Genomic DNA, 143,746 nt, shown 5'->3' on the forward strand with positions numbered 1-143,746 from the left:
TGTTTTAATGACATTACATCAAAGTTGGATCAGCCTGTAGTGTGGTTTTCCACTTTAATTTTGCGCGTGACTCCAAATCCAGACCTCCATGGGTTGATAAATTGGATTTCCATTGATTATTTTTGTGTGATTTTGTTGTCAGCACATTCAACTATGTAAAGAAAAAAGTATTTAATAAGATTATTTCTTTCATTCAGATTTACATTTTTACATTTTAGTCATTTAGCAGACGCTCTTATCCAGAGCGACTTACAGTAGTGAATACATTTCATACATTTTTTTTTCCCCGTACAGATCTAGGATGTGTTGTTTAAGTGTTCCCTTTATTTTTTTGAGCAGTGTATTTTTCTGCCAATTTGCTAGGAGTTTATCAATGGATTCCAAAATAAGAGATACTGGATTGGTCTGACTGACAAAGTTAAGGAATTGGCCACGAAATGGTTGGACGGCACACCTTTCACCATAGGGTAACACAATTATTTTAGTGTTACATTTGCCTACTGAAGAACACGTGCAAAAATCTATGAATGGACATTGACAATCTGAGTGTATTGTGTGTTTATAGGTTCTTGTGAGACTAGTAATGAGGACTACAGAGATGGAAACTGCTTTCTCTGGTGGTCCGTTAAAGAGATGGAATGATGCATCTGAGTAATCTCCTGGATCTGTGAGAAAGTAGATTGCCTGTAAGCCTAACTCAAACACCAAACCCACAAGAAGTCATTAATAAAAAATATAAAAAATCGTTATAAATTAATGATATACAGTGCCTTCGGAAAATATTCAGATCCCTTGACGTTTTCCACGTTTTGCTAGGTTAAAGCCTTATTCTAAAATGTATTAAATCCTTTTTTTCCCTCATCAATCTACACACAATAGAAATATTAGCTAATTTATTAAAAATAAAACACAGAAATATTACATTTACGTAAGTATTCAGACCCTTTACTCAGTTAAGTGCTTAGGGTCGTTGTCTTGTTGGAAAGTGAACCTTGGCCCCAGTCTGTGGTCCTGGGCGCTCTGGAGTAGGATTTTGATCCTGACTAGTCTTCCAGTCCCTGCCTCTGAAAAACATCCCCATGATACTGCCACCACCATGCTTCACCGTAGGGATGGTGCCAGGTTTCCTCCAGATGTGACGATTGGCATTCAGGCCAAATAGTTCAATCTTGGTTTCATCAGACCAGAGAATCTTGTTTCTCATGGTCTGAGAGTCTTTAAGTGCCTTTTGTCAAACTCCAAGCTGGCTGTCATGTGCCTTTTAATGAGGAGTAGCTTCCATCTGGCCACTCTACCATAAAGGCCTGATTGGTGGAGTGCTGCAGAGATGGTTGTCCTTCTGGAAGGTTATCCCATCTCCACAGAGGAACTCTGGAGCTCTGTCAGAGTGACAATCGGTTTCTTGGTCCCCTCCCTGACCAAGGCCCTGATTGCTCAGTTTGGCTGGGCGGCCAGATCTAGGAAGCGTCTTGGTGGTTCCAAACTTCTTACATTTAAGAATGATGGAGGCCACTGTGTTCTTGTAGACCTTCAATGCTGCAGAATGTTTTTGGTACCCTTCCCCAGATCTGTGCCTCGACACAATCCTGTCTACGGACAATTCCTTCGACCTCATGGCTAGGTTTTTGCTCTGACTAGCACTGTCAGCTGTGGGACCTTACATAGACAGGTGTGTGCCTTTCCAAATCATGTCCAATCAATTGAATTTACCACAGGTGGACTCCAATCAAGTTGTAGAAACATCTCAAGGATGATCAGTGGAAACAGGATGCACCTGAGCTCAATGAGCCAAGTAAAACCCCCGCGGCCAAACCTTTCCTTAACCCGGACGACGCTGGACCAATTGTGCGCCGCCCTATGGGACTCCCGGTCACGGCCGGTTGTGACACAGCCTGGGATCGAACCCGCAACACTGCGATGCAATAACTTCGACCACTGCGCCACTCGGCAGGCCTGCAGATTAACCTTGAATTGCTTAATTGCTTTCTTCAGCTCAAAGCAGACTAACCAGTAGCCTGAATGCTACACTCTTAGAAAAAAGGTGCTATCTAGAACCTAAAAGGGTTCTTCGGCTGTCCCCATAGGAGAACCCTTTGAAAAACCCTTTTTGGTTCCAAGTATAACCATTTTGAGTTCCATGTAGAACCCTTTCCATGGAGATGGAACCCCAACAAGTTCTACCTGGAACCAAAAAGGGTTCTCCTATGGAGACAGCCGAAGAACCCTTTTGGAACCCTTTTCCTACGAGTATACTGAATGCTAACACAGCATATTATGGCCTGACACATTTACTAACAGTTTATATGCTAATAATGATATTTCCCACTAACTATCATGTATGCATTTCTTACAAATGCCATTTAATGTTGAATGAGCTATTACTATTATCTCTTACTGACAAATATAACAGCAGATTCACTTTTCTTTCAGTATACTTTCCTGTTGTGCTTTTATCATGAACCATATTTACAGTATATATCGAATTCACTGTCACACCTCATTATCAAGTAGAACGTCTTAACCATTTGTTGTTTCATGGCTTGCAGAAGACTTGAAATAGATAAAGATATCCTTTTCATTTGAGTTCACTAATTGGTAGTCTCCTTCACTACCTGTGTGTCTGAAGCCTGGCATGTGGCGATAACAAACTGGTGGTGCATGGGCATACATTTGGACTCAACCGACTTCTTGAAAGGACAGTTCCATGTCTACCAGTGTCCATGTCTAAAACAGAGATGTAGTGATAGAGATCTGCAGGTTGGTGCAGCACAAAGACCAACATACACCTAAAGTATTATTGCAGAGAACACGTCTCAGTAAATAATTTTACACAGTATCATATCATATAGAAGCTATACAGAATTTATCTGCTTATATTATTGGAAATGGGCCAATGATCAGAGCCAATAATTAGATTTGAGGTTCTTGTGCATTGTGAAATAAATGTACATGAAAATCACATTTACATGTGATTTTCATGTAAATGGGTGCCAGTCAAGTTATATACAGTATTAAAAACGACAGTGCCCAGATTAAGGGATGAACAGAGTTTATGAGACAATACCATATTTCAACAGACAGATATTGGCAGATGTTGCTCCAGTCTATTAATAAACAAATCAGAATTAAAATGTACATTCTTAAAAGACATACATTGAGTTGTGCAGACTTTGTGCAATACCGTATACATGTATATTTCTTATAGACCCTGCGTCGCCACTAGCGTTTTACACTGTGCACATCATCAATTAATGTTTCCACTTGCGTCTCTCTTGAAACCTGCGAGTAGCTCTGATGTGTTTCAGCCTTTCACTGATCTGCTATAAGAGGGCTACAGAATACAGCATAAAAATGTTTTATTGTGTACCAACATACTGTACATAAGCAAAGATTTCAAGCTTACTGATCTGAAGCGTTATTACCTCAAAACAGAAAACACAGTTGTTTTTTAAAAGACCAGCCCTTCATTTGACATCTATGACTGATTTATTCACTTAGGTTGTCAGAGCTATGTGGTTCAGTTACTATCCCCAGGTGGCTTTATGACACTGACAGTTTTTCTTCTTCTTACAAAACAATTAACAAATGACTTGGTTAAATACAGGGAATACTTTAGTTGAAGGCGTATACATAACTGTGTCATTATGCCTACATAAGTGTGTCATCATGACACTTGACATTACCAGTCATGACACTCCATGTGTTAAATGCACAAAGGCATTAAGAAGTGGAGATTGGAGCATTAAGTACATAGCTGGTCATATGGATTAAGTCCATGAATTCTAATAAATGTTTGCCAATGCTAATTGGTGATTACGTCATGAGGTGTTATAATGACAGTATGTTTACCCCCTCAAAATGAAGAGAATTGACCTTTGTGTACACCTGTCTCAAGAACAGTACACTCTGGCAAGGTTTACTAATTTGCCAAATTCATTTTTTAAAATGTTTTATTCTACTTCAGAGTGAAATCTCTAACACAGGAATCTGTTAAATTTCTCTACTCAATCAAGCAAATTTACTTTGATTTTTAAACATTGAGTGGCTGCAACATCAGGAATTTCTTATTCTCTCCCACTACTATATAGAATGCATTATGTATCTACTGATCTGTGGAGGATGGTTGATGATTACTTTTTCAAAAACTCTTGGCTTAACATCTCTGTGTCAAGCATACACCAATGTTCACGTAAATTTTGCATCAGCAAGTAAGGAGGTTTACATAGAGAAAAGGTCATAGCAGCAAGGTATAGGTATCATTAAGGTACACTAACACAGTATCTGAGACAAGAAAAACACAAAATCACAAAAACACCAGCCATGAGGTCAAGAGCTTTACGTTACATTGTTTCTGTGTGTTTAGTAGGCATTATAGTATTTCTGTGTTTAGTAGATATTGTAGTATTTATGTGTGTTTAGTAAGTATTATAGTATTAACCTGTTTGTTTCATCAAGTGATGCTGGGATTTCTCTGATAAGAATGTAGATGGCAGAACCATAGAATTAGAATGAATAGAATTAGGAGAGCCTCTCTCTTTCCACAGTGGAAAATAAGAGAAACAGCTACTAGTGTTTAACTAATAAATATGTATTGCAATGAAAGGCTCAATTCCGGAGGAAATAGTTACAATGAAAACAATTTCGTAATAAGCCTACTAATAAATTATCATTTTAGGTACCATTTGTTTTTAAAGCCTGTAATTCAGAATGGCATGGTGGTACCTACAATAACCACCTACAATAGACAGTTTGTTGTTATACTGTAATTGACAGTTTCTCAACAGTTTCTAGTCGACATTGTAACAGATGACATAACACATATATCATGATATATTCAAGTCTTACCAATAAGTTAACTGCGTCCAATCAACAAGCTGCAGTTAGACTGTTGCTTGTGTCATAACACTTTAATACCAATGAGTGCCAGTATTTGCATCCTGAGTCAAATGGAACAGTCTGTATTGAGTATATTGTGAAATCAATTCATTTTCTAAATACTGGTTTTGGGGATAAGGCTTGACAAGGTTTATTATTTAAAATGTTTACAGATTTGGTTATGACTAATAACACACACAGACCACTTTAAGCAATGATGTTTGATTTGGAAGGTCCATGGTATGGGGCATTTAGGAATCAGATAAAACATATCTGTAAACATAATTAAAAAGTAGCCCATTTGAAACAGAGTTGACCAAATTTCAATCATACTATGCTGGCTATTGAGGTTTCATATTGTAGGTGTACAATATTAACTAAACCAACATTTTATTTGTGTTCATTAACTTTCTTATCAATATATGTTTATAATTAATCATCCAATATGACTGAAGCAAGCAAAACATTTTGTGGATGTATGGTTGTATTTAGCTTTGAAGTCATAGCTCAAGAGTCACAGCTAAAACGTGTGTAGCCTGGATACCAGTCTGATCAGCTCCAGAGTTGCTAAATAAACTAGCATTCAGGTTAGCAAGTTCTTTGTTATCATCCAAGCCAGTTAACCAGTTCAAGTAAATGTAGCGAAGGCCTATCATTCGCAATAGGACTGTTCTTATAATAATTCACTTGCCTGACAGGATCTAACTACTAATAGAAAAAACTGTCTGTAGCAAACCCGTATGATCAATTAAATTAAATACACATTTATAAATACACAACAAATGTACCTAGGTCCAGCACTCTTTTCCCTTGTAAAATGTTAAGTGTAACTAGATATTGGTGTATATACACTATCCTTTGCTAGTGACTCCTAATTTGCATATTTTTCATTTAAATGAAATAAACAGTAATATCGTAATTGACTGATGTTGTTTCCCCATTTCATTTGTGTAGATTAACGTAAATGTTTTAATCTTAACCCACTTCATTCCATAGAACTCTGTTTATTAGAGCATAGGATTTATTGGTGTACTGTACGTAAAGATATCTAAAATTGAATGACTAGATCATGACAATTGTACATAAATCCTCCTCTGACTGACAATCATTTTCTATTGGTTTAATCTCAGAAAGACAGAAAACAGGGAGGGAGAAATAGTTTATGATTCAGTTGAAGTCGGAAGTTTACATACACCTTTGCCAAATACATTTAAACTCAGTTTTTCACAATTCCTGACATTTAATCCTAGTACAAATTCACTGTCTTAGGTCAGTTAGATCACCACTTTATTTTAAGAATGTGAAATGTCAGAATAATAGTAGAGAGAATGATTTATTTCAGCTTTTATTTCTTTCATCACATTCCCAGTGGGTCAGAAGTTTACATACACTCAATTAGTATTCGGTAGCATTGCCTTTAAATTGTTTAACTTGGGTCAAACGTTTCGGGTAGCCTTCCAAAAGCTTCCAACAATAAGTTGGGTGAATTCTGGCCCATTCCTCCTGACAGAGCTGGTGTAACTGAGTCAGGTTTGTAGGCCTCCTTGCTCGCACACGCTTTTTCAGTTCTGCCCACAAATTTTCTATGGGATTGAGGTCAGGGCTTTCTGATGGCCAGTCCAATACCTTGACTTTGTTGTCCTTAAGCCATTTTGCCACAACTTTGGAAGTCATTGTCCATTTGGAAGACCCATTTGTGACCAAGCTTTAACTTCCTGACTGATGTCTTGAGATGTTGCTTCAATATATCCACATAATTTTTCTTCCTCATGATGCCATCTATTTTGTGAAGTACACCAGTCCCTCCTGCAGCAAAGCACCCCCACAACATGATTCTGCCACCCCCGTGCTTCATGGTTGGGATGGTGTTCTTCGGCTTGCAATCCTCCCCCTTTTTCCTCCAAACATAACAATGGTCATTATGGCCAAACAGTTCTATTTTTGTTTCATCAGACCAGAGGACATTTCTCCAAAAAGTACGATCTTTGTCCCCATGTGCAGTTGCAAACCGTAGTCTGGCTTTTTTATGGCAGTTTGGAGCAGTGGCTTCTTCCTTGCTGAGCGGCCTTTTAGGTTATGTCGATATAGGACCCATTTTACAGTGGATATAGATACTTTTGTACCTGTTTCCTCCAGCATCTTCACAAGGTCTTTTGCTGTTGTTCTGGGATTGATTTGCACTTTTCACACCAAAGTACGTTCATCTCTAGGAGACAGAACGCGTCTCCTTCCTGAGCGGTATGACGGCTGCGTGGTCCCATGGTGTTTATACCTGCGTTCTATTGTTTGTACAGATGAACATGGTACATTCAGGCGTTTGGAAATTGCTCCCAAGGATAAACCAGACTTGTGGAGGTCTACAATTTATTTTCTGAGGTCTTGGCTGATTTCTTTTGATTTTCCCATGATGTCAAGCAAAGAGGCACTGAGTTTGAAGGTAGGCCTTGAAATACATCTACAGGTACAGCTCCAATTGACTCAAATTATGCCAATTAGCCTATCAGAAGCTTCTAAAGCTATAATATCATTTTCTGTTATTTTCCAAGCTGTTTATAGGCACAGTCAACTTAGTGTATGTAAACATCTGACTCACTGGAATTGTGAAATAACCTGTCTGTAAACAATTCTTGTAAAAATTACTTGTGTCATGCACAAAGTAGATGTCCTAACCGACTTGCCAAAACTATAGTTTGTTAACAAGAAATTTGTGGAATGTTTGAAAAACAAGTTTTAAGGACTCCAAACTAAGTCTATGTAAACATCTGACTTCAACTGTATATTCTGGGGTTCACCTAATGTTGATGTCACTACTGTATTTTCACAAGTGAAACCATTACAGTCCCTGTCAAATATATTCTAATAATATAATAAAAATAGCAATGAGGTTCTAATGCTTCTTAATTTGTCTCAGATCAAATAGCAGTCGTAAGAAGCATGAATTATTTCTGGCTTGGGCTTTTCTCTGCTATGTCATTAAAACATATCTTCTTATCACCATACTTTATGTGGGGATAGTTTAAGATGTTGCGCAATGATATTAGCATTTTACACAGACCTTCCCTTCAGGTGGAATTATTGCACTGCCAAATTCATTTAAAAATGGGTGAACTTCTCAAGACCACGAAGAACATGAAGGCATTCAAATAGAAGGTGCACTATACTGTCATGCCATGACACAGGTCTGGCACCACAAGGAGGTCAAGTTGGGCACTGCCTCCTTGAATAGACTCTTGAATGTGATTGAGTTTTAATCAGTTGGCAACACTATTTCACCTTTATTCCTGGCATGGCATGGGCCTGTACATGATTAATCCAAGAGTTCAGAAGAGAATCATGTGTTGATCAATTCAATTATTAACACAAGTAGGTAATACTAGCATTCCATCATGACAACATGACTCAGAGATAGCGATGAGGTGGGTTTGGAATGTCAATATGCTGAGTATACACAGACGTGTTGGAAGTGTTTAAGGTGCTGCTGACCTGCCGGAAACAAGCTGATGATGAATGTGAACAATCATAGAATTAATAAGCAACTGTTTCTTGTCTCCTTTCACTCTCTCTCAAACAAAGAGAAGAAATAAAAAAGTATATTGCTTCAGAAAAAAGCTTTTTCAAAATATTGTGAGACATTTCATTCACCACTGCTTGGGTTGTTTTAGACAGAGCATTACATAGTCAGTCATAGGTATATTATATATATACTGAGAGATGCTGTGAATCCAAGAGATAAATGATCAATGAGTCGTGACTGTGACAAATGCCTGTGACCACACAGTGGCGCTGGTTAATCTCCCCTATCCTCCAACCTACCAGCAAGGGCCACAATGCAATGCAAGTATTGATGTATTTTGCCAGGGGGATAGGGAGGGGCTGAAAGATCAGTCAGTCACAGTTAACATTAGGACCCAAGCCTCAGGATGTCACAGAGAGAGACAGAGAGATATAGAGAGAGAAAAAGAGAGAAGATATGCACAAAAATGTACACATCTCCCTCCGTCTCTCTTGTTCAGCACTGTCTGGTGTCGTAGGGTAAAGTTAGGAGGGGGGGGGCTTTAGATGGTTGGATGCCAGTCCACTCCTCCACTCAGCGGGGATCATTTGCTCTTCCCTGACGTGCTGGAGCCCCCTCCCCCTCCCTCTGCCCTCTCACCCCTCTCCGACGTGTCTGCTTTCTCTGAGCCTTCTCCCGTCTTCTTGGACCCCTCTCCCTTCTCAGACCTCTCTTTCTCTGACCTCTCCTCCTCCTCCACCTCTCCTCCCATCTCAGACCTCTCTGACCTGGCGTCTGCGTCGCCCTCAGACTTCTCCTTCCTCTCCGAGCGGTCGGGATCTGTGGACGAGGTGGTGGGCTTGTCCCACTTGGCGATCTCCTCGTGTTCAGTTATACTGGTGGTGATGTTAGTGACCCAAGCCTTCAGGTCCTCCTGCAAAAGTGCACCCAGAGACATGATATTGTCAGGGTTTCCACAAAACCAAGAAGCAGGACCAGTAATTTATAAATCAAATGTATTTTTTAAAGCCCTTTTTTACATCAGCAGTTGTCACAAAGTGCTTTACGGTTACCTGGCCTAGACCCCAAAGAACAAGCAAAACCAAGCGAAAGCACAGTGGTCAGGAAAAACTCCCTAGAAGGAAGGAACCTACTGTAGGAAGAAACCTAGAGAGGAACTCTGCTCAGAGGGGTGGCCTATCTAGCTCTCTAATGGGAATAAAACATTGATGTTAAGACATTAAATGAAACATGTTCAATTTCATCACAGGCATTCTTACCTCATCCTTTGCATGGAAAATATAGTCATTGCCATCATTTTTCCTGTTGGAGAAGAAAGGAGAGAGACATTGTTACTGGAAGTACCAAGAGTCTATCCTCTGGTCACTCAAACGTTTTAAGGTGAAGAAAATTATTATATGCTAAAATAAGGAATAAGGTGGAGTAAAAAAATATCCTCTTCATCAAGCCATACTTGATAACGAAGACATTTTTCTTCTTCTTGTATCCTATGGTGCTATCACATATACAGACGCTCAGGTCGAGTGGGGTTTCTTCATTGTAAGGTGTGGTGGTGCTCTTGGCGTCCTTGTAGAAAGTGATCCCTCCCTTTGACAACACGCAATACAAATTCACCCAGGACTTACTGCAAAACAAGAACAAGAACAGCTTGTTGGGCAACAGCTTATGCACGTTTCTACTTTCTTCCAAAGTGAACTCATAGTGTGTCAATATGTGTGTCATAGTGTGTCAATAGAGTACTGTATATACACATATTCTTTAGTGATCTAGCTACATTAACTTTTTAACTCTTGTCTGCGTGGTGTGTGGTGTGTGTAACTGTAAGTCGGTGGACGCCCACCTGCTGGGACTCTTCTGGTGGCCCTCAAAGTCGTGTTTGCGGTACAGGAAGCCTTCGTTATGGGCAGTGTGTGAGGGCGGAAGAAGTTGTGCCGGACTCTGGGCCGGAGCCGAGCGAGAGCGTCGCTTCTCCTCAGGCTCTTTGGGGCGGGGTCTCCTGCGGGGTTTGGGGCGGTCTCGGGCGCGCGGGCGCTCGTAGGTCACGGGTGCTGAGAGGCTGCTGGTGGGGCGGTACGTCTCCCCTCGAGCCTGGAACAGACAGGAGAGAGGTGTGTCATTCAGAAATCCAAAAAGCAGGCCTGTGTGGCCTAACAAACGATCTTCATTATACAAAAACAAAATACGAAATACTGTTAAATACTGTACATGTGAAATAACTTACTTGTGCTGCCTCTCTCTCCTGGGCCTGCTCCACAATCTCAGCCATGGTGGTGGCTCTCTTCTCTCTGCAATGACACAGTTTCTGCCATGAGTCACCCAAACAGGGAATATAATCAATACTCTACCTTCCAAATCAATGGTTTTGGATCACGGTGGACAGTGCTGACCAGACAAATTGTAATAACGTTTTTTGTAATGAGCTTGTTAAATGAGTTTCCACAAACAAACAGGACAGTGAAGCACTGCTAAGGTTATGACCAGGCAGTCCTGGACTCACGTTGAGCGTTTGTCGGAGCCTTCCTTGGCTGACTCCATGTCACTGGAGTCATCCTGCCTCGGTGTCCTCGCCTTCCCACTGCCCTCCTGCTCGCTGGACGACTGCCTCTCCAGGCGTCGCCTATAGCGCTCCTGGCGCACAATCATTGGCAGCTCATTGAGCCGCGCCTGAATCTCCTGTTCACTGGAGGTCTGCCGACCCAGCTTGTACTCCCTCTCCCGCCGCAGGTGGTCCATCTGGGGGTCGGAGCGGCTGCCGCGGGGGTCCCTCTGGAGCCTGCCGTGGAGGAGATCCAGGCCAGACTCTGGCCCGATCATGTCCACCATGGGGATGTCCCCAAACTGTTCCCTCTGCGCCCTGCTGGCCTCCAGGAGGGGGTTGACAGCTTTGTGCATGTGGTTCATACTGGGCTGCATGCAGTCAGCTTTCAGATGCTGCCAAGCATATGCCATTTTGGGGTCCATGACCCCACCACTTTGAGGCAGATAGCTAGAACTACCCATACCCCCACCACTTTGCGCAAGGTAGCCTGAACTACCCATACTCCCACTACCTTGGTGTTGTGCAAGGTAGCCAGTACTTCCCATACCCCCACTACTTTGATTTTGCCCGAGGTAGCCTGAGCTACCCATACCAACACTGTTTTGATTTTGTGCAAGGTAGCCTGAGCTACCCATACCACCACTACTTTGATTTTGTGGCAGGTAGCCTGAACTACCCATACCCCCACTACTTTGATTTTGCGGCAGGTAGCCTGAACTACACATACCCCCACTACTTTGATTTTGCGGAAGGTAGCCTGGACTACCCATACCCCCACTACTTTGATTTTGAGGCAGGTAGCCTGGACTACCCATACCCCCACTACTTTGATTTTGCGGCAGGTAGCCTGGACTACCCATACCCCCACTACTTAGATTTTTTGGCAGGTAGCCTGGACTACCCATACCCCCACTACTTTGATTTTGCGGCAGGTAGCCTGGACTACCCATACCCCCACTACTTTGATTTTGCGGCAGGTAGCCTGGACTACCCATACTCCCACTACTTAGATTTTGCGGCAAGTAGCCTGGACTACCCATACTCCCACTGCTTTGATTTTGAGGTAGGTAGCCTGGACCACACACACCCCCACTACTTTGGTTTTGAGGTAGGTAGCCTGGACTAACCATACCCCCACTGCTTTGATGGTTCAGTCCAAGGTAGCCAGAACTATCCACTGGCGGGGGGCCAGTCTGATGGTTCCCTCCAAGGTAACTAGAGCTGCTGTCCACTCCTCCACCGCCCGGATGGTTCAGTCCAGAGTAGTTGGAACTCTCCAATCCCCCGCTGCTGCTCTGATGGTCCAGTCCATGGTAACCAGAGCCATTTATGACAGGAGCGTAGCTGGCTATGGTAGAACCCAACCTTTGGGCTGCAGAGGAGGCAGAGGCAGACATCTCCAGACTGGTCTGCTTGGGCCTGGGCTCAATATGCACCTGGACCGTCTGTCTCAGCAGAGTTGAGGTAGCAAGAGGAACGGTCGGAGTGAGACAGGATGATGGGAACATCCTCCGACTGGAGAGTGGCATTGGGGAAGGCTTGCTGCTCTGTTCTTCTCTCAGCTTCTCTGCCTGAGAGGAGAGATTGAAGTGAACTGTAACCTCAAATGTAACAGTAAAACAACTAGCAAGTTTACTACACATGTACTGCAAAGACTCGTCTTATAAATTATTGAATCAAATATCTAGTTAAACCCTTGTTTAACAAAATCCTAATAGATATGTTAGACAACAGACATAAGTAAATACTTAAGTAGACTGTCTGTATCTATCTAAAGAAAGGCTTACATTGGAGAGCTGTCTCAGTGAGCTGAAGCGCTCCTTCCAGGTGGCTGCAGCATTGCGGAAGGCCTCGTGGCGGAGGATGAGTTGCTCCACCTCATCAGTCTGGGCCTGGCCATCTCCTCCAGCCCCCCCAGCCTCCCTAGAGGTGGAGCTGGAGCTAATCAGGGGCTCCTTGGCCTTCAGCCAGGCCTCCGCCTTCACCGTCTCCTGGGCATACTGGAACTGATCCTTCTCTGAAGGAAAGAAGAAGAGAATAGGCATGCTTAACTCGATATTCCTTATTATAACAAAGTCTTTGAACATTCACGAACCTCATATACTGTACACATTTATGCTGCATGGGCATGAATGGGTCTTCCATTGACATAAATTAATGATTTACATGAAAGTCTGAGTTTGACGTGGTTATCTCAACTCTGAAGGTTTTGTGTTGATGTTGTATCAGATGTATTTGATGGCTGTACTGTTTTGTAAAGTGTAATCTACACACTTAGAAAATATGTTTCTTCAGGTGCCTTGTGGGACAGTTGAGCTAACGTAGGCTAATGCGATTAGCATGAGAATGTAAGTAACAAGAACATTTCCCAGGACATAGACATTTCTGATATAACTCCACTGTCAAATTTACAGTAGCTATTATAGTGAAATAATACCATGCTATTGTTTGAGGAGAGTTATTAATAAACAAATTAGGCACATTTGGGCAGTCTTGATACAACATTTTGAACAGAAATGCAATGGTTCATTGAATCAGTCTAAAACTTTGCACATACACTGCTAAATTGCACCTGGGCTGGAATAATACATTATGGCCTTTCGCTTGCATTTCAAAGATGATGGTACAAAAAAAATACAAAAAAAATGTTTTTTTTCTTCTTTGTGTTATCTTTTACAAGATCTAATGTGTTATATTCTCCTACATTCCTTTCACATTTCCACAAACTTCAAAGTGTTTCCTTTCAAATGGTACTAAGAAACTGCATATCCTTGCTTCAGGGCCTGAGCTACAGGCAGTTAGATTTGGGTTTGTGATTTTAGGCAAAAAAAAAGAGGTGATGGTTATATTTTGAACCATAATGACGCGTCTTTTAGGGATAATTAAAATGTAGGGGCGGTGGCTCATTTGAATATTTTGGGGCGTTGTTTGCGCTAAGCTCTTTCTGTGCAACCGTGAGTGAGAATGTCATTCCAGTTTATCTAATATGTTGTGTTATGTCATGTCTTACGTCAATACTTGTTAAATATGACTATTGCCAGTTACGGTGTCTTGTGACTAAATCAGTGGTTCCCAATTCTTTCCTTAGGGTCCCCCAGCTGTTCTATATAACACTTATGGAATGGCACTGCTCCAGTTAGCTCCAGGTAAATGCACTGGTTATTAGTAGAACCTTAGGAAATGACCTTATGAGCATGGTTCTTTATAGAAACTTCAAAAAATGGTTCTATATAGCACCAAAAAGGGTCCACTATGGTAACAAGCCAAATAACCCTTATTTGGTACTATATATAACTATTTATTTTAGTGTGTAGTCTAGTCACGTTGAAACTATTGTTGAAGCCCACACACAAACATAAATATTCATAGTGAAAGCCATGTTGTTCACAAAAACTGTGCAGTGTGAAGCCTGCTCTGAGGCACAATCTAAAACCAGTACTCTCGAGCACAAGCCCTTCCATCCTTCCATATAAAGAATTCTGCAGTGCTGCTTGAAAGCTGTTTGTGCTCCCTCCACGGTGCCTGCCAGTGTAGTGAGTCACTCACTGCGCTGTAGCTTCTCCTGCTGTTTGTCCCATCTCTCAGAGAGATCCTTCTGCTTAGCCAGGAGCGCATCCAACTTCTCCTTTATCTGTGTCAAGAGGGGGAGAGAGACGGTTGGGGAGCGTTCAAGATCACAACAAATGGAATGCAACGACAATATATTAAAACATTTGAAGTCAGTCTTGACAGGGAATTATATTCATCATCATGTGAGGTTTAAGTGATACACCTCCATTGAAGACAAACCTACACAATATTCATTGCTCTTTTTAGTTATTCATTTTTTTCAGTTTTGCAGCAGGTTTTAACTAACACAGCATGAGTGAATTGTGGTTTTGCTGCATACAGTGTGATGTGAAGTGTGGTTTTGCTGCCTAACCAGCTAGCACATTTGGTTCCTTGGAAGTTGTGGGAACGTATGTTTTTAGTTTCACATTAGTTGTGGGAACGAAGCCATAAGTTTCCAGACCGGTAAAACAGAATGCTTTTTAAACATTCTGAGAACAGAAGTGAACGTTTTGCCTGTTCTGGAAACATTTATGTTTCGGTTGCAGGGAGGTTCTGAAAATGTTTTTCTTTGGTTCCTTGAAAGTTTTCCTGGGAGATTTTATTAACGCTTTGAGAACGTTATTCGGAGGGTTTTTAATAACTTCCTTAAAACTTTCACTGAATGTTTTAATAAGACTTTTAATAACACTGCTAGCTTATTTTGGGTTAACATTTTTGAACTCCAAGCACAGATAAGACACATGGAAATTCATTTACTTATCCTTTAATCATGCGAACACATTTATTTTTTATTGTTCCACGGCATCAGTGAGATTCAAACCAATAATCTTCTGTTCTCTATCCATGGAATTAGTCCATTCCGCCACCAGGATGGAGCTAGCATAACATGTTTTTTTTGTTGTTGTTGTGTTTTACACCCTTTTTCTCCCAACTTTCATGATATCCATTTGCGATCCAATTACTCCCCTAACCCGGACAACGCTGGGCCAAGTGTGCGCCGCCCTATGGGACTCCCGGTCATGGCCGGTTGTGACACAGCCTGGGATCGAACCCGGGTCTGTAGTGACGCCTAAAGCACAGCGATGTAGTGCCTTAGGCTGCTGCGCCACTTGGAAGGCTGTGCAATGTTTTTTTACATCTACTCAAACAGGGTGCAGCCAACACACCTGAACACACTTAATAAAGATGCACTATGGAGAAATCGTTCCAACATTTCCTGGTTCCAAAAATTCTAATAGTTCACCTAATTTCAGTTTATGTCACAAAACAAGCAAGTGTAGTGTAGAGAATAATTGTACCATCTAAACCGCTGTGAAATATTTTTTACATAACCAAAAATATTGTCTTTTCAGCTGTTTGAAGCTGGAGTACAAAACCGAAAGTAAAAGACGCAACAACGAAACTTAAGAACAGGAAGCATAGAAAGAGAGCACATAGAACAGATCTACCACTTCTTAGACTTGCTTTCAATGAGATTGACAGATCTATAACTCACTTTTCTATGTGAATTTGGTCAGATCACCCAAAAAGTTACATATTACAGCTTTAACATGATAGAGTTTTGTTGATGCTTAGAACAGAATGTATATGTTTTTAAATAACATTCTTAGAACTTCATCTGAGCATTACTAACATTTTCTTGTGGTTTTTATGTAAAGTTTTCTTAACGTTCTTGGAACAATTTGAGAATATGACTTTAATTAGAATCATGAGGAAACCGGTAGGAAACGTTATGCTGAAGTACTGAAATTCCCACAAAAGAAAGTTGTTCTCTAAACTATTTGAGAACATTCCCAATGTCAAACCAGTTGGAGAACGTTCCATTACCAAACTGTAAATTAAATGTAACCATGTTTGAACTTTTAGAAAATATTCTGTTAAAATAATGAAATACCAAGAAAATATTTTTTTTTTGTCAAGTTCCTTAAATGTGCTGAGAATGTTCCAAAGCCAAGCAACTATCCTGCACCATTCCCTGAAAGTCGTGGGATGGTTGTATGCAACAACAACAAAAACATAGAGCTTGGTGACAGTGTGGTTGTCCTAAGAAACATATGGTTCTCAGAACATTTTGTGCTAGGTGAGTACAGTGTGTAATGAGGTTTTGATGCATAAAGTGTGATGTGAAGTGTGGTTTTGCTGCATAAAGTGTGATGTGAAGTGTGGTTTTGCTGCATACAGTGTGATGTGAAGTGTGGTTTGGATCCATACAGTGTTATGTGTGGTTTTGCTGCATACAGATTCAGTGTAATCTGGTTTTGCTGTAGACTTATGTAGGTGAGGTTATATGTGATGCTGACCTCCTCGGAGGCTGGGTTGCCTGCGGCCAGCAGGATCTTTCCCAGTTCCACACATTGCTGTATTGTCTTCCTACGGCCATCCATCTTGGCTTTCAGCTCACCATGCTGTTTCATCATCACCTCTGCAGAAGACGAGTCCCTGGCGGAAGCCACCCCATAGGACAGCGTCAGACAGGAGGGAAGCACAAAATGCAAATGTCAGAAAAGAAGAGTGAAGACAGGGACCTATTACCATTTTCCCTATATTGTACTTTCCAGTATGGTTCTAGCAACTGTATTGTAGATACATACTGTAACCAGGCCTGCGAAGTACAGGTCGGCTCAGCTCAGCTAGTGTGAAAAGAGTATGTGTGAAATGTTAGCCAGGTGCTTGATTAGTGGGTTCTGAGAAACCAGCTAAAGAAAGTAGAGTTAAGTATGTGATGTATCCTTAAATATAAATGAGGACTACTTAAATACTGTAAACAAAAACAACATATATTCCCCTCATTTTTCACAACCAAATTAAACTGAATAGCAGATATTAAAAGAAATGAGGTCAAGGTGTCAAAGCATTTTATTCTTAAACTAAGTACAGCTTTATTGCATAACATGAATGGGTCTATCTACAGTATGTGCCAATCAAGAAGGTATTAGCTCTACTAGGGGTGCCTGAAATGGTTACTAAAATAGAAGATAACATATATATACTGAACAAAAATATAAACGCAACATGTAAAGTGTTGGTCCCATGTTTCATGAGCTGAAATAAAAGATCCCAGAAATGTTCCATATGCACAAAAAGCTTATTTTTGTGCACAAATGTGTTTACATCCCTGTTAGTGAGCATTTCTCCTCTGCCAAGATAATCCATCCACCTGACAGTTGTGGCATATGAAGAAGCTGATTAAACAGCATGATCATTACAGAAGTGCACCTTGTGCTGGGGACAATAAAAGGCCACTCTAAAATGTGCAGTTTTATCACACAACACAATGCCAGAGATGTCCCAAGTTTTGAGGGAGCGTGCAATTGGCATGCTGACTGCAGGAATGTCCACCAGAGCTGTTGCCAGATCATTTCACATTCATTTCTCTACTATAAGCCGCCTCCAATGTAATTTTTTTGAATTTGGCAGTACGTCCAACTGGCCTCCCAAAGACAGTCCATGTGTAACCACACCAGCCCAGGACCTCCACATCCGGCTTCCTCACCTGCGGGATGGTCTGAGACCAGCCACCTGGACAGCTGAGGAGTATATCTGTCTGTAATAAAGCCCTTTGTGGGGAAAAACTAATTCTGATTGGCTGTGCCTGGCTCCCCAGTAGTTGGGCCTGGCTCCCAAGTGGGTGGGCCTATGCCCTCCTAGGCCCACCCATGGCTGTGCCCAAGCCTAGTTATGTGAAATCCATAGATTAGTGCCTAATTTATTTAAATTGACTGATTTCCTTATATGAACTGTAACTCGCTGAAATTGTTGCATGTTGCTTTTATATTTTTGTTCAGTATATACATTACAGATGCATTTCCTTTTTATCCTTAAACTAAGAAGAGCCTATTTATCAAGTCAAGTATCAGAGTTATGAGATTATCAAAATGGCTGACAATTAGCATTTAGTTCAGGTAAGGAGACCTTCCATTACTTACCTGGGGTCGTCCCCTCCAATCTGTCCCATGATGCCCTCCATCCACATGAGCTGCTCGCGCACCACCGAGAAGAACTGCACCTTGTCTGTCACTGAGGTGACCTGCACACGACTGGCCTCACAGGAAACCAGTAGCTCCTTCCATGCTGACATCACTTCCTGCTCTTTGCTCATGATGGCCTCAGCCTTCTCTCCGGCATAGATGGTCCTCAGCTGGGCCGCATTTTCCTGCAGCTGCCTTACCTGGAATACAACATAGGACATGCCTCTGTCATTTCAAATCATCAACTAACCATGGTTGGTCTTCAGTTTAGAATACAACCAGGTTAATCAGGTGTGCTAGCTAGGGTTGAGGCAAAAGTATGACTCCAGTCATATGGTACATATGGTACACAATATCTTTCATCTTTGCTACTGTGTCCATATTGGTATTCTATTTACTGCACTGTGTATCTTGGGGTTAACATCTGTAACGTCCTCATGCCCTCCAGGAGCATTACTTATTTGAGTGAATGGTGTTAGAGGAGAGCCAAAGTGCATTGACGGTCCTCTAAGGTCAGAGGGGGACATTTCACCAAATCACCTCGTCTACACTCACCTGTGGACCCCAGGAAGAGTAGCTGCTGCTATCACAACAGCTAATGGGGATCCTAATCAAATACCAATACCTGTGAGACGAGCAGCTGGAGGGCGTGCTCGAAGGAGAGCATGAGCCTCTGCAGGGTGGCAGGGTTGGCGATGCTGGCTTGGCACGCCCTCACCTCTGGCAACTGCCTCATCTTCCCCGCAGTCTGAGCCAAGACCTACAGCACAGCACAACACAGGACAGACAGCATCATCATCACAAGACCCTCACAAATACAACCTCACACCAGGGATATTCACAAAGTGTCTACACTGTCTACCAGCACCTCCAAGCACTATGATGTTTGATGTAATTTAATATAAATCCAGCCGAAAGGTACTAGTGTTTCTCCCACCATTGTACAGGCAGGTCAGGTCTCCCTGCCTAGCTATGTTTCCCTCTGCTTATTGAAAATAATCTTGGGGAACCTAGAAAATAATCTTAGAGAAACACTGAGCTGTACCTCTTTGCAGTCGGTGAAGAACTTGTGCAGCTGGTGTGATGCTGCCAGCATCTGTCTTCGGGTCTCCATGAGCTCCAGTAGGTCGGCCCATGACTCGTTCAGTCCGTCCTTCCACTCAGCTATGGTGGCCGCGTCCGTATGGCCACAGTCTATCATCTCATTCACCATCTTATTCACCTGCTCCATCCTCTGCTGGCCTATGCTGTTGGTCTCTGAGCAGAACTTGGTGAATTTTTCCTGTAGCATCTGTGAGAGAGAGAGAGACCAGAATAAGCTTGGGACCAGAGTTATAGAGGTCAGGTATCGTATTTCATTTGTCATTTATATTGCACTTTATTTTGTGTCATTCAGTTGTGTTTTTAACACTCAAATACTCACAAAAATTATGTTTATTGAATAAACACATGACAATGTAATTCGCCAGGGACTGATTGTGACCATCCATTGTCAATTGATTGATTGATTCATTGCCTGATTGATTGATTGATAGACTGACCGTGACATGCTCCAGGTCTTGACCCAGCTCAGTGGAGCTGGCAACGGCCTCCCTCTCAGTGATCCACTTCTCTAACTCCTCCACCTCTCTGTTGAGCTGGTACATCCAGTACTGCTGCTCCAGCTTGGTCTTCCTGTGCTCCACCATGTCCTTCAGAGATACATACAGACGGTCTATGTGGGACTGCTGCTTGGTGATCCCCTCACTGTCAAAGAAAGAGAGGGGGGATATTGAGAGGGAAACTGACACAGTAGACAGTAAAATAACGGATCGTTCACTGAAATTTAGTAGCCTATACAAACTGAGCCCGTTTTATTTTCTGTATGGTCTATGGTAAAATTTCACCAGTGAATTAGCTGTTGTTTGTGGGTATGAGTTGGAGTATCATTGAAGCATGTGTTTAGATGTAGTTTGAGCCTGGGTGTGACTGTCAGTGTGTCTGCCCGTGCCTGTCTGGGTGCCCCAGCTCCAGCTGTCGCTGACACTGCTGGGAGAGCATGCCCACTGTCTCAGCGTAGTTCTCCACCGTCGCCTCCAAGGCCAGGTGCTCCTTCAGCAGCTGCAGGGTGCTCTCCTCGTCCTACACAACAGTGACCTCATATTAGGGACAAAATCCAAACCATCAACCAGACATACATTTTTTGTAAAAAAAAACTAACAGGCACATTAGGCAAATCATGGTAAAGGTCCTCCAGGAGCACTGTGGACTACTAACCAATGGGCCAGTCTCATACCCACCCTGCCAATTCAATCTCATGATACCATGCTACCCATGCGTACCGTGCCCTTCTCCTCATTGATGAGGTGCAGTTTCTGGCCTGCCAGCCAGGACTCCACCTTGGCTGCCTCGCTGTAGTACTGCTGGGCTTGCAGCACCACATCCAGCATCACAGACCTCCTCTCCGCCTCCAGCCTCAGCACCTCCCACACCTGACGCACATGCCCCGCCCCCTCACGCACAAAGTCAACCTCGGGGGTCCGCAGAGAGGCGATGATCCCCGCCCGATCCAACACCTCCTCCACCCGCGCTTGGCGCCCCTGCAGATCCCTCTGCAGTGTCTGACGGGCCAATAAGAACCAGGGGTCATGTTTAGCTGGGTAAAAACGCCTCGAAACAGAGTGAAATTGGGAGGCATTATCTGAATTTGTCCAATAAGAGCTCACATTTTCGCTTTCCTTTATAAAAATGTGTGGCGATGTGTCCTGTTGTGTGGGGACTATAGTTAGGTCTGAGGTGAGCAGCGATAGTCATTGAGTTTATGCTGTGCTGTGAAGAGATAGTGTTGTGTGCTCATATAGAGGTCATCCGTCTCTCACCTGGTTGATCTTGACATGCTGCTGAACACTCTGCAGGTTGTTGCCGTAATCCTTAGAGGAGGCCAGAGGAAGCCGCTCCTGGATCCACAGCTATAACAAATCAGCAAATTGTGGTCAGTGACAGTCTGTACAAACCTATCTCATTGAGAGGAGACCCTGATGATTTAATTGATAAAGGATGGGAGACATCGTCAACCTTTGACCACAGAACATAAGAACTATTTAGAAAATCATATTAGACACCTTAAGAGGCTATAGGATAGAAAATAACAGAATAGATGGAGAGATAAAGGTGGAGAGAGGGAGAGAAGGAAAGATGCCACGGAGAGAGGGAAGTATGTTTTGCATGTGGAGGCGTCACCAGCTGGAGCGCACTTATGTACAGTACCAGTCAAACGTTTAGACACACCTACTCATTCAAGGGTTTTTCTTAATTTTTTTCTATTTTTTACATTGTAGAATAATAGTGAAGACATCAAAACTATGAAATAACACATATGGAATCATGTAGTAACCAAAAAAATGTTAAACAAATTCTTGAGATTCTTCAAAATAACCACCCTTTGCCTTGATGACAGATTTGCACACTCTTGGCATTCTCTCAACCAGCTTCACCTGGAATGCTTTTCCAACAGTCTTGAAACCCCACCTCTTTAAGGAATACCTGGGATAGGATAAAGTAATCCTTCTAACCCCCCCTTAAAAGATTTAGATGCACTATTGTAAAGTGGTTGTTCCACTGGATATTATAAGGTGAATGCACCAATTTGTAAGTCGCTCTGGATAAGAGCGTCTGCTAAATGACTTAAATGTAAATGTAAGGAGTTCCCATATATGCTGAGCACTTGTTGTCTGCTTTTCCTTCACTCTGCGGTCAAACTCATCCCAAACCATCTCAATTGGGTTGAGATGAGCTGTTCTTGCCATAATATGGACTTGGTATTTTACCACATAGGGCTATCTTCTGTATACCACCCCTACCTTGTCGCAACACAACTGATTGGCTCAAACACATTAAGAAGGAAAGAAATTCCACAAATGAACTTTTAACAAGACACACCTGTTATTTGAAATCTATTCCAGGTGACTACCTCATGAAGCTGGTTGAGAGAATGCCAAGACTATGCAAAGCTGTCATCAAGGCAAAGGGTGGCAACTTTGAAGAATCTCAAATATAAAATATATTTTGATTTGTTTAACACTTTTTTTGCTTACTACATGATTCCATATGTGTTATTTCATCATTTTGATGTCTTCACTATTATTCTACAAAGTAGAAAATAGTAAAAAATAAAGAAAAACCCTTGAATGAGTAGGTGTGTCCAAACTTTTGACTTTTGCATTTAAAAAATAGTCAAATAAATTAAATCAATCAACATAGGGAAAGAAAGGCTAGAGGCACCAGGGAGTAATGAAGTGTGTCAGTCACTCACTATCTCTTCCTCTAGGTCCTGAGCGACCTGGTGCATCTCTTTGGAAGCCAGCAGGATGCGACGTCTCTCCTTCAGGGGCTCAATGAGGCGCACGATGCGGGTCTCCACTACGGCTGGCTGCTCGCCCCCTTCTCCCTCCCCACCCTTCACCAGGCTGCCTCGCTGGGGGAGGCACACCCCCTGGAGGGACCCTAGTTCCCCTACGTCCTTGTACAAGTTCCCCATCTGAGACTGAGGGAGGCCAGCCAGGGGGAAGGAGGAGGTCAAGTTAGGAATAGATGATGAGAGACTGATGCCCAAACACACAGCACATGGGCTTGAACAGCACTTTGAGCTATTTTCTTGTGTGTGTTGTGTTTCAATGTTATGCAATGTAATGGGTTAGCTGGCTTTAAGAACAAACTATACGGTCGACAACCAGCCTAGTGTCTGATGGCAGGGAACTTGGTATGTAAAAGTCAACAACAATGGCTTCTATAGCATTAACAGACATTTGGATTGGAAATATTACATAAATTAACATAAAATGAGTTGAAATGTGTTGTCACAAAATAACTGCCATAGCAATAAAAATCATGAAAAGCAACCTATAACAGTAATAGACACCTGAAATTTATGCAGCTGCTCGTTGAAGGTGGGTAGGTGATGAGCCTGCTCCAGCTGAGGGGGCTGTTTCTCCAGGCCAGAGAGCTGGTGGTCCAGGTCTGAATAGCTCTTCACCACCGGCTCTGGCTTGTTGTTCTCAAACAGAGCCCGGGCCTTGGCCTTGGTGGTGCTCTCCAGGTCAGTCCAGCACTCCCTGATCTCCTCCAGCTTCTGCTGCACCACTGAACGCAGCTCCGGCTTCTCATCGATCAGCTCCTGGCCCTCCTGAAGGCACATAGAGGGGAAGAGGAGAGAGTACAGTGGTTACATACACTGCATGCACAATTATTAGGCAAATTGTATTCCTCGGGATTCATTTTATTGTTGAACAAACACAATGCTCTCAGTCAATCCAAAATGTTATTGAACCTCAAACCTGAATGTTTAACAAAGGAAAAGTGAGTTTTGTCTTTCTCAGGGAAATATATAAGTGTGCACAATTATTAGGCAACTATTAGTGTGCAGAATTATTAGGCAACTAAATTACAAAAATAATTTATCTCAACTCACTTGTTTATTCTCAATTTTTAGAGTAAGTGTAACAGATAAGTAACACAAAATGACAATTATACTATATAACATTTTTGGCCTTTCAAAAATATTCAGTGACCAATATAGCCACCCTTATTTTCAATAACTGCCATGAGCCTTCCATCCATGGAGTCTGTCAGTTTCTTGATCTGTTCACAATCAATTTTCACTGAAGCAGCAACCACAGCCTCCCAAATGCTGTTCAAAAAGGTGTATTGTCTTCCATCACTGTAAATCTCACGTTTGAGAAGGGCCCACAAGTTCTCAATAGGATTTAAGTCAGGTGAGGAAGGGGGCCAGGTCATTATTCAGGCATCTTTGAGGCCCTTGCTGGCTAGCCAAGCAGTGGAGTACTTGGATGCATGTGATGGAGCATTGTCCTGCATAAAGATCATGCCCTTCTAGAATGCTGAGGACTTCTTCCTGTACCACTGTTTGATGAAAGAATCTTCCAGAAACTGGCAGTAGGTTTGGGAGTTGAGTTTCAGTCCATCTTCAACCCGAAAAGGTCCAACTACCTCATCCTCAATGATAGCAGCCCATACCAGTACCCCTCCTTCACCTTGCTGGCACCTGACTCAAAGTGGTGCCCTGTGTCCATTACTGATCCAGCCACGGGCCCATCCATTTGGTCCATCAAGAGTCACTTTCATTTCATCTGTCCATAAAACCTTTGAAAAATCTGTCTTCGGTATTTCTTTGCCCAATCTTGACACTTCAACTTGTGAATCTTATTCAGTTGTGGTCTTGTTTCAGTCTTCTTGACCTTGGCCATGTCTCTGAGCACTTGACACCTTGTACTTCTGAACACTCCAGGTAGGTTGCAGTTCTGGAATACGGTGGCACTGGAGGATAATGGGTTCCTGGTAGTTTGACGTTTAATTCTTCTCAAGTCTTTTGCAGTTAATTTGCGCCTTTTCTTCCCCATGCGTTTTATGCGCCCCAGTTGACTATTCGCAACAAAACGTTTGAATGTCTGGTGGTCACACTTCAATAGTTTAGCTATTTAAAGAGTGTCGCATCCGTCTGAAAGGCATTTTACATTTTTGGCTTTTCAGTGTCAGTTAAATTTCTTTTTTGGCCCATTTTACCTGAGGTAATGAGGCTGCCTAATAATTATGCACACCTTGATATAAGGTGTTATTCACTTTCGCCACACCCTCCCTCATTACACAAATACATATCACCTGAAAATGAGTAAATCCAATAAGCATTCAAGTTTATATGGTTTGGAGTTCGAAAATGTGAATAAAAACAATAAGATCAGAATACTCACTTGCCTAATAATTGTGCACGCAGTGTATATACCCTACCAAAGTTATTTTCTTAGTTTAGCTTATCCTAAGTATAGCCACTTACATGGCCAACAATTAATTTAATGTTTGTATAGTTAAATATAAGCTGAGGAAGTTCAGGTGACATGCTGTATTATCATATACCATTGTCGTAACTGTAAAGCTGCTCTGCTGCTGATACAGTGATAAACTCAAACTCATATGTTAAATCAAGCAATGAACAGTTATATTTCTCAACTGAGAGATGTAATGTTTCCCTCCAACATGTACACTAGTATAATGTCAGCTTTCCCTTGGAGGGAGTGTACTCACTAGCTGTGCTGATTGTTTCCTCATTTAGTACAGTATGCTGAAAATCTCTCAAATACAGGCTACACAATCTCCATACAATATTACTATTTTCTGTATAATGCTAGAAAATATCAAATGATTAAACCCAAGCCAAATAAGATCAGTTCTTACTAACAAAGCATAGTGTGAAATGTGCAAGATGACTGCAGCAGATTGAAGCATAGACAATGTTTCATGTCTCTCTGCCTATGCATAAGTGACTTGACCGCCCATCATATCAAACTAATGTTTATCATGGCCATACATTTTTTTTTTTTACTTAACCTTAACTTAACTAGGCTTGTCAGTTAAGAACAAATTCTTATTTTACAATGACGGCCTACCTCGGCCAAACCCTCCCCTAACCCGGACGACACTGGGCCAATTGTGCACTGCCCTATGGGACTCCCGATCATGGCCGGTTGTGATACAGCCTGGGATTGAACCAGGGTTTGTAGTGACACCTTTAGCACTGAGATGCAGTGCCTTAGACCGCTGCGCCACTCGGGAACAGTGGTCGTACAAAGCTAGGGCAATTTTTGCAATCAGGCTGATATCAGGTTGCTTTCAAATGAATTCCATGGAAATCATCTGTGTCTACACACAAGTCTACAGTGCCTCAAAAAAGGCTAGGGGTCCCAGAGATCCAAAGCATCATCTTTTGAAGTCACCACAGAAAACCATAGCACTGTCTCTGTTTAAAGGTCATGACTCCTAACTAAAAGGTTGTTTCGGGAAAGGGAAGACAAACACCCTTTGATTGACCACCAATGTTGTGTCTGGTCAAAAACACCTGTTAAGACAACCCCAAATGTCCCATAATCTTTTGTTCAAACTCTGGGCTATAACAAGTGTGTGGTTCATTTCTGATCTTTGTCCCAGAATCCATGTTAACTCATGAGCAAAGCCACAATAGCCCTCGCAATGCCAAAAGGCTGGTGCCTTGAATGGCTTTAACTCGCACAGAGGCAGGTGTATAACAAAACCTAGCCCCGGGCTGACCTAAAAAAAAGAATGCATGGAAAGCCCTAATACACCCCTGGTCTGTCTGTCTAAGCACAACAGTTCCCTGTATTCACTCAAGGGTTTCTTCTTCTAAATCTTGGGCTTTGTGCATGATGTGAGCTGTACGAGGAGATAGATGTGGAGAGAGAGATCAAAGCTTTTCCTTCTCTGTCTGTCTCTATGTGTGTGTGTGTGTGTGTGTGTGTTATATATATATATATATATATGAGGCTCTCTCTGTGGCTCCACTCCAGGTCTCCTGAAATAGATTCTGCAATGCCCGTCTCCTCCCATGCTCTGACTGAGAGGAACAGGAGGTGTTTCCTATGACAAGCGTTCATATCAGACGTTTCCTCATCATCTCTAGTATCAAGGACCACTGAATGTCAGTCAGCCGTATGGAGCCAGAGGAAATTGTGCAGTTAAAATGACATACTGTCCTGTACTGTATACACACGTAGTAGACCTTCATAGCCATAAGTGTAGTAGAGACCTGCTTAGCGCAATGTTAGTTTTCAAGAAGAGAAGCCTGAATAGAATTGTTCCTTTACTCTAAATACTCTGCTAAATGAAAATAACTGGTGTTGCTATAAACTATTCCTTGCAGGGACATACATAATAACCCAGAATATAACATATTTCATCCTGTAAATATTGCTGTATGTTTCTCTCCTATATCTTTCTCAGAGATAGCTGGACCTATCCTTTGGCTTTCATAATGCAGTGCTGCATTCCTCCTCTTGGCACAGTCTCTATGCTTAACTGCTGCCAGCGCTCTATCCCTCTCTCTCTCTCCCTCCCTCCCTCTCTCTCCCTCTCTCTCTTTTTTTCTCTGCCTCTCTCTCCTCCTCGCATAATGCAGAGCCAGCAGAAAGCAGGATAGATCTCTCTCCTCTCCCTTGGCTTCACTGACACACAGGGAGAGAGAAGGAAGAAGAGAAATCAGTGTGGGGGGAGGAGAGGAAATGGAGAGGAGAAAGGAGGACAGAGAGAAAGAAGAAAAGAGGAGAGGGAGGTATGAGTGAGAGGAGAAAGAGGAAGAGAAAAGGAAAGGGGGATGTGCAGGGCACACACACCTATGTAAATACATTGTATACTGAGAAGCACACTAACAAACACATATGCACACATATTCATAAAATACACAGACATAGAAATACTGTATAAACACTCATGTGCTATACAGTGCATTCGGAAAGTATTCAGACCACTGGACTTTTTCCACATTTTGTTACGTAACAGCCGTATTCTAAAATTGATTAAATAGTTTCTTTCCCCTCATCAATCTACACACAATACCCAACAAAGACAAAGCAAAAACAGGTTTTTAGAAATTTTTGCAAATGTACACAAACCCCCCCTGAAAAATGTCATTTACATAAGTATTCAGACCCTTTACTCAATACTTTGTTGAAGCACCTTTGGCAGCGATTACAGCCTTGAGTCTTCTTGGTTATGATGCTACAAGCTTGGCACACCTGTATTTGGGGAATTTCTCCCATTCTTCTCTGCAGATCCTCTCAAGCTCTGTCAGGTTGGATGGGGAGCGTCGCTGCACAGCTATTTTCAGGTCTCTTCAGAGATGTTCGATCGGGTTCAAGTCCGGGCACTGGCTTGGCCACTCAAGGACATTCAGAGACTTGTCCCGAAGCCATTTCTGTGTTGTCTTGGCTGTGTGCTTAGGGTCGTTGTCCTGTTGGAAGGTGAACCTTTGCCCCAGTCTGAGGTTCTGAGCACTCTGGAGCAGGCTTTCATCAAGGATCTTTCTGTACTTAACTCTGTTCATCTTTCCCTCGATCCCGACTAGTATTCCAGTCTCTGCCGCTGAAAAACATCCCCACAGCATAATGCTGCCACCACCATGCTTCACCGTAGGAATGGTGTCAGGTTTCATCCAGAAGTGACGCTTGGCATTCAAGCCAGAGTTCAATTTTGGTTTCATCAGACCAGTGAATCTTGCTTCTCGTAGTCTGAGAGTCCTTTAGGTGCCTTTTAGCAAAGTCCAAGTGGGCTGTCATGTGCCATTTACTGAGGAGTAGCTTCCGTCTGGCCACTCTACCATAAAGGCCTGATTGGTGGAGTGCTGCAGAGATGGTTGTCCTTCTGGAAGGTTCTCCGATCTCCACAGAGGAACTCTGGAGCTCTGTCAGAGTGGCCATCGGGTTTTTGGTCACGCTCCTGACCAAGGCCCTTCTACCCCGATTGCTCTGTTTAGCCGGGCGGCCACCTCAAGAAAAAGTCTTGGCAGTTCCAAACTACTTCCATTTAAGAATGATGGAGGCCACTATGTTCTTGGGGACCTTAAATGCTGCAGAAATGTTTTGGTACCCTTCCCCTGATCTGTGCATCGGCACAATCCTGTCTCGGAGGTCTACGGACAATTCCTTCAACCTCATGGCTTGCTTTTTGCTCTGACATGCACTGTCAACTGTGGGACCTTATATAGACAGGTGTGTGCCTTTCCAAATAATGTCCAATCAATTGAATCTACCACAGGTGGACTCCAACCAAGTTGTAGAAACAGCTCAAGGATGATCAATGGAAACAGGATTCACCTGAGCTCAATTTCGAGTCTCATAGCAAAAGGTCTGAATACTTGTGTAAATAAGGTATTTCTGTTTGTGGTTTTATGAATTTGAAACGATTTCTAAAAACATATTTTCACTATGTCATTTTGGGGTATTGTGTGTAGACTGCTGAGGACATTTTGTTATTTCATCAATTTTAGAGTAAGGCTGTAACGTAACAAAATGTGGAAAAAGTCAAGGGGTCTGAATACTTTCCGAATGCACCGTATGTGTAGCCTATGAAAATCAATAGGCACTCACACTCTCACAAACATGGCATTCACATGGATATGCACACACACGCGTGTGTGCGCACACATACAGACGCACACCCAAAATGACATTAGAGGCCTGGTTTGAATAATTTGCTGTTAATTACCCTATTGGCAGGTATATTGTGATGCTAAACTAATCCATGACATCACCATAACGATACTTTACATACAGCTAGCTAGATGCAGCTACATGGTTTCTCGAGTGGGTGTGCAGATAGATTGTAGCTACTACTCTGGGCAACCAAAACAACGTGTGACTGACGCAGTTGTAGATTCTGACTAAAAGGCTAGTGCATGGTTAATTTTTCGCAGCAAAACCAACACCTTAAAAACAGCAACAACAGACCTCAACTATTATATGTTCACCAGACCGAATCCAAGGACATCAACTGGGTGTGATGTGATCCTGTCGTATGCTTTTGTTTGACAGTATCAAGTGTTCCAGAGGGATAGGTGTTTTTGTGTTTACACAGTGTTTTTCTATGTTTACACAGCATTTGACATTGGCAAAGCATTGCCACAAGGTCAGCCTTAAGTAAACCCCAGAGTCCTCTCTTTGTTACAGACAAGCATCCCCACGGGACTGAAGAGGCCTCTACTGAGACAGCCCCAATTCAGAGCTCCGAGCTCAGGCCCAGTCCCAGCTCAGAGCTCCAAGCTGGGACTCAGGCCCATCTGCTGAGTAAGTACTGAGGGAGAGCAGAGGAATTGGCCCGGGGCAGGAACCCTTCCAAAAGGACAGAGAGTTCTCAAATCGCAGCAGAACGCAGCATAATATTTTCTCCCCGGTCTCTCAGGTAACGAGAGAGGGAGAGGAGGAAGGATAGGTGGGGGCTGATTAAGTGATGTTCTCGAGAGTAGCAAGACACGAGGGTCTCTGAAACACATCTTGCGTTGGGCTAGCAGAGACATAGAGCCCTTGAGAAACCCCGCTAGTCAGCCTTGTGGATACAGTCACCACAGACAGAGCAGACATCTTCTGTGTCCATTCTTTCAATGTACTTTTGTACTGTATCTATCTGGTATCTGGCATGAAAGGTTATACAAATACGCTGATGACTCTGAAGCAGAGCAGGTATCCTTTTTCATTCCGTTTTCACTTTGAGCTAGCTGTCATTCTAGCTCGAGCGAGGGCCTCTCTGTGACACCAGTAGACATTTCAAAGCCATTTGTAGATGTACTGTATGTACATAATGAACAATGCATACTTAATTGTAAGATGCTTTCATCCAAGATACTATATCTATCACAGGTATTAAATGTATGTCACTAACATCCAATACTGATTATGACTGAGCTATTTTATGCATGTACATATTATACTGTATCTACTCTACCAACAGACACAACAGCACCATGTACATCCTCTCTCCTAAAAATCAACCATTTGAGAACCAGCTCCAATCCTTACTCTACAAGGCAAAGAGGTTTGTCTGTTCTCCAAATATATGTATTTCTAAACGTTCCATGACCTTGTGTCCTACTGAACATGGCCCTGGTCTTTCCAAAGATTTATTAGTGTTGGAGAGATCGCGATTTACCAATGTTTGGTACTGCTGCTCTCTGACTACTTGTATTATTAGTTGGATTGATCAGTTATTCCATGCACTTATTATAATATAATCCGATTTCATTTTACAGCCACATCAAGAATAAACAAAGACATATGCTTATAAAAAGGCATGTTCTTGCAAGAAAGCACAGGACATTGCAAAAGTCTTAGAAATTAAAAAAGGTAAGAGTGCTCGGAAATGCATGAAAATATCATACATTTTGATACAATTTTAATTCAACAGACATTTAAGGCTTTCAAAATGGTGTTATCCACAATACTTAGTTAGCTAGGTCCTACATACAGTACTATATTGTTTTCACATCCAATCTATTTTTATTTAGTTTTTTTTCTTTTACCTTTATTTTAGCAAGGAGTCACCATTGAGACCAGTGTCTCTTTTTGAAGGGAGCCCTGAATATACAATTTCATGGAACAAAAAAATGGAATATAAAACAAGTAAAATACAGCACGACACAAATTGCACTGACAAACATAGGAGTCTCCAGAGTTAACCAACCCTGTGAACGGGTTTGATAACTTGTAATTTTAAATCTTAATGGTGAAGTTAGGTAAGTCGGAAGCTTGTGGAGCAAGGCTTTGTAAACAAAAAGAGCGTAATGATGTGATCTACGTGACTTCAAAGAGGTCCAACCAACCTTTTGGTAAAGAATACAGTGATGAGTAATAAAACTGTCTTCTGTGATAAAATAAAGGGCACTATGAGAAACGGCCTCCAGGGGTTTAAGAGTAGAGGCAGTTGCACTTTGATAAATAGTATTACCCTCATCAAGAACAGGTAGATAGGTTCACTGCACAATCTGCTTCCTGCTGACTAGAGAGAGAGAGAGAAGATCTGTTTTGTAAAAAAAAGCCCACATTAAATCTTAGTTTCTTAACAAGCTCATCCGAATGTTTTTTTAAACAATAAGTCATTGTCAATCCAAATGCCAAGGTATTTGTATGCAGTGACTTGTTCGATTACATTTATCTCTTGATAGGCCTCAATAAACAATAGTGGTCAAGATAGCATTCAAAAGGGCATGTGGGCTAGATAAGCTAATTCTCACAGTATAGCCTGGCCCTAAATTGAATTACTTTGGGTGAAGACTTTTACAAACTAAGAGTTTCTACATACAGTAGACCTTTTCCTGGAATGGGTAGACTTATTCTAAATCGACCCCTAGTCCCTGTAGATCTGAAAGGATTGTGTATGGCAGTAATATGTCAATTGCCTCACCTGGCCTTCTGATTGGCTGAGTGCCTTAGGTGTATGGGCTAGGGGTTGATTTGGGATTCCGAGTTAAATCAACTAATTCAAACGTGGAGCATCCACATGAGCCTCCCACCAGGCTTCTCTGCAGCAGTGTGGTTGAAGAACACTTGGATCAGGGTCAGTAGGGCACACAGTAACACCAAGGCTTGTTCTTATTGGACAAGTTCAAGTAGTACCTCCCAGTTTCGAAAATATTCTCTCTATTGAACCCAACCCAGGTATGGGTTGTCTTCACTGATAAAACAGCACCAGAGAACTGGGATATCAGCATTTACTGTAGGCCTCTCTAGTTACCATACAAACAATTGCATGTTGTACAGTACTATGCTATTAATACAGGCTTGTTGGTATATTCTTAAAATAAGGCCATGAATGGATTGTCTGTAGACAGTAGCACACAGGTTTGATAGATTGTCCACTAACTGTCATGATGTTCACGTTTCATCCAATTATTGATAATAAATGTTTTGAGGAATAAACACACTGGTAAAATATAATCCAATGTTAGTATGCAGCTATAGCATGGGCAAATGAAAAGGCAATGGGAAAAATACATTGCCCAGGGTTTACTGCTTCAGTTATGCAGAAAGCATAACAACAATGCTTTCACATGTATAACCTTGAACTTGAAATTCAGGATGTCCTTAAGAGAAGCATATAACAATATTTGTTTACAGTTTACTCATGACTGAGTAATCAAAACGGAGTAATGACAACCCCCCAAATATGCCTAATGTGTCTTGCCGCCGTGACTATCCCTTTTACACACACACACACACACACACACACACACACACACACACACACACACACACACACACACACACACACACACACACACACACACACACACACACACACACACACACACACACACACACACACTATCCTCCCCAAGCACAAGCCCTCTCTCAATCATGTGCTCACACTACCATCACCCTGCACCTTCCACTCACCTGATCTGTCTGACCTTCCCCTACCACCCTCTCCATTCACCTGCTCTCTCTGACCTCCCCCTACCACCCTCTCCATTCACCTGCTCTCTCTGACCTCCCCCTACCACCCTCTCCATTCACCTGCTCTCTCTGACCTCCCCCTACCACCCTCTCCATTCACCTGCTCTCTCTGACCTCCCCCTACCACCCTCTCCACTCACCTGCTCTCTCTGACCTCCCCCTACCACCCTCTCCACTCACCTGCTCTCTCTGACCTCCCCCTACCACCCTCTCCATTCACCTGCTCTCTCTGACCTCCCCCTACCACCCTCTCCACTCACCTACTCTCTCTGACCTCCCCCTACCACCCTCTCCACTCACCTGCTCTCTCTGACCTCCCCCCTACCACCCTCTCCACTCACCTGCTCTCTCTGACCTCCCCCTACCACCCTCTCCACTCACCTGCTCTCTCTGACCTCCCCCTACCACCCTCTCCACTCACCTGCTCTCTCTGACCTCCCCCTACCACCCTCTCCACTCACCTGCTCTCTCTGACCTCCCCATACCACCCTCTCCACTCACCTACTCTCTCTGACCTCCCCCTACCACCCTCTCCACTCACCTGCTCTCTCTGACCTCCCCCTACCACCCTCTCCATTCACCTGCTCCCTCTGACCTCCACCTACCACCCTCTCCATGCACCTGCTCTCTCTGACCTCCACCTACCACCCTCTCCATTCACCTGCTCTCTCTGACCTCCACCTACCACCCTCTCCATTCACCTGCTCTCTCTGTCCTCCCCCCACCACCCTCTCCCCTCCCCTCTCCACTCACCTGCTCTCTCTGACCTCCACCTACCACCCTCTCCATTCACCTGCTCTCTCTGACCTCCCCCTACCACCCTCTCCACTCACCTGCTCTCTCTGACCTCCCCTACCACACTCTCCATTCACCTGCTCTCTCTGACCTCCCCCTACCACCCTCTCCACTCACCTGCTCTCTCTGACCCCCCCCACCACCCTCTCCTCTCCCCTCTCCATTCACCTGCTCTCTCTGACCTCCCCCTACCACCCTCTCCACTCACCTGCTCTCTCTGACCTCCCCCCACCACCCTCTCCCCTCCCCTCCCCTCTCCACTCACTGCTCTCTCTGACCTCCACCTACCACCCTCTCCATTCAACTGCTCTCTCTGACCTCCCCCTACCACCCTCTCCACTCACCTGCTCTCTCTGACCTCCCGCTACCACCCTCTCCACTCACCTGCTCTCTCTGACCTCCCCCTACCACCCTCTCCATTCACCTGCTCTCTCTGACCTCCCCCTACCACCCTCTCCATTCACCTGCTCTCTCTGACCTCCCCCTACCACCCTCTCCATTCACCTGCTCTCTCTGACCTCCCCCTACCACCCTCTCCACTCACCTGCTCTCTCTGACCTCCCCCTACCACCCTCTCCACTCACCTGCTCTCTCTGACCTCCCCCCACCACCCTCTCCCCTCCCCTCCCCTCTCCACTCACCTGCTCTCTCTGACCTCCACCTACCACCCTCTCCATTCAACTGCTCTCTCTGACCTCCCCCTACCACCCTCTCCACTCACCTGCTCTCTCTGACCTCCCGCTACCACCCTCTCCACTCACCTGCTCTCTCTGACCTCCCCCTACCACCCTCTCCATTCACCTGCTCTCTCTGACCTCCCCCTACCACCCTCTCCATTCACCTGCTCTCTCTGACCTCCCCCTACCACCCTCTCCACTCACCTGCTCTCTCTGACCTCCCCCTACCACCCTCTCCATTCACCTGCTCTCTCTGACCTCCCCCTACCACCCTCTCCATTCACCTGCTCTCTCTGACCTCCCCCTACCACACTCTCCATTCACCTGCTCTCTCTGACCTCCCCCTACCACCCTCTCCACTCACCTATTCTCTGACCTCCCCCATCACCCTCTCCCCTCCCCATTCACCTGCTCTCTCTGACCTCCCCCCACCACCCTCTCCCCTGCCCTCTCCATTCACCTGCTCTCTCTGACCTCCCCCCACCACCCTCTCCCCTCCCCTTTCCACTTACCTGCTCTATCTTGGCCAGCCATTCTTTGTTGCGGGCCAGCTCGGCCATGAAGGCCTGGTGCTTCAGCCACTTCCTGTGAAGCTTCTGGGCCTCATCCCGCGCCGTGTCTCGTCCTGCACCCATAAGCATCTTTTCCTTTACCCGCTGTCCCTAATCACTCAGCTAGGGGAGAAAAAAAATAGCCACCATCAGGGGCCTGAGCCTGAGCCAGCCCCTCTTCCTCTCTTCTCTCCTCCTTTCCCACAGGACGTCCTGCCTATCTGTGTGGCTCCTCTACGCCAGAGACACCCACTCCACTCTGCAGGGTCCCGGGTACCTTCACTGTCACAACCCACCCCAACCCAACCCCCACCAGACGCCCTTTCTGGAGAAAAAAAAATTAAGATAAGCACCTCAGCAGCAGCAGTGGCAGTAATGGTAGCTCAAGCCCTTCCAATTCACTCGCCCCTGGGTCCTCATGCCATACTACTTCACGGCTCCTGCAGTCCTTCCTGGTGCTGCAGTGCCTGCTAGCCGATCTCAGAGAAGGCAAAAACAACCAAGCAAATACAGGAAAAGAGCCAATGACCCAACAGCGCCGACAAAGAGCGTTCACAAACATCCAACACTCCTTTTTCGTTTTTGGGGGATGGTTTTTCTCTCCTTGTCTCCTGAGCTCGATTAGAATCCAGTCATTAATGAAGGTGATGATGATCTAGCATAACCAGCACGACTCCATCAGACAGGACAAACATGAGGGTCCAGCGATCAGCGTTGGCGATCTCGTACGGTCCGTGGTCCTGCCTAATGTTGCCGTAGTCGGGAGGAGGAAGAGGAGGATGAAGAGGTGGAATAGGAGGAGCAGAGTGAATGGAGATGGATGCAGAGGCAGTGCAGTCAGAGGGGGGCAGATAACATAAGCTGTCCGCTCTTGAAATGCACCGTTGCCACTGCTGCAGAGTAGAGATGTAGCTACTGTACACACAGGGGTTGGGTTGTGTAAGACACTGCTACATTATATCCTCTTCCCAGTTCTCCTTCCTCAAGTCTCCACACAGATCAGACGCGGCTGGTGCATACTGCTGCAGTCCCTGCCTCTCAGCTTCGCTCCGCTGTGTGAGAACGTGTGTGTGTGTGGTGTGTGTGTGTGCACGTATGTGTGCAATCACAACCAGCACTGCAGTGCCGGGGAAGAGGTAGGGGGAGGGAGGGAGGGAGGGAGGGAGGGAGGGAGGGAGGGAGGGAGGGAGGGAGGGAGGGAGGGTGAGGAGAGAAAGCAAGGAGAAATGGAGAGGGAGAGAGATATAGCGGGAGAGGGAGAGATAGAACAAAGCGAGATATATAGAGCTATTGGAAAAGAGAAAGAGAGAGAGGAGAAGGAAAGAGAGAAAACGAGAGAGAGCCTGCGTCATCCTTTAGTGTCACCAGGGACATTTTTCTGCACTAGAAATGACTGCACTCAGAGCAGAGCAGAGCGGGAGCAGGAGGTTTAAGAGGGAGGGGGAGGGGGAGGTGTTGTCATTTGGAAACAGCTGAATGAGAGGGGAGCAGGAACACATGGCCCACAGTGCAGCTGGCTGCTTTGGATCACCGTTCATTCTCACCCATTTAAAGGGACCAGCATGCATTTGGTTCACCAGCAGAAAATAGGGCTACCTCATTGGGTAGCTACAGTAACACCATTTCAGGGGTTAGAAGTGGAGGACTTTACAGCACAGACGTAACCTGTAAGCAATTCTAGACCTCTGAAATAAATGTTTTAATCCATGAATATTTGTTCCACATGAATCAGAAACAGTGATATTGACAATGAACGTTCAATGACAGTTTATGTCATGTATATGGATTAGGTATTAGTAAATATACTTGAATAACAATTGAACATGCTGCTGAATGTACAGTAAGATAAAGACTATACACAAGGAATTGTCAAATGTTACTCTTGTAGAGAGTACATAAGAAACAGATAAGCAATTCAGGATAACACTTTCCCCCGGGTATTTTAGGGTAGAATTGTTTCATATTGCCATATAAACATATTTATAGCACCTATGAATTAAGATGCAGTCTATAGAACATTATGGTGCTGTATAGTAAAGTAACAAGGCACAAGATGCTATGATATATTATGAATAAATCACAGATCACCTTACTGCTTTATTATAAAGTTCCCTAATGCTGACAGCATCTACAGTATCAGATGCTATGAATCTATGTTAACGATTTTGTCACGGTTGTCGTTGGTAATGGAGGACCAAAACGCAGCAGGTATGTGTACGCTCATCTTGACATTTATTAACTCAGAATGAACACACCAAAACAACAAAACGAAACGAACTTACGAACAACGAAACATTCTTGAAAGGCTCACTCGGCAAAACAAGAAACAATCTCCCACAAATACACAGACAAACACACCCAACTAATATAGGACTTCCAATCAAAGGCAACACCAAACAGCTGCCTTCAATTGGAAGTCCACCCCAATTAACTCAACATAGAAACAGATTACCTAGACTAAACAGAATTACATAAACAAGGAACAGTGCCCAAAAACCCCGGAATACATAAATCAAATGCCCTTTTTAGAAAAACCACCACCCCGAACCACATAAACCAAATACCCTCTGCCACGTCCTGACCAAACTACAATAACAATTAATCCTTATACTGGCCAGGACGTGACAGATTTACATTGAATGTGTACCATTAAGCATACATTACACATCTATACACACATCATAAACATTGCATTATAGCTACATAGAGCGTTATGAAAATGTAATTCATATTTTTATAGTAGTAGCGTGTATGTCGTGTTCCAAAAACACTTTGAATGTTCTGATTGGAGAGTGAGCAGAGTGGAGGAGTTAGCTGGGCTTGATAAGGTGATGCCATAATATAAACAAAGACATTTTAAATTAACAAGGCCAGTTAGCTCCAATATATACATACGTTAGTCTTTAATAACGGTCTATGTAGCTATGATGCCATGTTTTTTATGTTTATAGATATGCAATGTAACCTAGTGCCTTCAGAAAGTATTCAGACCCCTTGACTTTTTCCACATTTTGTTACATTACAGCCTTATTCAAAAATGTATTAAAAAATATATTTTCCCTCAACAATCTACACACAATACCCCATAATGACAAAGCAAAAACAGAAGGTTTTAATTTTTATTTCACCTTTACTTAACCAGGTAAGCTAGTTGAGAACAAGTTCACATTTATAACTGCGACCTTGCCAAGATAAAGCAAAGCAGCGCGACAGAAACAACAACACAGAGTTGCACATAGAATAAACAAGCGTACAGTCAATAACACAATAGAAAAAAAGGAAGTCTATATACAGTGTGTGCAAATGGCATGAGGTGGTAAGGCAATAAATAGGCCATAGTAGCAAAGTAATTACAATTTAGCAGATTAACACTGGAGTGATAGATGAGCAGATGATGATGATCAGATGATGGTGTGTAAGTAGTGATACTGGTGTGCAAAAAAGCAGCAAAGTGAATAAAAACAATATGGGGGATGAGGTAGGTAGATTGGATGGTTGTCCTTCTGGAAGGTTCTCCCATCTCCACAGATGAACTCTAGAGCTCTGTCAGAGTGGCCATCGGGTTCTTGGTCACCTCCCTGACCAAGGCCCTTCTCACCCGATTGGTCAGTTTGGCTGGGCAGCCAGCTATAGGCAGAGTCTTGGTGGTTCCAAACTTCTTCCATTTAAGAATGATGGAGGCCATTGTGTTCTTAGGAACCTTCAATGCTGCAGAAATGTTTTGGTACGCTTCCCCAGATCTGTGCCTCAACACAATCCTGTCTCGGATGTCTACGGACAATTCCTTCGACCTCATGGCTTGGTTTTTGCTCTGACATGCACCGTCAACTGTGGGACCTTATATAGACAGGTGTGTGCCTTTCCAAATCATGTCCAATCAATTGAATTTACCATAGGTGGACTCCAATCAAGTTGTAGAAACATCTCAAGGATGATCGATGGAAAGAGGATGCACCTGAGCTCAATTTCGAGTCTCATAGCAAAGGGTCTGAATAGTGTAAATAAGGTATTACAGTTATTTATTTTTAATACATTTGAAACAATTTCAAAAAACCTGTTTTCATTTTGTCATTATGGAGTATTGTGTGTAGATTGCTGCGGATTTTTTGTTATTTATTCCATTTTAGAATAAGGCTCTAACGTAACAAAATGTGGAAAAAGTCAAGGGGTCAATACTTTCTGAAGGCACTGTATGATTTGTAATATAGCCTAGAATGAATGTACATATTTTTTATTCAAGGCATACAATACAGTAAGTTTTATATTATTCAATTCTCAGAAACAGGCCTTTAGCACCATAGCATTTTGCAATCCTGGTGCATTCTTTCTACGAGTTTCAGTAATGTTTTCAAATGACTAGTAAACAATACTTATTATGTTATCATTTGTAATAACAATATGTCCATTGTCAATTTCTTTAGGTTAAATAAAAAGTTGAAGGTGAACTCTAAACAAAGACTCAAGCTGAATAGATCATTAGGTTCACTAAATCATATAACCTTGGCTTCTACTTACTGAACTGAAAAGTATTTACCACTGGGCCAAAGCCATGTTTAGTCTTGTTTTTTCCTTATAACTGAAAAACAGAAATAAAGAGTCACTTTCTTATCTCAAAATCGTAATAGTTTTCGCTGGAATGAGAACTTCAACAATTCTAAGTCATGTTTCCCTGACAGTAACAGCCAAAGGCAACAAAAGGTCATGACCTCCACAGGAGTGACCTGGAACGTAAAGCTGCAATTATCAATAACTGTCAATAATGGCCTTGGTTAGTCAGCTAAATACTTGATTTGTTTTGCTAAAGATATACAAACATGTTCCTAATCCTTCTTCTGTTGAGTGTGACAAGTATTGAGCGAATTCAGTGCCAACAGAAATGTTTTGGAATTCCATAATTTTGAATTTGTATTAGGATATTGAATTAGAATTTTATATTTTAGAATTTGTAATGCACAAATTGAATACTTGAATTCAGAAATTGAACTTGTATTTCATGATTTGAAACTGAATTGAATATTGCATTAATTTTTACAATTCTATTTCCAATTGAATATTCAAATTCAATATTTATATATTCAGTTTCAATATGGTAGATATTGCATTCGTTGTCTGTGTATCAAGTTTACAAACTATAATTTCATAAGTTTATCAACGTTTCATATATTCAACTTCTCAGATTCAGTCTCTAAATTAAGATTGAAAACCAGAGACAACATCCTGATAGAATCAAACACTCTCTGTGGTCAACAGCAGCTTCTGGCGGTGTCTGAAGCCAATGTGGCATGTTAAATACATTTTCTATCTATGAATTTGGCTCTAGCGTTTGAACCATTTGGGTTAGAAGCTATTATGACCGTTTATGACCCATTCCTAAAAGCTAAGACTGTAACATGGATGTCCCTTCAATTCCCCTCTATGATGATTACAGGCTGCACAGAACACGTTAAAAGGGAGTGTGATAAAAACCTCAATTTGGCCCCCGTAAGAACATAGTTGAATAGCCCTGTCATTGCACTTCTAAGGATAGCCTTTCCACTCCATATTTAATCTTGCTCTTGTGACCTACTGGGTTCGAACTGGGTCTCCTGCCTGTCACAAGACTGTGTTGGCCCACTTAGCTAAAGCCCATAGGGATTAGTTCAGGAAGCTAACACAAGTCTTAAAGTTTATAGCAAGGTTACTCATCCAAAGAGCGTGGTTCATCGAACCACCTCAATAACATTTCACCCCCTTTGACCTCAAACTCAGATCCCAGAACCAATATAACTGACTGGGTTCAAAATCAGGCATACTGCACAACAATAAAATGTATTGTGGCAAACAGAAGCAGAAGGATCTGTGCACCCTATTTAATGAGAATGCGATAGAGATGGTTTGGTGATCCGTGCATGTGATGAGCAACTTCGCCTAAGATCTCAAGAAATGTGTTAGTTTGACTGATGGGATTCTAACCCAGGTCTCCTGTGCGCCAGAGAATGCCATTTTCAGGTCTCAGACGAGTTACTCATCACGTGAGCGTGGTCATTGAACCACCTGTGTTACACTTCACTCCCCTTTGACCTCTTCCTAAAAGAGACCCATCCAAGTCACAGGACCAATCCCTAGGCTTTAGCTCAAGAGGCTAATGATTTCTTAACACAGTCAGTCACTATACTAACAGTAACACATTTCTAACACAAACGAACTTGTCAAACTAACAAGTCTTCCGGTTTCAGGCAAGGTTCTCAACACATAAGCATGGATCACCAAACCACACTCTTTTATACGCAACCTTAAGTAACCTTGCTGGATCTTGACTTCTATTAGTGTTTCAGATTGGGATTTGTGAAACTCATTCCTCAGCCTAAAGGGTTGCCCCCTGTGCAATTGAATAAGGCCTTTTTCAATAGAGAGGTGGGTTGGAACGCTTAAGGTGGGTGGTCACGTATGTTTGCGAGGCATAGGTCCTGAGTTTGAGTCTCGGTATGAGCTGAATCACGGGGAAGCGGTACGTGTTAAGCAAGCAGTGTATCCTCCTTTACATTAACTTCCTTAAGTTATCCCTATAGGCTTCAGCTAAGTTGACTAACACAGTCTTGTGACATGCAGGAGACCCAGTTCGAACCCAGTAGGTCACAAAAGCAAGATTAAATAGGGAGTGGAAAGTCTATCCTTAGAAAGGCTATGGCAGGGTTATTCTATATTCTTATGGGGGCCAAGTTTTTATCCTTTCTAACATGTTCTGTGTGGCCTGTGATCATAATATTTTATTTATATTATTATTTATTTTTTACCCTTATTTTACCAGGTGACTGAGAACACATTCTCATTTACAGCAATGACCTGGGAATAGTTACAGGGGAAAGAAGGGGCGATGAATGAGCGAATTGGAAGTTGGGGATGATTTGTTGGCCTTACTGAAGAGCTCAGTGACTTTCAATGTGGCATCGTCATAGGATGTCACCTTTCCAACAAGTCCTTTCATTACATTTCTGCTGTGCTAGAGCTGGGCATGGTTGTGACGACAAGCACTTCGCTACACCTGCAATAAAATCTGCTAAATATGTGTGACCAATAAAATTTGATTTGATGAAGTATGTGTGGTTACATTGTTCAGTCTACAGTGGACTGCTCTGTGACAGAGGAACTCTTTTAACCTATTTTAAAAAGCTGGTATATCAGGGACAACATTTAAATGTTATCTTTTTTTTATTCATCTTCTTCCTCCTTATATGCTGCCCTAGCTTTCAGGTCTCAACTTTTCTCTCAAAGTGTTCATGTGGTTTTGGCACAGAGGAAAAGATAGACAGTGAATTTGTTCATATTGTTATTCATTCATATCCTGGAAAAGTGGTTGTCTCTCCATTGATGTCACACTTTGTTGGTCCCATTAGTTCCCAGCATGAGAATTATTATAGTGTCAATAAGCCCATCATTCAAAGTATTTTAGTAATGGGAATGGAAAAATTATGTAGGCCTTCTACGGTGTTAAATTGTATGAAATCCATGAGTGATGATTCCTTGGAACATTTTATTTACAAAACAAAACCCTACATTAGGCCTACATCAATAGTTGTCACAAGTGCTTCACCCAAGGGTCCATTCTAGAACAGGGGTGGGCAAACTTCTTGGCTCGAGAGCCACATCGGGATTTTGAAATTCAACAGAGGGATGCATTTTTGGGGGGACCAATTGTATGTTAAATTTGCAGGGGCCTCCCGAGTGGTGCAGCGGTCTAAGGCACTGCTTGAGGCATCACTACAGACCCGGGTTCGATCCCAGGCTGTGTCACAGCTGGCAGTGACTAGCAGCACACAATTGGCCCAGCGTCATCCGGGGTAGGAGAGTGTTTGGCAGGCCAAGATTTCCTTGTCCCATCGCGCTTCTAGCGACTTCTGTGGTGGGCCAGGCGCACGCACGCTGACACGGTTACCAGGTGTACGGTGTTTCTTCCGACACATTGGTGCAGCTGGCTTCCGGGCTAAACGGCATTGTCAACAAGCAGTGCGGCTTGGCTGGGTCGTGTTTCGGAGGACATTTTTACATTTTAGTCATTTAACAGACGCTCTTATCCAGAGCGACTTACAGTAGTGAATGCATACATTTCAAACATTTTTTTCCGTTCTGGTCCCCCGTGGGAATCGAACCCACAACCCTGCTGTTGCAAACACCATGCTCTACCAACTGAGCCACACGGGGCCTCATGGCACTCAACTTTCGCATCTCCAGAGTCCGTACTGGAGTTGCAGCGATGGGACAAGACTATAACTACCAATTGGATACCATGAAATTGGGGAGACATTTTTTGTAAATGTCTCGCGGACCGGATTGAAGTGCCCCACGGTCTAGAAGCATGGTTTAGACTGCTCCTACAGTTTTGCTTCGGTACTACAGTTTAACTGACTCCTGGCCCAGAAAGAAAATTCCATAATGGCCACAAGTCAGATTTGAAAATTCCTAATAAGACACTTTAGTCATCACCTTTATGCACAGAATATCAATTGAATTATTCCAATAATTGTCGCTGGGGACAATTTTTTCCATCCCTCACAGCCGAAGATAGTCGCTGCCCGCACTGCTCCCTGTTGGTCCGTATAAACTGATGCAACTCGGATATAGACAGTCCATGAATCGGCGAACATGAGTAGATTACCTTGAAAACAACGGACGGACAAATTAACAGTCTCCAGTTAATATTATACCTCAGTGGCTTCACCTGGCCTAAATCCCAAAAGTGCAAGCATAACAATGATTTATATACACTAGATTACTGATAGGGGTGCTGTGTTGAAGCCACCATGACTCCACCGTCGTAAAAAATATTTTGGAAGCTATAAAAATTCAAATGTATTTAATGTCTACGTTCATTTTTGCCACATTTATTATATTACAGACACCTTAATGCATACTTTTACATTATATTATGTGAGCTAAACATAAAAATACATTATTTTTTAAAAATTCCTTAAAGTATAATTTGTTTAGATTACTAATGTTACTGTCCCCACTACAACAATGCCCATGAAACATTTAATTGAAATCCTGAGAATTCCATTCTGCTCCTAATGGGGAGTGTCAATATGGCCAGCAGGAGGCAAAGCCTCTCAATGACCAATACATCAGCAATCCAGGGTTTATATACCTTATTGAAGCAGAAGCACTGTGGCAGGGCAAGGAAGAGACCTAAGGGGGACTAATAATCAACAATAGAACCATGATAATTGCCTTCATATCGTGTGAGTGAAGGGAAGTCACTCTGATGAAGTTCAACTTCAGTGGACACAACTTTTAGCCATCATTCCACACCACACTACATCTCCCACAATCCCCTTGGTTGGAGGTTGCCCAATACACAAATTACGGGCCAGGGGTTGGTTTGTTGTTGCAGAAGAAAGAGCTAAAGAAACAGTAATAAAAAAAGTGAAGATAATATTTAAGTGAAAGTGTCGCATGAGGTAGGTCATGGTGACTAAATGCTTGATTATCAGACCTGTCTTTAATGTCCGCTTGATTCAAGTAAATCATTTTCGTTGTTAGCTTAGCTAACAAGCCAGTGAGGCAAGTTAGCTTGCGTGCTAACTAGCTTGCAATGTTTGAATTTGATAGATTTAACGTTTGCTAAGTCAGCTTGCACCGTTTGATTTTGGACGATGTAATGTTAGCTAGCTAAAAAAATAAGTTAGCTACTAAAGTTTGTTTGACACCTAAAATATGAACTATTATTAAAACTGAACGTATGTACTGTATACTAGCTAAATAACGATCTACCGTTAGTTAGCTAACGTTAGCTATTCTAAGTAACGTTAACGATGTGGTTACTATACCATGTTTGGTTTTGTATGTGTTAGCTAGCGTTACCGTTTCAGTATTGTCTGCACAAGAAGGTCACAAGTCTTTTGAGGCAAAGCGACGTTTCAACCATGACTGGCTAACAACAGATGGCTGGCTAGCTAGCGAGAAATTGAATTCAGAAATGTTTATTTGATAACATTACCTGATAAGGTAGCTAACTGGCTATTCAATATAATAATGTCACCAATAAAGCCAGTGAACAATCAGTTTACAGACCCGCTGAGCAAAGTGATCCCGTTACTCTAAATATTTTCCTGTGTGAATCGTGATGTGACTGATGTTGACACAGCCAGGTCGCTTGGTTGGGTGGGTATAATTTGTGGAACGTTCCAATAGGAATCTGTTCCAAAAACTTCGTAAATAACAAGGTTGCCAACAAACAACACATACAAAGTTGTATAGCGGCAGAATAAGATACCGGGTAGGAGTGGGGTATTTATTTAAGTTTTTCACTCACCGTCCACGTTTGTTCCGAAAAATGTCTGTCCTCACTCTGGTAGCCTATGGACAAACATTAAGAATAAGCTACGTGGTGAGTTGATGCTTATTCGGTAGCAAGTTAGCTAGGTGAATTGATCATGCTACTGTGTATGAGTTGTTTGTTGGCATCCTTGTACTTCACAACGTTTTTGGAAGAGATTCCTGTTGGAACGTTCCACAAATTATACCCATTACGCTTGGTTTGCCTCCCTGATGTGAATAAATATAGGCTGTATAACATGACATGTGCCTTTTAATATAATGAGACTTGGAGCAAAGTGACCCTGCTGCTCTCTCTAACAGCTTTCCAATGTGGTGTTGCTGGGTGTGACCCTCCCTGCCATGAGAGCTGACCAGGTCCCCAGCCACCCCTCCTTCTGCAGTTGATGGATCTGCAGCTGGTCTGGAGATGACAGACAGCATCAGGGCCTTCCTCCGCAATGTTGCGACGGTCAGACAGCAACACAACACACCCTGTCTGTCCACACACAAGTGATAGGCCAACACATAGGGTTAAAGGACTGTACAGCTATGACACTGAATCATGAGGATGTGTACCAACTACCAAGCTCTGTTTAGATCCATTGGGAACTATGTTTTTTAGTTAAATTGAAGCCATCCACGTGGCCCATTTAGCATTTTTCCTGGTTAATTAGTTTGTTTTTACACAAGACAAGTGAAATGTTTTGAGAAATTGTAAGCTTTTTGTTTTTGTCTTGTTTTCTCTAGTCTAAAGTGGCTTTTTTACAAAATGAATTTACGTTTTATTTTAACTGTGCTACTACGTAACCAAGTGCATTAAAGCACATGCGACATGACTTAAATTATTTAAGAATGCATTTTGTATTTAAAACACTACTATTGAACTTTTCAACCCACTAAGTCTAACATAGTGTTGCGTATAACATTAGAAGAATGTGCTGTGTTAATTTCCTTTATAAGTAATTTACCCAGTCTGTGCATATTTTCTGTGTGTCCTACAGGGGACTAAGGACTCCATTTTGGGGATCGGAACTATCTCCAAGCTGGATGCCCGCATCCAGCAGAAAAGGGAGGAGCAGCGGAGGAGGAGAGCCAGCGGGGCCCTGGCTCAGAGACGGGCCCAGAGTGAGGAACGCAAACAGGAGAGGTAGGCACTGGCACGTAGGGCTGCAATACCCTATTCACACTGCCAAGCTGGGCTGTCCTGGTCATGTATCCACCACTGTTTCTGTAACTGTGAAAGGGTGATGGGAAAAGAGAATGTCAGAGCCAGCACACTTCTGTTCAGGTTGGCACAATATTGTGGGTATAAGAAAGGGTATACATGTTACATATCATAAAAGTCTACTGCTTAATAGACACTGATATTTTGCAAATGTATTTACATTTCTCCCTCTAACCTGATATGCTATTTCTAGTTGTGAAAGGTTCATATTAGGGGCTCAATTAAATCCTTAACGCAGAAGTTCAGTGCTATTGCGTGATTGATATCCAATTGAGCCGACATATGCACTGTTTTCTGTGAATGCAGTCTCCGCTAATGTGTGAACATGGCCTTTAAATTTACATTGCTCTATAGCACTGAACTTTCGCGATACAGATTGAGTTGCGCCCTAAGAGTTATGAGTAAAGCCCTTTAATATGGATCCTTGTATGCTGTCCGGTGTCCACGATAGGCCAAGGCCTATACCTTTTTGTGCCTATTAATGACAATGGTGGGTGACAATATCTTGTCATATTCTTTCTTTCAGTGAACCCAAATTAGCCAGTAGGATTTTTCAGTGCTGTGCCTGGAATGGGGGAGTGTTCTGGGTAAAAAAAATAACACTTTTCTATATTTTAAAACCATTTGATAAATTATATCATGCAAATACTGTATTTTTATGATGGGCAAATACTGTATGTAATACTACGTAGACATTGTTTGTGTTAGTAATCCCCCCTCCGATTCCCTTTGCAGCTCAGTCTGTTCCTCTTTTACCGGGTGTTTATTCCACTGCTGCAGACTCTGACAGCAATAATCATCGGTATGTGTGCCTGCCAGGAACAGTGGGGCGGGTTTACTCCATTATCACATGCTTCATAGTGATTTGTTAAGAACAGTGGTAAAACCTGTCACTCAAAGAGTCATTTCCTGCCAGGTGACCCCTCTCTCCATGGCAACGTGTGGTCCTGGCTGGAGTTCATATTGACCTCTGTGTTCAGTGCTCTCTGGGTGCTCCCTCTGTTTGTGCTCAGCAAGATAGTCAACGCCATCTGGTTCCAGGTGAGGCCTCTGTTAGTTAGGACACAGACGATGATAGAGATGTTTTGTGGTTGTTGAAACAAGGGTGGGATATAGCTGGTCAAGGAGAACTGATGCACAGTTGGCACTGGAGAGCACTAGTTGTGTATACTTTTAGTCTAAATGGAATCCTTGGGATGTCCCAACTCTGATGTCACCCGATTTGAAATTGAATACTGTTAGGTAAGGGTTAGGTAAGAGTTAGGGTTAGGTAAGAGTTAGGGTTAGGTAAGAGTTAGGGTTAGGTAAGAGTTAGGGTTAGGTAAGAGTTAGGATAAGGGTTAGGTTTAGTTTTAGAGTAGGGACATCCCAAGGATCCCGGATAGTAGGGCTGCACGATATGGGCAAATCGTTTTTTTAACCAGTTATTGCGATTTTACAAAACACTTTGGTGAACTGTTGGAATCATAGAAATCAAACTATTATTTGGATTCTATGTTTGGTGTTGTTTGGAATGACAACTAATGAAAAGGCCTGGTACAGTCGAAGTTGTTGTGACGGGGTAGAAACCTAAGTGTTGGTCAGAGTTTCCCAGGGTACCTTTATTACATTTGAATTGATGGTGTTTTAAAGAAAGATTGGAGCCTCTTGCGATATGGGTAGTGTACATGTCGATATTGCAATTTGATTAATTGTGCATCCCTACAGGATAGCACTAACCATACCTTTTATCATAAGCCGATTTAATGAATAATGGGAAAGGGGGATACCTAGTCAGTTGCAGAACTGAATGCATTCAACCGAATTACGGTCTTTGTTGACGATATAGTTTCCAGCAATGCTTGGGATAGACTAGTGGCTTTGATACAGTTGAATGTCTCACAGTAGTTAAGAATTTCCCTTGTGTTATTGCTATGCTATCTATATTCTCTTCCAGTCTTGAATATTATTGCCTGAGGATCTTGTGAGACGTTAACCTCCCGTTTTACTGTGTAACACATGTTAACGCGCCCTCTGGTTGTCTGCTGTAGGACATAGCTGACCTGGCGTTCGAGGTCTCTGGTCGGAAAGCCCAGCCCTTCCCCAGCGTCAGTAAGATCATCGCTGACATGATCTTCAACCTCCTCCTCCAGGCTCTCTTCCTCATTCAGGTAGTACAGCAGTTGACATTCCCATGTGTCTTGAAGTTCATGAAGACTCACTATCAATCATGATCTCACTATCTGTCAAGAGGGTTCTCTAAGGTTATGTTGTAATTAAAACCTACAGGGGTCTTCGGGTTCAACACTGAGAGCTGTGATCCATTACCTTCAATGGTTCGAGTTAGTAATCAACATGTTACCTCATCTTGTCTTTGTTGTGGTCCTCTAGGGTATGGTTGTGAGTCTCTTCCCCATCGACGCTATTGGACAGATGGTCAGCCTTCTCCACATGTCTCTGCTCTACTCCCTCTACTGCTTTGAGTATCGCTGGTTCAACCATGGTGAGCCTCCTTTCTACTCAAAGATGTATTTCTTGTCAAAGTATTATACTCATTTTAGGTAATAGGAACTGATTCGATTCTCAACCCATTTGTAACCGTTTCATCCAAGGCATTGAGATGCACCAACGGCTGTCCAACATTGAGAGGAACTGGCCCTACTACTTTGGCTTTGGTCTCCCCATGGCTCTGTTGACTGCCCTCCCCTCTTCATATATAATCAGGTAATGCCACTAATGTCTTCTCTCTTTCAAGCCATGCATGAGACACTTCCAATATGCATACTTTCAGTCCTACTGATATCCCAAATCATTCTAATGATCAATTAAAATCATACTATTTTTTTTCTGCTATAGTGGCTGTCTGTTCTCCATCCTCTTCCCTCTGTTCATTATCAGCGCTAACGAGGCCAAAACCCCAACAAAGCTATAGTGAGTATAGTGCACTGCACGCCCTAATAATGACCTGTGATCAAACTTATTCACTTGTGTGAAATCTTCCCTGCTCACTCACTCTTTTCTTCCCCCCCCCCCCCGTGTCTTCCACACACAGCCACTTCCAGCTGCGCCTCTTCTCTCTGGTTGTGCTGATTAGCAACAAGTTGTTCCACAAGACGGTCCACCTGCAGTCCTCCCTGAACTCGTCCATCTCCGCCGAGAAGCTGCCTACCTCTCCCCACGCCTCTCCTGCCCGCCAGAGACCCCTGCCCTCCCAGTGATGGCCACCGGGGGGAACGACAAGGGAGCAGCTCTGCTCAGTAAACCAATGGAGCAGTTGATTCTGTCTGTGGAAGGATGTCTCTTATCAGGACAGGAGGAGGATGTTTGGGTTAAAGCTAGGTTTTATTGTGTTTTTAACGATTTTACTACGGCCATTTTCATATTATTTTGGAGCACAGGTCAGGTGTGTTTTTAATGTGAATGACGTGTAAGGAGATTTAACTGCTGTGTGCCTCACACTCAAACACACAGGATTCTTATATCTTATTCTCATTAAAATGTTTTGTTTTAATAGTTTTTTATGTATGATGTGCCATTTTAGTGCTTTAAATTCAGCACAAGCAGTCATATACATTGTTTTTCTTCATTTTTTTTTTTTTTGTTCTGCTCTTTTTGATTGCTACTCCAATGTTTTGCTTGTTTAATCTGTTTATCACCCTGTGGCTGATCCCAGACTGCTTTGTATAAAACTCTTGATGTGGAAGAGAAAAAGGGTTACATTTTTGCCAGGACTCATGTTATGTTACTCTATGTTTTGAATGACAGACAGAGCTTTAGACACTGGTCACACGATCCTTGGTATTCCTTTGTTTGAGGAATCAGCACAGGGATGCAGCCAGTGACTAGATGTTCATCAAAGTGTGTGTGACTAAAATAAGCCCCTTCTCCATTGAAGGGGGTGACATGTTTGCGATGTTCAAAAGTAGAGCACAAGAGTTGTGACATGTACATTTTTCTGTGTTGCAAGTGACATTCCTTTCATACTGATGGGATGTTGTCTTGTAAATAAATAGCTGTTTCTCTGTAAAGCCAGGGCGTCACTGATACTCCTCTGGCCGGAAACCCAGGAATAATCTTGTGCGGTGAAAACAAAGGGATATTTTTTTTTTTCCCTATAAGTGCTTTCTTTAGACTAATCGTAATTTGTACACTTTCAGCATGGGAGCTGGTCTAAACATCCCACAAAAAATAGTATCCTTAATTAATCCAAATATATCACTGGTTGTTGTGTGTAAAGTAAGGCTAGCTGTTTTCTATAGTTGTGTATTAGACAGACAGGTGAAGCTGTATGACTGCTGCTTGGTCAGATCAGATGACACTGCCAAACTGCTTTATCTACTACTTTGTTCGACTCACTTCTGCTTCGATCAATTGTACACAACACTGTAGTGTAGGTACTAGGAAGATGTCACTGAGCTCCGTTCTGACTGATTTTCTCTTGAAGGAAGAAAGGAAGGTGTATAGTGCATACCTTAACAGACGGGAGAAGCCCTCTGTGTTTATATTCCCCTTTGAGCAGTGGCAAATCCAAACGGGCTATGAGGGATTTTTGTTTGACATATCACTTGGCTCTGAATGTTCAACCAAAACCTCACCATGGGGGTTACCATCAAGCTTTTACCTAATCTTATCTAATAGGTTGGGGGGGGACAGTATGTAATAATTGTAAGTGCATAGTATTTATGTATCCAGATTGATATATGTGAGTGAGATTTTGTAAAAGTATTATGCCTAATTTCAATAAAATTGGTCAGTATACACTACATCTAATTGGAAGTCATCTTGATTAACACAATTATTTTAGTCTAAAATATTCTATAATAAACTGCTAAATGTTTCCAACGTGGATATTTTATTTAAAACATCTTAACATTTGTAAGAGAATTCAGAAAATGTTGGTGTTATATTAATGTCCCTATTGTAGGTGATACTTTACTGCATAACTGGTTGGAAACTATTAGACATATATAACAATGTTAAAAAAACAAATATGGACGTTGTTTTTTATACTGCCAGACCAATTCTATCAAGAAGGGGATTCCCAGATTACTGTTCGATTTTGAGAAGCGCTCCTCCCTCACCGCTTTTTCCCGTTCACGTCACTGGCCATAGACCGGTACATCGCAGTTCAGCTTAATCGAACTCCCTCAAGCTATTTTCTCAGCATTAAGGACACGTCACTGGAAGGAACAGGGATTTATCCGGCCTGTTTGAATGATAGCTCATTAACGAATCAGGAATGAGATAGTTTCCTGAGGGCCGACGCAAGACCAGTAAACACGTTGCATAGCTTGGTTGGGCGGGATTCACCGGCACACAAGGTTGTGTGTGAGAAAAGTGTATGTAACAGGAACGGAGTGGGTAAGTGCCGCTCAAAATAGCTGGCAAATCAACGAGATAGATAATTGAAATGCCATATGGTTATGTTTGTATGCATATTCTGAAATTGTGTAACTTTGAGAGTAAGTGGAAGAAGAGCTTATGTTCATTCATACAGCTAAAGTTAGCTAGCATGTAAAAATAAGGCTCAGCCCAGATTCCATTCAATTCGAGCCGTCTTTTTTACAGGAACGGAAAACCCACCAGATGGCTATTTCTTGCGTTTAGGACAATACATGCATGCATGCAGATTATTTGCTAGAAAATTAGCTACATTAACGACATTCGCTAGCTACTTGCATTGAACTTGGCAATTCCTTAATGTCAGTTATTTAGCAAAATTTCTCAATTACCGGTGTTGCCATGTCTACAACATTAATAGCCTGGGTTAATTAATTTGGTTGGTCAAGGTAGAAAAATAACTATGAATGTCAATATAAGGAAAGTTTGCAACCTAGACGGAGTTGTATCCATTTCCTGGTTTGATTCCTCTCGCCACATCCAACCTGGCGGTGCGCGTGTCCTTATCTGGTTGGAACAGAGTTGGGCACGTCTTTAAACCCAGTCAGTGATTTAATTTGGCAAATAGTGTTAGTATTATAGAAATTGGTTAATAGATCGTGTGATGTTAAATACATTCGTCAAGTGAGTTTTTCAACAAACACATTTGGGGTTAGTAGTAGAACTTACTCGCCCAGAGTTTGTAGACTGAAGCCCCATGCTTTTAAACCCAGAAATGCAACAAATAAATAATTTTATTGAATAGATTTCATGACCGAACTACTGATCAAGCTACTAAAAAACTGAATGACTGCTGCTCTGACTCATGCACAAGCAATGCAAATGTGGAATGGTGCATGCTGCCTCACACCTACACGGTTAATTTAGATTTTCTTCCCAACAGGTACTAAGGGATAAGCTAAGTTATCCCTCCCTGCTTGAAGATGACGAAGTTGGGCTTCCTGCGGCTTTCCTATGAAAAACAGGACACGCTGCTGAAGCTGCTCATCCTGTCTATGGCTGCAATCCTCTGTAAGAACACACACTTGACATCCTTTTCTGTTACTCTACACTTATAGTATTCCTTATTATTATTATTATTAGAGGGCCATTGTCACCTGACTCTGTGACATGAGTAGAGATGATTTAGACTTGTTCTTTATTTCCCCCTTATCCTCAGCCTTTTCCACCAGGCTTTTCTCTGTGTTGAGGTTTGAGAGTGTCATCCATGAGTTTGATCCGTAAGTCCACTACCTTATTTTATGATAGTCCCCCCCAATCGTTCAGATTGATGCCAGTTTACTATTTATAATTGAAGTGGTGTTTAAATCCCTTGTATGCTTCGTTTCTTCATCGTCAGGTACTTCAACTACCGGACAACCCGTTTCTTGGTAGAGGAGGGATTCTACAACTTTCATAACTGGTTTGATGACCGGGCATGGTACCCTCTGGGGAGAATCATCGGTGGCACCATTTACCCAGGTAGGTGGGATGACCTGTTCAACACAAGACTACTTGAAGTTATTGGGTGACTATCTAAACATTAGAATGTTCCACTAAAAGAGACTGTCCTGTGTTAAGGTGGCTTTGGGTCATCAACTCTGTCACCTTTTCCCCCCTGTCATAAAGATCCTGTCTGTGGTTGTGTTGGCCTTGTCCACACATTCTTCGGCAACAGCAAGCTAACACTGATAGAAGCTACTTGCCCTTTGTTAACTCTTTCTTTTCTGTCCAGGTTCCCCCAGGCCAATTTGCGCACTTCGTTGAGGTAGGCAGCTTCGTAGGTGTCGACTTGTCCTGTGTTAACTCTGTCCTGCCCTGTCCCCCAGGCCTGATGATCACATCTGCTGCCCTGTACCACGTCCTGAACTTCTTCCACATCACCATCGACATCCGTAACGTCTGTGTTTTCCTGGCTCCCCTTTTCTCCTCCTTCACTGCCATTGTCACCTACCACTTTACCAAGGAGCTCAAGGTAGGTTGCAGCACATCAGGTAGAAAGCATAAAGAAACAAAGGTAACCTACAAACTGAAAATGCTCAAGCGCTCTGAGATGTACTTGTTTCCATGGTTTTCATATCTACTGTCTACTTGTTGTAGGATGCAGGTGCTGGGCTCTTGGCTGCTGCCATGATAGCAGTGGTACCTGGCTACATTTCCCGTTCTGTCGCCGGCTCCTATGACAATGAAGGTATGGAACATGCCTCTTCCCCACAGACATGCCCCTCTAAAAGACTTGGCCCTTGTTGTGATCTTTAATATATTTTCTTGTTTTTCTGCCCAGGTATTGCTATATTTTGTATGCTGCTGACATACTACATGTGGATCAAGGCAGTCAATACAGGCTCCATCTACTGGTCCTCCATGTGTGCCCTGGCCTACTTTTATATGGTGAGACTAATGCCTCTAAAATAAAGGAAAATATAAGGATCATTGACAATAAGGAACTTTGAAACTGAAAATTACAGTAACTCAGTCCCTGCTAAAGGTTGACACTACTCTTATGAGGCTTATCTGAAGGAGGCTTACCATGGATCCGTTTTAAGATAAAGGGAAAATAGCAAACGGCATTGTTACACTATATAGCAAAAACGTTAAACCAAATGAATACAACCCTTATGTCTGTCTGCAGGTGTCCTCCTGGGGTGGCTATGTGTTCCTGATCAACCTCATCCCCCTCCACGTGCTGGTCCTCATGCTCACCGGCCGCTTCTCCCACCGTATTTACGTGGCCTACTGCACTGTCTACTGCCTGGGAACCATCCTTTCCATGCAGATCTCTTTCGTCGGCTTTCAGGTAAACACTTACCTGTATTCTCTCCCTTCCAACGCATACACAGCAGCTGTCCAGATGTTGCTCTGGACATGCAGTTAGGCTGCATGTTCTTGTGACTACAACATGGGTCCATAAATATAATGGCCCAGTATGATTTAAAAAAAAAAAAATATGATTATATATCCTATTATCACAAATGTTTGCCATTGGAGGGATTTTGGGATATTACACTCACTCCGTTCACCTCCTTGTCTCCCATTGAAGCCTGTGCAGTCGTCTGAGCACATGGCAGCATTCGGGGTGTTTGGCCTGTGTCAGATCCATGCCTTTGTGGACTACCTGCGCAGCAAGCTGAACACTCAACAGTTTGAGGTCCTCTTCAAGAGCGTAATCTCCCTGGTGGGCTTCGTCCTGCTTTCTGTTGGCACCGTGCTCATGCTGACCGGTAAGAAACTTTCCAATCCACTCAGGAAAATACTCTCAATTACAGCTTAAGTATTTGAACTCCGGGCCAGAGCAATGTCTCTACTCGGTAATGTAGGCTTCTATTTAGACCTGTATAGTTGTTCAAAGCCTGTTTGTTCTTGATGATTAACATATACACTGAACAAAAATATAAATGCAACAATTGAAAAGATTTTACAGAGTTACAGTTCATATAAGGAAATCAGTCAATTGAAATAAATAAATTAGGCCTTAACATGGATTTAACGTGACTGGGAATACAGAATATGCATCTGTTGGTCACAGATACCGTAATAAAAAATGTAAGGGCGTAGATCAGAAAACCAGTCAGTATCTGGTGTGACCTCCATTTATCTCATGCAGCGAGACACGTCTCCTTTGCATAGAGTTGATCAGGCTGTTGATTGTGGCCTGTGAAATGTTGTCCACTTCTCTTCAATGCCTGTGCGAAGTTGCTGGATATTGCCTGGAAATGTCAATCCAGAGCATCCCAAACATGCTCAATGGGTGGAATATCTGAGTATGCAGGGACATTTTCAGCTTCCTGGAATTGTGTACAGATCCTTGCGACATGGGGCCATGCATCATCATGCTGAAACATGAGCTGATGGCGGTAGATGAATGGCACAATGGGCCTCAGGATCTTGTCACGTTATCTCTGTGCATTCAAATTGACATAGATAAAATGCAATTGTGTTCATTGTCTGTCGATTATGCCTGCCCATACCATAACCCCACCGCCACCAAGGAGCACTCTGTTTACAACGTTGACATCAGCAAACTGCTTACCCACACAATGCCATACAAGCTGTCTGCGATCTTCCCAGTACAGTTGAAATCAGGATTCATCCATGAAGAGCACACTTCTCCTGCATGCCATTGAAGGTGAGCATTTGCCCACTGAAGTCGATTACGACACCAAACCGCAGTCAGGTCAAGAACCTGGTGAGGACGACGAGCAAACAGATGAGCTTCCCTGAGACTTTCTGATAGTTTGTGCAGAAATTCTTTGGTTGTGCAAACCCACAATTTCTTCAGCTGTTTGGGCAGCTGGTCGCAAACTATCCCGCAGTTGAAGCAGCTGGCTGTGGAGGTCCTGGTGTAGTTACACATGGTCTGTGGTTGTGAGGGGCCTACTGCCAATTTTCTCTAAAATACAGCGGTGGCTTATGGTAGAGAAATTAACATTCAATTCTCTGGCAACAGCTCTGGTGAACATTCCTGCAGTCAGCATGCCAGTTGCATGCTCCCTCAACTTGAGACATCTGTGGCATTGAATTGTGACACAACTGCACCTTTTTAGTGGCCTTTTATAGTCCCCAACACAAGGTGCACCTGTGTAATGATCATGCTTTTTAGTCAGCTTCTTGATATGCCACACCTGTCAGGTGGATGGATTATCTTGGCAAAGGAGAAATGCTCACTAACAGGAATGTAAATAAATTTGAAGTACATTTTATGCTTATGGAAAATGTCTGCGATCATTTATTTCAGCTCATAAACATGGGACCAAGACATTACATTTGTTATTCCTAGATCAACATATTCTCTAAATTTGAGATTCTGCAGATAAAAGTATTTTAGGAACATACAGATATGGTTAAAGATAAAACGCATAACCCTATACCCATTAAATATCAGAACCAAGTGATTTGGTAGTGCCTTGTTCATTTGTCTCGACTTGACTGTGTTGTGATTGTTGCATTTCTCAGGGAAGATCTCCCCCTGGACGGGTCGTTTCTACTCGCTGCTGGACCCGTCCTATGCCAAGAACAACATCCCCATCATCGCCTCTGTGTCTGAGCACCAGCCCACCACCTGGTCCTCCTACTACTTTGACCTGCAGCTGCTTGTCTTCATGTTCCCAGGTAAACACACTCAGTCAGTCTGAAATGGTAGTCTTGCTGGTGAAATGACACAGCAGAGTGATGTTTAGGTAAATGGATTGATCAGAATACTGTTGGGACAAAGGTAAAGAAACATTGCGACGATTTAATGAACATGCTTTTCTTCATACTGACAGTGGGTCTGTATTACTGCTTCAACAACTTGTCTGATGCCAGGATCTTCATCATCATGTACGGAGTCACCAGCATGTACTTCTCAGCTGTCATGGTAAGTCGGCCTGCAGATTAGCTCTTAAATGAGAGGAATATTTGAAATGTATAGTGTCTAATATTCCAATATTTACTTTTGTAGTAGGAATTGCACATGGTACCTGTCAGTGCTCCCCTAGGCTCGATCCATCCATAATATTCACGCAGTCTGGCAACGCTTGATTCGTTTTCCCCTATTGTATGTTGTGCAAGCAGATGAGCTCCCAGAAAGAGACTACGTAGCAAGTTATGTTCAACTGATTTGGCTGCTTCTTTCCTCAGGTGCGTCTGATGCTGGTCCTGGCCCCAGTCATGTGCATCCTGTCAGGCATTGGTGTGTCCCAGGTCCTCACCACCTACATGAAGAACCTGGATATCAGTCGGCCAGACAAGAAGAGCAAGAAGCAGCAGGACTCCACCTACCCCATCAAGAACGAGGTAAGAGAGGAAGGATACATCAAGGCATCATGATGCAATATTGGCCCCCAGATGGCACTGTTCAATAAATGGTGGTTAATGTCACCTAAATGCAGCTTTGGCATGTAGCCATTTGATACTGGATGTCATTCAACTGATGAAGTCAGGGCATACATTTGATAAGGGTGATCTTGGCCGGGTCCAGTTACAACCCCTAGGCACTGTAGATCTGAAGGTAGTATTAGGTCCCTGATATCATGTGCCATTGTGTCCACCAGGTGGCCAGCGGGATGATTCTGGTCATGACCTTCTTCCTCATCACCTACACCTTCCACTCCACCTGGGTGACCAGCGAGGCCTACTCCTCCCCCTCCATCGTCCTGTCAGCCCGCGGTGGAGACGGCAGCCGCATCATCTTTGATGACTTCAGAGAGGCCTACTACTGGCTCCGCCACAACACCCCAGAGGATGCTAAAGTGATGTCATGGTGGGATTACGGCTATCAGATAACAGCCATGGCTAATCGAACAATTCTAGTGGACAACAACACATGGAACAACACGCACATCTCCAGAGTTGGCCAGGTGAAGTGTTTATTTTTTTTTTCTTCTCTGTATTGATTCCTTTACATGGGACTGACATGTGGCAATCCTATCATCTCTTAATGTGTGGTTGATACCTGTGACTTCTGAACTATATATGAACTGTTTCTGTGTAGGCCATGGCGTCCACCGAGGAGAAGGCCTATGAGATCATGCGGGAGCTGGATGTCAGCTACGTCCTGGTCATTTTTGGTGGACTGACGGGATACTCCTCGGACGGTAAGTCTACAAAGCCAGTGGAAACTATCAATGCCAATGACTCTATGCAATCACTCTTGGATTATTACAGCTTCTTATTATTATAGCTTCTTAACATATCTGTTTCAGATTAAGTTGTCAATGCCACATTCATGAATCAGATCAGTGGTAAATGCATTTATTGGTTTCATTTTTTGATAAGATAAATGCATTGAATTGAAGGATTTGTTGATATCAACATTTAAATGCATCTTATCTTTAAGGTTGTCATTCGATTTTTGGGGTGGGGGTCGCAATAAATTGAGGAAAACATGGGGTCCCCAGAAATTCTGGTAGTGAAAGTTTGAATACAACTGCATTAGATAATCTAAGTCATGCTTTGTGTCTGCCAACACGTCTCTCTCTGTGCAGACATTAACAAGTTCCTGTGGATGGTGCGCATTGGGGGCAGCACAGACACAGGGAAGCACATCAAGGAGCACGACTACTACACCCCCACTGGAGAGTTCCGTGTGGACCGTGAGGGCTCCCCTGTCCTGCTCAACTGCCTTATGTACAAGATGTGCTACTACCGCTTCGGCCAGGTCTACACAGAGGCCAGTGAGTAAACCTGCCTTATTATGACACTGTTTGTGTCAAGCTTCTATTCATCTTGGCCCAAGTCCTGATGTTCTAATCTTTGTTCCAGAGCGCCCCCCTGGCTATGATCGAGTGAGAAATGCTGAGATCGGCAACAAGGACTTTGAGCTGGATGTGCTAGAGGAGGCCTACACTACAGAGCACTGGCTGGTCAGGATATACAAGGTATATCTCCTCCTTGCTCTGTGGCTATGGTCTTCTACTCTCCTCTGTATTTATTCAGTCACCCGTACAGTACCAGGCCAATCCAGACTGTATCGCTACCGGCCGTGATTGGGAGTCCTATAGGGCGGCGCACAATTAGCCCAGCGTCATCCGGGTTTGGCCGGTGTAGGCCGTCATTGTAAATAAGAACCTTCTTAACTGACTTGACTAGTTAAATAAAATAAAAAATAATTCCAGAGGTTTATTAAAAAAAAAAACATTACATGTAGACTCTACATGAAAAAGTTGCGATGTGGGAGTATAAATTCTATTTCCTTATTTGATGCCAAGGAGTCAAAATATTTCTTTATTTTTTACGATTTATTAACGGTCTTTTTTACCTCCTTTAGGTGAAAGACCTGGATAACCGAGGGCTATCACGGACGTAAAGCCCTCTGACCCATCAGCGTTCATAAACCCCTTTTAGCACTGAGAAAGCCTTCCCCTGTGGTCTGCAGATGAGTGTGAAATTCAACTTTTTTTTTAAATTGTTTTTTTTATATATACTTTTGTTGGGAATTGCAGAGATTATTTTTTTTTTTTTACCAATGTGGCGTTTCTCTCGTCTGGGAATGGCAGGAGGTGGTGTTTCATAATGTCAAATTATTTCTGCAATCAATGGCCAAAATAATATTGTCAGTTGGTGAGCTTTGATTTTTACAATGTGGTCAATAAAAGCGGGATAAATGTGACAATGGCATGTTGTCATTCTGGTTTTGAATTTGCGTTGTATTTACATTACCATGTCATCTTTGGCAGATTAGTTTTTCCCAAGAGCTTTGAGTCAAGATTTAGCAACCATGCAACTCAGAATGCTTTGTTTTGCTGAATACCAAATGCATACAATAAGCAATAATGGGAGATGGTATGATTTGAACTGGGGGGAAAAGAGGGTGGGTACTACTGTAGTTGAAGTCAAGTTTACATACACCTTAGCCAAATACATTTAAACAGTTTTTTGCAATTCCTGACACTTAATCCTAGTAAAAATTCACTGTTTTAGGTCAGTTAGGATCACACCTTTTTATTTTAAGAATGTGAAATGTCAGAATAATAGTAGAATGATTTTATTTCTTATCACATTCCCAGTGGGTCAGAAGTTTACATACTCTCAGTTAGTGTTTGGTAGCATTGCCTTTTAAATTGTTTAACTTGGGTCAAACGTACTGGGTAGCCTTCCACAAGCGTCCAACAAAAAGTTGGGTGAATTCTGGCCCATTCCTCCTGACTTGGCAGGTGTAACTGAGTCAGGTTTGTAGGCCTCCTTGCTCGCACACGTTTTTTCAGTTCTGCCCACACATTTTCTATGGGATTGAGGTCAGGGCTTTGTGATGGCAACTCCAATACCTTGACTTTGTTGTCCTTAAGCCGATTTTGCCACAACTTTGGAAGTATGCTTGGGGGCATTGTCCAGTTGGAAGACACATTTGCAACCAAGCTTTAACTTCCTGACTGATGTCTTGATGTTGCTTCAATATATCCATATAATTTTCGTACCTCATGATGCCATCTATTTTGTGAAGTGCACCAGTCCCTCCTGCAGCAAAGCACCCCCACAACATGATGCTGCCACCCCCGTGCTTCACGGTTGGGATGGTGTTCTTCGGCTTGCAAGCCTCCCCCTTTTTCCTCCAAACATAACGATGGTCAGTATGGCTAAACAGTTCTATTTTTGTTTCATCAGACCAGAGGACATTTCTCCAAAAAGTACAATCTTTGTCCCCATGTGCAGTTGCAAACCGTAGTCTGGCTTTTTTATGGCGGTTTTGGCGCAGTGGCTTCCTTGCTGAGCGGCCTTTCAGGTTATGTTGATATAGGACTCGTTTTACTGTGGAAATAGATAGTTTCCTCCAGCATCTTCACAGGGTCCTTTGCTGCTGTTCTGGGATTGATTTGCAGTTTTCGCACCATAGTACGTTCATCTCTAGGAGACAGAACGTGTCTCCTTCCTGAGCGGTATGACGGCTGCATGGTCCCATGGTGTTTATACTTGCATACTATTGTTTGTATAGATGAATGTGGTACCTTCAGGCATTTGGAAATTGCTCCCAAGGATGAACCAGACTTGTAGAGGTCTACAAAACATTTTTTCTGAGGTCTTGGCTGATTTCTTTTGATTTTCCCATGATGTCAAGTAAGGAGGCACTGAGTTTGAAGGAAGGCCTTGAAATACATCCACAGGTAAACCTCCAATTGACTCAATTGATGTCAATTAACCTATCAGAAGCTTCTAAAGCATGACATTAATTTTCTGGAATTTTCCAAGCTGTTTAAAGGCACAGTCAACTTACTGTATGTAAATTTCTGACCCACTGGAATTGTGATACAGTGAAATAATCTCTGTAAACAATTGTTGGAAAAAGTACTTGTGTTATGCACAAAGTAGATGTCCTAACCGACTTGCCAAAACTATAGTTTAACAAGAAATTTGTGGAGTGGTTGAAAAACAAGTTTTAATGACTCCAACGTAAGTGTATGTAAACTTCTGACTTCAACTGTAGGTAGGTAGTGGTACTTGTGTTCCTTTTCTGTGAAATGTGACCAAGTTTTTCTAAATGGGTCACCAGGTTCCTCAAGATCCAAGACTTGTCAGAACTTTTCGCTAAACACAATTTCTGAATATTAGACATTTCTTGTTAGAATTGCATCATGAGGATGTCGAAGAAACGTCTGTGGTTAAAAAAAATATATATATTAAATAAATTAGCAAGTATAACTAGAAGTTTGACATGATCTTCCAATAATGACCCTTGATGTGGAATATAAAACGCAGTGTACGGTTCTTTTGTTCGTGATCATTTCTCTGAAACAATGTTAAGCCTGGCCTAGTTATGGCTTGTGCTCTGTCAATCAAATGTGGTGGGTAGGATGCCTTGGTTTAAAGGTTGGCTGTATTAAGCATTCATCTTTTTAGAGCGTGAGTTGCGTCAAACACCCATGTAACTGACATGCCATCCCAAAATAATGTTGCGTCCCAAAGACAAAAAGGAGCTTCCAATATGTCAACTGAAGAGCCATAGGTGCTGGACTTTTACTGCTGGTTCATCCTGAAAGATCTTTTGCTACTTGCTGTTTTGGAATAGGAGTGTTCAATCAGTTCTGCAAGGTTTGTCTCATCAAATCCTTAATGGTTTTTCTTTTTAAATAGCCTTTAGAATGTATGAGCTTTCATTATGTATGATACACCTTAATTGCGTTGTAATTTCAGGTGAAGAAATTGGCTGAAGGAGATGTAGAAGGGGCAAGGGGGGCATCTTACAGTAATTTGGTTTTCAATGTTTTGGCTGGGAATTTGGATATACTGTCAGATCCAAAATGATTGTCACCAACCTTTTGATAAAAATTAGCAAAATACATATATATATATATATATATATATATATATTTTTTTTAAAGGGGGAAATATTTAACAAGTAATACAAAAACAATTATTGCCACCCCTGTTTTCAATACTTGGGCACAAAGTTGTTCCTGTGGAAACAAGATATTGGTGTGCTCTGCTCGCCTTGGGCTGCAACATGCCCAGGTAGCCTTAGCATTTCCCCGGCTCCTGTCCACACTGTGCCCTCTTCACTGTGAAGAGCCTCTGTCGCAGGCTAGCACACGCCAAACTAGCCTTAGTCGACAGGACCCTAACATGGGGGCCGGCGTCCCCGATGGCTCACCAAAGGCGATGGATATCCCCACCGGGAATCGTGGAGCGACGGCTAGTGTGGGTGTCATCCCCACCAGTTCTCAGTGTGGACCTGCAGGACGTGTGTAAACGCGCTGTGAATAAACTGGTGATTCCCTGGCCCATTGCAGTAGCAGAGACCACTACGTCCCGCTACGAGGGTAAGATGCTACCCAAAGCCAAACGGGCAGCCAGGCAATTTCTACCAGTCTTCCCAGAATTGCCTGGAGGAGGTTACTCGTACCTGGAGAACATTTTTCTCCTCCAAGAACCCTGTCCAAGGTGGGTTGGAGTTGGACTGTGTTGACATGGTGGGGATTGGGTTTGCCCACATGCCCCCCATCGAACCCCTTGTGGCTTCCTATCTACACCCCAGCCAGAAGTCCTCCATGACCTTGACTGGCCCCAACTTACCAACCAAGTATGAGCGCTTCCAGCCCTCTGTGACAGAGGTGGTCTACAGGTCGGTCGCCACAGCGGTGAGGGCTCTCAGCACTGCCTCCATGCTCTCGGCATACCAAGCTGAGCTACAGGAAGAGCTAGTGGTCACACTGGAGCCAGGTCTATGGGATGAGATCTTTATTGCCACAGACCTCAACCTGCGTCTGCTTAAAGCCGCTGTCCAGGCGTCAGGAAGAGCAATGGGGCTCATGATATCCCAGGAGAGGGCTCAATGACTCAACCTATCCACGGTGTATGATAGTGAGAAGCTGTAGATCCTGGAAGCTCCAGTAGACCCTAAAGGCCTTTCCGGTCCCACTGTCAAGATGATACAGAAACGGTGTGAGGAGAAAAAAGAGGCAGGGTGAAGCCCACGAAGATACAGCCCTGTGCCTCGCCACACCTTCGCCCAGGCTGCAGCAGGTCGACCCCCCCCCCTCGACCAGGCTGCGAGCCCAGGGCAGCAGAGAACCTTAGACCCTAAGAGACCCTGGTCTAAGAAGCCTCCCTTCCCACCCAGAGAACTGGCAAGCATGCACAGTGTCAAGCTGGGTACAGGGCACGATAGACAGGGGATACAGACTGCAATTCGCTTTCACCCCGCCTCGATTCAAGGGAATCATATACACTAAGGCTCAGGGGGAATCACCGCGTGTACTCTGGGAGGAAATCACATCGCTAATAGGGAAAAGGGCAATAAGAAATGTTCCTCCTGAGCAAAGCCTCTGCGGCTTTTACTCAATATTTCCTGGTTCCAAAAAAGGGGGGTGGCCATACACCTGATCCTAGATCTACGTGCTTTGAACAGGCACATGAGAAAGTACACATTCAGAATGTTGACACACTGCTCTGCTACGTTCTGTGTGCCCAGGTGATTGGTTCGTATCCGTCAACCTGAAGGACGCTTACTTTCGCATCTCAATATACCCTTCTCACAGGAAATTTCTCAGTTTTGCTTTTCAAGGTGAAATCTACGAATTTCTGGTGCTCCCTTCCGGCCTCTCACTGTCACCTCATGTTTTTATGAAGTGTACCGAGGCAGCCATAGCCCCACTCAGAGGGGCATTCGGCCGATGACGTATATAGATGTTTGTTTGCTGTGCGCGCAATCGAGATAAGAGGTCTTACAACAGTCAGCTTCTCTTGGAACACCTGACATTTCTAGGTTTCAGAATAAACACAGTAAAAAGTGTTCTGATTCCCACGCCGACAATCTCTTTCCTAGGTTTAATCCTAGATTCTGTATCATTCAAAGCTTTCCTTTCAGTGGAATATAGAATAACTTTACAAGATTGCCTAGCAGAAGGAACCTGGTCTCTTTGGAAACATGCCTGAGGCTACTAGGTTTGATGGCATCGGCTTTAGTAGTTATTTGGATTTTTGAATATGAGCGGGTTTCAACGATGGGTCTCTTCTCCAGGTCTGAGTGTTTGAGGAATGGTGCACTAAATCACAGACAGTGCAATTCCAGTGCTCTGTCCCAGTAATCCTGTCGTTTCTACAGGAAATATTAGAAAAAGGAAATGCCTTTTCTACTATTAAGGTATATCTAGCAGCTATTTTGGCTTGTCATGTGAGTTTTGGGAGCACGACAGTGGGTCAACACCCCCTTCTTGCCTGTTTTATGAAGGGTGCATGTCGTTTGAGTCCGGTGTCCAAACAGCTTGCCCCGTCATGGGATTTATCAATTGTTTTGGATGCTCTATGCCAACAGCCTTTTGAGCCCCTGAATCAGGTGGAGCTAAAGATGCTTCATTTAAGACTGCTCTATTACTAGCATTGGCCTCCGCCAAGTGTGTAAGTGACATTCACGCACAATTTGCACCCAGTAACAAATCAAATCACATTTTATTGCTCACATATACACGTGATTTGGTATCATTGCGGCCTAACTCCTCTTTATCCCAAAGATTATTAACCCATCTTTGATATGTCTTCCCCTTGAGCTGGTAGCTTTTTATTCCCCACTGTTTTTCTCTCTGGAATATCAACGGTTTTATATGTTGTGCTCTGCGCATCTACATGGACAGGACTAAGGGATTTAGAAAATGTGATCAGTTGTTTTGTTTCCTGGGCGAAACCTCACACAGGTAAAGCGCTCACTTAACAATGCCTCCCTCACTGGATAGTGGAGGCTATCGCTTTGGCCTACACAAGTAAGGGTCTTCAGTCTCCTGCTGGCCTACGGGCTCATTCCACTAGAGGAATGGCTACGTCCTGGGCTTTATTTAAGGGCATATCTATCCAAGATATTTCTCTCACCTCATACATTTGCGAAGTTTTATAGGCTCGATGTCACTGCACTGACCCTGGCGCGTACTGTTATGTGTAGGATCTTCTGAGGGGCAAAGCCCATTTGTGTGATACATCGCACAGGGCAGTCGGTCGTCAGGATAAGCTTGTCTGGCAATACAGGGGTCAGTATATCCCATAAGTGAAATAACGAAATTAATACTTGTAAGAGAACTTTAGGTTATGACTGTAACCCAGGTTCTCTGATAGTATGAGTGAGGTATTTCACTTATGGGGTATACTGACTCCTGTATTATTTTTGAAAGACTCAGATACACTGCGTTGGACCTTTTTTATAGGGTAGGAGGGACACCCTTCCCCGACACGCACGTCTCGACGTCCAAACAATCATGGCTGACGTAGTGTAATAAAGGCTTCTGACGAATACGCTGGGGACATATCCCATAAGTGAAATACCTCACTCATACTATCAGAGAACTGGGGTTAAGGTCGTAACCTAAAGTTTTTCAAAGCCAAACCCACCACTGGTGTTGCATGGCCAAAGAGCTCTATTTTAATGTTATCTGACCAAAGCACCGGTTCCAATCCAAGTGCCAATGCCATTTAGCAAACTCCAGGTGGTGCTGTGATCAGATGACATACAAATAGAGCTCACTCTCTCTCATTCAAAGGGCTTTATTGGCATGGGAAACATATGTTAGCATTGCCAAAGCACGTGAGGTAGATAATATACAAAAGTGAAATAAACAAATGAACAGTAAAAATTACACAAGTTCAAAACTAATAAAGTCATTACAAATGTCATTACGTGTATATATACAGTGTTGTAATGATGTACAAATGGTTAAAGTACAAAAGAGAAAATAAATATGGGTTATTTACAATGGTGGTTGTTCTTCAGTGGTTGACCTTTTCCTGTGGCAACAGGTCACAAATCTTGCTGCTGTGATGGCACACTGGTATTTCACCCAGTAGATATTGGAGTTTGTCAAAATCGGGTTTGTTTTCGAATTCTCTCTCTCTCTCTCTCTCAAATGGAGGAACTTATTTAGAATAGTGAATTTGGTGATTTGCTTACATGCTACTGTATTGACCTAGGTCATTTGTGTAAGTGATTTTTATAAGTTACACTGCTCAAAAAAATAAAGGGAACACTTAAACAACACAATGTAACTCCAAGTCAATCACACTTCTGTGAAATCAAACTGTCCAGTTAGGAAGCAACACTGATTGACAAATTTCACATGCTGTTGTGCAAATGGAATAGACAACAGGTGGAAATTATAGGCAATTAGCAAGACACCCCCAATAAAGGAGTGGTTCTGCAGGTGGTGACCACTTCTCAGTTCCTATGCTTCCTGGCTGATGTTTTGGTCACTTTTGAATGCTGGCGGTGCTTTCACTCTAGTGGTAGCATGAGACGGAGTCTACAACCCACACAAGTGGCTCAGGTAGTGCAGCTCATCCAGGATGGCACATCAATGCGAGCTGTGGCAAGAAGCTTTGCTGTGTCTGTCAGCGTAGTGTCCAGAGCATGGAGGCGCTACCAGGAGACAGGCCAGTACATCAGGAGACGTGGAGGAGGCCGTAGGAGGGCAACAACCCAGCAGCAGGACCGCTACCTCCGCCTTTGTGCAAGGAGGAGCAGGAGGAACACTGCCAGAGCCCTGCAAAATGACCTCCAGCAGGCCACAAATGTGCATGTGTCTGCTCAAACGGTCAGAAACAGACTCCATGAGGGTGGTATGAGGGCCCGACGTCCACAGGTGGGGGTTGTGCTTACAGCCCAACACCGTGCAGGACGTTTGGCATTTGCCAGAGAACACCAAGATTGGCAAATTCGCCACTGGTGCCCTGTGCTCTTCACAGATGAAAGCAGGTTCACACTGAGCACATGTGACAGACGTGACAGAGTCTGGAGACGCCGTGGAGAACGTTCTGCTGCCTGCAACATCCTCCAGCATGACCGGTTTGGCGGTGGGTCAGTCATGGTGTGTTATTTCTTTGGGGGGCCGCACAGCCCTCCATGTGCTCGCCAGAGATAGCCTGACTGCCATTAGGTACCGAGATGAGATCCTCAGACCCCTTGTGAGACCATATGCTGGTGCGGTTGGCCCTGGGTTTCTCCTAATGCAAGACAATGCTAGACCTCATGTGGCTGGAGTGTGTCAGCAGTTCCTGCAAGAGGAAGGCATTGATGCTATGGACTGGCCCGCCCGTTCCCCAGACCTGAATCCAATTGAGCACATCTGGGACATCATGTCTCGCTCCATCCACCAACGCCACGTTGCACCACAGACTGTCCAGGAGTTGGCGAATGCTTTAGTCCAGGTCTGGGAGGAGATCCCTCAGGAGACCATCCACCACCTCATCAGGAGCATGCCCAGGCGTTGTAGGGAGGTCATACAGGCACGTGGAGGCCACACACACTACTGAGCCTCATTTTGACTTGTTTTAAGGACATTACATCAAAGTTGGATCAGCCTGTAGTGTGGTTTTCCACTTTAATTTTGAGTGTGACTCCAAATCTAGACCTCCATGGGTTGATAAATTGGATTTCCATTTATTATTTTTGTGTGATTTTGTTGTCAGCACATTCAACTATGTAAAGAAAAAAGTATTTAATAAGATTATTTCATTCATTCAGATCTAGGATGTGTTATTTTAGCGTTCCCTTTATTTTTTTGAGCAGTGTATATAAAATGCCTCCCTATCCCATCTGGGGTGTTGCAGGCAGCCAGTAGTTTAGGAATTCTATTATGGTTCAAACATTCAAAAGTGCAGATGGATGCCTTCTCAGATTAACCCGCCCAGACCCTCCTCCAAAATGTCCCATGACCTCATCTCGAGACATTCGATTGGCTAAAATGAGTTTCCCCTGACAACATCCGGACCAATCTTATTTGCCATTATACAGCGCGAAAGTTGAATGGGTTTGTTTTGTGAGAGACGTTTTAGCTTTTGTCTGTGCCCGTCGGTTTTCCTCTTTGTTTGTCTACAATACATTCAATAACAAGGTACGTTCGCTAGTTAAACCTTCTGGATTGAAATTTACACCCGACTTGATAGTTTTCCAGCAACTTCTTACGCTCTGTTTCCAGTTAACTACCTAACGTTACGGGTTGCAAGCCAACGCGGTCGAAAAACGTTAATAATATAACATAGTATCACTAGTTACTAAACTGCTAGTTATGTAGTCAGCTAGCCGTAAAAACGTACGTTTTAGAATCAGAATTCCTTGTAAAAACTTTCCCCACAAATATTCTAGCTCTGTTACTGATCACCTATATTTATATTTTTTTAGGGCAATAAGGGCCTTTTGTGCCGGAAGAAAATGGCCACAGTTACAAGAAAGAACACCAACTTAAAAAAGGTAAGGTAAATATGGGTGCGTTCGTAAATTCTCTCTGGCTATGTAATCCGATTTCAGAGCAGAATTACTGATGAATTTACGAACGCTCAACACCCGTTGAATATGGCGGGTGTCAGTAAACGTCGGGGAAAAAACGTAATTAAATTTTCAGCAGCACAGTCACCAACGGTCTGGATAACATGAAAACAGCCTAACCAGCTCTGCTAGGGCGAGGAAAATGGTCAGTGTGGTGTGTTCTCATTTTGTGTCTAGAAGTAGTTACCAAGCTAGCCAACGTTAGACAGTTAGCTTGGGTGCTTGACTGCAGTTGTGAGGTCAGAAGGCTTGGATCAATATTTTACATTTACATTTTAGTCATTTAGCAGACGCTCTTATCCAGAGTGACTTACAGTAGTGAATGCATACTTTTTTTCTCCGTACTGGTCCCCCGTGGAAATCGAACCCACAACCCTGGCGTTGCAAAGACCATGCTCTACCAACTGAGCCACACGGGACCAAATCGAGGCTGGTCTCAGATTGCGTCCAAAATGTCAGCCTAATCCCTGTATAGTCCACTACCTTCAACCAGGGCCCCGGATACAGGGAGCAGGTGTGGACTTGGTCAAAAGTAGTGCACCAAATATGGAATAGGGTGCAATTTCAGACAGCTTCAGTAGTTCAAACAGTTTAGGTAATCGATTGCCCTCACCTCATCATGGCCGGTGTACTCTACAATTTCGGTACAAAGGTTACTGGACTTAATGGTGCCCAGGTTCTGCTGATTGCTCTTCCTGTTGCATGCGTCCTTGTAAATCATATAGGGGGTACCCGTCTCAGTCTGGGACTCAATAATGGCATGCCACACCTGCTGGGCCTTCACCACCCGCTTGACCCGACCCTCCTGCTCATACCTGGTATCGATCAACTTGCCATTGCGTTCAGTGTGCGCTCTGATCGTTCGAGGGCTAAACGCTCTGAATTTACTAACGCACACTGGCACTCCAGATTGAATTTACAACCCCCACCCACCCACCCAAGTGTTTAGGGGTTGGACTATCTATGTATTATGTCTAATTTATCTGTGTTGTTTCTTTGTCCTGTCTGCTATTATTAGGGCAACAAAGAGAATGCCAAACCAACAAGTGGATCCACTAAGTGTTTAATTACCAGAGCTGCTCCTACTAAAACAGTGGCTGCTCAATCTGCTCCTCTGCATTCCAAGAGCAATAAAAAGGAGGACTTGGGAAAGGGAGAGAATGCTCTAAAGAAGGTCAAGACGGAGCAGAAAGATGTGATGGCAACAACCACTGGCGATACGAAGAGACGCAACACCTTGAGCCAAGCCTTTCTCACCAAACAGGCTGTCAGACAGAGAAAGCTGGTTGCAGAGGCCCCAAAGCCTCCAGCTACCGTCCCAGTTAAACCTGTTCCTGGCGCATACAAAGGCAAGGTTGTCCAATCCAAAATAAGCTCCTTCAGGAAGCCTAGTGGCCTGGAGGGAGGGCTAGAAAGCAAAGCAGCTACGACGACCGCTGTGCCCAAAGCTAAGAGCCAAAAGCCTGGAAATTTGACAAAGTCCAAATCCGTTGCTGATTTGCCTGGGCGTTGCACGTTTAAGCCCCCCCAATCATGTCAACCCTCAAGATCCAAGTCTGTGTCCAATGGGCCTCCTCCAGTCTCCAAGTGTCCAGTCTCAGCTATACGCCGTCCCATGGGCGTTCACTCTGCAGTCCCTCCTTTCAGAACTGCTCCATTTACCACAGCTCGCCCAAGCTCCACTAGGTCTGCCATGATATTTAAGGGGAAAGAGCTACCGCAGGGCACCAAGCCTAAGATAACAGTGGCAACTGACAAGAAGGTTCACAAGATTCCAGTTGCCAGCACCCGAAGCCAGTACAGGGCTAACACAGAGACTGCTGAAGAGAGAAGGTTTGCGATTATTATTTTTTAAATTACATTTATGAAAATTGTCATAACTTTTGGTACTTAGGTCAAGTGCTCAAAATTGTTTTAAGTTATGTTTTTGATTCCCAGGACAAAGCTGGCAGAGTGGCTGGCATCCAAGGGAAAGACTCTGAAAAGGCCTCCCATATCAGCAGTGGCACCCCCAAAGTCTAAACCATTTCTGCAGCCAGAGCCTGAAGTGCACCCAGAATCCACAGCTGTCTCTCAACTAAAGACCAATGTTGCACCTCAGCCCGTTGACCAGGAGCCACAACAACCTGTTGATGAGCCTGAACCGACTGTTTGGCTTAAAAACGACCAGGTGGTCATTGAACAGGAGGCAGCCTGTGCCTCAACTCCACTGACAATGAACACGACATTGGACCTGCTTGACAACTCTGATACAGATTTTCTTCCTGTTGATCCAGAGGTCAGAATGAATGATGTAAGAAACCTATATACGGTTGTTTTATTCATCAAAACTCTTAAATATAACCTCATTGCCTCTGTCCTATGTCTTATCACAGATTGTGGTCAACCTTAGTGATGCATTGGAGAAGCCCTCAGCATGTGTGGATGGTACATTTTGTGGTTAATGCATTTACATTCACAGCGAACACAAATACAGACAAATTTACTGCTCATTTGACGTCTGCCTAATTCAAATTATGCAACACAGACTCAAATCGTGTAAGTGATGAACTTGTTAACTGTACTAACGTGTTATGTTCATTGGTGTTTCTGTTTTAGAAGACCCGAATGAGAAAAGGGATGACTCTATAAAGAAAATGGTGGAGAGACTGACAAATAAGGAATTTGAAGAAAGGAATGAGTCTCCTGTGAATAAGGATGTGAAGTGTGAAGTAGGAGAGGGAGCTTCAGAGCAGAAAGTAAGGAAGGGTTATATTGATGAAGTTCATGACGACGACTGTTTGATGGAGACGACACCAGAGGCAGACGGCACATCGGTGGTGAAATACAGTGTGAAGACAACTCCATACCTGCAAAGGTGAGATTTCTTGTCTTTAAAAATACCTGCTGTAATCCTGTTATAACATCACTTCCATTTATAGCAACTTCTGGAGGTCATGGAGAACAGCACTACTTTATGTCTCTATATTGAAATGTATAAACTGACATGGCTTTCAACTAATCACAGAATGCTGGCCATCTCTTTCCCCCTTCTAGTGTTAAGAGAAAAATTGACGGTGAGGCATGTGCAAGTGGTTCCAGGCAAAAGAGCACCATCAAGGATCTGAAGTTCCTGACACCAGTCCGTCGTTCCTGTCGCATCCAGCGAACGGCATCCCGCCTGCCTGGGATGCTGACAGACCATGACACCTGTGTGTCCTCGCTGGCTGAGCTGGTGAAGCTGGACGACGATGCCAACGCCTACATCTACAGGAGGAACCCTGCCCTTCTGGAGGACCTGCCTGGCCATCCCAAAGACCTGGAGAGGTTCTGAGTCTTTGGATGAGTGTGAAGAAGAGGCCTGAAAAGGAAGATAAAAAAATAATAATAATAATTTTGGAGTTGATTGGCACTTTGCAGAAGGGATATTAAAATAATGAAAATATATTATTTGCTATTTTACATAATATTTGTTAATCCAAATTGTGATAATATGGACTGTGTGGCAGACTAATATTACTGATCCACTAAGACTGGGTGCCTCAACTAGGCATGCCTTTTTGTTCTTCTGTTTCTTATTTCTCTTTGTGTTGTCACTTCTCATAATGAAGACTGGTTTGCTATACCTTGATCTTCTACACCTATTTTATTTGTTATTGTATATATTCTCTGTTTTTATGAATGTATTGTTTGTTCTTTTAATGGTAGAGTTGATATGTTAATATCTACCACAGTTTTACCATAGATTAATGAATGTACAACACCTTTTATCGGCAAATCTGTGTTGCCCATCAAGGAAAAGTGACATTTCTTTTTAGCAAAATAGGTGTCTGGTAGAATTATTGCTGTTGCAATTTTAAATGGGAAATTCCAATAAATTGACAACTCACTGGATGCAACTTGCCTCTTGATAGACAGTAATGCTACCAAACAAGTTTTAGAGGGCCGAACATGAGCGATGTCAGAACTCTTTAAAAATGGCATGTGTTGATTGAGCAGGAATATCTTTAACCAAACAACAGGTGTAAGCAGAGTTTCTACACCAAGTCAATGAGAAGTGAAAAATTATTCCTTAGATAATTGTCATGATTAATGCTGTCTTAAATAAAATGGTTAGCTTTTCAGGAGTCTTATGGCTTGGGGATAGAAGCTGTTAATAAACCTTTTGGGCCTAGACTTGGCCCTCCGGTACCGCTTGCTGTGCGGAAGCAGAGAGAACAGTCTATGACTAGGGTGCCTGGAGTTTTTGGCTATTTTTAGGGCCTTCCTCTGACACTGGTATAGAGGTCCTGGATGGCAGGAATCTTGGCTCCAGTGATGTATTGGGCCGTACTTACTACTCTCTGTAGTGCCTTGCGGTTGGAGGCCGAGCTGTTGCCATACCAGTCAGGATGCTCTCGATGGTGCAGCTGTAGACCTTTTTGAGGATCTGGGGACCCATGCCAAATCTTTTCAGTCTCCTGACGGGGAATAGGCGTTGTTGTGCCCTCTTTACAACTGTCTTGATGTGTTTGGACCATGACAGTTTGTTGGTGATGTGGACACTAAGGAACTTGAAGCTCTCAACCTGCTCCACTACAGCCCCGTCGATGAGAATATGGGTGTTTGCTCGGCCCTTCTTTTCCTGAAGTCCACAATCATCTTTTCCCTGATCACGTTGAGGGAGAGGTTGTTATCCTGGCACCACACTGCCAGGTCTTTGATCTCCCTATAGGCTGTGTCATTGTTGTCAGTGATCAGGCCTACCACTGTTGTATCATCAGCAAACTTCATGGTGTTGGAGTCGTGCTTTGCCATACAGTCATGGGTGAACAGGGATTACAAGAGGGGGCTGAGCACGCACCCCTGAGGGGCCACTGTGTTGAGGATCACCGCGGCAGATGTCACCAACCCTTACCACCTGGGGGTGGCCCGTCAGGAAGTCCAGTTGCGGTATGCAAATTGGTGTGGGTCTAGGGTTTCTGGGGGTAATGGTGTTGATGTGAGCTATAATCAGCCTTTCAAAGCACTTCATGACTACAGACGTGAGTGCTTCGGGTCAGTAGTTATTTAGGCAGGTTACCTTGGTGTTCTTGGGCACAGGGACTATGGTGGTCTGCTTGAAACATGTTGGTATTACAGACTCAGCCAGGAACATGTTGAAAAATTTCAGTGAAGGCACTTGCCAGTTGGTCAGCGCATGCTCGGAGTACGCGTCCTGGTAATCCGTCTGGCCCCGGAGAGCGTGATCAGACTGTCGTCTGGAACAGCTGGTGCTCTCATGCATGCTTCAGTGTCGCTTGCCTCGAAGCGTGCATAGAAATAATTTAGCTCGTCTGGTAGCCTTGTGTCACTGGGCAGCTCATGGCTGTGTTTTTCCCTTTGTAGTCCATAATAGTGTACAAGCCCTGCCACATCCGATGAGCGTCAGAGCCGGTGTAGTAAAATTCAATCTTAGTCCTGTAATGCCTGTTTGATGGTTCGTCGGAGGGCATAGCTGGATTAGAGTCCTGCTCCTTGAATGTGGCAGCTCTACCCTTTAGCTCAGTGTGGATGTTGCCTGTAATCCATGGCTTCTGGTTGGGGTATGTACATACGGTCACTGTTGGGACGATGTCATCGATGCACGTATTGATGAAGGCAGTGACTGAGGTGGTGTACTCAATCCCATCGGAAGAATCCAGGAACATATTCCAGTCTGTGCTTGCAAAACAGTCCTGTAGTTTAGGATCTGCGTCATCTGACCACTTCCGTATTTAGCGAGTCACTGGTACTTCCAGTTTTAGTTTTTGCTTGTAAGCAGGAATCAGGGAGGGAGAGCTTTGTACGCGTCTCTGTGTGTGGAGTAAAGGTGGTCTAGAGTTTTTTTTTTTATCTGGTTGCACACGTAACAGGCTGGTAGAAAACGTATTTAAGTTTCCCTGCATTTAAGTCCCCGGCCACTAGGAGCGCCGTCTCTGGATGAGCATTTTCTTGTTTGGAGGCAGCTGTTCTATCTTGTCGATGCAAGGAAAACCCAGCCAGCTGTATGCTATCCATGTCGTCGTTCAGCCACGACTCGATGAAACATAAGATATTGCCCTTTTTAATGTCCCGTTGGTAGGATAGTCTTGATCGGAGCTCATCCAGTTTATTATCCAATGATTGCATGTTGGCTAATAGGACTGATGGTAGAGGCGGGTTAACAGCTCGCCATTGGATTCTTACAATTCACCCTGACCGACCCCTATATCTCTGTCTCTTCTTCATGCGAATGACGGGGATTAGGCCTTGTCCGGTGTCTGAAGTAAATCCTTTGCGTCCACTCGGTACAGAAAAAAACTTTGTCCAGTACGAGGTGAGTAATTGCTGTTCTGATATCCAGAAGCTCTTTACAGTCATGAGACAGTGGCAGAAACATTATGTACAAAATAAGTTATAATGTGAAGCACTCACAATAGCACAATTGGTTAGGAGCCCGTAAAACGTTTGCCATCTCCTCCGGCGCCGTTGTAGTTGAACTTTGTTTTACTCCAACCTCGTGAAAGGGATAACTGATACGTTTTCAATTTCGTCAAAAAACTGGGAGAGGTGCCGAGAGAGGCATTATTTTAACTCATTCAAAGAGGAGACAACTTTATTGATATAAGTAAGGAAATGGTCATCACATGCATGGAACTTCCTTCCATCTCATATTGCTAAAATAAACAGCAAACCTGGTTTAAAAAACGGATAAAGCAACACCTTGCGGCACAACGCCTCCCCTATTTGACCTAGATAGTTTGTGTGTATGTATTGATATGTAGGCTATGTGGCCTTTTTAAAAAATATATGTAGTTCTGTCCTTTAGCTGTTCTTGTCTATTGATGTTCTGTGTTATGTCATTCTGTATGATGTTTCGTGTTTGGTGTGGACCCCAGGAAGAGTACCTGCTGCTTTTGCAACAGCTAATGGGGATCCTAATAAAATACCAAATACATATTTGCACACAGGACACCTCCACGTCCCCCTCTCTCAGTGCCACTGGGCTTGTTCGACATTGCAGCCAACAGTGAAAGCTTGTGTCATAAATAACTAGTCATTATTTGTAGGTCAGTCAGTCACAATTGAACCATAATCCATTTAAGCAATAAGGCCCGAGGGGGTGTGGTATATGGCCAATATACCATGGCTAAGGGCTGTTCTTAAGCGCGATGCAACGCAGAGTGCCTAGATACAGCCCTTAGCCGTGGTATATTGGCAATATACCACAAACCCCAGAGGTGCCTTACTGCTATAATAATCTGGTTACCAACGTAATTGCAGCAGTAAAAATAAATGTTGTCATATCCTTGGTATACAGTCTGATATATAATGGCTTTCAGCTAATCAGCATTCAGGGCTTGAACCACCAAGTTTATAATACGATTTTGAACCTCCAGAAAGGAAGAGAGGCCCATCTGTCTCCCTCCCGCAGGTGGCATGTTTTCGTTGTTTAGCCCACCAAGCAAGGAGTTTTTGTATGGAGGTCAATGAGTGTCGAATTTGGTCAAGAAAAAAACGAAGGGCTTACTTACTAAGTGAGGTTTATTTGATCGAATACACGTTTCGTAATGCTTAAATTAAGAGTGTACCGATATACAGTACCAAGCAAAAGTTTGGACACACCTACTCATTCAAGGGTTTTTCTTTATTATTCTACAATGTAGAAAATAGTAAAAATGAAGACATCAGAACTATGAAATTATACATATGGAATTATGTAGTAACCAAAAACGTGTTAAACAAATCAAAATATATTTTATATTTGAGATTCATCAAAGTAGCCACCCTTTGTCTTGACAGCTTTTCACAATCTTGGCATTCTCTCAACCAGTTTCATGAGGTAGTCACCTGGAATGCATTTCAATTAACAGCTGTGCCTTGTTAAAAGTTAATTTGTGCAATTTCTTTCCTTAATTCCTTAATGGGGTAGACAATCTGGACCCTCTCTTTCCAAAATTATCCTCCGAAATTGTTGCAACCCCTATTACTAGCCTATTCAACCTCTCTTTCGTATTGTTTGAGATCCCCAAAGATTGGAAAGCTGCCGCAGTCATCCCCCTCTTCAAAGGGGGAGACACTCTAGCCCCAAACTGTTATATACCTATATCCATCCTGCCCTGCCATTCTAAAATCTTCGAAAGCCAAGTTAATAAACAGATCACAGACCATTTCGAATCCCACCGTACCTTCACAATGCAATCTGGTTTCCGAGCTGGTCATGGGTGCACCTCAGCCATGCTCAAGGTCCTAAACGATATCCTAACCGCCATCGATAAAAGACAGTACTGTGCAGCCATCTTCATCGACCTGGCCAAGGCTTTCGACTCTGTCAATCACAGCATTCTTATCGGCAGACTCAACTACCTTAGCTTCTCAAATGACTGTCTCACCTGGTTCACCAACTACTTCTCAGACAGAGCTCAGTGTGTCAAATCGGAGGGCCTGTTGTCCGGACCTCTGGCAGTCTCTATGGGGGTGCCACAGGGTTCAATTCTCCGGCCGACTCTTTTCTCTGTATATATCAATGATGTCGCTCTTCCTGCTGGTGATTCTCTGATCCACCTCTACGCAGACGACACCATTCTGTATACATCTGGCCCTTCTTTGGACACTCTACAAACAAACCTCTAAACAAGCTTCAACGCCATACAACACTCCTTCCGTGGCCTCCAACTGCTTTTAAGTGCTAGTAAAACTAAGTGCATGCTCTTCAACCGATTGCTGCCCGCACCCTCCCGCCCGACTAGCGTCACTACTCTGGACGGTACTGACCTACAATATGTGGACTACTACAAATACCTACGTGTCTGGTTAGACTGTGTAGTCTCCTTCCAGACTCACATTAAGCATCTCCAATCCAAAATTAAATCTAGAATTGGCTTCCTATTTCGCAACAAAGCCTTCACTCATGCCGTCAAACATACCCTCGTAAAACTGACTATCCTACCGATCCTTGACTTCGGCGATGTCATTTACAAAATAGCCCCCAACACTCTACTCAGCAAACTGGATGTAGTCTATCACAGTGTCATCTGTTTTGTCACCAAAGCCCCATATACTACCCACCACTGCGACCTGTATGCTCTGGCTGGCCCTCACTACTTATCCGTCGCCAAACCCACTGGCTCCAGGTCATCAATGACATTGACCTCATCCCGTCAGTAGATGATGCCTTGCTATTCCTTAAAAGTGCCTTCCTCACCATCTTAAATAAGCATGCCCCACTCAAAAAATGTAGAACTAGGAATAGATATAGTCCTTGGTTCACTCCAGACCTGTCTGCCCTTGACCAGCACAAAAACATCCTGTGGCGTTCTGCATTAGCATCGAATAGCCCCCGTGATATGCAACTTTTCAGGGAAGTTAGGAACAAATATACACAGGCAGTTAGAAAAGCTAAGGCTAGCTTTTTCAAACAGAAATTTGCATCCTGTAGTACTAACTCAAAAAAGTTCTGGGACACTGTAAATTCCATGGAGAATAAGAGCACCTCCTCCCAGCTGCCCACTGCTCTGAGGCTAGGAAACACTGTTACCACTGATTAATCCACTATAATTGAGAATTTCAATAAGCATTTTTCTATGGCTGGCCATGCTTTCCACCTGGCTACCCCTACCCCGGTCAACTGCCTGGGCACCCTCCACAGCAACCCGCCAAAGCCCCCACCATTTCTCCTTCACCCAAATCCAGATAGCTGATGTTCTGAAAGAGCAGCAAAATCTGGACCTATACAAATCAGCTGGGCTAGACAATCTGGACCCTCTCTTTCTAAAATTATCTGCTGAAATTGTTGCAACCCCTATTACTAGCCTGTTCAACCTCTCTTTCGTATCATCTGAGATTCCCAAAGATTGGAAAGCTGCCGCAGTCATCTCCCCCTTCAAAGGGAGTGACACTCTAGACCCAAAATGCTACAGACCTATATCTATCCTACCCTGTCTTTCTAAGGTCTTCAAAAGCCTAGTTAACAAACAGATTACCCACCATTTCGAATCCCACCGTACCTTCTCCGCTATGCAATCTGGTTTCAGAGCTGGTCATGGGTGCACCTCAGCCACGCTCAAGGTCCTAAACGACATCATAACTGCCATCGATAAGAGACATTACTGTGCAGCCGTATTCATCGACCTGGCCAAGGCTTTCGACTCTGTCAATCACCACATTCTTATTGGCAGACTCGACAGCCTTAGCTTCTCAAATGATTGCCTCGCCTGGTTTACCAACTACTTCTCTGATAGAGTTCAATGTGTCAAATCGGAGGGCCTGTTGTCCGGACCTCTGGCAGTCTCTACGGGTGTGCCACAGGGTTCAATTCTCAGGCCGACTCTCTTCTCTGTATACATCAATGATATTGCTCTTGCTGCTTGTGATTCTCTGATCCACCTCTACGCAGACGACACCATTCTGTATACTTCTGGCACCTCTTTGGACACTATGTTAACTAACCTCCAGACGAGCTTCAATGCCATACAACTCTCCTTCCGTGGCCTCCAACTGCTCTTAAACGCAGGTAAAACTAAATGCATGCTATTCAATCGATCACTGCCCACACCTGCTCGCCCGTCCAGCATCACTACTTTGGACGGCTCTGACTTAGAATACGTGGACAACTACAAATACCTGGGTGTCTGGTTAGACCGTAAACTCTCCTTCCAGACTCACATTAAGCATCTCCAATCCAACATTAAATCTAGAATCGGATTCCTATATCACAACAAACCATCCTTCACTCATGCTGCCAAACACACCCTGGTAAAACTGACCATCCTACCGATCCTCGACTTCGGTGATGTCATCTATATAATAGCCTCCAACACTCTACTCAACAAACTGGATGCAGTCTATCACAGTGCCATCTGTTTTGTCACCAAAGCCCCATACACTACCCACCATTGCGACCTGTACACTCTCGTTGGTTGGCCCTCGTGTCATACTCGTCGCCAAACCCACTGGCTCCAGGTTATCTACAAGTCTCTGCTAGGTAAAGCTCCGCCTTATCTCAGCTCACTGGTCACCATAGCAGCACCCACTCGTAGCATGCGCTCCAGCAGGTATATCTCACTGGTCACCCCCAAAGCCAATTCCTACTTTGGCCGCCTTTCCTTCCAGTTCTCTGCTGCCAATGACTGGAACGAACTGAAAAAATCTCTGAAGCTGGAGACTCATATCTCCCTCACAAGCCTTAAGCCTCAGCTGTCAGAGCAGCTCACAGATCACTGCACCTGTACATAGCCCATCTGTAAACAGCCCATCTATCTACCTACCTCATCCCCATACTGTATTGATTTATTTATCTTGCTCCTTTGCACCCCAGTATCTCTACTTGCACATTCATCTTCTGCACATCTACCATTCCAGTGTTTAATTGCTATATTGTAATTACTTCGCCACCATGGCCTATATATTGCCTTAACCTCATTTACACTCACTGTATATAGACTTTTTGTTTTCTTTTGTTCTACTGTATTATTGACTGTATGTTTTGTTTATTCCATGTGTAACTCTGTGTTGTTGTATGTGTCGAATTGCTACGCTTTATCTTGGCCAGGTCGCAGTTGCAAATGAGAACTTGTTCTCAACTAGCCTACCTGGTTAAATAAAGGTAAAATAAAAAAATTGCCAGCACGCACACTAGAAATGTTATGTATTCTAACATGCAGTAGATGGCGCTAACACGTTTAATTCTGAAAGGTTTTACATTTTTGTTTTTTAGCTGTCACTGGCTGTCTTTTTTTATTTTATTCATAACAAATCAATACAAAAACTACATAGGGGAACACATTTATAATTCTAACAGCTTTTTTTCCCCCAGAGTTTTTAACTGTCTTAAAATATAGTTCCATTTTTTTTGCAAGGTAATAAAATGTGGTGTTTTGCTTGTCAATTTACATTTGTGAATATAACATTTTGCCAAAATACTAATGAAAGGAATTACATAAAATTGTTTCAACTTATTTCTACCATAAGTAAAGAATCCAAGCAACACATTTCTTTGTAATAGTGGAAGATCTTCATAAATGTGTTCAATTATAAATCACCTGATGTCTTGCCACAGATTCCTTACATGAATACAATGCAAAAAAAGATGCAACACTGTTTCTGGGTGGTCATACAAAAGGTACAATATTTTTTTTTTACTTCTACATTTTTTAATTTTTTAATTTATTTTTTAAATATATTTTTTATTATGAACACAACAAATACCAACAAAAAAACCCCCAGAAATATACAAACAAGAGTATAAAACCTAACAGACAGGGAGGGGTATTACATATCAAGATGAATTTTCAATTTGTTAAATACTTTTATGGTGCGTATTGCTTTTTTGTTTTTACATTTACTGATCATTTCAAAATAATATTTCAATTCTATCTTAAATAATGTGAAAAGGGTTTTGTTCTCTGCCCACTTCATTTTAGGGACAAAGAATCTTCCATGAACGATAAACAAATTAACAATGAAAGTTAAATCAGGGTCCATATCATTTGGTTCAAAATAAAACATAATATCAGAGTCTTTCAAATTAACATTAATAGTTGTTTCTTTTAAAATAAAATCTTCTAACTCACACCAAAATCTTCTGACATAAGAGCAGTTCCAAAATAAATGATCAAGAGTCTCTGGGTCTCAATCACAAAATACACATTTGTTATCAATAGCTATTTTAAATCTGTGTATAATAAAGGTCTTTACAGGGTAGATTGTATGAATGAGTTTGTATGATACTTCTTTCACCTTATTAGATATACAATATTTACCAGATAACAACGAAACTTTGTTTCAGTTCACTTGTCCTAGGGCTGCATTCCAGTACATTTTAGCAGAGGGGATAGTAACATATTGACATAGTTTCCTTATATACATGTTATTACATTTATAGTTTAAAATGTCAATTCCATCTAATTGTATTGAGGCTACGAAATCCTCAACAGTTGCACTTGGAGTATTGTTATATTCTCCTAAAAGAAGAATAGCACCTTTAGGGACAGCTCTAACAACAATGTGATACTCCTCAGGAGTGAATGTAACATTGTGTGTTCTAATAAATTCTGGATAATTATATAGTTGTCCATCATTGTTCAGTAATTGTTTAACCCAAATAATGTTGTTGTCAAACCAGTTCTGAAAAAACAAATACTTGTTTTTGTATTTTATGTCTTTATTATTCCAGATTGTATACCTATGAGGGGAAAAATTGTGTTTGTACATGAGGTTCCAAGTTAGAAGTACTTGTTTATGAAAGTTTGCAAGCTTAATAGGGATTTTACCCATATCAAAGTTGCATTTGAGTAAGAATTCTAGACCACCAATTTGTTGGAATATTAAATTAGGGATGATTCCAGATGCAATCCTTATTTCTTAAATAGTTTTGCATCCATTTAATTTTAAATATTATATTAGAGGTTTTAAAATCCAGAGCATTCAACCCTCCCTCACTTTGGGTGCTATATATTACCGCTTTTCTTAAATAATGTGGTTTATTCCTCCATATGAAGATAAATAATTTCGTATCAACCATTTTAGTTACTGACAGAGGAACATCCAAGGCAAGGGAGGTATAAACTAATCTGGACAGACCTTCAGATTTTGATAAAAGTACACGTCCAGATAAAGAAAGATCTCTTAATAACCAGGAGTTAAATCTCTTTCCAATTTTCTCTACAATAGGAGAGAAATTTAAGTTGGCCCTTTCTTTCTGATCTTTGCTAACTGTAATACCAAGATATGTGATCACGTCTTTTATAGGGATATTACATACTGAGTTTAAGTCACGTCTTTTCAACGCAAATAATTCACATTTCCTATTATTCAGAGATAAACCTGACTTCATTATGATCTTTCAAAAAAAAAAAGTTTTTTGTTTTTGTTACTTCTTCATATAGTGGTTGGCAGGATAATATTTATGAATAATTTTAAAAGAAAGTTCCTTAATTTTGTTAGTAAGTATGTATGTGTGTGGCAACATCCAAACTTTTTTCCAAGTTTGGACATTGGAAGACATTATCAATAAAACCATTCCAATAAGGCATGACATAAGGTATAGTTGAAACAAGGCTCGTATATCTCTGTTGTTGAGTGGACTCCCTTCCCAATTGAAGTTGACATTTAAAACGGTTAAGGCATCCCAACGATCCCAAATAGCATTGATTATTGTGACAGACATGCGCACTGGGATGTGACGTTAGCAAAGCATTGTGGGAAGACGGTTTATTCGCGCGTCCCGTTTCCTCCAGGAGTCAAGGCCACATCTAGCACAGCAGCGCGCTCGTCTATTCTTTTGTAATTTCAGGGTAAAGTGAATATTCAAAATTACTTTTGAAAAGCAGCATATTAGCAAAACGAACAATGTCGAACTTTTGTGCTGCTCCGAATTGCACCATAAGAAGCAATGAGTCAGCATCGCCATTCTTCAGGTTTCCAAGGGACACTGAAAGGTATAGTACCAATCGGACTAAGTTGTGGTTCTTTGCTTGACATTACGTACTGTACTGTCTTTTAATTGCACGGTAATGTAGCCTAACGTTAGCTGTCAGCCAGAGATGTGCTTCGAGTAGTATCTAGCCTACTAGTTAGTTTTGCTGCATGCTCGCAGAGATAATTGCATAGCTAGCCTTTTGAGTTTTGTAAATCAGTAGGTCTTATTTTTAATACCAGAAAGCTAGCTTACTGGAGATGGCTTTCGGAATGACACAATGTTTTAGTTCGCATGTTCTTGTTAACGTGGCACAGGTGATTATACCATTGTCGTCTATGGTACTCATCACAGGAGGTTGGTGGCACCTTAATTGGAGAGCACGGGCTCGTGGTAATGACTGGAGCGGAATGGGTGTAATGGTATCAAATACAACAATTTGATGCCATTCCATTTTCTTCGTTCCAGCCATTATTATGAGCCGTCCTACCCTCACTAGTCTCCACTGAATCATATCTATGTTCAGTGATAGTTAATTGTATACATTTGACATTTGTTTTGTCTGTCATACACAGATGCAAGCAGTGGGTGGACAACTGCCATTGCAAGGATCTTGAAGATAAAACACCTGACCAGCTACACAGACACTACAGACTTTGTGTTAACCACTTTGAACCATCCATGATATGTAAAGCAGTAAGTGATGTTGGTGGACATTGGCTTAATGTTTTTTTTCCCCCTAAACGAAGCATATAAAGGTGCAACATGGAGAAATTGCTCTGTCATTTTCTGGTGGCTAAAATTGTAATGGTATAATTTCAGTTTGTCACAAAACAAGCAATGAAAGTGTAGAGGATCATTGTACCATCTAAACTGCTGTGAAATATATTTTCAATAACCAAAATATTGTATTTTCAGTTTGAAGCTGGTGTATAAAACCGAAAGTAAAAGATGCAAAAACGAAACTTAACAACAGGAAGCATATAAATGTATCACATAGAACTGACCTACTTCTTAGACTTGCGTTTAATGAGAATGATGACTAACATTTCTATGTGAATTTGGTCGTCACCCAAAAAGTTAAATATGTAGCTTTAACATTTGAAATGGATGTAGTTGAACAGAGATGTGCACCTCACTGCTATATACCCATCAAATAGGTTAGGTTAACCTCTCTAGGGTATGTGGGACGAAATCGTCCCACCTAGTCAACAGCCAGTGGAATCGAGTGGCGCGATATTCAAATACCCTAGAAATGCTATTACTTCAATTTCTCAAACATATGACTATTTTACACCATTTTAAAGACAAGACTCGTTAATCTAACCACATTGTCCGATTTCAAAAAGGCTTTACAACGAAAGCAAAACATTAGATTATGTCAGGAGAGTACCCAGCCAGAAATAATCACACACATTTTTCAAGCTAGCATATAATGTCACAAAAACCAAAACCACAGCTAAATGCAGCACTAACCTTTGATGATCTTCATCAGATGACACTCCTAGGACATTGTTATACAATACATGCATGTTTTGTTCAATCAAGTTCATATTTATATCAAAAACCAGCATTTTACATTAGCATGTGACGTTCAGAACTAGCAAACATACCGAAAACTTCCGGTGAATTTACTAAATTACTCACGATAAACGTTCACAAAAAACAACAATTATTTAAAGAATTATATATACAGAACTCCTTTATGCAATCGCGGTGTCAGATTTTAAAATAGCTTTTCGGCAAAAGCACATTTTGCAATATTCTGAGTAGATAGCTCGCCATCACGGGCTAGCTAATTTGACACCCACCAAGTTTGGCGTTCACTAAACTCAGAATTACTATAAGAAAAATTGGATTACCTTTGCTGTTCTTCGTCAGAATGCACTCCCAGGACTTCTACTTCATCCACAAATGTTGTTTTGGTTCAAAATAATCCATAGTTATGTTCAAATATCCTCTGTTTTGTTCTTGCGTTCAAGACACTATCCGAACGGTGACGCGCGGACGCATGTCGTGACAAAAAAATTCAAAATATTCCATTACCGTACTTCGAAGCATGTCAAAACGCTGTTTAAAATCAATTTTTATGCGTTTTTTTTTTTTTTTTCCCTTCGTAAAATAGCGATAATATTCTGACCGGGAGACCGTCTTTTTCGTTCAAAGACTGAAAATGTAAAATGGACTCTTCTCGCGCACGCACGAACCCGTCTCATTGTTCTCAGATCGACCACTATCCAAATGCGCTACTGTTTTTCAGCCAGAGACTGCAAAGTCATCATTCAACGTTCTGGCGCCTTCTGAGAGCCTATGGGAGCCTTAGAAAGTGTCACGTTACAGCAGAGATCCTCTGTTTTTGACAAAGAGGGTATAGAAGGCCAAGAAATGGTCAGAGAGGGCACTTCCTGTACAGAATCTTCTCAGGTTTTGGCCTGCCATATGAGTTCTGTTATACTCACAGACACCATTCAAACAGTTTTAGAAACTTTAGGGTGTTTTCTATCCAAATCAAACATCAAAGTATATGCATATTCTAGTTTCTGGGCAGTAGTAATAACCAGATTAAATCGGGTACGTTTTTTAATCCGGATGTGAAAATACTGCCCCCTACCCTAGAGAGGTTAATCTCTTATCATCTTTCATATTTTCAGAGTCCTTACAGGACAAAGCTGAAGGATAATGCCACACCAACCATCTTTGACTTAACAAGCCACCTCAATAATCCACAATGTAGGCAACGCAAGAGGATTGAAGAGCTGGTATGGGTTTCTTCTGCATTTACCAAATCACAAGTCAAATACTCAGTGTATTTCTTACAATTTTTAATCGCTTCTTCTAACAGCTTGGTATTGACGGTTTCTCTCTTTCTATTGTAGAGTAAAGCTGAAGCAAGACCAATGAAAGAGAGGAAAAGTAAGTTGTGCATCCGATTTACGTTGAACAACAGTTTATTTGTTGAGGCTGTTTTACAATGTAATATGATAATAATCAAGGTTTAAATTTAATGACCAGTATATGAAGGATGTCTTTCTCTCTTCATCATAAGACAATGCACGATCACAGGACCCACAAGCAAAAAGTTACGTTAATCCTCTTTTCCCAATATTGATTTGTTTGTCTATAGAGGACTCGGTGGACCAGTCAAAGACGAACAAAAATTATGCGGAAGGTCAAGATGACCCTGAGACAAACGACACCACCCAGCTGACCTCTAAGGAGAAGGAGCACAGAGAATACCTCAAATCACTATTTGAAGTTATTGTAGTGTTGGGCAAACAAAACATACCTCTGAATAGACATACCAAGGAGGTGCAGGAGAGTAAGTGCCTTACTCCGAGCAACTTCAAGGCATTGTTGGAGTACCGAATGAATGCTGGTGGTGACGAAGCTCTTAGGGAAAGGTTTGAGATGAGTGCTATGAACACAGAGTGCTGCACCTTCACCCAGCAGATGCAGATGATGGAGGTCTGTGAGAGTTGCGTCCGTGAGGAGCTCTTACAGGAAGTCAGAGAGGTTCGCTTTTTCTCATTGGTCACTGACGATGTGGTTGAGATCTCTGGCGAGAGCCACCTCCCCATGTTCTTGCGTTTTTTGGACCAGGCCAACTGCTTGCGGGAGGAGTTTGTGGGGTTCCTTCCATTTGAGGGAGAAGATGAGACCCTGATGGAGAGGCTGCTGACTGAGGTGACAAAGAAGTGGGGTTTAAATATGGACTACTGTAGAGGGCAGGCCCACTTCAGCTCCGGTGTGCATTCTAGCAAAATTAAAGCCATTGCAACCAAACTCACAGAGATTTACCCCACAGCAGTGTACACACCAAGATCCACCTGTGCCTTAAATGCCTCACTGGCAAGTGGAGTGGCTTTGACAGGTGTTCAGATTGTCATGTCTACTTTCAAGAAGATTGAGTCTTTTTTCAATGAGGCTTCTTCATTGCAATTGGAGTTGGAGAATGCCATCTCCATTTTCTACCAGGGTAATGAAGAGAAGGCCAATGATCTGAAAGAGGCCTGCCGTACCAACTGGACAGTGAGACATGATGCATTCGAGGTGGCAGTCGATGTCCTGGAATCTCTTCTGCTCTGCATGGATAGTGTTCATGACAATGAAGATCTGAGGTGGAGTGACCAAGTCACAAATGATGCCTTGGAGATATCAGAGGCTCTGGCCGATTTTGAGTTTGTTGCAACGTTGGTTGTGCTGAAAAACACCCTGTCATTCACAAGAGCCTTTGGCAAGAACTTGCAAGGGCCAACGATGGATGTCTACTTTGCTGCCAACAGCTTAACCGCTGTGTTGCACTCGCTGAACGAGGTCTCGGATAACATTGATGTATACCATGAGTTCTGGTTTGAAGAGGCTGTTAACCTAGCCGCTGCACTGGAGATCCCGGTCAAGGTTCCCAGGCTCTACTTGAGAAAGCACCACGCAGAATCTGGAACAGAGATCCAGCCTGAGAGCTACTTTAAAGAACACCTGACCGCCCCGGTGGTGAGCCACGTCATCAATGAACTGAACGACCTCTTCTCTGAGAACCACCTCAACGCCCTGAGATGTCTGACACTCGTCCCTGCTGTCATGGGGCAGCTGAAGTTCAACACTTCTGAGGAGAACAACGTGGAGATGTACAGGAACGACCTTCCCAATGCAGACACTCTCCCCACTGAGCTGCACTGCTGGAGGGTGAAGTGGAAGCACCGGGGCAAGGTGGCCCTGCCATCCACCGTCCATGAGACGCTGCAGCTGGCTGAAGTGAAGTTCTTCCCCAACGTGCTTGCCTTCTTGAGGGTGCTCTGCAACCTGCCAGTCCTGAGCCTTGATGTCGATGGCGATGCTTCACGTAAACGCTTTCAGATGTACTTGGAGAACACACCTGACAAACACAGGTCCAAGAGTCTGGCGTTTCTGAACATACATTATAATGCCAGACATGACCTGGATGTCATGGTTGATAGTTACATTAAGATGTACCCTGAAAATGAAAGTCATGAGCAAGTATGCCAGCCTGTTGACTAAATTACTTGTTATTTTATGTTAGTAGTAGTCTGTCCTTAGCATTTGTGACCTGAGCTTACCTATCACCTATTGGATGTTTGATATGTTGAAACCACTTATTTTGGCTGTATATGTTTACCAATGCAAATATATAAATTTTTTGTTGTTGTAAAATCAATCGTTAGTTTTAAACTGCAAAAAGTATGTGGACACCTGCTTGTCGAACATCTCATTCCAAAATCATGGCCATTAATATGGATGGTGAAGCATAATTCATCACTCCAGAGAACGTGCTTCCACTGCTCCAGGGTCTAATGGCGGTGACCTTTACCTCTCCAGCCGACGCTTAGCATTGCGCAATGGAAACCCATTTCATTAAGCTCATTACAAACAGTTATTGTGCTGACATTGCTTCCTGAGGCAGTTTGGAACTCAGGAGTGAGTGTTGCAACTGAGAACAGACAATTTTTACACGCTTCAGCACTCAGCGGTTTCATTTTGAGCTTCTGTGGCCTACCACTTTGCGGCTGAGCTGTTGTTGCTCCCAGATGTTTCCACTTCACAATAACAGCACACAGTTGACCGAGGCAGCTCTAGCAGGGCAGAAATTTGACTGTCTTGTTGAAACGGTGGCATCCTATGACTTTGCCACATTGAAAGTCACTGAGCTCTTCAGTAAGGCAATTCTACTGCCATTGTTTATTGAGGTTGCATGGCCGTGTGCTCAGATTTTATTCACCTGTCAGCAACGGGTGTTGCATAAATAGCCAAATCCACTAATTTGAAGGGTTGTCCACATACTTCTGTGTGTATAGCTCCTTCAGAAAGTATTCATACCCTTTGACTTGTTCCACATTTTGAATAAAAAAAAATTGTGAAAAATATACATTTATTCCTTCTACAATACCCCATAATGACAGTGTAAACATGTTTTTAGGAGTGTTAGCACATTTATTGAAAATGAAATGCATTAATATCTCATTTGCATAAGTATTCACACTCGGTATGCAATATATATATCGGAATCGGCTGACATTAGCTAAAAATTTCTAGTTTAACGCCCAGATGTCAAAGCTGAGTGCATACCTATATAACGTAGGTACATGGTAAAACACAGCATTCCTAAACTAGCTCACAATGTCTGCTGTGTGGATCGAGCAGTCATTTGAAAGAGTAAAAAAATGTCAGCGAGACAACTCGAAGGCAAAGGGAAATCCATTAAAGCCAAGATAATGGAATTCATTGCCCTTGACAATCAATCGTTCTCTGTCGTGGGTGACGTTGGCTTTCGCGACTGGACGGACGATCACTACCAAGTGCGCTATTTTACAGATGTTGCACAGTAATGGCGTCACTACTATTGGCTTCATGACATGCATACCATGGAACGCCGTTTGGGTCTTTGCGTGTCAATGATACAGTAGCACTGTCAAAGCTATACAAAAAAAAATTGTAAACAGGCCACGATGTGTTTTACAATACCGCGTTGGTAATAAAGCATAATTTGTTCAACCCGCAACTTCTGGGATAGCTAGCTTGGTACCTAGCTAACACCAATACAACCAGCCTGAAAACAATGACCAGTAGAACCTGCAGTCATTTTCATTATTCTTAGCAATGAGTAAGTATTAGCTAGGTTGCCACTTTTTGTTCGGCTATTGAACTTAAGTTCAATTTCATGAAAATAAATTGCTAGTCAACAACCCTGTTGCCCAAAGCTAACATTATAAGCAGCCAGCTGTGAGTCTCGACGCAACGGGTTATGTGTTGCGAAGCTAGCCACAATAAGGATTAGGCACAATAGTGGAATTTGCAGTTTGCCTTCAAAATAAAAGTATGTCATTGACAGTAATGCAAATGAATACAAATAGAATTATGCCATATTTTTATTTTGAAAGCTAACCGCAAAGTCCACTATTGTGGCTAGCTTCACATAGATGGGTCTGACCACCATGAATTAAATAAGAACTGTCTTATAATTAGGGTTATTTTAGATGACACCTACTATATAGTTAGCTAGCTAACTATAGCTACTGAAACGGATGTCGTGTTATTTGACTTTTTTTTTTGACACGTAAAGACCGAAATGGCGTTCCATAGAAATCCTGGTTGAGAATGGAACGACTGAACAACGAAACAGCACAGCAAGTAAGTGAAATAAATAGGTTTTGATTATGTTTTACTGGTAATGGGGACTTATGTAAATGCAAACAAAATAACTTTTTGGTGTGTGTGTGTGTGTGTGTGTAACCTTTTATTTAACTAGGCAAGTCAGTTAAGAACAAATTCTTATTTACAATGACGCATGGACGACGACGGGTCAATTGTGCGCCGCACTATGGGACTCCCAATCACAGCCGGATGTGATACAGCCTGGATTTGAAACAGGAACTGTAGTGACGCCTCTTGCACTGAGATGCAGTGTCTTAGACCGCTGTGTGTGTGTTTTCAATAGTTAACTACTAGAATGCTTAAAAGGCCGCTAAAATTGTAAATATCGGTATCGGGTTTTTTGGCAAGGAAAATATCGTAATCGGCCAAAAAAAAGTCATCGGTGCATCGCTAATTCACTCACACCCCTGAGTCAATACTTTGTAGAAGCACCTTTTGGCAGCGATTACAGCTGTGCATCTTTCTGGGTAAATCTCTAAAGCCTTGTTCATACTGCAGGCCATAATGCTCAAATCAGTTTTGTTTTTCAAATCCGTTTTGGACTACAGACAGCAAGTTAGCTAAAAAGGACAAATTAGCTAGCAAGTGCTAGCTAGCTAAATTACCATAAATGTTTAATGCTTTTCGACCTGTCCCCAAATTAATAAATGTATTTTGTCCCCACACACCAAACGCGATCACGACACGCAGGTTAAAATATCAAAACAAACTGAACCAATTATATTAATTTGGGGACAGGTCAAAAAGCATTAAACATTTATGGCAATTTAGCTAGCTAGCTAATTTGTCCTTTTTAGCTAGCTTGCTGTTGCTAGCTAATTTGTCCTGGGATATAAACATTGAGTTGTTATTTTACCTGAAATGCACAAGGTCATCTACTCCGCCAATTAATCCACATATAAAATGGTCAACTGAATCGTTTCTAGTCATCTCTCCTCCTTCCAGGCCTTTTCTTCTCTTGACTTTATATTGCTGAGATAAGGCGGGCTTTACCTAGCAAAGAGTTATAGATGACCTGGAGCCAGTGGGTTTGGCGACGAGTATGAAGCGAGGGCCAGCCAACGAGAGCATACAGGTCGCAATGGTGGGTAGTGTATGGGGCTTTGGTGACAAAGCGGATGGCACTGTGATAGACTGCATCCAATTTGCTGAGTAGAGTGTTGGAGGCTATTTTGTAAATGACATCGCCGAAGTCAAGGATCGGTAGGATAGTCAGTTTTACCAGGGTATGTTTGGTAGCATGAGTGAAGGATGCTTTGTTGTGAAATAGGAAGCCGATTCTAGATTTATTTTTGGATTGGAGATGCTTAATGTGAGTCTGGAAGGAGAGTTTACAGTCTAGCCAGACACCTAGAATATGTGGACAACTACAAATACCTAAGTCACAACCATCCAGAGTAGTGATGCTGGACGGGCGGGCAGGTGCGGGCAGCAATCGGTTGAAGAGCATGCATTTAGCTTTACTTGCATTTAAGAGCAGTTGAAGGCCCCGGAAGGAGAGTTGTATGGCATTGAAGGTCGTCTGGAGGTTAGTTAACACAGTGTCCAAAGAAGAGACAGAAGTATACGGAATGGTGAAGTCTGCATAGAGGTGGATCAGAGAATCACCAGCAAGAGCGACATCATTGATGTGTATACAGAGAAGAGAGTCGGCCCGAGAATTAAACCCTGTGGCACCCCCATAGAGACTGCCAGAGGTCCGGACAACAGGCCCTCCGATTTGACACACTAATCTCTGAGAAGTAGTTGGACCAGGTGAGGCAGTCATTTGAGAAACCAAGGCTGTTGAGTCTGCGATTTAAGAATGTGGTGATTGACAGAGTCGAAAGCCTTTTCCAGGTCGATGAAGACGGCTGCACAGTATTGTCTTTTATCGATGGCGGTTATGATATTGTTTCGGAGTTTGTGCGTGGCTGGGGTGCACCCATGACCAACTCGGAAACCAGATTGCATAGCGGAGAAGGTACGGTGGGATTCAAAATGGTCAGTGATCTGTGTAACTTGGCTTTCGAAGATCTTAGAAAGGCAGGGTAGGATAGATGTAGGTCTGTAACAGTTTGGGTCTAGAGTGTCTCCCCCTTTGAAGAGGGGGATGACCGCGGCAGTCTTTGGGGATCTCAGATGATACAAATGAGAGGTTGAACAGGCTAGTAATATGGGTTGCAACAATTTCGGCAGATCATTTTAGAAAGAGAGGGTCCAAATTGTCTAGCCCAGCTGATTTGTAGGGGTCCAGATTTTGCAACTCTTTCAGAACATCAGCTGTCTGGATTTGGGTAAAAGAGAAATGGGGGAGGTTTTGGCAAGTTGCTGTGGGGGGTGCAGGGCTGTTGACCGGGGTAGGGGTAGCCAGGTGGAAAGCATGGCCAGCCATAGAAAAATGCTTATTGAAATCTCAATTATCGTGGATTTATCGGTGGTGACAGTGTTTCCTAGCCTCGGTGCAGTGGGCAGCTGGGAGGAGGTGCTCTTATTCTCCATGGACTTTACAGTGTCCCAGAACTTTTTGGAGTTTGTGCTACAGGATGTACATTTCTGTTTGAAAAAGCTAGCCCTTGCTTTCCTAACTGCCTGTGTATATTGGTTCCTAACTTCCCTGAAAAGTTGCATATCGCGGGGGTTATTTGATGCTAATGCGGTACGCCACAGGATGTTTTTGTGCTGGTCAAGGGCAATCATGTCTGGAGTGAACCAAGGGCTGTATTTGTTCCTGGTTCTACATTTTTTGAATGGGGCATGCTTATTAAAGATGGTGAGGAAAGCACTTTTAACGAATAACCAGGCATCCTCTACTGACGGAATGAGGTCAATGTCCTTCCAGGACACCCGGGCCACGTCGATTAGAAAGGCCTGCCCTTCTGAAGTGTTTTAGGGAGTGTTTGACAGTGATGAGGGATGGTCGTTTAACCGCGGACCCATTTTGGACACAGGCAATGAGGCAGTGATTGCTGAAATCCTGGTTGAAGACAGCAGAGGTGTATTTAGAGGGCAGGGTGGTCAGGATGATATCTATGTGGGTGCCCGTGTTTACGGATTTGGGGTTGTACCTGGTAGGTTCCTTAATAATTTGTGTGAGATTGAGAGCATCTAGTTCAGATTGTAGGACGCCCGGGGTGTTAAGCATGTCACAGTTTAGGTCACCTAACAGTTTGAGCTCTGAAGATAAATGGGGGGCAATCAATTCACATATTGTCTCCAGGGCACAGCTGGGGGCTGAAGGTGGTCTATAATCAAATCAAAGTTTATTTGTCACGTGCACCGAATACAACAGGTGCACAGTGAAATGCTTACTTACAGGCTCTAACCAATAGTGCAAGAAAAGGTATTGGGTAAGTAAAGAAATGAAACAACAGTAAAAAGACAGGCTATATACTGTACAGTAGCGAGGCTATAAAAAGTAGTGAGGCTACATACAGACACCTGTTAGTCAGGCTGATTGAAGTAGTATGTACATATGGTTAAAGTGACTATGCGTATCTTATGAACAGAGAGTAGCAGTAGCGTAAAAGAGGGGTTGGTGGGTGGCGGGACACAATACAGATTGCCCGGTTAGCCAATGTGCGGGAGCACTGGTTGGTTGGCTCAATTGAGGTAGTATGTACATGAATGTATAGTTAGTGACTATGCATATGATAAACAGAGAGTAGCATCAGCGTAAAAGAGGGGTTGGTTGGGGGGGGGGGCACACAATGCAAATAGTCCGGGTAGCCATTTGATTACCTGTTCAGGAGTCGTGTGGCTTGGGGGTAAAAACTGTTGAGAAGCCTTTTTGTCCTAGACTTAGCACTCCGGTACCGCTTGCCATGCGGTAGTAGAGAGAACAGTCTATGACTGGGGTGGCTGGGGTCAATTTCTAGGGCCTTCCTCTGACACTGCCTGGTGTAGAGGTCCTGGATGGCAGGCAGCTTAGCCCCGTGATGTACTGGGCCGTATGCACTACCCTCTGTAGTGCCTTGCGGTCAGAGGCCGAGCAATTGCCGTACCAGGCAGTGATGCAACCGGTCAGGATGCTCTCAATGTTGCAGCTGTAGAACCTTTTGAGGATCTCAGGACCCATGCCAAATCCTTTTAGTTTCCTGAGGAGGAATAGGCTTTGTCGTGCCCTCTTCACGACTGTCTTGGTGTGTTTGGACCATTCTAGTTTGTTGTTGATGTGGACACCAAGGAACTTGAAGCTCTCAACCTGCTCCATTACAGCCCCGTCGATGAGAATGGGGCCGTGCTTGGTCCTCCTTTTCCTGCAGTCCACAATCATCTCCTTAGTCACGTCGAGGGAGAGGTTGTTATTCTGGCACCACCCGGCCAGGTCTCTGACCTCCCTATAGGCTGTCTCGTCGTTGTCGGTGATCAGGCCTACCACTGTTGTGTCGTCTGCAAACTTAATGATGGTGTTGGAGTCGTGCCTGGACATGCAGTCGTGGGTCAACAGGGAGTACAGGAGGGGACTGAGTCCGCACCCCTAGGGAGCTCCAGTGTTTAGGATCAGTGTGGCAGATGTGTTGCTACCTACCCTCACCACCTGGGGACGGCCCGTCAGGAAGTCCAGGATCCAGTTGCAGAAGGAGGTGTTTAGTCCCAGGATCCTTAGCTTAGTGATGAGCTTTGAGGGTACTATGGTGTTGAACGCTGAGCTGTAGTCAATGAATAGCATTCTCACAGATGTGTTCCTTTTGTCCAGTTGGAAAAGGGCAGTGTGGAGTGCAATAGAGTGCATCATCTGTGGATCTGTTTGGGCGGTATGCAAATTGGAGTGGGTCTAGGGTTTCTAGGATAATGGTGTTGATGTGAGCCATTACCAACCTTTCAAAGCACTTCATGGCTACAGACGTGAGTGCTACGGATCTGTAGTCATTTACGCAGGTTGCCTTTGTGTTCTTGGGCACAGGGACTATGGTGGTCTGCTTGAAACATGTAGGTTTTACAGACTCAATCAGGGACATGTTGAAAATGTCAGTGAAGACACCTGTCAGTTCGTCAGCACATGCCCGGAGCACACGTCCTGGTAATCCGTCTGGCCCTGCAGCCTTGTGTATGTTGAACTCTTTAAAGGTCTTAGCTGATGCTCTCATGCATGCCTCAATGTTGCCTGCCTCGAAGCGAGCATAGAAGTGATTTAGCTCGTCTGGTAAGCTCGTGTCACTGGGCAGCTCATGGCTGTGCTTCCCTTTGTAGTCTGTAATAGTTCGCAAGCCCTGCCACATAAAATGAGCGTCGGAGCCGGTGTAGTATTTAGCCCTGTATTGACGCTTTTCCTGTTTGATGGTTCGTCGTAGGGCATAGCAGGATTTCTTGTAAGCTTCCATGTTAGCTGATGACCGCTAGCAGTGGCTAACTGACTTCTAGCTAGTTGGCTAGCTTCTGTTGGGGGTTCCAGTTCGTGTTAATTGACAGTCCAGCAGGCATCGGCTGTGCAGCCGAATTATCATAGGGTCCAATGAGCAGCACTAGATGAAACGGGGATCAGTTCGGTAGTCGTTGACTATGTTGAGCGAGCGGGAGACAGGGCCTTCAGGGAACTAGCAGGCCGGGGCTAGCAGATGGATCATCACCAAACATCCACGACCCAGAGGCTGGTTGAGAGCACGTTGGCCGAGTTACGTCAGCAGACCAGTTGTGATGGATCGGCGGGGCTCCGTGTTGACAAAGGGTCTAGGCCAATAGGCAAGAGAAGTGTTGTAGTTGGTGTACTTCGTTTGCTAGCCGGGAGATGGGCCTAGCTTGGGGCTAACTGGTGCATGCTTCTGGACAAGGGCGTTAGCCAGAATAGCTCCTCAGTAGCAACTAGCTAGCTACGAAGATCCGGTGTAATGGTTCAGAGATTGCGGCAGGAATCCGGTGATGTAGTGGAAAAGAGCAGTCCGATATACTCATGGCTGGTGTCGCGCTGTACAGACTGGCAGGTATTATCCAGGCTAAAGCCGCATGAGTCCGAGCTAAAGGTATAGACCGCTAGCAGAGGCTAACAATGACTAAATAGCTAGTAGCTAATTAGCTGGACAGCTTCCTGATGGAGGTTCCAGTTATAAGGTCTAAAAAAAAAATAGCTGATCTATCACATTGGGTGAGGCGGGTTGCAGGAATGTATATTTATTTTTGAAAATGGAAAAAAGAGATTGAAATGTTTACGAAAAAATTTTAAAATACTATATTTACATGGGACGAAAACAAACACGTCTTACTGCTGCGCAATCTTGGATTATACTGTAACGCCTTACGATTGGATGCCGAGCAGTTGCCATACCAGTCTTTGACACAACCGGTCAGGGTGCTCTCGATGGTGCAGCTGTAGAACATTTTGAGGATCTGGTGACCCATGCCATATCTTTTCAGTCTCCTGAGGGAGGAAAAGGTGTTGTCATGCCCGCTTCACGATTGTCTTAGTGTTTTTGGACCATGATAGTTTGTTGGTGATGTGGACACCAAGGAACTTGAAAATATCGACCTGCTCCACTACAGCCCCGTCGATATTAATGGGGGCCTGTTCGGCCCTCCTTTTCCTGTAGTCCACAATCATCTCCTTTGTCCTGCTCACATTGAGGGAGAGGTTGTTGTCCTGGCACCACACTGTCAGTTCTCAGACCCTCTCCCTTTAGGGTGTCTCATCGTTGTCGCTGATCAGGCCTACCACTGTTTTCGTCTGCGAACTTAATGATGGTGTTGGAGTCGTGCTTGGCTACGCAGTCGTGGGTGAACAGGGACTACAGGAGGGGACTAAGCACGCACCACTAAGGGTGTTGAGGATCAATGAGTTGCCTACCCTTACCACCTGAGGGTGGCCCTTAAGGAAGTCCAGGATCCAGTTGCAGAGGGAGGTGTTTAGTCCCAGGGTCCCTAGCTTAGTGATGCACTCTGTGGGCACTATGGTGTTGAACGCTGAGCTGTAGTCAATGAACAGCATTCTCACATAGGTGTTCCTTTTGTCCAGGTGGGAAAGGGCAGTGTGGAGTGCAATTGATATTGTGTCATCTGTGGATCTGTTTGGGTGGTATGCGAATTGGATTGGGTCTAGGGTTTCCGTGATGATGGTGTGTTGTGAGCCATGACCAGCCTTTCAAAGCACTTCATGGCTACCGACGATTGTGCTACGGGGCAGTAGTCATTTAGGCAGGTTACCTTCGTATTCTTGGGCACTGTGTGGTACATATCCAGCAACACTCCATATTATTCAGAGCCCCATATATAGATTTTACAGTACCCACTGAGTACTCCCCACCCCACTTTTACATAGGCACAAATTATTTTTTTTTCCTCTAGAAGCCAATATGTAATGTATGCACAATTTACTTTGGGGGCATATATTTGACCTTGGAACATGTTTTAAAACACACATTTAATGCAATTGTCACTTAAATATGAACAAATAATAATCATTATTAATGTTAAGATTATTATTTTTCATTCAACTTAATAAAAACATTTTAATTACATTTTTCTGCTACGTAGGGAACTTTGATTTTGAACGTTTTCGAAATTCCGTGACCCGGAAGTACTTTTCTGGTGTGGCTGACAAGACTGATGTTCTTCCTGATTTATGAACACACAGGCAACTTACTACACCACGCAACAAATCAACTTTTCCCTGAATTAAATAATGAACTTAGCTACAAAGTTAATTTCAAGACTTTGTGCTAATATTGAGCTAAAGATTCAAAACGGGTGGATTTCTGATTAATTTCACGATGCACGACTTCTGAACGACCAGTGAGTGCATGGATCCCAAAATGCCCAAGCGCTGTGCCGCACCAAATTGTAATATCTACACAGATAAATCAGACGTCCCCTTTTTCAGATTCCCTTTGGACCCGAAGGGGTAAGTTATGTTAAATAGTTTTCAATCCCTTATTAACTCAAGCTACTTTTACAGTTATCTTTGTATTCCTAATTAGCATTGAAACAGTACGGAGTCAGCTAGCTAGCTAACCTAGCTTGTGCTAGCGTTGATGGTAATAGTTAATGTCAATGATGGAACTAGCCAATTAGCTTGCTAAAAGGCTACATTCTGTTTGAGGAATCGGATGCAGTATTATTTATCTAAGGATCCACGAAAAGTCTGTTTTAGTGAGAGGGTAGTCTCTGTTGAGCCCACAAAGTTATGCAAACTATCTTTAATCTGACAACTTCCTCTTGCAATTGTGTAAATAACACAATTGGCTAGCATACTATCTGGCTTTGATGTAGCTAGCAGGTAATAACAACCTCCCCATGATTATGGTCCAAATATGCTGATGTTGAGACAATGCATTTGAAGTCCATGAGTGTGAGGTTCATGAATATAAATCCCCCGAAAATAGTGATTAGAAATGGAATATTACAGAAGTAAGTTCATGGGGCCAAGGTTGTCATTTTTTTTCTATTCGTTTTTCTATTTGAAATAAAGTTTAGTTTCAGTTTGTTTTCAGAGCTGATTTGCATTTATTTTCAGATGTATAAAAATACGTATTGTTTTTATTATTTCGTTTTAAGTTTTCGTGTTGGGGACAGAAATCTTGTGTGGGACAGCCCCAAGGTTCACCAAAGTATAGACCAGGCCCTTGGATAAAAAAACAACAACAATTCAGTCGGGGTCTCAACTTAGAATAGTAGCAAGTTAGAATATTAGTACACACAAGGTGCAATTTTGAAATTTGGTTGTGTGTCATCTGTTTTATTCTTGTTACGTTCACTGATGGTCACTCAATTAGACCATTTAGCTAACATTTTTGAGATTGGTAAATTAGTCTAGCAGCCAGCTACCGGAACTTTGTAGTCATGGTCGAGATACCGGCCGGGGTTGCCCCCATTTGATTTTATTAGTCAGTCTCACTCAGATATAATATTGAAAACTGCAAACATTTCTCTCCACCCTATAGCACAATGTGTAGTATTGCAGGAAATTAGCTGTAAAACATATTTTTTTTATGTCCCTCCGTGCACCCTCTGTGACTTCTATGACGATTTTAACCCACTTAACACAAGCATTTAACCATCATTGTAAAGCCGTAGTTATTTTGTTGATTTGACAGTCATTTCTCAAGATTATTATTTATCTATTGTGATTAGTGATGCGTTTACGTCTGTCCCTCAATTTAAGGTCAACCCTGTTATGTGAACGGAACTCTCATTTTAATATGGTGAAAATATTTTAAAAGGAATAGATTTTTTTAAAGAAACATTGAACATCTAATTGTCAAATCATAGCATAAAAGGTGAGTTCTACTCTTTTTGGCAATTTGATGTTTTGTGGTGGATAACTAACCCTGTTAGTTTTACCCATAGACAGATTAGAAATGTTTTAACAATTCATATTTTTTTGTGAAGCATGCTTTCAATTGCAATTCACTGTTGCACACAAAACACTTCCATTCCCCATCTCAAAAGAGGATTTATGGGTGATTTTAAGATGAAACCTGTTACTTAATTACTTAGTAGGTGCTTAGTATATTTATTTTTAGGAGTTGGGGAAAACCTGTTTTTTATGATGTTGAACATGTTAAGGCATTAAACCGCTAAAGCCTCCATTATACCAAAATTACAGTGCCTTCAGAAAGTATTCATACCCCTTGACTTATTCCACATTTTGTTACAGCCGGAATTCAAAATTGATTTAAATAGATTTTTTTTTCTCTCACCCATCTACACACCATACCCCATAATGACAAAGTGGAAACATGTTTTTATACATTTATGCAAATGTATTAAATGAAATGGACATAAGTATTCACACCCCTGAGTCAATACATGTTACATTCACCTTTGGCTGCAATTACAGTTGAGTCATTCTGGGTACGTCTCTAAGTGCTTTGCACACCTGGATTGTACAATATTTGCACATTATTATTTTCAAAATTCAGCAAGATCATTGCTAGACAACAATTTTCTGTTCTTGACATATATTTTCAAGCTGATTTAAGTCAAAACTGTAACTCGGCCACTCATGAACATTCATTGTATTCTTGTTAAGCAACTCGTGTAGATTTGGTCTTGTGTTTTAGGTTATTGTCCTGCTGAAAAGCGAATTCATCTCCCAGTGGAAAGCACACTGAACCAGGTTTTCCTCTAGGATTTTGCCTGTGTTTAGCTTAATTCGGTTTCGTTTTTATTCTGAAATACTCCCCAATCCTTAGCGATTACAAGCATACATAACATGATGCAGCCACCACTATGCTTGAAAATATGGAGAGTGGTACTCAGTAATGTGTTTAATTGGATTTACCCCAACTATAACACTTTGTATTCAGAACAGTTCATTTCTTTGCCACATATTTTTCATTATTACTTTAGTGCCTTGTTGCAAACAGGATGCATGTTTTTGGAATATTTGTATTCTGTTCAGGCTTTCTTCTTTTCACTTTGTCAATTAGGTTAGTATTGTGGAGTAACTACAATGTTGTTGATCCATCCTCCATTTTCTATCACAGACAAACTCTGTAACTGTATTAAAGTCATCATTGGCTTCATAGTGAAATCCCTGAGCGGTTTCCTTCCTCCCTGGGAACGGATTTAGGAAGGACACCTTTATCTTTGTAGTGACTGGGTATATTCATACACCATCCAAAGTGTAATTAATAACTTCACCATGCTCAAAGGGATATTCAATGTCTTTTTCATTTTTGTTTTACCCATCTACCAATGGGGCCATTGGGAAACCTCCCTGGTCTTTGTGGTTGAACCTGGTAGTCGTTCAGAAATCATGTTAACCACTATTATTGAACACTGTCCATGCATCGTATTATGTGACTTAAGTAAATGTTTACTCCTGAACTTATTTTGGCTTGCCATAACAAAGGGGTTGAATACTTATTGACTCAAGACATTTCAGCTTTTCATTTTTTAATAGTTAGAAAATATATATCTATATAATGCATTTTAAAAATCCATGTTTGACATTATGGGCTATTGTGTAGGCCAGTGACAATCTAAATTGTAATACATTTTAAAATCTGTGTAACACAATACACATTTTAAACAGTAAAGGGGTGTTAATACTTTATGAAGGCATTGTATATCTAAATCCAAACTGGTTTTCCAGCAGGCTACTAAGAGAGGCACATCCAATGTTCAAAATGTAGCCTTTTTCTGTTCTACAGATTAAAGCCAACAATTTCTGGTGGATTGATAATGAATCCCTGTTTTAATTGAAGCCATACAGAGTTGGTTACAATTACAGTTTCATCCTCCAGACAGAACAAATATTACATCAAATAATATGGCTGAACTACAATGTACTGATAGAGGGGGAAAACTATAAGGAAGGTATCATGTTTATGAATGGCATTGTAAATAAGGATGGTAAAATTGTCACACAAGCAAGGTGTAAGGAGGTGTGTACAATACAAAAGTATAACCAACTCACTGCAGCTCTGCCACAAAAATGGACAAGACAATTGCTCAAGAGAAAGGAATTCATTGTTTTGTCTAGCTCCAATGAAAACCTTGCATGGCCTAAAATGACTGGTATAAATTGTAAAATGTATCAGTTTCACTTAAAATTGAGATGTTTGACAACTATGCAGCATTCAATTCCAGATTGTTGGGAACAGATTTTTTTAAAGTCCCAATTCCATGCAAATAGTCTGGGTAGCCATTTGATTAGCTGTTCAGGAGACTTATGGCTTGGGGTTGGAAAATGTTAAGAAGCCTTTTGGACCTTGTGAGCGCTCCGTTACCGCTTGCCGTGCGGTATCAAAGAGAATAGTCTGTGGCTGGGGTCTTTAACCATTTTTAGGGCCTTCCTCTGACACCGCCTGGTATCGAGGTCCTGGATGGCAGGAACCTTGGCCCCAGTGATGTACTGGGCCGTACACACTACCCTCTCTAGTGCCTTGCGGTCGGAGGGCGAGCAGTTGACATACAAGGCAGTGATGAAACCAGTCAGGATACTCTCAATGGTGGAGCTGTTGAGCTTTTTGAGGATCTGAGGACCCATGCCAAATCTTTTCAGTCTCCTGAGGGGGAATAGGCTTTGTCGTGCCCTCTTTACAACTGTCTTGGTGTGTTTGAACCATGATAGGTTGTTGGTGATGTGGACAACAAGGAACTTGAAGCTCTCAACCTGCTCCACTGGAGCCCGTCAGTGAGAATGGGGGTGTGCTTGGTCCTCCTTTTCCTGTAGTCCACAATCATCTCATTTTGTCTTGATCACATTGAGGGAGTTGTTGTTATCCTGGCACCACACGGCCAGGTCTCTTACCTCCAAATAGGCTGTCTCATCGTTGTCGCTGATCAGGCCTACCACGGTTGTGTCATTGCCAAACTTAATGATGGTGTTGGAGTCATGCCTGGCCATGCAGTCATGGGTGAAGAGGGAGTACAGGAGGGGACTAGGCACGCACCCCTGAGGGGCCCTGTGTTGATGATCAGTGTGGCAGATGTGGCAAAAGTCCAGGATCCAGTTGCAGAAGGAGGTGTTTAGTCCCAGGGTCCTTAGCTTAGTGATGAGCTTTGAGGACACTATGCTGTTGAACGCTGAGCTGTAGTCAATGAACAGCATTCTCACGTAGGTGTTCCTTTTGTCCAGGTGGGAAAGGCCAGTGTGGCGTGCAATAGAGATTGCATAATCTGTGGATCTGTTTGGGTGGTATGGAAATTGGAGTGGGTCTAGGGTTTCTGGGGTAGTAGTGTTGTTGTGAGCCATGACCAGCCTTTCAAAGCACTTCATGTCTACAGATGTGAGTGCTATGGGTCGGTATTCATTTAGGCAGGTTACCTTAGTCCCTGTGCCCAAGAACACTATGGTGGTCTGCTTGAAACATGTTGGTATTACAGACTCAGCCAGGAACATGTTGAAAAATGTCAGTGAGGACACTTGCCAGTTGGTTAGTGCATTCTCAGAGTACAAGTTCTGGTAATCCGTCTGGCCCTGTGGTCTTGTGAATGTTGACCTGTTTAAACGTCTTAATCACATCAGCTACGGAGAGCGTGATCACAGTCATCCGGAACAGGTGATGCTCTTATGCATGCTTCAGTGTTGCTTGCCTCGAAGGGAGCATAGAAGTAATTTAGCTAATTTGGTCTGCTCGTGTCACTGGGAAGCTCACGGTTGTGCCTCCCTTTGTAGTCTGTAATAGTTTGCAAGCCCTACCACATCCGTTGAGTGTCGGAGCCTGTGTAGCTTTGCCTGTTTGATTGTTCGTCGGAGGTCATAACGGGATCTCTTATAAACGTCCGGGTTAGAGTCCTGCTCCTTGAAAGCGGCAGCTCTACCCTTTAGCTTAGTGAGGATGTTGCCTGTAAGCCATGGCTTTTGGTTGGGGTATGTACGTACGGTCACTGGGGACGACATCATCAATGCATTTATTGATGAAGCCAGTAACTGTGGTGTATTCCTCAATGCCATCGGAAGAATCCTGGAACATGTTCCAGTCTGTGCTAGCAAAATAGTCCTGTAGCTTAGCAGCTGTTTCATCTGACCACTTTATTAACTGAGTCACTGGTTCTTCCTACTTTAGTTTTTGCTTGTGAGCACGAATCAGGAGGATAGTTATGGTCAGATTTGCCAAATGGAGTGCGAGGGAGAGCTTTGTACACGTCTCTGTGTGTGGAGTAAAGTTGGTCTAGTTTTTTTCCTCTGGTTGCACATTTAACATGCTGGTAGAAATTAGGTAAAACGGATTTGTTTCCCTGCATTAAAGTCCCCGGCCACTAGGCCTCTGGATGAGCGTTTTTCTGTTTGCCTATGACCTTATACAGCTCATTGTGTGGTCTTAGTGCCAGCATCGGTTTGTGATGGTGAATAGACAGCTACGAAAAAATATAGATAAACTCTCTTGGTAAATAGTGTGGTCTACAGCTTATCATGAGATACTCTACCTCAGGCGAGCAAAACCTCGAGACTTGCTTAATATTAGATTTCGTGAACCAGCTGTTGTTTACAAATATACACAAGCAACTGCGCAGGTCCTAATCCAGGCATTTATCATATCCCGTTTGGACTACAGCAATTGTCTGTTGTCTGGGCTCCCTGCTTGTGCCATCAAACCTGTGCAATTTATCCAGAATGCAATGCAAATAGATTTCTGATTTGAATAACATTACTACACATATCAAGCTAGCAAACAGTACGCTTTAACTTGCAATGAGAACATCTTCTGGATAAGAGTGTCTGACGTTTCAGATTTACATTTTAGTAATTTAGCAGACTACATTACAAGAACAAATCAGTCTGGGGTCAGATGTTAACAGAATGTGTAATTTAGCCCGTTAAACACAAACTGTCTCTAGAGAGAATTAGGCAGGTCTGATGCTGATTAAAGAAAGGAAAAGTGGTGTGTATTTCCAGTAGTTGGCTCCACCGTTACATGGCAAAAAAAGTAATTAACTACTGAAAACACTAATTAGATTAGAATATTTGATTTTGGTTTGGGGGGGGGGTGGTGGTAGCATCTAACAATTGGATTGAATTCTTTCTTGGGCACTGCTCGGTGATGCCTTTTTAATCACAATGTTCTACTGATTACGGATATACCTTCCATTTTCGCTAAACAGGTACATGGTTTGCTAGTGATATGCAGATTTACCTCGTTCATCAAGGTGTATAACATGGGCTAGGGGCAGGCCTATCCATATTGCAGTTCTGAAATTTTATCCTGTTAATTCTTCCTTTCAGATGTAAACAATGGTTGAATAATTGTCATCGAACTGACTTGGAGCCAAAAACCCCTGAGGAGTTGCACAATTCCTTCAGAATATGTGCAAATCATTTTGAGCCTTCCTTGATCTGTTGTGATGTAAGTATCTACTGAAGAAACCATTTATATTTACAAAAAGCATTCCTTTTATACTTTCATTCAGTTGTTTTGTTGTTCAGTAATAGTGGGGACTTGAGTTAGACTATCTATTCAGGAGCTGCCTCATCTATGCATTAGCCAATAGACCCAATGAGCGGGTTTGGGATGCTGGCTTAAATAGTGTGCAATCCCTTATTAACTGCACTTTTAAAGTTATGTTATTGCTCATTAGCAAGCTAGCTAAGTTGCTCCATTGAAACACCTCCCGAGCTTGCTAGCTAAGCTAGCTTGTGCAATATATCATATTCTTTTGTTAATGGATTTCAGAATAAAAACTCTTGCACACCCCAAATAACGTCTTCTCACGTGCTTAGGATAATAAAAAAACTGTAGTAGAATATGTCTCCCACGTACTGTGTGATGTGAGGTTTAAGTCATGTAGACCTTTGTTGGGACTAGCTTAATCATAATGCACTCGGTTTTTCTGAAGGCCACTAAGTAGGTCGTCATTGAAAATAAGGTTTTATCACTATTAAAAGGTTCTGCTTCTCACTGGAGGTTCTTACTGTCAGGCATGCAACAGTGGCAATAAAGTAGTCATAATAAGGATTTGCTTGTTTCTTTTTCAGAGCAATTTAAGAACATCCTTGAAAGAGGGTGCTATGCCAACCATATTTGATTTTACAAGCCATTTGAACAATCCATCAGGCCGCAACGGGAATAAGAGAATAAGAGAACCTGTAAGTATTCTGTCATGTTTAAACCACACAATGTTGTACCCCATATAGTCATCCTAACCTGATCTCAGTAAGTGTGTATATGTAGTCATCCTAACCTGATCTCAGTAAGTGTGTGTATATATATATATATATATATATATATATAGTCATCCTAACCTGATCTGTGTATTATCTGATCCTATTGCATTAACTCCAGTCTACAGCTAATTATATATTTTATTCCTTTAGAGTGAGGTGGAGTTTGCAACCTTGAAGAAAGCTAAAGGTGATTGGTTTGGTAAATCAATTTCTTTTTCTCGTTTGTTTTACCATAACAATTTAAGATTCCCATATTTAGCAATCTATTTTCCTACCAAAAATGACATTTAAGTAATTGGTTCATAACTTCATGGCAGTGCATAGTCATGTGGTCTCTATTAGGATAGCTCTCTAAGAAAAGTACACCCTTTTAATAGGATATTTGTAGAAATGTCTCAACATATTTATTCAATTAAAAAAATTCAATCACATGTCCATGTTTTCTCCTTTACTTCAGAAGATGCTCCAACTGAGGTGAAAGATAAGCCAGGAGAGAATAGTGCAACATGTGATCTACAGCAAGAGGACCAAAGGAGCGAGGATGTCTCCAACTCCAAAGCAAAGGAAATCCTTAAAGTCTACTTCAAGGAAACTCTTGCCTTCACTGGATTCAGCATAGGGAATAATGCAAACCCAAACACTGATGAGCCGATGGGAGGCCACAGGGGACAACAGTCTCTCAACCCCATCTGTGTTGAAAGAATTGACCAGAAAGAAGTCCTCCAGTTCAGTGAAAACCTCATGCGGGAGGAGATCCGGAACAGTTTAAGGTTGGCACGTTTTTTCTCCATTCTGCTGCAAGATGTCACAAACATAGAGGGAAAATATCAGATCCCAGTTTTCATCAGGTCCGTCACTGTGGCAGGTTTCCCTCAGAAACACCTCATGGGGTTCCTGCCCTGTGATGCAGATGCTGAGGGTTTGTTTTACATGCTGCTCTCAGAAATACGGAATAAGTGGGGGCTGCGGATGGAGCATTGTCGAGGACTCACCTACCTGACCACAGGCATTCTATGTCAGAAAATGAAAGATCTCACCAGCAGGATTCTGCTGGAGTTTCCTCAGGTAGTGCTAGCACCTAGTGACCCATACGCCTTTAACATGTGGCTCATCCGCTCCATGCCCATGCCTTCCATCCAGAAGGTTGTGAACACCGTGGAGGAGGTCGCCACAATGCTTAGAGGGTCCCCAGATCTTTGGGAAAGACTGGAAGGGAAGATCAAGTCATCTTACGGCCACCTTAAAGGTGAAGTGGACAGGATCACAGAGGCTTGCCAGAACACCTGGGAGTATGGTGTTGATGCCTTCCATACCATGTTGGACATTCTTGAGCCATTCCTCGCCTGCATCAATGAGGTGTGCTCGGCTGCGAACGCAGACACTGCTACTTGTGAGCAGATGGCCAAGCTCAAGCCGATCCTAAAGAACTTCAATTTTCTCATCACCCTGGTTGTTCTGAAGAATACCCTCTGTTGTGTGAGCATCCTCAACCCGAGTCTCAGGGGAGCCATCAGCATCAGCAGCACCTTGCAGTACACAATCTCCAACGCCTTAAAGCTGGTCAACAAACATCTGCAGGAGATAGCAATATTCCACAGGAAGTGGTTTTCTGATGCAGTGGGCAGGGCTAAAAAGCTGGGAGTGGAGGTCGCTAGGTCGGAGGAGAGCTCACCTGATACTGGCGAGGCAGGTGCAACTGAAACCTCTCTAGAGGATTTCTACAGAGAGACTCTGAGCAGGCAGATCTTACAGTACCTTGTTGCGGAGGTGAAGAGGGTGTTTAGCACTGAGATGGTTCGGATTCTGAGATGGCTCTCGTTGGTGCCGTCTTATATGGCTGACCACAATTTCAGTATCCGCAGGGATAAAGTGGCGGATGCGAACTTGAACAACCTTGCTCGGCCCGACACGTTTTACGATGAGCTTGGTTGCTGGGAGGTGAAGTGGAGACATGCTAGCAAGCGGAGGATCCTGCCCACAACAGTGTTTGCAACATTGAAAATCCCAGACATTGCATTTTACCCAAATGTGCAGAGCCTGCTGAGAGTTCTGGGCACCATCCCCTGTGTGAACGCAGAGGCAGATGTGTATGGGCAGTACAACATGGTGCTGGAGCGGTACCAGTCCTACCTGAAAGCCACACCGGAGGATCAGAGACTGTGCAACATGGCATTTGTCTATGTCAATCAAGATGTGCACTTCAATGTTGAAGACATGGTGGAGTCCTATGTGGAGAAGCATCCTGACATATTGCAGTTGTTGCATATGGTAAGTTTATTTTAATATAAAAGTTGTTCATGTGTATTTAATTTAAGTATTTGCCTAGCAATAACACAAACTGAAGATTTCAAATCATTTGAAAAACATAAAATGAACTTACCCTAAGTGGATGTTGAATATTTCTTAACTTTTGTGTTGTTATTTTTACTAATATTTGCATTTGTAGATCTCTGTAACTGAACAAAAGCTTAATTTTGCTAATGCTTTTATTTTCTATGTTCATAGGATGATGAGGTGATGGAGATGCACTCTGCAGCTGGTAAGGAAATAATATTATTAATATATATTATATAGTATTTATTGCACCATAGTGTATATACAAATATTTGCCTTAATACCCATGTTTATTCATTCATCATTCATGGCTCATGCTTTTGACTGCTTTATTTCAGAACCAGTCTCTGAGAATGATGGAAAACACACTCTAAAGGAGAATGTTGATGAAACACAAAAAGAACCACAGGAAATGGCCTTAGAGATGGAGAGAGTGGAGCAACCGAAATGCGTAGCCTCAGAGACTAATAAGGAGGCGCTCAAATCTGCTCTGCAGGCTGCTGTGACAGCTGCATATAACAGCCAGAGCAGACAGCCTGGTGAGGCCTCTGCTGAACAGGATGGCGAGGTTGAAGACACATTGAAATATGTATCGAAGTCTGAGATGAAAGAAGTTCTCAGAGTATGCGAGGATGCGGTCAGAGAAGGAATACTTTTGGAAGTGGGCACTTCCTTTTTCTCTCTGTTCATTGACCGCGTTGTGAAGTTAGGGGAGAAAAAATATCTTCCCCTCTTCCTCAGGTTTGTGGACAGTTTTGATGTCATGCGATTGGAGCTCATGGGTTTTCTGGATGTGGATCTTGACTGCGATGCCATGTCAGAGCGCATATTGGAGATTGTCACCAAAGAGTGGTGTCTCGATTTGTGTTACTGCAGAGGTCAAGCCTACCTAGGATCCGGTGATGTCTCCTACAAGCTGAAAGCCTTTGCCTGCAAAATCCAGGAAAAGTACCCCCTTGCAATATGCACACACAGCTCTTGTTACTCATTTAACACATGGTGGTCAAAGTCCACCCCTGTGCCGTCAGTCAAACGAGCCCTGGATGTTTTTGAAGAGGTGTTGATGTTTTTTGGGAGCACGCCTATCCTTGAGAAACAGCTGGATCATGTCATTGCATTTGGTCTTAGGGAAAGCTATGAAAAGGTTCAAGAATTGCAGGGGAAGTTCTGTACCGTCTGGCAGGAGAAGCACGATTCCTATGAAGTCTTTGTGCAGATGCTGGAGCCCCTTGTTGAATGTTTGGAGAAAATCAAGAGCAACCCACAGAGATGGAAATCTTCACTCTCTCTAAAAGCTGGAGCACTGCTGCGTTTGATAAGGGACTTTGATTTCATTGTTCCCATGGTAGCCCTGAAGAATGCCTCGTCCTTTACCAGGGAGCTGAGTGCAGGACTCCAGAAGGATCATTTTAGCGCAGCATCCCAGCTCTGCCAGATCAGTGGTATAGTGGCTACTCTCAACAGGGTCAAAACAAACATCAAGGTCTTTCACCAGAATTGGTTTGACGAAGCCTGTGCCCTTGCCCAGAGTCTGGTTGTGCAGATAAAAGTGCCTGATAATTCATCTGCGGCCAGGGATGGCATGATCAAGCCAGCTCTGTATTACAAAGATTCACTGAGTGTGCCCCTAGTGGACAACCTCACAAATGCTGTGAAGGATCATTTCTCTGAGGACCACAAAGAGGCCCTAAACTTCTTATCCCTGGTTCCCTGCTCTGTGACTGTGAGTTACATGTTTGAGATCCTGAGGTCAAAGCCTCCACTCTACGCCAGTGATCTGCCTGACTCTGACAACTTCTTCACAGAGTTGTGCTGCTGGAGGGTGAAGTGGAAGACCAAAGTTGCGTCAGTGACCATCCCAGACACCATCTTTCAGACTCTCCGTCTGCCACTCATGCAATACTTTGGGAACATCAACACACTGCTGAGGATCATGTCTGTGTTACCCAGCACGGTACTGGAGAACTGTGGGGAAGCGATGCGCCACAAGATGTTCCAGGAATACCTGAGGAACACCAACTCCAAGGACAGGTCCCCATGTCTGGCCATGCTGCAGGTGGGAACCAACTTCAGCAGAGATCTGGACCGGATGGTGACTAAGTGCTTGAAGGTCACTCCCCAGGCTTTAGAGGGTATCTGCTTGGTAAGTTTTCAAAATACATTTCCATGAAAAAATATATATATTTTTTTTTAATATGTAATGCAGTCTTTCAGAGCATCCTGTACAGAGATGTCCTTTTTAAATAGATTATTTCCTTTTAATAATGTCTATTGAAAAACAAATTCACAGGATAAGGAATCCAAAAGTCTGATGAAGAACTCTGAAGCCAACATGGAAGGTATGTGATGGCAAAGCTTTGTTTCAGTTAATCCCCATGTGATCATTAAGTATTTATTAGCTAATAACTATGTAATAACACTGTTACCATTTAGTATATTTTTGTAATAGGGATGGGCCCAGGTTTTGTCAAGTGAAACACTTGTTCTCATTCACCTTACGATCACATTCATTTTATTCTCAATTATTTTTCCACTTTAATGACATGAACTCTATGGTAGAAGAGTCAATTGACTGATTCACCTTTTTCATATTTTCAGTGGATCATGACAAAGATGGAACAGAGGAGCTTGAGGATCAACAGTCTTCTGACAAGAAAAAAGACAAGGAAATGAAAGCAGTGGATGAGAATGGGCACACTGGCGATAATCGACAGAGTTTAGAAGCAGTGTTCAGACAGGCTGCACGTTTGGGGAAAAATAAGTGCCAGCTTTCCGAACTCTCCAAAGAAGATCAAGACCTTCTCATCCAGGATCTCGGCATGTGCCACTGGTTTGGAAGAGATGGAAAGTTCACGTGTAACGTAGGAGAGGAGGAAATGGTACAGCTTCTTACAAAATCCATCAGGGAAGTCATACTCTCAGAAATACAGGAGTCCCCCTTCTTTTCTCTTATCACAGATAAACCCGTTGTAATTGCTAATAAGAGCTATCTGCCTGTCTTTGTCAGATATGTTGGGCAATGTGCCCCCAAGGTAGATCTCATTGGTTTTTTGCGATTTTTTGAAACCTGTGATGTTGATGTTCAAGCCAAGAATCTCTCTACGACTCTAACTGAAGACTGGGGATTGCCGATGAGTCAGTGTCGTGGACAAGCAATCATGCGCATGGGCTCAGGTTGTCACAGCCTGAAGAAGATGTCTTTGGAGTTCCTTGAGAGCTATCCTCTGTCTGTCATCACACCCAGTGAGTCTTGTGGTCTTGCCTGTTGGCTAGCAGGAAGCGTACACTGCCCACCTGTCACAAAGATGCTGCGAATTGTGGAAGACCTCGTACTGTTTTTTGACCAGTCACCTGGGCTAGAGGCAGAGCTAGCACAGGCCGTGGATGGGTTACTGAATACGCCTCGAGAGGCCTTGGAAGAGATTCCAGAAACCTGTTGCTCCAGGTGGAAGAAGAGGGAGGACTTTTTTGATCTCCTAGTCGACACATTGGAGGGAGTCTTGAGTTGCTTGGATTCAGTTAGTGCCCATGATGCTGGAACTATGTCGCTACATGCACAGGTCCTCGCCACTGCTTTGAGAGATGCAGATTTCGTCGTCACACTTGTCATCCTGAAGAATGCCTGTTCTCCTCTTCGGAACTGCAGCACTGTCTTCCGCTGTGGTAACCCTGCTGACATCATCTGTGAAGTGGAGAAGATAGTACCGATCATAGAGACGCTGAACAAGATGCTGGATAACATAAGCACTGTACATTCACCTTGGTTTGAGGAAGCATTTCAACTAGCATCCAAGGTGGCCCCTCAGCAAGTGTGTTTCCCAGAGAAAGCTAACTCTTATGAGTCTCCAGAGATGTACTACAGGGACAACTTGAGTGTTCCTCTACTGAGCAGCCTCGTTGATGAAATGAAGTACAACTTCTCCGACAGTCACTTAAAAGCCCTGAAGATCTTGTCTCTGCTCCCCACCTGCAATCCACAGCCCATTTCAGAGCCAATCCGCGCAGAGTCAACAGACAAGCTATACAGTCTCTACCTGTCTGACCTCCCTGACCCTGACACAGCAGAGCAGGATATCAGTAACTGGGCCTCTGTCTGGAAAGATAAATATCAAGACCTCTCACCACCAGCTTCTATCTCTGAGATACTGCTTCATGCTGAGTCTCAATGCCATCCCACAGTGACCAGACTGCTTAGACTGGTGGCTGTTCTACCGAGCGTCAGTATGGAGTGGGACCTGATGAAAACCACCCTGAACTCCATGAGGGCTCTGCTGAAGAACACGGTCTGCAAGGGCAGTAAAACAGACACTGTGATGCTTCTTATGCATTACCCAACTGTTCAAAGACTAGGGGAGGTCATTGAGAAGTGCATCGAAGTTGACCCAGAAAGCAGCCCATGTCTTGAGCAGGTACATTAACAGCAATACTCCTTTTATCATTCCAATACTGATGTATTTATGACAGATTTTATAGGTATAGGTATGCATCATTTTTTCCAATATTTTATTCATACATTTTCAGTTACAAACAGACAGATAATAACAGGAAACAATACATCAACACCACTACTCACCCCTTGACAAGACATACATATTAAACATTGTTGTAAATGTACTGATTTCTATTTTATGATTTAGGTGAAGAAACAAATTGAAGGTCTGAAGCTGGAAGGTGGTAAGTGAAAATGTTAAATCATATGAACATTCATGACATACTATTACATGGTTCATGTAGAATATGGTATCATAAAGCAACATGTTTTAGGGGAGTGAAAATGAGGGAAAGGGGGGAGGTGGTTTAACTGTGTGTGCGTTTTAGATTTTAGAGCTTTGGATGTAATCCCTGATGGAAGACATGAGCAGGCAGTTGAGGAACACCAAGCTGGTATGTCAGATCAACTCCCTGCAGGAAAGCTGAAGGCAGAGGATGAGGCAGAGTACTATGTGAAAGTGGAAGATGCTGTGATAAAGGAAGACATTGTGATCACTGAGGACGTTGTGATCGCTGAGGACGTTGTGGGGGCCGGGGGCGGCGGGAAAGTAGAAGTCTGCGTGATAACAGAGGAAGTCATGTTTGCAGAGGACGATGTAAAAGCAGTGGACATTGTGTTAGCCGAGGACGGCGTGAAGCCAGAGGACGGTGTTGTGATAGTAGAGGATGGGGTCATAGGTCAGAAGCAGGCCATGTCTTTCTACGACCCACCTGTGCGTGAGGAAATCCTCAAGGAACTCTGGGACTCACAGTTCTTTACAATAATAACGGAACGGGCAGTTGAGATTGAGGGACAGCTCTACGTCCCCCTGTGCATCAGGTACTTGGACAAACAGGACACTCAGTGCGAGGAGACTGTAGCTTTCATCCCGTTCAGCCAGGAAACTGCTGTCTTGGCTGATGCTATTGAAACAGCCTTATCAGAGAAATTGGGGCTCAACATGGAGTACTGTAGAGGGCAGGCTTTGCTAAGTGTTGGTGAGGTAGGGTCTCAGATGAGGGCTGTTTCTGCTGTAATATCCCAGAAATACCCCCTGGCCATGCGAACAGTCAGCTCTGCTCTGTCTCTGAATGTGTGGCTAGCCAGGTCATCTCCTGCAGTGGCAGCAGCGGACTGTGCAGCGTCTGTAGAAAACATGTTACAATGGCTCACAGAGGACACAGAACGACAGACCAAACTGGAGGACATGATCATTGCCATGTTCCAACATGATGAAGGGAAGGGTAATGAGCATAGGGACAAGCTTATTAAGAACTGGGAGAAAAGTCATGAAATGCATGAGTTGATGGTAGAGCTTCTTGAGGTAGTGATGCTGTGCTTGAATGAGCAGAAAAGTGAGGAGAGTAGCTCAGGGAGTGGCCAAGCACTGCTGTACTTTAATAAAGTCAGAAGTTTTGAGTTCATCTTCTCGGCTGTCGTGCTGAAGAATGTCCTGAGTTTGACCAAAAAGCTGAGCCAATCTCTTCAGGGCAAACCTCTAGATGTGTTGCTAGCTATGAATAGCTTGCCTGACCTGCTAACTTCCCTCAATGAATTGAAGAGCGATATCGACACACATCACAAGGCCTGGTATGAGGAAGCTGTCGCTTTAGCTTCCAAGCTGCAGATAACGCTGTTGCACTCTGGGCTACTAGAACCCCTGAGTCAGTTTTACAAAATGGCGGTGAGTCAGAAAGTGGTAGAACACTCCATTGTTGAGGTCAGTGAGCTCTTCACAGAGAAGGTCCTCAGTACCCTGAGGTGCCTGGAGATTGTGCCTTATGCCATGTCAAAGGTGGAAAACAGCAGTGTAAATGCCCACGTTTTCCGCATGTACAAAGATGACATGCCTGACCTGGCCTCACTCCCCACAGAGATGAAATCTTGGAGAGAGAAGTGGTTGGATCCCATGTCCGGGTATCTTCCAGCCACTGTGCTCGACACTCTGAAGGCATCAGACATTAGGAGCTTTAGTAACATTGAAACCCTCCTAAGGCTCCTTGTCATACTACCATTTTCCCGGAGGGAGAGTACCTTCAGGCAGGGAAAGAGAAGCCTCCAGGTGTTCATACAGCAGGAGACCAGGTCAATTTCAGAACTTCATCCTCTGTAAAAAGTAGGTGTTCCCTCAAGCTCTCATTAGCATAAAGCAGGTTTCTGAATTGGTGTCCTATACTGCTGACCCACTGTATCCTTGAGTAAATATCCAACCTAATTTAGGTCTCAATACAGTTTTTAACTTACTAGAAGACATTTCCCTGCATACATGAATGATCTAAATATTTTGATCATTTTATTTGTTTTCCTGCAAGCGTATATATTTTTTAAGTTGTTTGGATAATTGTACTGCCTAATGGGACCAATGTCTTGCCAAAAATAGCAATGCTCAACTGAGGGTTACCAATGCGTGTGTGTGCCTTTATGCATAACTAACAGTCAACCCAATGAACCATAAGAATTCAGATGTCTGAAAATGACAGTCCCATCAGGCTTTTTGAAAGAATGTTTATTTTTGTCAGCACCAAATAACATTGGACTGAATTTAAGAATCACTTTCATCAATTCACTGTCAATTAATAAGTTGTATCATTCTCTTCCTTGGCACAAATCGAAATGGTTAGTTCTATCATGTAGATGTTTTATGATGATTTCCTAGGTTTCCTGTCTATTTAGGAGAGTTCATTTTCTGTAAAGAATTCTCCAAATACTGTCTCCTTAAGAGTTAAACATTCATATATTTGTCCAAAAAAATAATAAAAAGTTATAAAAAGACCCAACGTTCTTATTGTATATGACTTGTCACATTGCAGTGTTAGGCCTACCATAATGAGTAAATTGATTTGAGTCACAAGATGGTGCTATAAGCCTTAATTATTTTGAGGAAATTCTATTGGCATTTAAATTAGGCTATATTAAGAGTACCCTTGTCTTTATTCATATAGAAAATGTTTGATTATAAAGCATGTTTTAATGAAGTAATTGGATGTTTTTTTTTTGTCAGACTTCAGCTGAATACAGCTGTCCGCTCTGTTAAGGATTGGAGAATGTAAGAATTGCCACACCTTTGATATGGGATCCAAGGCCATATAAACCATGAAGCTTGCTGTGTATCTTACCGGTTTACCATCTTTAATGGGAATATCACAATCTTAGTGTCATGAAGGTGTTATATAGCTACTCATTGAGTGATGGTGTCTACTGCTTAATGGATATTATTAAAGACAAATCAATCAAACATAATGAACAGGTCTTGACAACTACAGCAAAGGGAAATGTCTCTATTCTCACAATTGCTTATTGTACTGTAGGCCTATGCACTTTCATCTTCCAACTGTTTCATCCCAGTGGTCACTTTTATTTCTTCACTTCCTACATGGCATTATTACTCCTGTGTCAATAACATGGTTAATATCTAATGTCTTGAATATGTTGAGTGGTGCTGCCTGGCCTCGTAGCCAAAGGAAGCATACAATACATATTATTATGCACCTCCAAGAAAAACTCTGCAAAAAAAGAAACGTCCCTTTTTCAGGACCCTGTCTTTCAAAGATAATTCGTAAAAATCCAAATAACTTAACAGATCTATATTGTAAATGGTTTAAACACTGTTTCCCATGCTTGTTCAATGAACCATAAACAATTAATTAACATGCACCTGTGGAATGGTTGTTAAGACACTAACAGTTTACAGACGGTAGGCAATTAAGGTCACAGTTATGAAAACTTAGGACACTAAAGAGGCCTTTCTACTGACTCTGAAAAACACCAAAAGAAAGATGCCCAGCATCCCTTCTCATCTGCATGAACTTGCCTTAGGCATGCTGCAAGGAGGCATGAGGACTGCAGATGTGGTCAGGGCAATAAATTGCAATGTCTGTACTGTGAGACGCCTAAAACAGCGCTACAGGGAGACAGGACGGACAGCTGATCGTCCTCGCAGTGGCAGACCACGTGTAACAACACCTGCACAGGATCGGTACATCCGAACATCACACCTGCAGAACAGGTCAGGATGGCAACAACTGCCCGAGTTAAACCAGGAACGCTCTATCCTTCCATCAGTGCTCAGACTGTCCGCAATAGGCTGAGAGGCTGGATTGAGGGCTTGTAGGCCTGTTGTAAGGCAGGTCCTCACCAGACATCACCGGCAACAACGTGGCCTATGGGTACAAACCCACCGTCACTGGACCAGACAGGACTGGCAAAAAGTGCTCTTCACTACGGTTTTGTCTCACCAGGGGTGATGGTCAGATTCGCGTTTATCGTCGAAGGAATGAGCGTTACACCGAGGCCTGTACTCTGGAGCGGGATCGATTTGGAGGTTGAGGGTCCGTCATCGTCTGGGGTGGTGTGTCACAGCATCATTGGACTGAGCTTGTTGTCATTGCAGGCAATCTCAATGCTGTGCGTTACAGGGAAGACATCCTCCTCCCTCATGTGGTACCCTTCCTGCAGGCTCATCCTGACATGCCCTCCAACATGACAATGCCACCAGCCACACTGCTCATTCTGTGCATGATTTCCTGCAAGACAGGAATGTTAGTGTTCTGCCATGGCCAGCGAAGAGCCCGGATCTCAATCCCATTGAGCACGGCTGGGACCTGTTGGATCAGAGGGTGAGGGCTAGGGCCAATCCCCCCAGAAATGTCCGGGAACTTGCAGGTGCCTTGGTGGAAGAGTGGGGTAACATCTCACAGCAAGAACTGGCAAATCTGGTGCTGTCCATGAGGAGGAGATGCACTGCAGTACTTAATGCAGCTGGTGGCCACACCAGATACTGACTGTTACTTTTGATTTTGACCCCCCTATTGTTCAGGGACACATTATTCAATTTCTGTTAGTCACATGTCTGTGGAACTTGTTCACTTTACAGTTGAAGTTGGAATTTTACATTCACTTACAGTGAGGGAAAAAAGCATTTGAGCCCCTGCTGATTTTGTACGTTTGCCCACTGACAAAGAAAGTATCAGTCTATAATTTTAATGGTAGGTTTATTTGAACAGTGAGAGACAGAATAACAACAAAAAAATCCAGAAAAACGCATGTCAGAAATGTTATAAATTGATTTGCATTTTAATGAGGGAAATAAGTATTTGACCCCTCTGCAAAACCTGACTTTGTACTTGGTGGCAAAACCCTTGTTGGCAATCACAGAGGTCAGATGTTTCTTGTAGTTGGCCACCAGGTTTGCACACATCTCAGGAGGGATTTTGTCCCACTCCTCTTTGCAGATCTTCTCCAAGTCATTAAGGTTTCGAGGCTGACGTTTGGCAACTCAAACCTTCAGCTCCCTCCACAGATTTTCTATGGGATTAAGGTCTGGAGACTGGCTAGGCCACTCCAGGACCTTAATGTGCTTCTTCTTGAGCCACTCCTTTGTTGCCTTGGCCGTGTGTTTTGGGTCATTGTCATGCTGGAATACCCATCCACGACCCATTTTCAATGCCCTGGCTGAGGGAAGGAGGTTCTCACCTAAGATTTTACGGTACATGGCCCCGTCCATCATCCCTTTGATGCAGTGAAGTTGTCCTGTCCCCTTAGTAGAAAAACACCCCCAAAGCATAATGTTTCCACCTCCATGTTTGACGGTGGGCATGGTGTCCTTGGGGACATAGGCAGCATTCCTCCTCCTCCAAACACGGCGAGTTGAGTTGATGCCAAAGAGCTCCATTTTGGTCTCATCTGACCACAACACTTTCACCCAGTTGCCCTCTGCCAATGAACATCTGAATGATTCAAACTTCAGACGGGCATGTATATGTGCTTTCTTGAGCAGGGGGACTTTGCGGGCGCTGCAGGTTTTCAGTCCTTCACGGCGTAGTGTGTTACCAATTGTTTTCTTGGTGACTATGGTCCCAGCTGCCTTGAGATCATTGACAAGATCCTCCTGTGTAGTTCTGGGCTGATTCCTCACCGTTCTCATGATCATTGCAACTCCACGAGGTGAGATCTTTTGCATGGAGACCCTGGCCGAGGGAGATTGACAGTTATTTTGTGTTTCTTCCATTTGCGAATAATCGCACCAACTGTTGTCACCTTCTCACCAAGCTGCTTGGCGACGGTCTTGTAGCCCATTCCAGCCTTGTGTAGGTCTACAATCTTGTCCCTGACATCCTTGGAGAGCTCTTTGGTCTTTGCCATGGTGGAGAGTTTGGCATCTGATTGATTGCTTGCTTGTGTGGCCAGGTGTCTTTTATACAGGTAACAAACTGAGATTAGGAGCACTCCCTTTAAGAGTGTGCTCCTAATCTCAGCTCGTTACCTGTATAAAAGACACCTGGGAGCCAGAAATCTTTCTGATTGAGAGGGGGTCAAATACTTATTTCCTTCATTAAAATGCAAATCAATTTATAAAATTTTTGACATGTGTTTTTCTGGATATTTTTGTTATTCTGTCTCTCACTGTTCAAATAAACCTGCCATTAAAATTCTAGACTGATCATTTCTTTGTCAGTGGGCAAACGTACAAAATCAGCAGGGGATCAAATACTTTTTTCCCTCACTGTAACTGCTGTTTAACAGAAAAAAATAAACTAGTGTTTATTCGCGGTGTTGAGCTAGTATTGTAACTGACATGTAACGTTAGCTAATGTTTCATCCCCTGTCGACTGAATAAGCCACGCTAGATACCACAGCCAGGTCAGCTCTAGCCTCTAGTTATCTGTCAGATAGAGATATGAGGTGTCTATTATTACTATCTAATAGCTGTTGTTTGTATGGAAATGTTTTCTAGCCTATGTTTTGTCAGTTTCAAAAGTAAATGAACTTGGCTAGCTTTTGCCAGTTGATGTACCATTAGAGAGAGAGAGCTAACTTTTGGGCAGCTCTAACGTTAGCTATTCTTTTTGTGCCTCAATCAGACTAGACCTGAATCAAACAATGAAACCATGGGCCATTGGATTGAATATTGATATTCTGACATTTTATCAGTGCAATGTGAGTTTTAGTCAGTGTGGCAATGTAACGTTATTGATCTGTCAGTTTCCCTAGCAAATTCCCTACTTTTCACACTGACACAGTAATAAACAGCTCTAACATTAAAATCCTGACTGTCATGGTGCACAGCAGAGGTCTGCGCAGGACCTATTTCTTCATCCTGCTCCCACCTTTGTCTGACTCCAACCCGCTACCGCTACTGCAAGAACTGGTCCCAAACACAACCGCTTTTAGGCGTATGTGACGTAGGTCACTTTCCAGCCGTGGTCCCAGCAATTGTGCGTCCAATAGGCAATATAAAATGCACCAAAATAACTTAATTAACAAATCTGTTCAATTACCACAGTCTCACATGATCCCTATATTTTATTACTGGGCTATATCAGCCAATATGCTAGATTTACTGTACCAGGCAAAAGTTTGGGCACACTTACTCATTCCAGGGTTTTTCTTTATTTTTACTATTTTCTACATTGTAGAATAATAGTGAAGACATCAAAACTATGAAATAACACATATGGAATCATGTAGTAACCAAGAAAGTGTGAAACAAACCACCCTTTGCCTTGATGACTGCTTTGCACACTCTTGGCATTCTCTCAACCAGTTTCATGAGGTAGTCACCTGGAATGCATTTCAATTAACAGGTGCGCCTTGTTAAAAGTTCATTTGTGGAATTTGTTTCCTTCTTAATGTGTTTGAGCCAATCAGTTGTGTTGTTACAAGGTTGGTGTACAGAAGATAGCCCTATTTGGTAAAAGACATAGTCCATATTATGGCAAGAACAGCTCAAATAAGCAAAGAGAAATGACAGTCCATCATTACTTTAAGACATGAAGGTCAGTCAATGTCTTTCATCAAGCGCTATGATGAAACTGGCTCTCATGAGGACCGCCACAGGAAAGGAAGACCCAGAGTTACCTCTGCTGCAGAGGATAAGTTCATTAGATTTAACTGCACCTGTGTTAACTGTGTGAATCAGCCCTCTCCTGTACTCCTTGTTCTCCTACGACTGCATGGCCATGCACGCCTTCAACTCAATCATCTAGTTTGCAGACCCTTGTGGGGCCCCTGTGTTGAGGGTCAGCGAAGGGGAGATGTTGTTTCCTACCTTCACCACCTGGGGGTGGCCCGTCAGAAAGTCCAGGACCCAATTGCACAGGGTGGGGTTGAGACCCAGGGCCTCGAGCTTGATGATGAGCTTGGAGGGTACTATGGTGTTGAATGCTGAGCTGTAGTCAATGAACAGCATTCTTACAGCCATTGTGTTGAACACTGTGCGATGTATAACAGTGAGAATGGCAGAATGGTGAACTTACTAAATGACTGAGAGTTTGACTGTGTAATATTAGGTTGCTTCTTGTGTAAATATTTTCCGTCTCCGTTTGTCCAGATGGGATAGGGCAGTGTGCAGTGTGATGGTGATTGCGTCATCTGTGGACCTGTTGGGGCGGTATGCAAACTGAAGTGGGTCTAGGGTGGCCGGTAAGGTGGAGGGGATATGATCCTTGACTACTCTCTCAAAGCACTTCATGATGACAGAAGTGAGTGCTACAGGGCGGGGGTGCAGTCCTTGTTAGCGAGCCGCGACGGTGGCACCGTATTATCCTCAAAGCGGGCAAAGAAGGTGTTTAGTTAGTCTGGAAGCGTGACGTCAGTGTCCATGATGTGGCTGGATTTCTTTTTGTAGTCCATAATTTCCTGTAGACCCTGCCACATACGTCTCGTGAATTTCGCTTGTTTGATTGCCTCGTGGAGGGAATAGCTATACTGTTTATATTCAGACATATTCCCAGATCTCTTTCCATGGTTAAATGCGGTGGATCGCGCTTTCAGTTTTGCGCGAATGCCGCAATCCATCCACGATTTCTGGTTAGTGTAGGTTTTAATAGTCACAGTGGGTACAACATCTCCAATGCACTTCTTTATAAACACACTCACAATAAATGCAGCCTCAGGATGTATGGTTTCCAGTTTGCATATAGTCCAATGAGGTTCCTTGATGGCCATCTTGGTGTCTGCTTGAGGGGGAATGTACACAGCTGTGACTATAACTGACGAGAATTCACTTGGTAGGTAAAATGGCCGGCACTTGATTGTAAGGAATTCTAGATTGGGTGAGCAGAAGGACTTGAGTTCCTGTATGTTGTTATGATTACACCGTGAGTCGTTAATCATAAAGCATACACCCCCGCCCTTCCTTTTCCCAGAGAGGTGTTTATCTCTGTCGGCGCGATGCATGAAGCCCGGTGTCTGAACCGATTCCGACAACATATCCCGAGAGAGCCATGTTTCCGTGAAACAGAGAATGTTAAAAGGTACCTCCTCTGACGTGGGCATGTTTTCAATACAGACTCATTTTAGTCGTACTGAATTCCATTTAAGGCACCCAGACCTTATGAAAGTTGCCCAGTATACCCTTAATCTTGTAATAAATCAAATCTAGTGATACATAACTTGACATTGTGGGAGGATAACCAACCTTCAATACATGGCAATGCATTTGTTAGCCGCTATAAATGCTTGGTTACACAGTCTCCAGTATCAACATTTCCAAGAAAACAAAAACAGGGATAAGGGAGAATCTGTAGACATGCTGAGATAAAATAACATAGTCTTTGCCAGAATTAAGCCAGCCTTCACAAGCCCATAACACATGCAAATATGTCCCCTTTTGTGTTTTACACCTCCAGCAGAGGAATGACATTTCTGAGTGCATGTTATTCAGTTTCACTGGCATATAGTATTGCAGTAATTTATGTCTGAGATGATATGAACATGACTGGGCAGTCAAACATATCTGTATCCATTCATCATCATCAATAGCTTCTACCAGGTCTTCCTCACATTTTTGTTTTACATATTTTGTCATTGGGAAAAGCATCTATCAACGCTTGATACAGTTTGGAAATCAACTTTGGAGGTTAGTCAGACTGCCTTGAAGTTGCATCTGGCTTGTCCAGTGTTTGCTACACAGAGAGAATAAAGTGTTGTATTTGCAAAAATTCACCTCACCTCCGCACAGACTGGTCTTCCCTGGCTGCCTGACCCTGCTGAGATCCATGTCACCAACTGAACCTCCTAAAATGAGGCATGACAAATAATTACCTTGGTGTACATTTATACATTATATTATCCAATAATATAGTCAATGGTTCAATAATTGAAATGAACATTATTCCCAGATCCCAGACTGTAGCTTGAAGCTTAAGCTGCTGTCCCATAGCTACTGTAGGTCTACCCATCAATTCAAGATGTAACTTTGTATCATTCACTGATATTGTTAATGTAGGTCTACTGCAAAACTCACCTGAGCTCCATAGACTGGTCTTCCCTGGCTGTCTGACCCTGCTGGGACCCCTGTCACCATCTGTTCTAGCTGAGACATGATGAGCATAGTGTTGTGTACTGACTGCACTAGAGGGCTGCATTCCCTCTAAAGGCCTGCGGAGGTTCCGACAGAGATCATTGCTGCATGGTCTGCATTTTACATCTGCGGCTGTCAGACAGACAATTTTTTTTGTTGTCCCACAGATTATTTTGAAATGGTCCTCTTTCTGCTTTGTATGCGTTAGCCTACCTATTGTTAGCTAGGCTAGGGGTTAGGATTAAGGTCATTGTTAAGTTTAGGAGTTAGGTAAAAGGGTTAAGTTTAGGGGAAGGGTTAGCTAAAATGGTTAAGGTTAGGGTTAAGGGAAGGGTTAGCTAACATGCTAAAAAGTAGTAAGTAGTTGAAAAGTTGCTAATTATCTAAAATGCTGAAGTTGTCGATGATGAGATTCAAACTCGCAACCTTTGGGTTGCTAGACATGGATGTTATGCAATCACCCTAATCAACCATGTTACTTTTGTTTTTGCTTTAAGTAACCATCTGTCTCATGTAACCATACCAAATATGATCCGGATTTCCATTTACTATGTTACATCTAGTCAATGAGACCAGGCTGGAAGTTAGCTCTACTCAGTCCCATAACCTCTTGGTATACCTCTCAACCCCTGTCATGCAGAAATAAAGGTGGACCTCATTTCAGGTCTGTTGTACTCCTCTCTTGATCTCTAATGTTGAATCTTTTTTGGTTGGTTGTTTTTGAGGCCCCTTGCTATTCCAAGCGAGAAATGTCTTCTCCAATCAAAACAAGGAATTGCCATAATTGAACTTCTGCGCTGGTTTCCTGTTGGAAGTCAAGGTTCTGCACTGATGTAAGACCTGTGGCACTAATCATGTCCATACACTGCTAGTATTTAACCTCACTCTGGAGAGGAATGCAGACGGGCTTAACTAGATTTTATTTCAAGGTTCCTTTTGCAGGGAAGAAATGGCAGCCCGACCAGAATTCAGAACCACCGACAAATAGACCATTTGGTTTGAGTTATTGCAATGCAAAGTCTGCCGATCAGACCCGGGAAACACGTTTTTATGCACTTGACAGACATACTGTTGAAATTATATCTCTGTGACATGCATAGGAATACCATTGATGAACCTGTTGCTTCCAAATCTGTGTGCAGTGCTAATATTTCCCAAACCCAAATCTTTCCTAAAGCCAGGGCAGGCATCAGCAATGGGTCACTGATTGCTCTTGTACGGAGGTTGGCCCAGTAAAAATGTGCCCCTTTACCAGCAGAGGGCAAGGAGGATTACCTTGTGATTAGGTTACTGCTTTGGTAACCCCTTTTTCTACTGCTGCTCCACTCAGAATTAAGCGTCACCCATTTATAAAGAGTGCTCCAGTACTCTGATACCACTCCACCTATTCTAAGAAGGAGAATAAGAAACAGATGTATATTTCTGCTGCACAATTAATCTATTGTGCTGCCCAGAGGCCTATGGTCCTGTGGTGGCAGCACTTGCCACTGTTGGCTCCTCCATCTTTCTCTGGGTCAGTGTTCCTGAGAGTTGTTAGCAGAGTGAATCTGATCTGTGAAGGGAAGCACCATGCAAAACCCTGCATAAATCATCACCTCACCAAGGTGATTTATCTCCATCCTGCCACTGCCCTTTTCACCTGCTCTCCCTTTTCCTCCTCTTTCAGTAACACCTTGTCAGACATAATAATATTATGCTCTTATATGATGGTGCAGAAGCCAACACTGCCATCTCTTTTCATGTTAGATGAAATGTCTCTCTGTCCCCTTTCTTTGAGTGTGCATGCGGTGAAAAAAAGGCCTTTGATTTTCCTAACCTTTTCCTAACCTTTGTTTTGTTTAGTATTTGAATTCTCATTATTATTTTGTTTTATTGATTTATTTGTTTTATAGTACACCTGAGGTAAATTCAATTAATTGGACATGATTTGGAAAGGCACACACCTGTCTATATAAGGTCCCACAGTTGACAGTACATGTCAGAGCAAAAACCAAGCCATGAAGTTGAAGGAATTGTAGAGCTCCAAGACAGGATTTTGTCGGGGCACAGATCTGGGGAAGGGTACCAAAAAATGTCTGCAGCATTGAAGGACCCAGTAGCCTCCATCACTCTTAAATGGAAGAAGTTTGGAACCACCGAGACTCTTCCTAGAGCTGGCCGCCCGGCCAAACTGAGCAATCAGGGGAGAAGGGCCTTGGTCAGGGAGGTGACCAAGAACCCGATGGGCACTCTGACAGAGCTCCAGAGTTCCTCTGTGGAGATGGGAGAACCTTCCAGAAGTACAACCATCTCTACAGCACTCCACCAATCAGGCCTTTATGGTAGAGTGGCCAGACGGAAACCACGACAGCCCGCTTAGAGTTTGCCAAAAGGCACCTAAAGGACTAACAGACCATGAGAAACAAGATTCTCTGATCTGAGGAAACCAAGATTAAACTCTTTGGCCTGAATGCCAAGCGTCAAGTCTGGAGGAAACCTGGCAACATCCCTACGGTGAAGCATGTTTGTGGCAGCATCATGCTGTGGGGATGTTTTTCAGCTGCAGGGACTAGGAGACTAGTCAGGATCAAGTGAATGATGTATGGAGTAAAGTACAGAGAGATCCTTGATGAAAACCTGCTCCAGAATGCTCAGGACCTCAGACTGGGGCGAAGGTTCACCTTCCAACAGGACAATGACCTTAAGCACACAGCCAAGACAACGCAGGAGTGGCTTTGGGACAAGTCTCCGAATGTCCTTGAGTGGCCCAGTCAGAGCCCGGGCTTGAATCCGATCAACATCTCTGGAGAGACCTGAAAATAGCTCTGCAGCGATGCTCCCCATCCAACCTGACAGAGATTGAGAGGATCTCCCCAAATACACGTGTGCCAAGCTTGTAGCATCATACCCAAGAGGCTATAATCACTGCCAAAGGTGCTTCAACAAAGTACTGAATAAAGGGTCTGAATACTTATGTAAATGTGATATGATGAAGAAAAAAAAATATTTGTCATTATGGGGTATTGTGTGTAGATTGATGGGAAAAAACTATTTCATTTTAGAATTAAGCTGTGATGTAAAATATTTTTGGAAACAGTCAAGGGGTCTGAATACTTTCCGAATGCACTGCATGTGCTTTATAAGTGGTTTATAAACCCTGACAGTCCCAGCAAAGCAAATCGAGAAATCTGTAAATATTGTGTGGCCAGATTGTAGTATGGAACTATATCATATGTATCATCATATGTACTTGTCCATTCCCTTTAGCCCTGGTTATACCTTGCATTAACATGTGATTGTCGTCATCTGATCAAGATGATCTGATCACTATCTGATTGAGATTTGTTGGATCTACTCATGGTAATAACATGTCTCTTTTCTGCCACAGTGTCCATATTGTGACCAGATTCCCTGGTCCCTCCCTGTATGCAAATGAATCCAACCTGCCTTGGACTTTCCTTATGACACAAGCTTTATAAATTGGCAGAAAACAGCACACTTTTATAAGCAATAGTTTTACACTCTCATCATTACATCCTATATTTGTTATCCAACGAGTTAAGACTGGGCATAATATGCTACTGTCTCAATATCCTCGACCTGTCCACAGCTGTACAAATAAATATTTAATATATCCTTATATTTTAAAAACAGTAAAACGGCTTTGTAGGCCTAGGTGCATTGGTTATGTTTAGGTAGGTCTTAAAAGAATTGGCATTCCAACAGTTTGTATTTTGAAGAACCTCTCATATGTAAGTCTATAGCCAGATGTGTGGTGAAATTATGAAAATGGATAAAAGCAGCAATGGATAAAAAGTGTAAAGGAGCTTGCAAATAATGCAAATACTATGCCTTTATAAAGGAATAAAGTGTAAATCTAAAAGTAGCATAATATAATCCTTAATATTTTACATCAAATTGGACAGTAGCCTCGCTCATGCTTACAGAAAGCTATGAGCTATGCGCCCAGCAGCTTTCCCTCAATATTGCCACAGTACTGTCCAGAATGAACGGTGGGCGGGTGATGGGATGGTCACCCAATACCATGTCCAGCTATGAATAAAAAGGGCATTGGGTTCTCCCATTCCCACTACTGCTATGACAGTCCTTGGCCTTTTGGTATGATCTTTTCAAAATGTTTGATTTTGCGCTGGCGTTGGGAGTGGGAATTGAAACGGGGACCCTTTTTCTCTCATTCTGGATGATACAGTACCTTTTCATGAATGTCTTATTTTCTATATGTGTGATCTAATTTCGATTATAAACTGGGTGGTTTTGGCCCTGAATTATGATTGGCTGAAAGCCATGATATATCAGACCGTATACCATGAGTATGACAAAACATTTCGTTTTACTGCTCTAATTACTTTGGGAGCCAGTTTATAATAGCAATAACGCTCCTCTGGGGTTTGTGATATATGGCTAATATACCACATCTCCTCGGGTCTTATTGCATAATTCGACTGTGGAATCCTATCGCAGTGCCAGTAGGCACTTGGTTTCTAATTCTGGAGGAATTGCAGAGGTATCCTTGTCCAGAATTAATACATCAACTGGCCAGTGTGATTTATTTGAGAGGGCGGGAACATCGTAACGTTGGCCAACTTTATAGCATTCGTTGTCAGGGTGCATGTACACTTCAAGGCTATCCGTACAAGATGCTTCTTCGACTACCTGCGGAGGTGGTCAGAAATATCTAATCACAATCAGATCGCAATGCATCTTTTGATTGTTTACACCTGTCGCCAAATGTGGCTACAATCAGAATGTGTACAAGATCAGGCCAACAGACAGGAGGTATAAAGGGGGCTTTTGTGTCATTGTTTTGATGAAGGCCATTGATGGCCTAAACATTCATCTTTTAACTTGAATAAAACAAGTTTTCAATGGTCAGTGAGCATTACGTTTTTTCTTTTTTAATCATTATCAAATGTTTTGGTTGCACCTTGGTTGAGCACCCTCCACTTTTTAATTTTAAATGAATCTGTAAATACATAATTTCACCTTTGAAATGAGTAACCAATGGTGTTGGATTCTGGATCCAGAGAAGGAGGCCTACATTTTCCATGAATGGATAAACAGTCCTATACACTGTGTAGATGCAGGCCTGAGCACTCCTCCTTGAAGACCACATGAAATGTTTTAAAAAGTGCCACCCATCTGTCACTTGAAAGGACTTAGGCTTCTCAAAGCAGAGGTATAGAATGATTAAGAACAAATCGTACACAAAAGATGTGCTCCAATCTTCTCCTGGGTGTAGAGCATTGGATGATTATCGTTGTAGGTTCATGCTCTACAACATTCGCAGAGTACGACCCTGCCTCACACAGGAAGCGGCGCAGGTCCTAATCCAGGCACTTGTCATCTCCCGTCTGGATTATTGCAACTCGCTGTTGGCTGGGCTCCCTGCCTGTGCCATTAAACCCCTACAACTCACCCAGAACACCGCTGCCCATCTGGTGTTCAACCTTCCCAAGTTCTCTCACGTCACCCCGTTCCTCCGCTCTCTCCACTGGCTTCCAGTCGAAGCTCGCATCCGCTACAAGACCATGGTGCTTGCCTACGGAGCTGTGAGGGGAACGGCACCTCCGTACCTTCAGGCTCTGATCAGGCCCTACACCCAAACAAGGGCACTCCGTTCATCCACCTCTGGCCTGCTCGCCTCCCTACCTCTGAGGAAGCACAGTTCCCGCTCAGCCCAGTCAAAACTGTTCGCTGCTCTGGCACCCCAATGGTGGAACAAGCTCCCTCACGACGCCAGGACAGCGGAGTCAATCACCACCTTCCGGAGACACCTGAAACCCCACCTCTTCAAGGAATACCTGGGATAGGATAAAGTAATCCTTCTAACCCCCCCTTAAAAGATTTAGATGCACTATTGTAAAGTGGTTGTTCCACTGGATATTATAAGGTGAATGCACCAATTTGTAAGTCGCTCTGGATAAGAGCGTCTGCTAAATGACTTAAATGTAAATGTAAATGTTGTTTCTGTGGTGGACCCTGCTGTGAGGTACACTCTGGACTGTTTTCACAAGAAGAGCACCTGAAAATGCATACTTCAAAATACAATTTTCACATTGTTAAACTGCACTCAATAAATCCTCTTTGATGATGCGTTTTCCCTTTGTTGGTGTTTATAGGGCAGAGGTCGGTAACAGGCGGCCTACGGGCCAAAACCGTCTGAGTGATTTTTTTGGGTCCCCAAACTTTTTATAAAAAAAAACATGTTTTATTTTTTTTGTAAAATGACCAGGAATTCAGCCAAAAAAATGTTTAATTAGGAAATCTGTTTCCAAGAAACATATTTGATTGTGTTTCAATGTAATTCAAGGTATGAAATTATAGTTATTTTCAAATACAATCTCTTTCTAGACTTAGTTAGTTGTGGTCAATTTGCAGTGTGCAAATTATTATAATTATGTTTCACCCCTGACCATCAGCTCCAATAAAAATCAGCCCGTGGCTGAATCTAGTTGCCTACCCCGTTATAGGGAAATGTCTTTCATTGGTTATGGTGCTGCGTTATGTAGGATGTCTTAGACACAAATGCTTTATATCAGTACAAACTGACAATAGCATGTAGTGTTTAGTGTTTGTTGGTTGACATTTGATGAACAATTCCAAAAAAATAAATAATTGTGGGTATGAAATCTATTGTTTTTAAAGTTTTTGTTCTTCTCGGGCAGATTTTTTTTAATGTTGGTTATTGATCTCTATGCTGTGAATCATAGTTGTGTGTTCAATACTATCTACTGGTGAAAGATAGCACAATAGAGTAATAATTTATGAATTGAAGTTGTTGCCTTAATTGTAACAAGCCAGGAAGAGCTACAGTATGTTCGTGTGTGTGAGAAATGTTCTGTGAAAAAGCTAGGACATATGTTTCTAACCTGTAACATCAACAAGAGGACACTTCATTCAATTGCATTGTATATCAACTTTTAGATCTTTCTCACAATAATGCAACGGCATTCACATTAGTGAGTTGATTGAACTAACAACAATCTTGTAAGCCAGTAGATGGGAGTATGTGAGCGTTAAAACACGTTTCTGCAACACCATGATGAAATCTTCCAGTCTGGTGGTGGTGCTTAGAAACACGGGACTAGAGGGATAGAGGGATAAAAGGCAAGTGTTGAATGGATGCCAGACAGGTAAATCTTTTCATGGGGTAGTTCGGTAGCTGTGACTCAGGACCCATTCAGGCCTGGATCCCAGGAGGTGAAAGGTAAGTGGTCTTATCTTCTCCTGGCCAGCCTCCAGCCTCTTGATATATCTGATACTCTTGAGATAGGGGAGACAATGGGACAACATTGTGAGCTGGAAGAGCCATTCCTATCAAACATTTAAGCATTTTCCCCTCCCAAACGATTAAGCACTGTATTCAGATCACTTTAGGCTCTTTTTCTTGGGTAGAACAAGGCATTGTGAGTTTGTTATACATATACAGAGAATAATTGTACCAAGGCAACCCACTGGTCACAGACGTCAATTCAATGTCTATTCCACGTTGGTTCAAGGTAATTTCATTGAGATTGTGTGGAAACAACATTGATTCAACCAGTGTGTGCACAGTTGGCAAGTTGCATCAACATTAAATAGCATGATGTTAACTAACTACGAGTAGCTAATTGGTAAAACAAAAGTAATGCTCTCTCACCATTCTGCTTTGCAGGTACTAAATCTAAGCTTTGCTGACTATCTGGTTAAAAACGAAGAGTTATTTAATTTGTGTCCAATTAGAACAGCCAAAAGGTTTAATTTCCACTGTGTGTTGGTTAAAAGGTGAGATGGGAAATAAAAGGCCTGTGTGTTGATCCTGGCTTACACAGGAATGGAGAGCCTCTGTGTAAAACAATCAATCCTGAGACACTGCTATAGTGCTCCAGTGACAGTATGCTCTGCTGAAGCCCCCTCCTTCCCCACACACAGTACAACCCATGCCCATTCACAGTTGACTGCAATAAAACCCATTTTGCCCACTCTGCCAGAACCAGAAACATGGCATAGTGCAGTCACACTACAAATAGGATGCATGATTAACGGCCCATTGGGGTCAACAACATCATTTCCTGTGTTTTATACATATTTCCACATGATGAGGTTGGAATAATACTGTGAAATTGTGAAAATGATGATAATGCCATTTTAGTGTAAAAGGTGTTTGAAAAGACTGCCTGAAATTTCTACCTGTTTTGGTGGGATGGAGTTTTGGCCTGTCTGGTGACATCAACAGGTAGTATAAGTATATATACAGTAGACAGTGTGCAAAGCAGTCATCAAGGCAAAGGGTGGTTATGTTGAAGAATCTAAAATCTAAAATATATTTTGATTTGTTTAACACTTTTTTGGTTACTACATGATTCCATATGTGTTATTTCAAAGTTTGGATGTAAGCACTATTATTGAACCATATGATGCTGTAAATGTAGAAAATGAGTTACAGTTCATATAAGGAAATCAGTCTAGTCTATGGATTTCACATGACTGGGCAAGGGCGTAGCCATGGGTGGGCTTGGGAGGGCATAGGCCCACCTACTTGGGAGCCTGGCCCACCCACTGGGGAGTGAGACCGAGCCAATCAGAATTAGTTTTTCCCCACAAAAGGGCTTTATTACAGACATAAATACTCCTCAACTTCATCAGCTACCCGGGTGGCTGGTTTCAGACAATTCCGCAGGTGAAGAAGCTGGATGTGTAGGTCCTGTGCTGACGTGGTTACATGTGGTCTGTAGTTGTTAGGACAGTTGGTCGTACTGCCAATTTTTCTAAAACGACATTGGAGGAGGCTTATGGTAGAGAAATTAACATTCAGTGCTCTGGTGGACATTCCTGCAGTCAGAATGCCAATTGCATGCTCCCTCAAAACTTGAGACATCTGTGGCATTGTGTTTGACAAAACTGTACATTTTAGAGTGACCTTTTATTGTCCCCAGCATGCTGATGATCAGCTTCTTGATATGTCACACCTGTCAGGTGGATGAATTATCTTGGCAAAGGAGAAATTCTCACTAACAGGGATGTAAACAAATTTGTAGACAAACTTTGAGAGAAGTAAGCTTTTTGTGCATATTGAACATTTCTGGGATATTTTATTTCAGCTCATGAAACATGGGACCAACACTTTACATGTTGAGTTTATATTTTTGTTCAGTATATATATATAGACAGTAAGTTAATGGACCAATAGAAATTAGGGGTTCAAACCTCTCTTTCAATAACAGCTATTATTCAGGTTACATATCCCTCCCAATAGGCTTATCCAATTATCATCCTCACTCAGACCACTCCCAGACAATCCTAGCAAAATTCTTGCTTGAAAAATTGCTCTTTGCTAAGAAGCTATTTTTGTTTCTTTTTGGACCATTTCAACTTTTAAAAAATTGCACAAAGATACTTAATTGTTATCCAGAAATTATTTAATATTGAGATATGAACAGCTGCATTGAGCCTTTAATTCAAACTCCAACCGTTGGCTAGATATATGTGACTGTCAAAGAACAACCTTGGATTGTACCGTTTGCCAAACAGATTTGGGCCACAGAATCATCCTGTACAGAGGGGAAGTGAGCATGTTCTGGTTCGTAAATGTGTCTACCCCACTTGATAAAACCGGTGGTAAGAAACCGGGGGTTAATCCTCCCTTCCCTCTGGAGCAGCCAGTAGAGGATCTGCTAGCATGTTTGGCGCGGGTGAGTAGCAAAGTCAGTTGTTTAAAACATGCATGCAGGCGCATCTGGAGCCCAGCCCACTCTACACAGGATCTTACTGGTTGTAGAACAGACAGTTTTGTGTAACATCCGCTTTGTGTGTGTGTGTGTGTGTGTGTGTGTGTGTGTGTGTGTGTGTGTGTGTGTGTGTGTGTGTGTGTGTGTGTGTGTGTGTGTGTGTGTGTGTGTGTGTGTGTGTGTGTGTGTGTGTGTGTGTGTGTGTGTGTGTGTGTGTGTGTGTGTGTGTGTGTGTGTGTGTGGGGGGGTCTCTGTGAAACAATCCTTTTATTTGCTTTCATATAGTTGCCTTTCAAGCAAGTTTCATGATATCCGACCATAAAAGGCAGAATATATCCTTAGAGAACTCCTGTGGAGTAAAAAATAAGATGGAGTGAGAAAAAGTGGCTGTGATAATGTTAATGGTTTCTCTTGACAATAGAACTTTCTCTATGCTGAAAATCCTATATATACAGTCAGGTCCAAAATTATTGGCACCCTTCATAAAGATAATAAACTATATTGTATGCTAAATAAATATATTATTTTATACTAATACAGAATCTTTCCAGATCTTTGATATCCTTCTGTCTGCACTTATAGAATGCCCTCCTCAATTCAAACCACAAGTTTTCAATGGGGTTCAAGTCCAGAGACTGAGATGGCGATTGCACATTCTTTATTTTGTGGTCACTTAACCATTTCTTTGTGAATTTTGATGTGTGCTTGGAGTTATTGTCTTGCTGGAAGAGCCACCTGTGGCCAAATGTCAGCTTCCTGGCAGAGGCAACCAAGTATTTGGCTAAAATCAGTCCCTCCAGGATTTTGTGATTCTGCGATCATTTTGTTTCGCAAAATCAACAATTTCCTGCATATTGTGTGAGGGCTTGCAAATTTGAGCAATCATCGCGCTATTATCGCATAAAATGAACCAAACTACCTCACCACAGTACTAAAAAAGGGCTTTCAATTTCAACCAAACATCACACATTTACAGCATCATAGGGTTCAATCAAGCCACAGGTCAAACTTTTTCCCCCATCAGCGCATTTTCATGTAAAATTTGACAAAATCATTGCATATTGCCATGAAAAAGCTAAATCAACAATTTTTGCCAGCAAATATCACAAAAAACGCTGTGAAATGCTGGAGGGACTGTAAAATGTTCTGATACTTGGTAGAGTTCATGATGCTTTTGACCTTCACAAGGGCCCAGGACAAGTGGAAGCAAAACAGCCACATAACATCCATATTTTACAGTAGGTATGAGGTACTTTTCTGCATATGCATCCTTCTTTAGTCAAAAAACTCACCACTGGTGTGCGTAGCCAAAGAGCTCTATTTTTGTGTCATCTGACCCTAGCACCGGTTTCAATACAAGTGACAATGCTTAGGCAAACTCTGGGCATTTACATTTGTCGGTTGCATAAAGGATTTTTTCAGGCTACTCTTCCGAAGAGCCTATTGGCATGAAGATAGCATCTAACTGTAGATGTTGAGACTTGGTGACCCGAATATGCAACCAAGTTCTGTAATTCTCAAACCTTGGCCCTTGGATTTTTATTTTCCTCCTGAACCATCTTCCTCACGGTGTGTGGGGACAAGATAGACCTACCAGGCAAGTGTAACACTGTTCCAATGGTTTTAAACTTCTTAAGGTTTGCCCTAATAGTGGTAAGTGGCGTATTATTTTTTTGTGCTATTTGTTGTACCCATTGCCTAATTTATGAAGGTCAGCAACCATTTGTCTCTTTCGTTTTTGAGCACTTTGCCTTTTCCAATGGTGATGAGTGACACAGGGATTTTTCATGCTTGTTACCTCATTTTTATACCCCAGTGAAACAGAAAGCCCGGCATTGTAAAATCTGAATAACTGTGGTCTTGCTTTAATTAATATATATCATAAAAATACTTTTCCAGCTTGTCTTTTGTTTTTACAAAGACTGTATCAGGTGTTCAACATTGTTTAAACTATTTGGCAAAGTGTCCCATAACATAACTGCTGTCCACATTTTTTTGAATAAATACGTTTGAGTAATTGAAAGAATAATAACGTTTAATATAAATGTAATTAATTTAATTATGCGCTGGTTAAGCCAGTTTAATAAAATACCATCCCTCTTTTTAATCTGAGTCATTAGGACCAAGCTTTCTGAACTTGAATTGTAGCCTATAGGTAGCCTATACTTTGCCATCCTCTCCTTTCTCTCATAAAGTTTTTTTCCCCATAAAAGCAAACAGCCGCACTAATTACCGGCGGGGGTTCCCGCTCTGTCAGACGACACACTGGAATAGTGTTAACAGTGGAAACAGTATTAATGAATGTGTCTTAAATGTATGGTTATTAAGGATCGTGGGTATGTGGTTGTTTTACTGCGGGGAGAGCACTGAGCGTTACGGAATTCTCTGCAGGTGGCGAAGTGAGCAGAGAGAGCTAGGTATATAAAATGTACATTGCGATGCATGGGAACATGAAGCTATGAAGAGAAACTATAAAGCAATAGTTACCTGTCTCGCTTGTAAACATTTATGAGGTGACCATGGTGGCGTCATATGTGCGTTTCATATTTTCAATATTTTGTTTATTATTATCGAATTTATTTAAGAAAACTCAGCATATAGAAGTTCAATAATAAATTAAAAACAGTTTTTAATTAGATAGATGATGCTGATAAGAAAACAATAGGCCCAATGAAGGTAATGATAGTATAATATAATACAATATAATAATAATAGGCTAATTAATTAATAACAATAATAATAACAATAACAATAACAACAACAATAATAATAAAACGCATAACAATAAACATAATAATCATAATTATAATAACCATAATAAAAATAGCCTACATGTTATTATTCGTGATTTATATTATATATTGTCATCATTATTGTGAGCGTTAGGCTATTGTTGTGGGCAACCTCGAAAATGATACTGCAAAAAAAATATATATATATAACAAACATCACCTATAACACAATTGTCTATCATGTGTAGAACAAGATTGGACAATGAGTGTCTTACCCCTTTCCTTGGAATTCCAAATCCAACGCGCTTTGTTATGCTAAGTGTGCCTGACATCACCAGTGAGATCAAAGCCGTGCAGGAGTACTTATGAGTTGAGGCTGCCCAACTGCCAAGAGTCAGACACATTCAGCAGCTCGAGACACACCACCCTGAGGAACCTGCGAGAGAGGAGAGCCACTGCTGCTGGGGAGTAAACGATGCTTTCCTCTTTTTGGGATTCATTCGAATTACGAAATTGTGGATTTATACGTGTTTGTGGAAGATATTGAATTCAAAAGGATATTAGGCTACACGGAATTGATACTTAATCATCATTAAAGGTGAGGAGCAATATTATAGTTTTTCATGACATGACTATCATAGTCTAAAGTTATCGATAACATGCTTATTTTTGTTGTTGTTTTAAAGCTTGTTTTAACACGAGTTAGGCTATTTAAAGCTTATATTTTATCAAGTTCTGCTCTTGTAGTTTGGATAGATTGTATCCAATGTATTGTTGGAATAACGACTCGACAGGCCATTTCATGAAGTTGAACGTGACTCAAAGTATTTGCATTTTAACTTTAACTTCATTTTATTTGCCTCGCAAAAAAAAGCTCAGACGAGAAAGCTCTGACGAAGGCCTTGAGGCCGATAAGTAGAGCTTATTAAAGAACAGTGCTACTAGCAAGAGCAGTGTGCGGGTTTCTCTTTCTTTTCGTGTTATTCAATTGTTAACATGCACCTGCAACAAAGATAACTCAGCTGTGCAAGTGCCTTTTTGAATTTTCCTCCCGTTCCCACAGGGACTGAATAGAAATAGAAGGCTTAGAAACAAGACGACAGCTTCAAACATGCATTCATGTGGGAAATTGAAAGAGAACGATGTGGAAAAAAGTTCCACCGCTTTAGGTTGAGTGGCTGACATGTCTAATAGAGGGAATTTAATTGATATTTGTTGAAGATGATCATGGAAAAACAAATAATTTAATTGACAGTTCACCCCACACAAATCTTAATTTAACCTCTGCATGTATAGAGAAGTTTCCCTCGCATAAACCCAATGCACCTTAAGTAAACATTTAATGGGAGCTCGGGATTAATATAACTAGGCTACTAACTAGCTACCACAACTGTAGGGGTCGAGTAGTGAAACGTTAATGTCAATGTTAAAGAAATGTAAACAATGTAGAATCGGATTTTCTTCTCTAGTCTAAATTGATGGTTGATTGCAAGCGCGTATAGGCAACCACATGCGTTTTAGTTTACATTTCCTAAGTGTCTTGTTACGCTCCTGTACAGCATATAGTCCTAACCCAATTTAGATGACAACTCGAAACTATACACTTTAAACTATAAACTTGGATGGATCATCATTACACACATGGTTAATGATGCTTGTGAATATTTGGCCCTGGTGATAATATTGATATATGTCTTATTGTTTGTGGTTATAAGAATTATTAAGCAACTACTCGTCCCACTGCATATATCACTACAATCAATCAGAGTGTTTTGTTTTATGCATAGATGTAAAGCTCTGAGATTCACATGGACAATAAAAGGCCCTATCTGATGCAGGTAATGCCATGTAGGCCTACAACCGTGTCTGCTGGAGGCTATAGGTCTACTGTGCTGGTTTGTTGTAGCCTTCCACTGATCATCCTACAATCTAAAATTCCTTCTGAAATTTCTCCAAAGTTAAGTAGAAATTACAGTTCAGTTTGTGGTTATATAGCCTAAGTTACATTTTAAGTGCTCATTTGTAAAAACAAACAAACAGAACAAAACACATATATATATACAGGATATTTAGTGCAGAATTGGTCGTAGTTGGGCATTTGTGGAAGGGTAGCACTTTTGGGAAGGTCATCTTTTATCAATTGTGAGAATTTTGTGAGAATTCTTCTGAGAATTTTTGAGATTCTGTCAACTTTCGCGAGAGTTTATGTAATTTACATGATCAGCGTTTCCCAAAAGGATCATTGAAATTTATGAGCAAACTCAGCAAAGTTTATGTGCTGCTATAAACTTTGCTATGCTCAATATGTGTCTTGGTGTTGTTGCAGTGGGAAAGAGGCTTCCATAATTAATACATTTATTGAAATAGAGTTTTAGATTTCTCTATTACTTTTCCACTATATTTAAAAAAAAATGTGACAATAAATAAAACCAATATTGTATAGATTATCTTTTGACATTTTGTTTTGAATATTTGCTGTGGAATGTTGCTTTAAAGTAACTGTCCAGTGTTTCCAGATTTGTATAAATATGACCTATAATTAATGACAATATGAGTAATAAAGTTTTCCTTCCAAATTTTTTGTAATTAGTTATGTTAAAATGAAGCTTTTCTGTGTGGGAATGGTGTGGGCATATTCTGGTCATTCAAAATATTCACGCAAATAGACCGCTGATAGGCCAGCTCATCCTTTATGAGGAAATAGAACAATCTTGTATGTCTGTTCGAGATACAAGTTTGAGGTGTTTTTTCTTCTTCTCCAATTTATCCTTTGCCCACATATATGAGTATAGTATGAGTCAACAACATTATTTGGGTATGAGTTAACAGAATATTAACTTTTAAATGTGACATTCTCACTGCGGGTGCATTTTAATGGTGCATATTTCTATTCCACCAAACAGGGGATAGAGGGTGAGACGGTGCCATGACAGTTGACTTGTGATTGCATCTAGAAGAGCCTAGAAGCCAACATTCACCTGCATTACCGTCATCTCTAAGTTGGAACATTATCATCATGAAGAAAATGTCTAACACCCTCCCGCTCTGTCTGCTTACCATTCTGCTGCTGTCCCAGATCTGCTCCGGCATCAAATGGCTGTAAGGACCTTTTCTTTCCTTATTTTTGTGTCTGCATTTTTCCTTTATTGTGCACTATGTTGTACAGAAGATAGGACTCTCCAAATCCTTCTTGTTTTTTACTTTATTGATTCTTAATCTGTTATAGAAAATAACAGAATATAATAGAACTTTATTGTCCATCTGAAGATGAACATTTTTGCCATATTGTCTATGTGTACTGAGATTACATGAGGTTCTCAATTTGTTCCCTGGTGAATGTTAATAAGAAGATTTGAACTGGAATTAGAGATTGGAAAATTAATGCTCTACAGCAGGGATGGGCAACTGGCGGATCAATTTCCAAAAATGAAAAAAAATAAAATGAATAAATAATTAAAAATAAATAAATTATATATATATATACTACATTACTAAAAGTATGTGGACACCTGCTCGTTGAATTAATATGGAGTTGGTCTGCATAGCCAGGCACTAAAATAGAACTCAGTTCTATTTGTGACGCTTGACGCGCTGCAAGTCCCACCTCTCCCATCTACTCATTGGTTTTTAGGAGCATATATCCATGTGGGTGATTGAAAGATGAACTGAGGTCCACACTCCAGTCCAGTTGGTGGTGGTAATGCACCTTAAGGTTGGTTTCCAACCGCCATATAAAGTCCAAAAAAGAAGCCTGAATGAGGAGATACTAGAAACAAACTCGGTTTACCCTTTTATCTGTGGATTAATTGTCAGTAGAGTAGAGGACCTTGTGCATTTCAGGTAAAATAACAACCCAATGTTTATATGCCAGGACAAATTAGCTAGCAACAGCAAGTTAGCTAGCTAAATTGCCTTAAATGTTTAATGCTTTTCGACCTCTCCCCAAATTAATATAGTTGGTTCAGAGTTCGTTTAGATATTTCAACCTGTGTGTCCTGATCGCATCTGGTGTGGGCGGACAAAATGAACATGCACGTGCGCGCTTGGTCTAGTCAGAATGTTATGCTGAAACAGGAAAGGGCCTTCCCCAAACTGTTGCCACAAAGCACTCGCCGGTCCCATTCTGTGAGCTTGTGTGGCCTACCACTTTACGGCTGAGCCATTGTTGCTCCTAGACGTGGCCACTTCATAATAACAGCACTTACAGTTGACCAGGGAAAGGTTGCATCCTATGACAGTGCCACGTTGAATGTCACTGAGCTCTTCAGTAAGGCCATTCTAATGCCAATGTTTGTCTATGAATATTGCATGGCTGTGTGCTCGATTTTATACACCTGTCAGCAACAGGTGTGGCTGAAATAGCCGAATCCACTAATTTGAAGGGGTTTCGACATACTTTTGTATATATATATATACTGTACCAGTCCAAAGTTTTGGTCTACTCATTCCAGGGTTTTTCTTTATCAAAACAATTAAATATCACATATGGAATCATGTAATAACCAAAAAAAAGTGTTAAAACAAATCAAAATATATTTTATATTTGTGATTCTTCAAACCCTTTGCCTTGATGACAGCTTTGCACACTCTTTAGTGATTTTGGTACATATTTGTATTCTGTTCATAGATTCATGGACATTTTAAGCCTGCACATGATTTGGAATGGTTATTTAGCATCTGTAGCATCTGAAACCTATATGAGTGAGTTGTTAATATTTCTCTACGCTATAACCGTTGAGCAGCAAATGTGCCTCAGAGAGAGAGAGTGAGACTGGGGATTGCATGACATTGTACTAAATCCTATCGTAGAAAGGGTCTCTCCCAGCCTTGATATTGCTACAGGGCCTGGATGTGAACCAGATGGGGCCATAAACACTTGTGAGCGCTGGGTTACCAGGAGCACAGGGGTGTCACAGCTTATCATTGGGCATGGAGTGGCCGCCCCCTTCCTCCTAATCCCAAACAGGCCAAGGTGCTGGAGGCATTGGCTGGTTCTCACGGAACTCTCTCTCCCTCGCAGTGCTCCTGCAAGACATAGAAAACAGAGATCAGGAACTGACTGACTGACCAGGTTCTCTGGTGGTTTTTCTATGAAGTAATCTTCTATTCAGTCTAAGTGAAAACAAAGTATGTGTGCCCCCCTTTTAGATTTCCATATTCAGATGACTTATTTCACAGTAAAGTCTCGGGTCGAATAAAATCCTTTAAACCAATGAAGAATGTAAATGATGATAGATGAATAGATGTAGCGCCATCAGATTTGGCCTTTTGCCTATGATGAATAAATTGTTTGGCATGTTCTGGAACCTCCTCTAGTGAACTGAATCAGGAGAATAACCTGATGCCAAGCTGTGGTCTGTTATGTTTTACCTGTTCGTGACTTCTTGAGAGATTTCCATTGGCATTTCCATTGTATCTCCTAAGTCAAGTGGTTCAAATGCCAAAAATGTTCCCCATTCCAAACAGCTCTCATTATGTGTTTGAATGGTTGAAAACATGTGGCTCAGTATATGGCATAAGTAAGAAAATGACCTTGTATTGGCTTTTGCATGTCTGTTTCTGTTCCAGGGCCCTATCACACACACCTGTGTCCTTACACATCAACCAGACCCACCACTGCAAGCTGCTGCCGGGCCTGGTGTCGTCACAAGCCCAGCTGTGTCGGAGCAACCTGGAGCTCATGCAGACCATCATCGCTGCAGCTCGCGAGGTCAAGAAGACCTGCCAGAAGACCTTCGCTGACATGCGCTGGAACTGTTCCTCTATTGATATCCCCAGTGACTCCTCGAGGTATCGACCGGACCTTGACAGAGGTAGGCCTACTGGTCACAATCTACTATTTATGGTGGTTAGAACTAGGCGTAAAATAAGGAAATCAACTCCAGCATACTGGAGTAAACTATGTGAAGATCTATTGACTGAAATGGTGGTGTGAGATCCATTGTGCTAGGTGTGCAAACTATACGTTTTTTTCAAACTAACTAGGAGTGATCATCTCTGACCAAATTATTAGCACAGTAGAAACTCTGTGTCCTTGGTGGGATTCAAAAATCTGTCGCAGGAGATTATTTACAAGAGAGAGTTTAAAGCTTTAATTATCGTCCTTGGTGGTCTTTTGTGCTCTGAGGGCAGAGCTCACTGTGACAAGCAAAGGATACCATTCTTCTTTGTGTCTCCTTGAAAGAAAGAAAATCATCCACTATCACCCTAGCCACTCACCTCCATAATATCTGTGCTACAAAGTTCTCTTTAAATTCCACGTACTTGATGTGGTTGTCTTCATAGCTTAGTTACAGATAATCTTCACATGTATCTGTAACTTGTGACACTTTGTGTTTTGTGTGTATTTTGTATTTTTTGTTGTTGTAATATTTTATGTACACTGCTATTTCCCTGTATTTCCTTCTTGCCAGGTCGCCCTCACAAAGGTTAATTCAAAAAATACAAATATTAGTGCCTTTTCTGTTGCACAATAGATTCCACTATGTAAGAGATAGTATTGAGTTGGACAGTGACTATTAGAAGGGATCTAGATATCTTTTTTGTGGCATCTCATCCTTCTCAGTTTTAAATCCTTTTTACGGCATACATTACCTGCATGCATCTGTTTTTCTATAGTAAAGCATGATGTGAAATATTGCCAGTGATCTCTGCGGAACATACTTCTTATGAATAGGCAGGCTCTTAGTTGCTCCCTTCAGTACAAAGCATTAGTAATGTGCCTACATTTTTTCTATCGATCCTCGTTTCATTAAATGCACACTCCTTGCAGTGTTTTGAGAGTCTTTCCGTGTTCTGGACTTGTACTTTGATGGGTTCATTTCCATTGCCAAAAGGATCTCTGCTGAGCCAGACAGAGCCAATGCCATTTCCAGTTTTACTGAGTTTGGGTGAAGATGTAAAAACCCCACAACAAAGAGCTGGCTTCTAATCAAAGGTTTAGTGAGATAGCTCCACGATGATGCGCCTCAGGAGAAGACAGGCTCCATCTGTCAACTGTTAGACCAGTCTTAAGAAGCCCCTGGCAGACTCTAGACGAATGCTCTTCTTCATACAGGGATGTCTTTGATGGCCTGAATGGTTCTTTCTTCCTGTCTCCTACCTCCATCATCCAGCATTGACATATATGCCCTCTGTGTGTACACACTTCATTACCTATATACTGAGTGTACGAAACATTAGGAACACCTTCCTAATATTAAGTTGCACCCCCCCACCCCCTTTGGCCTCAGAACAGCCTCAGTTCATCAGGGGGATGGACTCTACAAGGCGTCGAAAGTGTTCCACAGGGATGCTGGCCCATGTTGACTCCAATGCGTCTCACAGTTGTGTCAAGTTGGCTGGATGTGCTTTGGGTGGTGGACCATTCTTGATACACACAGGAAACTGTTGAGTTGAAAAACCCAGCAGCGGTTCAGTTCCTGACACACTCAAACCGGTACTCCGTTCAAAGGCACTCTGAATGACACACATACACAATCTATATCTCAATTGTCTGAAGGCTTAAAAATCATTCTTCAACCTGTCTCCTCCCCTTCATCTACATTGATTGAAGTGGATTTAACAAGTGATATCAATAAGGGATCATAGCTTTCACCTGGATTCACCTGGTTAGTCTGTCATGGAAAGAGCATGTTCCTAATGTTTTGTACACTCATTTTATAACATCCATATTATTCACTCTGGCTGTATAACCATATATGTCTAGTGACTTTTTCATGTTACCCTCACTAACGGTACAGGTTAGGGTTAAATGAAGGTTACATGAATGAAAAACAAAAACAGTTCATCTA

At 42.6% G+C, this 143,746-nt stretch overlaps 7 protein-coding genes across 12 annotated transcripts in view; 6 read left to right on the forward strand and 1 right to left on the reverse strand.

Moving 5' to 3' along the window:
- Positions 1-8,130: 8,130 nt before the first annotated feature.
- Positions 8,131-36,372, reverse strand: LOC106603546 (spectrin beta chain, non-erythrocytic 4). Its single transcript, XM_045717106.1, has 19 exons — positions 35,216-36,372; positions 23,346-23,609; positions 22,740-22,970; positions 21,307-21,396; positions 20,770-21,048; positions 20,439-20,569; positions 19,990-20,194; positions 19,494-19,739; positions 19,074-19,208; positions 18,407-18,648; positions 16,781-16,919; positions 14,475-14,559; positions 12,716-12,945; positions 10,887-12,499; positions 10,611-10,674; positions 10,230-10,477; positions 9,843-10,013; positions 9,649-9,691; positions 8,131-9,302 (listed from the first exon to the last, which is right to left on the reverse strand). The coding sequence occupies exons 1-19, from the start codon at positions 35,342-35,344 to the stop codon at positions 8,973-8,975; spliced, it is 4,875 nt and encodes a 1,624-aa protein (XP_045573062.1). The 5' UTR covers positions 35,345-36,372; the 3' UTR covers positions 8,131-8,972.
- Positions 36,373-44,532: 8,160 nt separating this feature from the next.
- On the forward strand, positions 44,533-51,516 carry LOC106603545 (etoposide-induced protein 2.4 homolog). The gene is made up of 11 exons (XM_014197382.2): positions 44,533-44,688; positions 45,869-46,016; positions 46,549-46,694; positions 47,299-47,359; positions 47,508-47,574; positions 47,689-47,813; positions 48,803-48,922; positions 49,143-49,254; positions 49,364-49,475; positions 49,608-49,682; positions 49,804-51,516. The coding sequence occupies exons 2-11, from the start codon at positions 45,975-45,977 to the stop codon at positions 49,967-49,969; spliced, it is 1,026 nt and encodes a 341-aa protein (XP_014052857.1). The 5' UTR covers positions 44,533-44,688; positions 45,869-45,974; the 3' UTR covers positions 49,970-51,516.
- Positions 51,517-51,911: 395 nt separating this feature from the next.
- Positions 51,912-60,224, forward strand: LOC106603544 (dolichyl-diphosphooligosaccharide--protein glycosyltransferase subunit STT3A). Of its 2 annotated transcripts, none has more exons than XM_014197378.2 (17): positions 51,912-52,112; positions 53,035-53,162; positions 53,311-53,371; positions 53,491-53,612; positions 53,960-54,105; positions 54,231-54,321; positions 54,415-54,521; positions 54,763-54,927; positions 55,171-55,351; positions 57,084-57,239; positions 57,395-57,486; positions 57,750-57,905; positions 58,163-58,468; positions 58,603-58,705; positions 59,096-59,284; positions 59,373-59,488; positions 59,878-60,224. In XM_014197378.2, the coding sequence occupies exons 2-17, from the start codon at positions 53,075-53,077 to the stop codon at positions 59,914-59,916; spliced, it is 2,118 nt and encodes a 705-aa protein (XP_014052853.1). In that variant the 5' UTR covers positions 51,912-52,112; positions 53,035-53,074; the 3' UTR covers positions 59,917-60,224. The 2 variants fall into 2 exon arrangements, with proteins under 2 accessions (XP_014052853.1, XP_014052856.1); XM_014197381.2 differs by lacking the exon at positions 51,912-52,112 and adding an exon at positions 52,131-52,213.
- Positions 60,225-68,774: 8,550 nt separating this feature from the next.
- LOC106603543 (cytoskeleton-associated protein 2) lies at positions 68,775-73,215 on the forward strand. 2 transcript variants are annotated; one of them, XM_014197376.2, is made up of 7 exons: positions 68,775-68,911; positions 69,199-69,267; positions 70,361-71,175; positions 71,281-71,635; positions 71,718-71,769; positions 71,941-72,199; positions 72,379-73,215. In XM_014197376.2, the coding sequence occupies exons 2-7, from the start codon at positions 69,229-69,231 to the stop codon at positions 72,653-72,655; spliced, it is 1,797 nt and encodes a 598-aa protein (XP_014052851.2). In that variant the 5' UTR covers positions 68,775-68,911; positions 69,199-69,228; the 3' UTR covers positions 72,656-73,215. The 2 variants fall into 2 exon arrangements, with proteins under 2 accessions (XP_014052851.2, XP_014052852.2); XM_014197377.2 differs by having other exon boundaries at positions 71,281-71,620.
- A 10,255-nt stretch (positions 73,216-83,470) lies between these two features.
- LOC106603542 (52 kDa repressor of the inhibitor of the protein kinase) lies at positions 83,471-88,889 on the forward strand. Its single transcript, XM_014197375.2, has 5 exons — positions 83,471-83,738; positions 84,292-84,412; positions 86,368-86,475; positions 86,593-86,629; positions 86,841-88,889. Exons 1-5 carry the CDS (start codon positions 83,650-83,652, stop codon positions 88,730-88,732), a joined length of 2,247 nt encoding a protein of 748 aa, XP_014052850.1. The 5' UTR covers positions 83,471-83,649; the 3' UTR covers positions 88,733-88,889.
- Positions 88,890-98,390: 9,501 nt separating this feature from the next.
- On the forward strand, positions 98,391-115,983 carry LOC106603541 (uncharacterized). Of its 4 annotated transcripts, none has more exons than XM_014197370.2 (11): positions 98,391-98,693; positions 105,468-105,588; positions 106,218-106,328; positions 106,557-106,605; positions 106,864-108,674; positions 108,912-108,945; positions 109,079-110,883; positions 111,031-111,079; positions 111,339-113,149; positions 113,378-113,414; positions 113,559-115,983. In XM_014197370.2, the coding sequence occupies exons 1-11, from the start codon at positions 98,593-98,595 to the stop codon at positions 115,322-115,324; spliced, it is 7,695 nt and encodes a 2,564-aa protein (XP_014052845.2). In that variant the 5' UTR covers positions 98,391-98,592; the 3' UTR covers positions 115,325-115,983. The 4 variants fall into 4 exon arrangements, with proteins under 4 accessions (XP_014052845.2, XP_014052847.2, XP_014052848.2 ...); XM_014197372.2 differs by having other exon boundaries at positions 106,867-108,674; XM_014197373.2 differs by having other exon boundaries at positions 106,557-106,593.
- A 20,371-nt stretch (positions 115,984-136,354) lies between these two features.
- LOC106603540 (protein Wnt-11) overlaps positions 136,355-143,746 on the forward strand; it is a 25,355-nt gene continuing 17,963 nt past the window's right edge. The window contains exons 1-3 of the mRNA XM_014197369.2: positions 136,355-136,551; positions 138,857-139,052; positions 141,522-141,766. Coding sequence (XP_014052844.1) covers positions 138,970-139,052; positions 141,522-141,766 — 328 coding nt within the window. The 5' untranslated portion in view covers positions 136,355-136,551; positions 138,857-138,969. The remainder of the gene's footprint in view (positions 136,552-138,856; positions 139,053-141,521; positions 141,767-143,746) is intronic.

The sequence above is a fragment of the Salmo salar genome, chromosome ssa04 (assembly GCF_905237065.1).
Source record: "Salmo salar chromosome ssa04, Ssal_v3.1, whole genome shotgun sequence".
In the NCBI taxonomy this organism is placed as follows: Eukaryota; Metazoa; Chordata; class Actinopteri; order Salmoniformes; family Salmonidae; genus Salmo; species Salmo salar.

Bases quoted from the DNA above. Each gene is read 5' to 3' on its own strand.
- LOC106603544 (XM_014197378.2), top strand. From the start codon at position 53,075: ATGACGAAGTTGGGCTTCCTGCGGCTTTCCTATGAAAAACAGGACACG. The intron at 53,372-53,490 runs GTAAGTCCACTA...CTTCATCGTCAG, and splicing joins GTCATCCATGAGTTTGATCC to GTACTTCAACTACCGGACAA. The intron at 57,240-57,394 runs GTAAACACACTC...TCATACTGACAG, and splicing joins GCTTGTCTTCATGTTCCCAG to TGGGTCTGTATTACTGCTTC.
- LOC106603546 (XM_045717106.1), bottom strand. From the start codon at position 35,344: ATGCTTATGGGTGCAGGACGAGACACGGCGCGGGATGAGGCCCAGAAG. The intron at 22,971-23,345 runs GTGTCTATTACT...GGCCTCCCTCAG, and splicing joins AGCAGCTGCATAAATTTCAG to TCTCAGATGGGGAACTTGTA. The intron at 9,692-9,842 runs GTATGGCTTGAT...CTTCTCCAACAG, and splicing joins AAAAATGTCTTCGTTATCAA to GAAAAATGATGGCAATGACT.
- LOC106603545 (XM_014197382.2), top strand. From the start codon at position 45,975: ATGACAGACAGCATCAGGGCCTTCCTCCGCAATGTTGCGACG. The intron at 46,017-46,548 runs GTCAGACAGCAA...TGTGTCCTACAG, and splicing joins TCCTCCGCAATGTTGCGACG to GGGACTAAGGACTCCATTTT. The intron at 48,923-49,142 runs GTAGTACAGCAG...GTGGTCCTCTAG, and splicing joins AGGCTCTCTTCCTCATTCAG to GGTATGGTTGTGAGTCTCTT.
- LOC106603541 (XM_014197370.2), top strand. From the start codon at position 98,593: ATGGATCCCAAAATGCCCAAGCGCTGTGCCGCACCAAATTGTAATATC. The intron at 105,589-106,217 runs GTAAGTATCTAC...TTTCTTTTTCAG, and splicing joins CTTCCTTGATCTGTTGTGAT to AGCAATTTAAGAACATCCTT. The intron at 108,675-108,911 runs GTAAGTTTATTT...CTATGTTCATAG, and splicing joins TATTGCAGTTGTTGCATATG to GATGATGAGGTGATGGAGAT.
- LOC106603543 (XM_014197376.2), top strand. From the start codon at position 69,229: ATGGCCACAGTTACAAGAAAGAACACCAACTTAAAAAAG. The intron at 69,268-70,360 runs GTAAGGTAAATA...TGCTATTATTAG, and splicing joins AGAACACCAACTTAAAAAAG to GGCAACAAAGAGAATGCCAA. The intron at 71,636-71,717 runs GTAAGAAACCTA...GTCTTATCACAG, and splicing joins CAGAGGTCAGAATGAATGAT to ATTGTGGTCAACCTTAGTGA.
- LOC106603542 (XM_014197375.2), top strand. From the start codon at position 83,650: ATGTCGAACTTTTGTGCTGCTCCGAATTGCACCATAAGAAGCAATGAG. The intron at 83,739-84,291 runs GTATAGTACCAA...TGTCATACACAG, and splicing joins TTTCCAAGGGACACTGAAAG to ATGCAAGCAGTGGGTGGACA. The intron at 84,413-86,367 runs GTAAGTGATGTT...TCATATTTTCAG, and splicing joins CATCCATGATATGTAAAGCA to AGTCCTTACAGGACAAAGCT.